Consider the following 144,179-nt stretch of genomic DNA (forward strand, 5'->3'; position numbering starts at 1 on the left):
CTGTACAATCAGAAGTGTCAAAACCTTTTCACAATTAGAAATAAACAATTATGGAAATATTTACTCAGATTTAAGGCAGAAATCTATGTAGTATGTACACACACATACATGAGTATATACACTCCTAACTTCCTAACACACTCCCGTGAATACGATTTTTTAAATGTACTTTAAAACATTTTATACATGGAAATATTTCTATCCTTCTATGTTACCCAGTTGCTGAACATCTAGAAAATATATATCTAGCTGGACAGCTTGCAAAGACTCAAAAAATTATATTCTGTCCATTAATTTTTACTACTAGTTTGTATAAAACACGCAGTTAGTAAAAAACACAAAAGACACTACTAAAATGGAAGCGTAGCATTATCTCAATGACCAGCATGTAAACAGCCTCAGATCTGGGCCATCAATAAGAATTTTCAGTGAATCGTTTGCCACTGACAAGTGCCACTTCTAATCACTTAGTTAGCTTTGGAAGGAAGAAATCCAACACAAGAAGACAGCACTTCAAAATGTTGTGCATGACCTTGATTCTTACCTTTCATATACTGAGAATACTCTTACCTACCTGTTTTGGATTCACATATTGCTAACAGAATTATTCATAATAACAGACTTCTAAGAAAACAATTTCAGGTTCTTCTTATTAGACAATTATCATTAGCTACAAAGTACTAAATGACTACAACTCCTCAGCTAGATCATTGCATGCATATTCCATTTGATTCAGAATAAATGTCACACGCTCCTTCACTCAAGTTCTCAGCTGTAATTATTAAAGTCTTAAGAACCAGCTCTGAATAATATTCAAGAAAAAAATGCTCAGAAACTTTTGCATTTTGGAGAAGCTGAATCAAGTTCCAGAAGATTTAAGTTCAAGGGAAGAGTTGAGGTTTCGGGAAGGTCTGGTTACTGCATACAGTAAGGTAGATGAGGATTTAAAAGTGGCTTCAAAATGCTACAGGGAATAAAGTTTGTAATTTCTCTATTTCAGCACAAGTTAACAGAAAAAAATGTTTCTGATATTTCTCTTGAAATATATGCATTGCACTTAATTATAAATGAGCTTTTATTTATCTCTCCTCTCTCCTTGATATGAGGGTGCAAGAACTCAAGTTTGATTTTACCTTACACTGCAGCACATTAGAGGATCTGATTCTCTTCCTGCTGGGTACCTCATAGTCAGATGAATCCCCAGGTACTATTTTAAATTGTCCGTGGCATGCACCAGCAGCCTAGCAGGCAGCAAAATGAGGCATGCATGGTATCCTATAGCTGGAATAAATTACTTGCAAGTGGAAATCTCACCTATTGTCTTAATCATTTGCCTATGTAGCTTACACTTCCTTTTTCTCCATTTGTACTTTGTGGGAAAGCAAATAATGAGCCTCGGTCATTTAATCCGCCAAAGATAAGGACGTGCGTGAAGTTCTACAGTGCAGATTGGTCTGATTTTTCCCTTCACAGACCCGTTGTGTGAAGGAAGCCAGAATGTGCTCCAAAATGAATTTCCATGTAGCAACAGGCATGAGGGCACTGCTGGAATAATATTCAACATGATGCAAAAATTTATAATAAGGAAGAAAAATGCTTTGATTTCTTTCAGCGATCCGCATCGTTATTCGGGATGGAGAACTCATCCATTAAAACATTTAGCAGTGCCTTGCCTGTTGAGAGCTGCAGACTGGTGCTTTCTGTGCAAGAATAAGACAGCTGTGATTTCTGCTCCCTACCTGCTACCCGCCTTCATCGCATTTGCAGCTTCATTTTTATTTTTAATGTAAGTATCTAACGCAGCTCAGGAAGCATTTTCTTTTTAGTTGTTGTAGGCCTCAGGAAAGCTGTCTGACCTAGCCAGCTCTCAATCACTTAAAGCCAGATCTTGGCACTGCTAGCTTTGATCTCCTTATTCTTTAGAAAGAAAAATTGAAAGTGCTGACATAAAAAGATTAAATCGCATTAAACTGAATCAAATAAAGTGTCAGCTTTGCTACTCACTAGGAAAAGACCAGGAAAGCAATATTCTTACCTAAATTGGGTTTAGACTGATCCAGGAGTTGAGCAGTTCCAGCAAGAGTCAGATTCTACTCCCTAATTTATGAGATTTCAGACCCTAGTGATTCAAATTTCACAAGGACAAACAAGCTCAAAAGGCACCCAATTTCTCTGCTGAAAATCACATTACATGTTTTCCACTACCCTGGGAGAAATTTATCATATTTGGTCCTGACTGAACCAAGCCAGAGAAATAAGTTCTTTCTTTTCAGGACAAAAATCTATACAGAAATGTAGAATGTAGCTGGATTAAAAAAAACAATTCATGAGTTTCGCCATCCTGTCCACTGGTACCACCACCACCTCTCCACCTCCGCTGAATTTGTGCTACTTTGATTTAAAGTTCAGACTTAGAAATTTTTTTTGCCCACCTCATTCTGTAATTGGATGAAAAATTGGGGCCTGAAACAATCTGCTCTATGGTTGGCAGAAGCCTTTCTTTCAACTTTGGCAGTGGGATCATCCCTAAAATGTATGAAAATCATCTCCCCAGTTTCAGTGTTGAGCTTTTCAGATGTTCAGTTGATTTTCTTATTTTGCGCTTAATTCTAGTTTATCAGTGAGGGTAGAGGGCATGCTTTCATTGTCAGAGAAATTTCCACTTGAAATAACACAAAAATCTCAGAAAAAAAGTTATTCTTTAAATTCCTCATCTGTCTTTGATTCAAAATCCGAAAGTGTTAGAAAAAAAATATTTCTGCATGATTTATGAATTCAGGGATTCTTTAATCATTAACATGTAGATGACCTATACTGTCCAGACTCCTAGTTTAGGAATTAAAAACAAAAAAAAAACAAAGAAAAAAATCCCAAAACAAACCAAAACTAAAAACCAAAACAATCCACAAAAAACACCACACTCTGAAAAAACCTTCAAAAGACTTTTCTTGAAACTTACAGAATTCAGGAATACAGCAAGTCAAAGAGAAGGAAAATATCCTCGAACAGAGCCCAGTACACCAGAACTCAATTAGATTGTGACCTTCTTCATCCATGAAGGATTGGTATACAGACATTGTTTGGTACTTGCCTGAATTAAATTGGGTCTCCTGAGATACATATGCAGCAATTTAAAAAAAGAAAAACACTGTTAACTGAATTTACTGAACCATCAATCTGAAGTAAACCTTATTTACTGCATTCATCTATTAAACTAATATAAACTTCCACATTTTAATCAGAAAAAAATGACACTTAATTAGTGTTACACAGTCAAACCTTGCAAAAGTTCCCCTACCTAAGCATTCAGCTAGACCACCATTTTTCTGTCTCACCACAGTGAGTCTTGTGCACTTTTATGCTTCCCTTGGTCTAAGGAAGCTGCAGGATTGTTGTATGAATTCAACACCCTGGAACACTTCCTAAGCCACTGCTGTCACAATTTCGTACAAATGGGACCTTTTGACTCAGCTGCCTTACCCCCCACCCAAGAACTGGCACCTTCTTTCCCCAACACATCCTCTAAATTTCTTAGTGTGCGTTTCAATTTTGTTAAGGACTCATGTTTATTGAGAGAGAGCGATTAGCTTATAAAAACAAAACAAGAACCAAAGAAAGCCCATTGATCATCATGCCAGCAATTTACAGATTTAGACACACCAAATAATAACAATTAAAAAAGCCTTTTGCATGTGTTCTTGCTGTACATTCCCTTCTATTTTTTTCATTTGAGCAAGAGCTCCAAAAATGTTTTCCTGCTGAGTAGTTTCAGATTAGGACTCAAAGATGCTTGGCTGTGCCTTGCACATCAATTTCTTCCACCTAAGATACTGAAAATTAAGCAGGACACTTCTGTCAGAGCATATCTCTGTTTATGCCCAAATGTCCCTACATCTGCCTTCTTTTTCTTTCATCTATACAACTTCTTTCACACTTTGCTTTGTAAATTGTTTTTGTTGGTTTCAGCTCAAACACGGCCATCCAAGTGTGCCATAGCATTTCTACCAGGGTGGTGGTGACTGATGAGGTTTAATGGCTCTTCAGTGGTTCAGATCCTGAGGAGCATGGCAGAGTTCTGATATCATGCAGCCGACAAGATATATACCATGCCATTCTAATGATAAAGCAGTTTCATAAGCTCATTCACTCTAATCCATATGCACATGGAGACAAAATGTGTAAATCTTCACTTTTTTTTTTCTTTTTTTTCCCCAGGATTTAATTTTACTTTTATAGAAATAGTTAACCTGAATCCTTACTTTAAAAAACATAGTGGGCCAAAACCACACCAACAAATCAAGCCTTAAAAAACAGTCATCTGAGTCAGCTTGCAAAGCCTAAACACAAATATATATTTCTTTTAATATTTCATCCTTGTAGAGCAGAGAAATAGAACAGCAGCATTGTATAAATCTCTATTACAAATCAAGCTCTTCCCAATCTCAAAGTACTCTTTTCCTTCCCCTGCCCACCCCAGAATTACATTGCAGCAATTCACTTCTAAGTCACCGGTTCTACAATTTCAACTGTCAGACAACAAAGTCCATAGAAATGGCATCAGTAACTTTCCACAGGAGTCCCAAACACTTGTTTTGGAAGAGGCACAAGTTCACTCCAAAATTTTTTTGGTTTTTTTTTTTCTCCCACCACAATACACAAAGTGTTATTAGTCATTGACTGTCCATTTATTTTGGCATGTATATGCTGTGGCATGGCCTTGTCTAAAGTATCTAGCATCGTAGTATACATTTATTGAAAAGTTTATTGATCAGTGTCTGAATGCTTGTCTTACTTTCTTTTAACATGCCCATTAAACAGCATTTTGACATTATTTTCAGAAAAAAAAAAGAAACAAAAAGATGAGAAAAAAGAAACAGGTCATTAAAAAGATACTTGAGAATCCCTCCAGCAGCAACCTGCAGGCATAAGGGAAAACTCATTGTCAAGTATGATTTATGAAGCCTTGTTAAATTTACTTAAGATAACTGTGAGGCAGACTAGTACACTAATGACCTTTTTTAACTTAAAACCTTATGGAATATAGTGCATCCTTTACACAACAGAAAGGCTAATTTAGCTTGTCACGACACAGAACTGAATTAATACAGAAATCAAAAGGCCCTCAATTTGTGCTATTAAATACAAACATGGGGTGATAGCCTAGTTACTGCTACAAGTCAATGGGTTTTTCTTGCCTTTTCATGCAAAAATTAGATATTAAGTGCCCATCCAAGAGATTACTGTACTTAAATGTAGAGCCACAACTACTGTACACTACATTTCAGATCAGCCTTTTTTCCCTTTTTTGATTTTTATTTTTTACATAAAGCTACAGTAATTAAGCCACTTGTATTATAAAATTTCCGTTAATTAAAAAGCATTGCTTTTTGGCAGGTTTTGGTCTGCATGTAAGCATTTTCTTGGTTTACTGAGAACTGGTAGCATTCTTTATGGCCAACAAACTCATCTCTGCTTCTACTGTTTAACAAACTGTTAAGAGCTGGAAAGTTATTGCATGTAAAATGCACGTATACATACACAAACGTACACACACATAGATGCTGCTGAGGCTGTATCCTATTCCGAGCCTAGACTGGCAGGCGATCGTGATGAACAACGGGAGATTCTTGTGAAGAATGTGAGACACCTTGCTGTTGTGTAGCAAAATTAATGAATACCTAAGATGTGGGAAAAAAGAAAAAAAAAAGAAAAAAAAGAAAGTAGGACTTTCAAAAATACCAGTAATTGAACTGAGAGTTACATCTGGAGATGTAACTGATGATATTTTTCAGTTGCTTTCCTACGATTTTGTGACACAAAAAATACTAGTTTATTTTGTGAGAACCCTTCTAGACTTGGGAAATAACCCCTCTTCGCCTCTCCAGTTAACACAGTGGTTGATTTGTTATAAAAACAATGGTAAAATCAGTTACTAACTTATGTAAGAAAATTACATTTTGCTGTTGCACAAGTTAGAGGGTAACAATTGTTTTACTTTGCTTTGAAATGACACACATAATGAAATTGAGCCTGATGCTTCTATTAACAACCATCACAGATGTAGGTCCAGATATTTCAAGGTGAAAAGTATACTTCTGAACTTTGTAGACTGGTGATTCAACAAGCAATGTGGCTCCTTAGTTTTTACTTTAAAAAAGAATAAATAAATAATCACCCAGATCTTACTGCAGAAAGGCTTGTTTGCCTTTTAATAACACAACTCTTTGACAGCAAGGAATGTAGGGGGAAAGGTGCCTAGTCTTGATTCAAATGATCATATTCATATGCAAACAAATTAGGATGCATAAGGGTGCTTGTTATTCGAGAGAACTATTTTCCTGTTTAAAACTGACTCTCAGTTAGTCTGGGAGAGAAAACAATGGTAGGTGACTGAGGTGATGAATCACCATGAATAATGGAGAAGTAGCTTGAGTAAACAATGCCTGAACAATCAACAGGCTGAAATTACCTGATATGCAGACATTCGGTAAACAGGTCATTTACAAGCAGTTCATAGATCAGTAAGTATCAGAATATTCATTAATGATTTGCACATGGGAAAATGTAAGCTCACATCATCTATCATCGAAAATTAATATTTTGACTAGATGCAACTCTCTCAGTTTGCAGAATACCTAACAATAAGTTGAATGTGAAGATGCTGTAACTTATCATAACCACCCAGAAACCCCATCCTTGCCATCAGTCTGTTCTTCCTTTTGCCCAAATTGTGGGATCTCTTCCATCTGCTTGTGCATTTCCACTGTTCTCTAATATGCAGTGTGATACTGCAAAAGAAAGCCCTACGTAAAATCTCCTGGGAGTCCAAGGTTTACTGTCATTTACCAGACACCAGTTCAGCCTTTTCAAGCACATTGGTAAGATCCCAAACTTCGGACTGTGGAGGTGGCAGTTCACAGTCCCACCTTCTCATCCTACAAAGATACAGATGCACCTAAGCACTGATACTGTCTGTGCACAGTAGACGTATGTGACTTACTGCAATGTTTTTACTGTGCTCACCTCCAATGTAAAAGCAGGAGGGTTCATGAAATTATTGCCTAGACCTGAGATCACCCAGAACTGATGGTTTATCACATACATTTAGGTAATGCAGAAAAATATATTGTATTCTACTACATCACTAATTACAATACACAGCATGGAAAAAAAAAAAAAAGAAAAATGGGGGGAGGGAGGGGAAGAAGAAGAAAAAATACCTGCTCTAATGTAGTTTGGCTAATGGAGTAGTGTTTGATTTGGAGAAAAGCTTTGTGATTCTCTAGGACTCTGAAGAGCTCTGCTAAGCATCCCTGACTTCGTGGTATGTGATACTCGAGCAGGTTAAGATGCTGTCCCTTAAATGAAACAAAAATGGTAAAAGCAGGTAGAAGTGAATGTACATTATTATGAAGTTACATTTGCTTATAAACAGTCTAGCTTCAATAGGCTCTCATAGCAGATTAACATGGAAAATATGAGCTTTTACATAAGAATACATTATGTCTGCACACAAAGAAATGTTCATGCTCAAAGCACGTATTTTGTGTGAGTTCTGAGATGACATTTTGTTAATCTTGTAAACAATATATACATTTAAGACAATTTTATGCTACAGCATTTTAATCCAACAGACCAGTGCTAGTGCTGTTACAGTGTTGTAACAACAGGAAAAGGCTAAGTGAACACTGAGATTTATCACCTCTGGACCTTATCGGGCAGCAATCAGAGTGAACAGTCTCAGTGACTACACTGCACTTCAAGTGAACAGAAAGGAGAGTTCAAAAAGAAAAAGGAAATTTTCACTCAGAGAAAGGGCCTGATTACTTACATTGCCTACATGGCCTTTTGATGTTGACTTAATCAATATGACAAGTCAGATTTTTAAGAATTGCTTAATAGGAAAATAAAAGGGATGCTCAGACATACTTTTTCCTAAGAGATCAATATAATCAAATGTGTATATATAGCACTCACCAGCATATGCTTAATCTTGCCATAGAACAAATAGTATGATGAAGAGTTTTAACCATACCTTAAACTGTGTTCCAGGAAAATGCAGTTGTAGACAGTCCAAAATCATTCTTCGGTATCTTATCTCTTTACTAAGCCAAACTTTGACTGAATAGCCATCTCCAAACCTGAGAACGATACACAGAAACATAAACCCACCTGTCTACACTATGAAGACAGGAAGACTGTTTCCTTCAACTGATTTTCTTATGATTATGTCAAATAACATAGTGTATGCCCTCTGTGAATTTTACTATTGAACAAATGAATTCCAATGAAAGAGTTGTTAAATCAATTATAACAATAAGAAAAAAGTCATGTGTTATGCTATGGTTTTAACTATTACAGGATATTTCACTATCCAGTGTACCTAAATTTATGTTAACTAAACTATGCTTTAACTGCTATATTGCTGTGAATGGTTAGCAAAAAATGCTGAAGTTTACCAATCACAAATACAGAAGAAAAAAAAACCCTGTGTACCTTTCCTAATGAGAGAAATGGGCATGTAGTACTATTTTTCAAATTTTTAATAAAGCTGCATGTTCATATGCATATTTCAGCAATGTGAGTACAACTGTGTTTTATAGGCAAGTATAGGAGTATTTAGGGACATGGCAAAGTTAACGAATTTTCTTTAGCTCTCTGTCCACACAATCTGTCTCAGAATAATACAGGAAATGAACTTCTCAATATACATGTAATAAAAGTTAAGTATAGGCAATCTAACCAACACATTATTTTTTTATTAGATACACTTACTGCTAGTATCTAGTTGAGGAAGTTGCAGTACACCCATAAACTGAAATGGCAACCGTATTCTTATGCACATTGCTTAAGCAATGGAAGTTACGTGGCACCAGTTCCCAGAACAAGGGGCAAGGGCAGATCTCAGCGGGCAGTGGGGTGACACAGGGCTCCTGCTGCTGCATCTCTTACCTCCCAGCCCTCCTTTGCAGCTATGCCTCCTCCGTTTGGGTTGACCTTCTTGGTTAATTGCTAGGGAAACAAGTCAGAAGAGCTGCCTTCTGCCACTGTTGTTTCCTGCTGCCATGGAGGAATGGAAATGCAGAGCTGGTAGAGGGACAGGGAGCTTGGTCTGCAATGCCCATGGACCCCCAGAAACATGAAAATACATCCATCTTCCCACTTACCACCACTCCCACATCCTTCACTCCAGCATTACTCTTGTCACTCTCCAGCTTCACAATTACTCATTGCTAAATCCTTTGCTCTAGTTTTTGGTTTCTAGTGGCTATCCTCTGTATTACTCCCTTGCCTCAATACCCTCCTCTCCATGCACAACCTGTGATTCAGGGTAGCAGCTGGCTTAATTTGATCTGACAGGTGTGGAGCACATTCTCATGTGATCAAAAATATATCTATCACAGCACATTCTATGATGATGCTCTTTTCCAATGTAGGAAAGAAAAAAGCCTGCAGAACATCAATCAAAATGTAACACCAAAAAAAAAATAGAAATAACTATTCTGAAATATATGTCCAGTTTAACCACTGTCTGTGTGACTCCCAGCAATACACTTCACGTGAAGTACCACGTGTTCTTCATCTATATTACATGTATAGGAATGTAAGGGCTTTCACTTTTATGTTGTATCAGAACATTTCCTGGTGTAAAGAAATCAAGTCTTCATTGATTTCAGAGCAGAGCAAGTTTCCACAATGAAAATTTCTAGACTGCTGACTTTATTCTATCAAGAATTTCACATGAATCCAAAATGTAATTTCCAAGGATCCTCTCAGACAAGAATCGTACTTCTTTGTGTAGAATAAAACCATAGTTGCTACACCTTAGGTATGACAGTGGCAGCTTCTGCATAAAAAGCTGCACTGTATAAAAAGCCCCATTACAAATAAATTAGTGTAAGGGTTTGGGTGGGTTTTTGTTGCTGTCAAATGCAACAGCTGAACTGCTTGCAACAGAGTAAAAGGAAACATTTCTGATTCAGTGCCCTGTTTCTTGTTCCTGACAGACATTAAACAAATTAAATCCTATCTGGTCCATGCTGCAGGTACCAAATATTCAGTGGGCAGTGCAACCTGAAGGATGAACAGTGCTATTACAATACAGAAATCCAGAATAAGGTGGAATCCAATGCAGTGGCTGACTGGTTTGCTTTGCAATAATTTACCAACACACAGTAGATCTCTAATTAAATGTTTTAAATGCATAGCATCATCCCTGAAAAAAAATGCATGTGACAATAAAAAAAGATGTTACAAAGACAGATATAGTTAACAAGGGTGTTCAATTTAGTTGACAGGCATCCTGAGGCAACATTTTACAAGAGATCATTGATTCTGGTTAGTTTTCTGGCATCTCTACACACCCACTGTTGAATTACAGTTTGAAAAACGCTGGTTTATGGAGACGTTCAACAGTAGCATAAAATGACATTGTAGGCAACCAAGTTTCCAAAGAAAATGAATCAAAATTCTGCCCAGCAAAGACAGAGAACTCTGTGCAACTTTGGTTTAATTCTAAACTGCAAATGGCATAAATACCAGCATGGTGCAGATACCAAGCTCTAAAAGATTTTTTTCTTTTGGTTAGTCAGATTATGGTGCTTCAATACCTTGATTTTATAATTCATTTTAGTGCAAGAGGTCCCGATACAGAGAAAGGCAATAAGCAATAAACATTTCCCCTTGCTATAATCAGCAAGCTGCTCTCAGTCGTGAACTGAGGCGATGGAAATTGAGTTGACCATTTTTTTTTCCACCCTGTTTTCCTCCCTAATTCAGACAAAATAATTAATTCTTCAGAAGCCTAAAGTGGAGTTACAGACAAAAGCACAATCTGGTGTGATTAGCGCTGTTAGGATGAAACCTTTAGCACCTGATAGTTCAAGACTTAAGGAGGGAAACATTATCATTAAAACGGCATAAGTTGAGCCAGCACACCTGTTCAGCAGCCATCTGCTGCAAAAGAATCACCATCTCTCCAAAGCTATTCAACAAACGTATTTTCCACTGCTAATCTCTACCACATTACTTTAACAACACCTGCATTTTTGTGAACACACACAGAAAAACACACATTCTGACCAAAAAAATAAATATTTTTCCTCTCTATCCTTCCTCTTCTCCCTCAGTTAAACTAGCTGTTTAGGCTTGACTTTCCCCCAATCACTGTTCGGGGAGTATTATCTGTGAGCACTTTACATACTAAAATACCACCACAAGATTGAAACCAAAATATAAATTCCCAGACCTATTGTAAACCAATTAACTTGAGCATTAACAACAGCATCAACTGCAGAAGCATGAGTTTAGCAAGGTCTACAAAACACATCCAAGTGGTAGCTGAGCAGCTCAAGTAACAAGGGAACAAAAGGACTATAAAACAGCAACAAAGAGTGGAACAATTTCCACATCAGGAATCACTAAATAGGCTAAAACGTTTCATCATAGAAGAAAGAAGACTAGGTAGTAGAGAGGTGTTTTTACAGAATCGTGACTGCCCTAAGGAATGATTCTTCACTCTCTGCTCCTCTTGCAAGAAGAGGTGACATCAAATTGAATTACAGGCCAGGTGATGCAAAAATCAGTAAGAGGAAGTAATTTTCCCTACAGCACATAGGCAACTTGTACAATTCATTGGCACAGGATGTGCAGGATGCCAGAACTTGACACGACTTGAATAAATGATTTGGGAAATTCATGGAGGAAAGAAAGAAAATCCACTAAAACCACCTCTGGATTAGGATGCCTCTAAGCAATAAATTGCTGAAAGACAATTGACTAATGTGGAAAAGCATCTTCACGTGCTTATCTTGTTCCTGTACTTTTCTCTCCTGGCCACTGTCAGAGAGGATACTGTGCTGGATGGGTCTTTAATCTGACCTCATGAATGATTCAATAAAAACATCACAAAGAGGATACTGGGGCAGATCAAGCAATGCTAATTTTTCAGTGTTCACTTCTGCCCACCCCTGGTTCAGAGATTTGAATGGGAACAAGAAGAGGAGTTGCTGAGGAAAGACAATGCCTTGTGGCAACACAGCTGAGCCTACAGTTGGCTGGTCACAAGAGGTCCCTAAAGGCACTGAGAGCTTTTCTGAGTTTGACCCATGAAATCCTGTTTTCTGTGAAGGGTGAAAAAGAAAGTCCATTATCAGCACTATCTATTTGCTTTAAAAAAATCCCAACAACTGTATTTTCATTTCAAGCTCTCAGGAGTTTGCTTGTCCACAAATGAAGAAAAACATCCCTAGAAACCATTGTCTTAATGTACAGCAGGGTCAAGAACTACCAGTTCATCGAATCATACTCTTCCCAAGGCCCATTTGCCATCTTTTCTCTCCAACAGTCAAAACTGCTGGCTGTAACCTCAGGAAATCTAGAACATAGACCTATTTCCTAAACCCTGATTGAATAAGAAAAGTAGCTAATCATCCCTATGCTTTTTTTCCACTAATCAAAGATTACATTTCCTGGATAATATTGTGAGATACATACATACATATATATATATATATATACACACACATCAAAAAATTACAGCTCCCAGAAAGTTTACTGGTGGAAATATAATGCGCATACTTTATGTGTAAGCTGGTCTGACTGATCAAAAGATTACTTCAAAATGACATTAGTGGATAACAAAATTTAAAAAAATAAACAGAACATTGGCACTTAATGTCTGCAAGGAACTGCATCTTTTACATTATATGCCATAAATCAAAGAGGGGGAATAATTTCTTGCTGTGCTGTTCGCCCTTCTGCTTTGGTTCGCATTCATTTGCAGACAGATATGGTCCTACTTTCCCTACGTGAACAGGCCTCATCTAGACAAGTTAATTTAGTTATTCCAGAACAACTGCTGAAGCGCACGGGATAGATTCAGGTCATTCCTCTTGGAGCCCTCGACACAGGAGCAATTTACAAAGAGAACAAAACTTCAATAACATTGAAAACAAAAGTCTTTGAAAAGCATTGAAAAAAAAAAGAAAGAAAAATTGAAATTATTAAAATAAATATATCACAGCTAAAGATAGTCATAAATGACACAATTACATTTAATTATGTCATCCATTGAGTGGCAGGTAAAGACAATATCTTGGAAGACAAAAAGTTATTAAAATTGAAATTATTTTTTTCAATAAAAAAATCAAATCCAAATAGTCTATCACTCACAAAGTGTGGGTTCTTTCTGCAATTACTCAGAACAAACTCAGTGTTGCTGAACAGATAAACTTGATTAGATGCAAAAAAACCAAGGAGACAGAACAAATGAATTATAAAATCTGTCTTCCAGACTCTTCATAGATTATTTTTTCATCATTTTAAATTGGTTATGATTTTTTCCAGGGTAGCAATAGGAACATAAAAATAGTTATTAAAACAAATAACACTTCTTCAAGTATATTGTACAAGCACTATTTGCTCACATGCATGCCAGGCTTTCATATCAAGCCATCTAATGTTAATTTCTGTATTCAACAATATCATTGCCACAAGCATGACAGCCTCTGGTTGTGAGCAATGCAGGGCACAGCTTTGCCTTGCTCGCCGAGTGTAGGCATTTAAGCGCTTAGGGAGTGATTGCTTAGGAGTATGTGGTAAAACACTCAGAAAATCTTAAGAGTTTGTACGTACACACATATAAAATCTGTCTGTGTACGAGCCTGTATGTCTGTACATACAGGAGAGTGTGAGAGATCTGTTACTTGTGTATTATTTATATATTACATTTGCAGAGAAAACGGAAAGCAGCACTGTAATTCTGAGCAAGGCTTATGGCACAGCCTACAAAAACACCAAAACTGCTTCCTCAAAGTACCTTCTGGACTTCAACTGTGAAAAAAGCAGTAGGAAGTAACATTATCATTGTGTTGCTACCACTGTTTTCTGGTGTGGGTTTGGGTTTTTTTAGTGAGAGGGGTTTTTAAAAAGATAGGATATTGCACACTAAAATTTCTATTAAATGGAACTTATCAACACTTTGAGGTCAAATTCTCAAGTTCAAAAATGCTAGAATGGATGCCAGCTGTGAAATTCAATTTTAAACCACTGGTGTATTTGCATTATGTAATAAGCTTTAGGTACATCATCACATAGCAACTCTCCAAGAAAACCCTATCATGAATGCCTGATAAGATATGCTTGAGGTACCGACTCAGACAAATGGCTTTATTTACTGCAAAATCTAGAAAATGTTGCAAACAAGACAGCAGATTGCTGAGAAAAGGAAAGAAATTGCCTCATGACTCTGGTATGGCCCTGGGGAACCAAATCCTGTACTTCCACTCCAGCACACGTGTGATCTGTGGTTACTCAGACCACACTTTTCACTACTGCTTCCCTCTCTTGTTAAGGACCCACCTTGAGTCCTAGGGCTTCGTGGTACTCGAGGTAAGTAACACCCACAGCTACAGTTAGCAGGTGTTGTACTCAGAATGCAGTGTGAAGCAAATGGAAAATATTTAGCCATAACCTGCTCAGATTGACGACCCAAACCCTTTTAAATTAGCATCATGCTTCAGTTCCTCCTCTATAAAACGGGAATAATTATTTCAAATCCCATTTCCCAGAAGTATTGTGGAAAATGTAGATGTTGATATTTATGAAGCCCTGCTCCAGTGAATGCTGGTAATACTGTATTTAGACACAGGTTTGAAAAATGTCTAGTAAAAGCAGTACACTGATCACATACTAAGGAAAGAAGAGAATAAATACGAAATTTTAATTAGTTGCTGCTCATTGAATGAACAGGTAGTCACCTATACTGCAGTGTTCTGTGGAAAACATAGTATAAGATGATTAAAAAAATGCATTGTAATGCACACACAGTAGGGCTGAATTAATGATGCACAAACTTTTATGAGAGTGCAAAGATACGGCTTATTCCTTAAGTCTCAATCTGTGTCAACTTAAAGTTGTAAGAACTCTTTTCTTCAAACCTTCCTCTGGGAAGATAAACTAATAGCTATGTTACATAAACACACATCTACTGCTTTAATGCATTTTTCATGTACAAAAGGAATTTGCTTTCTAGTCAACAGCAATGAAAATTATATTAACTTCTATATTTTATGGCATGTAAGAAACTTACTGCTGGTATATGTTAGTACGGTAACACTTTTTCCAGTGAAAGCTGAAATATTGATGAGATCTTTAAACTTAATCCTCAGTTTTCCATTTAAGAAATCTATACGTGTGAGTTTGAGAAATGCAATAAAATATTCTCAATCAGCCTCTTTAAAACAAAAAACAAAACAAAACAAAACAAAAAAACCCAACAACAAAAAAACCCCAAAACATAAATAGCTTGCCAACACATTTTCCATTCTAACTCTGCTATAACAAATGGATTAATTGTCGGGTAATTTAATCAGATGGCTTGCTGATAAAATTTGAGCAAAGACTTGATGTTTGTCCAGCACTTGAAAAATTGGTACTGGTTTTTCAGATATGAGAAGTCTGTCCAGATGGCCCTAGAATGAAGGATAGTATTCAAAATGTTGTTCCCAGAGGATTGGCCAGCTGTATCTAACATGGAAATGCTTCTGTGAATTTTCAAAAAAACATAAAGTATAATGGAGAATACTGGAGAGAGCATTTAAATTAAATCCATTCACAATTTAGAGTAATTGACTCAGTTGGCAGGAGCCTCTGAAATCAGGTTTTAACGGGCATAACTGCTAACACATCCATCTCATACAAACTACATCCAGAACAAAGATGCTAACTTTTTTTAAACTGTCCTCCAGATTGCTCTTTCCAGCTAACACCTTTCTTGGCATTATTCAGAAATTTGCCACCTGCAACAAAAGGCCTTTCTGAAGAAGTCCAACACTTGTTAACCTACTGAGAATCATTTCAGGGTACTTTAAAGCTGTTTAAACATAGATGAATACAGTCATGGCTCAACAGTTAGGACCCAAACACTTATATTTGTAGTGGGAAGACATTTTTGGATGAGCATTTTGTAACAGGAATGCACAAGAGCTGGATAAATGATTCAAGTCTCTCACACAAGAAGCAGCTTCACTTTTTATACCCCTATGAAGCTTTTATGTTTCACATTAGCATCTTCCTGGAGCTCACCCATACCCTTCATAGGAGAATTTTGTACTGCCATCTGACAAAGCTGTATTCAGTCCAAGACTGTGGTCTTTCACATCTGCCAAGGGCTGAAAGTGTAGTGAGAGAGAAAGCTGAATCCATGAAACTTCCCACCACAGCAAAACAGCAAATTTAACAGGCCCCCAAGGAAGACCCATTAAGCCTTCATCACGCATCCATCAAAAAGGTGATCATTATCAAGATTTCACAGGCTGTAAGATACTAAAGGAAAAACAAATAATTCTGAGGATTTCCATCAAAACAGAGAAAATCACCAGGAAGGAAAGAAAAAAGGTCATTTTGGTGAAAGTGACTACATTTAAAAGAGGGGGAAAAACTCGCATATCAAAATGTGCTCCTACTGCTACTTCTTACAATACAGAGCTCATGCTGTCATAAATAAAAGCTGTATGGAATGTTTCTTTCATTTATGTATTTGTACATTGTTTAGATTTCTTTCCATCTTCCAATCTTCAAAGCTACATCAGGTCACTTGTACTTGATTTTTAAATATTTGTTCAATTAGACTTGTAGAAACAAATTGAAGACAGAATAAAGGATATCAGGAGCCAATGAAACAAAACCACAGGGAAATCTAAAGAAAAAACATGATAATCTATAACTATGGTCCCCGTTAATTTATTTTAGTACCATTCTTGCATGTTAATATAAATATGTATATGGCTAGCATAACTCACACACATAGCACACATTAGAAATTTTTTATGATGTAAGTAATTTAGATTAAATCAGATGCGGCAAAATCAGTTTTGCACCTGCTTTTCTCCACTTTAACACTGCTTCATGGAACACTTTTGTTAAACAAAACGTTAGGAGATGGGGGTTTGACTGTGAGATGGTGCCAGGGACAAATACAATAGACAGTGCTAATTGCGGGAAAACACTGAAAAGTAGAGCTGACTTGTGACTATACCGATGGAAGCGGCTGTTAAGGAAAGTGTTCTTGTACCAGTAGGTGTTTCTTAAGAGTAAATTCAGAAATCCTTGCCATCTATCACTTTAGAATTAATAACGTTTTGATCTCTATGGCAGTGAGAATGACAGGACTACTAAATCATGGGGAGGAAAAGAAAATGGGTCATGAGGAGTAACTCAATATTCTTGCAATCCCTGGATTTTTTTTTATGTTCAAAGGTTGAGAGAGTGGAAAAAAAAAGAGAAAATATTAAAATAATTTAAACCTTAATTATCTCAAAGGTTTTCTTTGAAGTAATAAGTGAAAGAATCCTGCTTGTCTTCTCCTTTCTCATCCCGTGTAGACGCAGAAGTCCTCCAAAAGGTATAGGGTACCATATCAGAAAATTGTCTTCAAACAAGTTCGAAACATGAATTACACAAAGATATTGGGTTTCTTTACTTATTAGGTCTGAAGTGGTTTGGCGCAGTAAACCTCATTTAGAAGTTCTGTCTGGGTGGAAGTTTGGAAGCTAAAGTAAGCAACAAAATAATAGGAGGACAGGGACAGTCAGGCTTCTCCCCGGCACGTGTCAAATGTTTTATAAAGCAAGCATGGAAGTATCTTTACTGTACGTTTAATTTTTAATTTTTATTTTTCTTTAAAAAGGCAAAAAGCTTTAACAGCTGTGTGTATATGAGGTTTTAAGACTGTGTTCTCAACAGTGGCTTTGCTCCCGGAATCCAGGAAAATGAATTAGACAGTCAGAGCAAATTCAGACAAATGCATGACTTTATCTCAATCCTTTGAAAAAGCTAGTGACTATTTTTTCCCTAATGAAAGGTTTTAAAGTTTTAGAAAAAAAATCCATATATTCCTGAACAATAAGTGTGGGAAAATTTGAGAATAAATCAATCAATAAGCTAGGAGTTAAAGGGATTTTAGTCCCACCTTAAACGAAAAATCTTAATGCAGCTTCAGCTGCCCAGTCTCTATGGAAAGCCTCAGCAGTATTGGTACCCAGTGCACACATTATCCCACACGAATGTCACTGACATACATTAAATAACTCTTGTGGCAATACAAGGAATACAAACCTGCTGATATAATGAAATATTCTTAACATTGAGAAGGTGAGCCTTTTAAAAATTGCAATTATTTCAAATAAATAATTACTATGAATGTTACTGCCAAGCATTCTTATCATGACTTTGCTTTGGGAATTTCAAAGAGGTTCTCATACAGCCTTGATTATAGAATGGCCGATCTGTGAATGTCTTGATATCCTCAAAATTAATTTGAAGATACTTCCAGTATGTCACATAGTTTCTTTTTCTGCATTTATTTGCTTATTGTGATCTGAATGACATATATCTACGGAGACAGTGCAGCAAGTTGAGAAATAACTGTCCTATTTATATGAATATGGTGCATACTTATGAGTATGTTTACGATGTCTTGCTTCCTAAGAAGGTGGATGAAAAGATGCTGCTAAAGGAAACATCAAGAGTGGCAAAACAATGAGAGTCACTGAGAAGATACAGGTGAAGCTCGCCTTTGTGGAATGCCTGATTTTGCCCTCTCAAGGTAAAGCTGAGAAGACAGAGATATGCACTCACTCCAGAGGATATGAAACAAAAAGGGGAAGTAACTTTATACACTCAACTGAAGTACCTAAATTATACAATTCTTCCTTTTCAAACAGCAGTTTCACCTGCCCAAGGTCTGCGTTGTCCGCTACAGACAACTGTCTGTCTTACTACAAAAGCAATAAAGGGTGCTTGCACTCCTGCTAAAGTATTCCAGCTAGTGAGACAACAGGCCACTTGAAGCTGTTAAATGTGGCAATTAGGGACGGGATGGCAAAGACAAAGAGCTAGAGACAAAAGAAGCAGAAACTTCTGCCAACGAGGGATTGAATTCTCATGCCTCCAAATTTTGAGGCAACTACTCTCTAAAAGGCACCTAAACATGAAAGGCAGGCTGTAATCGCACAGAATTATCAGGCTTTTTTAATTGTTGTTTTTTTCCACCATTCAGTTTGTAAGGTTTCTAGCTGAAAGTCTGCCTTGTGATGAAAAAAACCTTAGAAGTAGAGAGCTTATTGACGTAAATGTGAAGTAGGCCTGTCATGCTAATGCAGCTATGAAGGAAGGGTCTACAGTTCTACCCAAAGGGTAGGCCAGAAAGCCAAAAGTGCCCTCAAGCGACACGATGTTACCTGAGACACAGACTTCTGTCCTGTAACCATAGCAGACAGCAATTCTGAAACATTTCTGTAGAGCTTGTTTACATTGTCAAATGTATCTGCACTTAGAGGTAAATGCTGAGCTAGTACAACGCAGAGTAGCTTTGCTGCCTGTAAATAAGCTGTATCATTGTACACAGCTGACTGTCTGGGTGTCATAAAAATTCTACTTATTACTGAATGTAAATGTTCTAACTATGAGTTGCAGCAACTTTCAGCATCCGACCCCGTTTCCTTTGTGGTGGTTTGAGCCTGTCCTTTAAATAAACATCATCATTAACAGATATTGAATTAATTCATGAGCAGAACATGAGTAGAAGAGAACCTCATGTACACAGGAAAAGGATGCAGAAAACGTAGCATAAATACCTGCAATTGCCAGTGAATTCAGCAGGAGGCATAGATGGTTCAAAATACTTTGTCTTACTGGCTACTGACCTGTTAAAAGTGCTCCTTCCTGTTACAAGAAATCCTCAGGAGGACCCAAAGTGTATTTCATTTCAACATGTTGAATTCTCACAACGTATTTCTCAGGTTGAGTGCAGAAATGCTTCATTTTAGATACAGATCTGTCTCGTCCAATTACCAGTGCAGACTACAAAGCATTTTAGCAATGCCATATGTCAATTTAGCTAGCTTAGATATCCTAATTGGCTCTTTTTGAACTTCTGCGATGGCAGGAAAAGAAAGATGTGCTTAGCAGTCTTAAGTTTTTATGCCTTGGCAATGTTAAAGTGGCTAGTAAACTCTTAGATTGAATGTAGCTTCAGAAGGTTTGATATTGACATATAATACCTGTTTTTAATGTGCTGGGGAGAACCAAGACACTTGAAACTTCCATTGACCATAATTGCAAGTCGAGTGCAGAGAGCTTCACATTCTTCCATGCTGCAAAATAAAGAGGAAAAAGCAAAAAGGAGGAGATTAAAAGAATAACACTGGAAACAGAGAACATTATTTATACCTAACTTTAATTAAAGTGGAAGGAATCTGGACAGCTGCAAAAATGGGTACACAAAACCTTTGACTTTAAAGGCAGCAATCCACATTGTAACCCCTAGTCAGTATATACCGAAAGTTATTACCACATGACAGCTAGAAGAGACCCTTAAAATGGAATTTATGTTTTTAGTCCAGGACCAATTGGACAATTCTGGCCACAACAGTAGTATGATTTTATTACCTCAGGCAAGTACCTGATAGGCAGTCTCGGAAATGCTGCTGAGTGTGAGAATCATGAACGCTGTTATTCCCTGTGTAGAAAAAGCTGAGGAATGTTGCTTTTGCAAACTGTAGAATAAGTATAATATTTTTCTATACTGACTTGAGGAATAAAAGACTCAAGCTACCTCATCAAGGATCATTTACCAAAGACTTAAGTGGTATTATAGGAAACTGAGACCTCAAAGTAACTCTTACAGTAAAAGGAAGGTACAGGACAATTGTCAATCAAGATATGTTAATAAAGGGGCAACAGTTAAGAGCTATGTAAGATGAACAGTAGTAACTTAGAAAGATGCTGCATTTTGCTTAGTAACCTCATGAATATTTTCTTCACCAAGGGGAAGCAGGAACATGCCAGGCATGCAATGTGTATTATATTATGTGCTGTTGTGAAGAAGGCACCTCAGTTGAGCCTGTAAACCTTGGAGGTACTGATTCAGAGAATCAATAGGTAAACACTGTTAGTGCAAGCTAGTGCAGATCAGCAAATGTCAAGGCCTGGAAGTAAAGTCTAGCCAAAATAAGGAGGTAGCCTCCAGCTGTATCCACAGTGTGTAAGATAACATAGAAGAGGCAACAGGAGGAGACAGGAACAAGTTAGCAGGAGCTGCTGATACATACCAAAGACAAAGAGGAGACACACCCCAAAGATGAGCTGAGGTGTGAGACAATCATTCAAGGAGAAACCAGTTCAAACTTCCCTTGTGGGCTATAAATCAGCAATCTGGACCAAAGCTGAAGAGCACACTGCAAGGAAGACTAGGAGCCTTCCTCTAGAAGACCCCCAAAGACCATCACCAGATAACAGCGCACCTGCGCCAGAGGGAGGAGACTTATGATAATGAATTCTCAGAACTGCTTTGAATAACCCAACCTTTTCTTGGAATTCTTATGTATATTCATGACTATGTAATAAATATCCAACTGCTTGTTGAAATGGTGTGCAAGTAAGGAGGCACTACCCCCCTTGCACCCAGGGCTGCAATAAACATACCTGCTCTTAGTGAGTTATGAAGTTAGTTTCCACAAGTCAGCACCTACTTCATAGGTAAATAAGTGAGGGATTTCTGATGGGAATAGGGTATAAAAATGCTGCAAACTCTGACCACAGGTGTGCCTGCTTTGCTCGGACTCCTACTCTTGCAAGAACATACAATAAATTGCTGCTTCACTAATATGTCTACTGCCTAGAGGCCTTTCTCAGGGCCGTTGGCATTTCTAACAGCTGTAATATCTATCTGTGGTCATTCTGTGCTAAAAGATAGAGGGAGAAGAATGAAGTATGCCCGATCAGCTAGCCTCTTACATAGTGCAGAATTTAGTACACGGACCTGAATAGAAACACACGATCCTGTCAGATGCAACTGCTTTGGATGATAAATAGCAACTTTGACTTGTAAAGCTGAGGGTAGATGGGCTGCTATTCTACATATTACACTGAATTGTGTGCACCCTTCTTTCAAAGCATCGCTTTAGACAGACATGGATTGTGACATCCATAATCTCTAAGATGAATCAAAGTTGTTTGATGTTCCTGTCATTCACTGTGCATGCTCCCTTTTGAGAGAGTTAAACAAGTGTTGTCTGTGTGCTTCAGACACGCACCAGTTCAAATTAAAGTGCTTTTATTGAACACACATGGCATTAAGTACCCTCTTAGAAACCATTTCCTTAAAATAGGGACAGGGATATGTGAGAACTCCCAATCCGCTGTATTTGAGAGAGATGTAGAGAGAGCTTACTAACACATCTTCCCACATCAGAACCTATCTCTTTGGGTTGCACTAATTCCTAATGCTCCCCTTGGCATAACACTCCAGCCGTGGCAAAACAACAGAGATTTAGGCCTGTAAGGGCAGTTAAGGCAATCTCACTCCTCCCTCCCTCAAACCAGAAGTTAAACATTGTCTCAGAAAATTAAGTAGACTTCGAAAACTAATGTTTACATAGGAAACTATCTCTACTCCTTATGGTTTATTTACTTGCATGTATGGAGATTCTCTTAATAAGAAAAATTCCTTTACTTACACAAGTACCCTTCGAAAGAATCTCAAATAAATCTCCAATGGCCTTTAGCAAATAACACAAATAGTGTAAAATAATTTCTCCTTTCTCCACCCTGGCATAATGTCTTATTAATTAGAAATGAAATGTGTACACCAGCACTGTACTTATATCTGCTTCAAGTCATTCACTTGTAGAACTAAATGAGTAATTAGTAACAATTTGATGGATTTTCCTGCTTGCTTGTTTACAGCGTATTAGTAATGAGACCACAGTTGTCTTCTGTTCAGCTGGTGTTTGACAACTAAGGGGTTTTAATCGGTACTGAAAAGTCAAAACTCACCGTTTCTTTAAGTTCACTCCACTTAATTCATAATGGGAACACGTGCTCCCTAAATGAGTGAGCTGGTAAGCACTTGGGGATCAAACACAGCGTGTGATTTTCAAGATGCAGCTTCCATAAATAGAACACTAGAAATTTCTGAGAATGTTTTTCCATCGATAAGGTAGCATACACATGTACAGGGACAACAAATATATTTTGAGTACACCTTGAAAAAAGTAACAATATCTAGAAAATATTGAGGGAAGTTTTTCTGCATTCATTTATTGTGTCATTTATGCTTCAAAACTCATTTGGCCAAAATGTTACATTGCTGCTTTGATAAATGTGTTCTGTCCTCTCTGGGCATGTTTTCATGATCTCTCTCTCACTTAAAACCATTTTATATATAATTATATGTACTATACTATGTTCCCTTAGGGAACATTTAATTTATTCCATTTTACTACAGACATTACAAAACAGTATTGATGTTTCCTCCATTAAACTGATATACCAATGTCCATATCAGAGAACTGACAAGATATTTAATGTAGATAGACTCTTCTAAGAGGACAGGGTCACTTCTACCATTTCCAGTGATGCATACAGAGACTAGCAGAGGCCTCTGTGATTAGGATGCCATGACATACTCTCTTCATGCACTGATGCAAAACAGAATCCTTAGTAAAATCAGAAGGGGGATTTTTCACTCCCACTTCCATTTCTAAGGATTTGTGAAGTGGGCAGGTGCAAAAGGATGAACCAGTGGTCCAAGCAAAAAGAAACACTGCAACACTGAACAGAAAGAAAGAATTAATTACATCATTTTTTCTGTGCCTGCAGCCCCCTTGAGCCACATCCTAATCTTTGAAAGTTAAATATAGGAAATGTTTAGGATGTATGCAAGTTCAATTATCACAAGCAGGAAGGAATTGCAATAAAATGCTAAGATAATTCACATTTCACACCAGGCTGAGCATGCCTTAAGAATTCGCTCTTCTGCTCTCAGCTGACAGCAGGTGAGAAGAGACAACAGGAATATGCTCACTGCTAGGGTAAGGGTCTTACCTGTGGGATGTCAACACAGCTGCACAGCCATCCTGAACTTCCTTCAGGATGGTTTTCCAAAGGTAGCGTTTAGAGCAGGGATCCATCCCAGAGCTGGGCTCGTCCTACAGGAAAAATTAAACTGTTGATACAGCAGCATGAGAAGACCATATTAAAGCTCCAACCCAGCATGACAAATTAACAAAACTCACAATAAAATAGTATCTTTTCCTCTAAAAAAATCTAAATTTTCAGGACATCACTTTAAAGACTCGTTTTAACACATGTAGTTGAATTTCTAAAACTAGGGAGAAGGAAACTCTTCCAGTTGCTTTTTATGCTACGGAATAACAGCAGCTGTTAGGGTGGTACAGACTTGGCCAATCCCAGCTGAAACCTGGAACCAAGGTTCACAAGAAACAAAGCAAACAAAACATCCAGTTTGATGCCAATTGTACTGCTTAGCTACCAATGGCACAGGTGAAAAAGAATTCTGTTCAGTCTCCTACCTAATATGTGTGGTTAGCTAACAAAGAAACCATAAAAATCAATAAAAATAAAGCAACCCACGCTATTACTTAAATCAATAGCTATGATCCTGGATGCAATCTAGAAGGTGGTTCAGTGAGTTACATTGCTGCCTTTGCTTTCAGACAAAAAAAAAAAAAAGACTTTTACAATACTTGAATAACTCCTTTAAAATCTGTTAGCTTTCTAAAGCCAGCCAAATGTTTTAAAGCATTTGACATGTTTAGATATTTTTCTTTCCTCTTGTCATTACATATGCAACAGTCTGTGCCCTGCAGCAAGAAGTAGGTTGAAATGGATACTTGCAGTAGCATGCTGTCATAAAGACATTAAAAAACAGTTGGAGCATTCTCTAAGATCAGGGGAAAGCACTGATTTAAGATTATCTTCTCCTTTCACTAGCTGAACTAAGGTCAGTTTAAGCATAAAATGTAAATAAAACAATTCAGCTCAGAAGTGAGGCAATGATAGGAAGTTAGAAGCAGCAAAATGTGTCTGGTCTGAAACATGAACCCCATGAGAACCAGTTTCATCTGGTAGCCTCTGATGTATTGCTGGAAGCACTGGCTTCCCCCTGAACTATGGGAAGCAAATTCCCTCCCTCTGACAGTTTTGAAAGGTTTATTCCATGATTGAACTTGTTTAGTTCTTTCTAGCCAAGGCTTAAGAAAGGGGATGTTCAATCTTCTCTACTGAAATAATAAGTGATAAGAAGACGATATAATGATGCTGTTCCCAAAGCTTTGCAGTTCCCCCCTATCTTCAATACAAAAAGGCATTGTTTAAACTGGAAAGGGCAGTTTCAGGCCTAAATGAGCAGTGGGATGCAAACATCAAAACAACATGACATAAATAATTATAATGAATATAATTCAGGAGTATTAGTTTGTGTGATTTTTAAATCCAACAAAAATATAAGAACTAATCAGATTTATCAAACATGATGTAGCAATGAATATGAATATCCAAAACAGATGGGTCAAAAATTAATAACAATGGCTCCAAATTACTAATTACTAAAGGAATCTTCCCTTTTAAGGAAGCCAGAAGAATTGTTCATATGTTTTTCTCATGCTATACACAGAGAATATTTACAGGATTAATATATTTTACATATTTTTCTTCTTCTTCTTATGTAAGGAAATCTTACAAAAATACATACCCATACAATTGCATTTGATTATGTTTAGGATCTTTTTTTTCCTGCTCACCCAACTACACTTTCCCCAAAGACACAAAAAAAAAAGGAAAAGCAAAAAAAGAAGAAACATCTTCACTTTCTACTTTGATGAGCACTGGAGAATAAAATAAGAGTACATTCAACAGAACAAAGAGAGCAGTTGTACATCCGTGCATCAAATGCTCCATGACCAGGGATTTACCTGATTTTCTTTAGAGCAATGTAAGCCATTTATCATAGGCACAGCATTACCTTTACTCACCAGTAAAAGTATTTGGGGTTTACCAACTAAAGCCACAGCAGTAGAGAGCTTCCTCTTTGTGCCAGCACTGTACGTTCTCACCAGTTTGTCAGCATGGGTATTGAGATGTAACCGGTTAACAAGGTCCTCTGCAACCTGTGGTTTAGAAATTTGAAGGTCATGAAAGGTGAGCCAAATTAGACAGTGTTTGTGCTGTGCTCAGATTGCAGGAACACTGATCATGCATATTAGGAAAACGTACATGTTGTTTCCTGATTTACCCCCATTTGCTGCATATTTTTAAATCCTAGACACATAAAAAGCTGCTCCAGGACCCCTTACTTCTCCATGAAGGATATGGGTTTTGTTATATAGAACATTTGGCTTTGTCATTGCTTGTAAGACTCATTTGCAATAATTTTGTGGTGTTGGGTCAATGATCCTACATGTTTCTCATTTCTCCTTATTCTCCTGTGTTTATTTGATCAAACATCTTAGTGACTGAAACTTCAGGAGGCAAAATTCTACATCAGCCACAGAAAGGTGGAAACGGCAGAGAAGCAAGTCACGGGTGGAGGGCTTAGAGTTTCTTAAAGACAAAAGTTAAATCAAGGTTAAATTATTAAACCTTTCTAATAACTGGGACAGATAAGTTGACCCTGGTTGGTCTGGCTGTAATTGCTTAAATAACTGAGTGTGATGTGAGTAAGCTGGGCAGGCATATGAACACACCTGGAGACTATGTTCATGCTGTCCTCTGGGGCCTTTCTTCTTCACCTGTCAGGCACTTCTGATGCACACAGCTCCCTCAAATGCTAGTGCTAGAGAATTTTAAGTGCATCAAGAGCCTTGCTCCACCTATATCAACTACCTCTGCCAGACCATCCAGGGGGACCTGATGCAAAAGCATGAGGGACACAGCAGTGACTTTTCTACTCGCCGCTGCCAGAGACACCCTGCAAAGCAGCAGATGTTTGGTGGCATATTGCTGGGTGACTGTATCATCAAGGGGTGATCAAACTTGCAATACAGCCAGTATATCTTCCATCTGGATGTACTGTGGCTGGGAGATTCTTGTAAAGCAAGTAGTTGCATGGTTCTCTGCTGCCTGAGATCAACTGCCAGAGCATCCCCAGCAGTATGGTATGTTCTTTTTGCTCCCTCTGCACTACCTCCAGCAGAAAGCAAGGAAGGACTGCAAGCAGCAATCAGATCATGCAGTCTCCAATTAATTCAGAAAATCCAATAGGAAAAATCCAATTGGAAAAATATATCAATAGACAGTTTTTTTGAATTAACTATCAATTTCAAATAAACTGCCATAAGCATAATATTTTTAAATGAGACAATTTTATGCAAACTCACTAAGAAATGCCACAATTATCTGCAAATCTTTTTAGCAAGGCATTTCAGTGCTACATATAAAAATACAGGACACTTCTGAGATCAAGTTCTCCATAAGCAGGAACAACGCTGCAATGGTGAGAATCTGCAGCATTCTAGCATGGATCCTGGCACTGGTATTGAGAGTCACTTGTGTTCAGTATAGCCTTAATGATAACCTGACAGCAATGCACATTCTCAGACAAAAACTATATTTCATAAATATTGCTCTGGCTACAATAAATGCAAAGTGTTGGTTTGGGTTTTTTTAAACAACCTTAACAACCATTAAACCACACACAGGTAATTGTATACTGAAAAGTTCAAGACTTCTGCTATTCTAGAGTTAATTCACAGTGGGGTTTTGTTTTTTTTTTTTTCATTTTGACACTATTGTCTGATATCAGCAGAAGTCCTGCAAATTCAAACATTCTGTGTCTTTAGAAATAGTCAAGCATCTAATCTATATTCTGAGATATAAAAGCTGAGCTTTTTTGGTTTTGTTTTTTTTTTTAATTTTGTTTTGTGGGGTTTTTTTACTTCCAAAACAATCTGTAAAGTCAACCCCTCTAAAGCACATAGTAGACAGCTTATCCACTCTACTATACGGACTTGAATTTACTACCATTTCAAACATGTGCATATTAGAGACAGCAGGATTATATTCCTACAAATCTACCAACAATATACAGAGAATTGCACAGAAAAGCTCATAAAAATAAGATCAGAGAGTGGAAAAAAAAGTGTTATCTCTTGTTTATACAAAAATTAACATATATTGCAAACTACAGCAAGCTTCAAGAGTTTTTAAACAAGGAAGAGAGGATTACATATCACAGCTGAAATGTAGTAAAAACTATCCTTTAGCTATGACCAGAACCACTAATTCTAAAACTGCTTTGAAATGTTACCAAAACTCAGTCTAAGTCAGCAAAATGTCATTCTTTGAAAGAGACAATGAATGCTGTGCAGGGAAGAATTTAGAAATCCAAGGGATAGTGCCAGAGAGAAAAGAAAAAAAAAGAAAAAAAAGGATTCAAGTAAGCTAGGAGGCAGAATCATGTATCAGATATTAGCATAATGCTCTTTGTAGGGAGCAACGTTAAAAAGAATCGACTTTGCAAGATTTACAATTCTATACATAGAATCCTCATAACTATATGGTGCGTACTCAAGCATTCAGTGCACAGATGCTCATGACTATGCCATCCTGGTTTTTACAAGAAGAGAAAGCCTGGCAAGTCCTCTGCTATGGGAATTTTGCAAGCCAAAGTTTACTTAAGGTACAAAGACAGGAGTGGGAATCATTTCATAGTAGCCACTTTGCTTCTGCTTTGAATTTGTAGGGCTTCCAAGATAAACACTGCAGATCACTGCTGTGCACACCACAATCTGGTTTGATATCTAGATGCCCTTTTTTGTGCAGAACATATCAAATTAGAACAGATTTGGAGCTGAAGCACATTGTTGTGTTTTTGCATGGCTGGGTTCTGGTGGAGGAGAGGGGGGGTGGGCTACGGAGGTGGCTTCTGCAAGAAGCAGCCAGAAGCTCTCTGCAGTCCCAAGACAGTAAACAACAGCCGGCTCATGGCTGGAGTCGTTGTTGACCAAGGCTGAGCCCATCAGTGATGGTCGCAGCACCTCTGGGAATCACATTTAGGAGAAAAAAAATGCAAGCAGCTGCTTTTTGCCACTAGAGAAGGGAGTGAGAAGATCTAAGGAGCTGTGCAGGCACCAAGGCCAGTGAAAGGGTAGGGAGGAGGTGTCCCAGGTGCTGGAGAGAAAGATGCCCCTGCAGCCTGTGGAGAAATCCATGGTAGAGTGGGTGTTCCCCCCACAGCCCGTGGAAAAGGCCAAGACCCCACCTGTAGCCACTGGAGAGGGCCCACACTGGGGCAGCTGGTGAAGAGCAGAAGCCCTGTGGGAAAGGATTCACATTCAAGAAGTTAATGGAAGACTGTCTCCCGTGGGTGAGACCCCACAGTGCAGCAGGGGAAGGGTGTGAGGAATTCCCTCCCACCCCCCTGCCCCACTAAGAAGGAAAACAACTAGTGAGGAACTGACCAAACCCCCATTCCTGTCTCCCCTGTGACACCTGGGGGAAAGGAAGGGAGAGAAATCATGCATAAAGCCTGCACAAAAGGCAGGGGCATGGGGAAGGTGTTTTAAGACTTGGTTGTACTTCTCATTACGCTATTCTGATTTCACTGTGTGTGCAGTATAGTGTAATTAATTAAATAAGATGGTTTTCTTTTTTTCTTATTCCGTGGTGAGTCTGTTTTGCCCGTGATGATAACTGCATAATGATCTCTCCCCGTCCTTATCTTGACTCCTAAGCCTCTCAGTAGATATTTTCTCCCCTGTCCAGCTGAAAAGGGTAGTGATAGAATGGCTTTGGTGGGCATCTGGCCTCCAGCAAGGGTCCAACCACCACACACACAAGAAACATGAAGACAAAGGATTAGCCAGATTGCTTACTCCTATTCATTTCCTAGTTACACCTAAAAATTCTCATATTCCTGCTGTCCTACTCAACCCTTACATTTCAAAGAAGCATTTTCAAGCATGCTTCAGTAAATACGAGAATTTAGAGCTCATTCTTCTTTCAAGAGATCACCCCACGCCTGTTTCTGTTTTCTTTAATATATATAATAAATTTCCAGTAATAACAGTCTTAGCTTCATCAATATGACCCATACAAAACCAAAACCAGTCAGTTGAATGAAATTAGAACTATTATGCAGTAGGTATCTTGTGGAGGAGCCTGCATGTTTCCAGTATAACTTCATTTATTTGTATAACCAGTGATATCTTGTGGTTTGTATCATTATATACTATAAAGTAAAACCAAAAATCCCTCTTAAACAACTTTAAATTAAATTCAGAACTGAACATGTGACAAATCTTCAAACAGATACAGACAATTATGCAAGAGATTTACAATTCTAATGGTTTCCTTCCTTTAGCAAATGTGAGATATGTACACAAGCACCTTCTCTCTCTCCTTGTCATATTCATCATGATGTTCTATTTCTGGTTTCAATTACTTTCAGAAGTGAAGAGTGAGGAGACACATCAATTTACTTAGCAAGTTGGTAACACTGAAGCCAAATTAAAAGACTCAGAGTTATATGCAAATACACACATTGTGAGCGTACTTGAACCATAAAGATGTTTTACATCTAGTGATAGCTGTAGTAATGTATTTAAATTCTTTCCTCCCTTCCCCCCACCAACTCCAGATTATAACTGACTTTACGTCTACCAGCTAACAATTTCCCTATTTTACAATATTCATTAAAATTATTTACTTTTCCTTTGTCAATTGTAACATCTTTAGCAAAAATTCTTTTCCCAGAATTAATTTGGACTAGTTCCCTTAGCTTTGGAATAGACACTAGAATGACCTCTTCAATATGTAAAATCTAAACCAAATCCTCCAACATTTTGTGCATTTCCTAAAGACTATGTTCATTCCAGAAAAGGCAGTAAGGTAACATAAACTTTTGTGCACACATTAGTATTTGTAGGAGTAAAGGTTAAAGTAGGCATCTACCTCACTGAGAAGCAGCAAGTGATGCTAATTATGTAACTGCTAATTCTAATAATTATCCACTCTCTTTGAACATTACCATTAATATTCAAGTTTTAAAAAAAATTAAGTGGTATTGGGATTTTTCAGTTAGTATGTGTTCCAGAAGAACTTGGAATTAGCAAAGTCTTAATCTATTAGAAGACTAGAAATGTGATAGCATGTCTATCCTGATTTCAAAGGCATCACTGTGTTAATTTTGCACCATTTCTGACAAAATAAACATGAAGTATAACTTCTTGCTGTATTATTCTGAATGAACCTCATAAAGCAAATTTGACCCAACACTAGAAAAATGTTTCAAACATAGTACAAATAATAACAACAAGCACGGAATGAATTCCAGAGTCATCTGAAAAATACCTATACACTTCCAAAACAGTCAATGCAAAGTGCCAGGTTCTGAGTAAGAGAATTCAGTGTAGTTTGAGCATCCTAAATAACAGCCATTCATCGATTCCACACAAAACGTTATTCATTCCTCTCTAGAGTAAACTCAGAATTATTAAGATTTCTTACATTAGGAAAACACATACTCCTGATCTAATTTTCAGGGGGAAATAGTTCATTGTCCCAGAATCTCGTAAAACAGTACACACTAATTTTGCTTGGAGCCCAGAAAAGGCAAGCATGCAAAGAATAAATGAATTAATGAATTCCTGTTTCCAGCAGGTATACAATATAACATGTGAAGGAGTCAACAAGATTCCAGAGTTAGAGCAAAAATCTTCCTGGATAGTTAATATAAAGAGAAATCATACTGACATTCTGAGAAGTTGCCTCTGCAGGCCTGGTGAAGCTTCCTTTGTGATTTGCAAGCCAAGTTTTAATGCAAATAAGAGATGTTATTTAACGCGTTAATATTTTTGATTTTTTAACAAGCTGTACGCTGCCTTTGGGAACAAATTGAGACTCTGAAATTTGATATATTAGAGAAATAAAATTAGGAATAAAAAATACTATGTTAAATTAGTATCTGCCTAAATGGCCCAAAATCTCTAACTTTTCCAGGTCGGTAGCAAAAAGAAACTTTTAAAGCAGATTTGGGAAAGTAAAGTAAAATTTCACATTACATGACACGTAACGCTGATAGCAAATGACCCGTTTTTCTCCTCCTTTCCCATTCAGTTAATTACTGTTTTGGAACATTAAGTGCACTCAACTTTATGTCAGGCACTTAACTCCTGCTGCTGATAAATCTGTCTAGTAAAGGATTTGATCCTTGAAGTTAGTGCTTCAATACATAACTTTAGCAGCAACACATCCTGTAAGTCACCTGCCTGCTTGCCAATTTATTAAAAAAATAAAGTGAATGTATGTTGCTTTCCACGTCTAAATCATGTACTCTGCACTCTAGCATGAACACTCAGAGCCAGGCTTTGGAGACCCATGTTATAGGCAGGAGGGAATAAGAAAATAGCAGCTTACATTTCCATGGAGCTATTATTACAAAGCATTCCCAGGCCCTGTTTTCTTTCTAGGCAACAAAAACACATGCTTTCTCCGGGCACCAGCCATTCCTAAGTTGAAACACAGCAGCTGTGGCAGCAGCACCATGCAGCCGGAAGACCCACTGACATAAACATTTGCTTTCCTCTGAGATAGCTGCATTTCAGTTTTGGATGAAGGTAAACCAGAACAGCGAAATATTACTTGCAGGAGCCCTTTGATGCGTTGATCACAAGCATATGGCAGCAAGATCTGTTCTGCAATCTATTCAGACAAAAAATTAGGACAACTGAAAGGAAAAACGGTCTCTGTATCACAAAAGTGAATGTAAGGCCCAGAAGGCTGCCTGTGAAGAACAGGCTCAGCCTATCTAAGATCCAGGATAATCAGAAGATTAACATTTATCTTCCCATGGTGCACCACTGTAACATAACTCATCTTTGGACAATGCAGAATTTATTTTGCTCTGCTTGAAAGCAGGACCTGTATGTGAATTACCACACAGTTTGAGGAACTGTTCCACCAAATAGTTTTGAGAACTGTCATTGGAGCAGCTGTGTACTAACTGCCCAGAGAATAGCTTGATCTGATCACAAATGGAAGCTCTTTGGTACACCAATTTCTCATAAATGCTTCTGCATTTGCAATGGGTTTTGTGAATGGCAGGTATTTCAGAGAGAGGCCTATTCTCACATTATCTACAAAGAACGTCTTTGACGCCAGGTGACCTCTGTGGCAGCAATTGCAGTCGTGTTCATTTCTATATGCACATGCAGAGAGATGAGCTGCAGGCACAGCACAGAAATCTGTTGGTATCCTCCTGCTCCTTCCAGTCTGGAAAACTTCCCTGGCACCTGAGAAAAGCTGAGTGCCCCGTGGGACAGTTTACTTATGAAACCCAGGTCCTTAAGCACACTACAGACCTCTCTCCACTCTCAAGCTTCCACATAGCTCCCAATCCCACTCCTCACCCTCCAAAGCAGTTGCTGGTGGGGGCCCAAATAACCTGAAGGAGCCAAAAAATCAAGCTGTGACAGCAGGATTCATGTGCACACACACACACAGATGCACACTCTCTTCTACTTCCTGGTGCTGATGGGGCTTGCAGCAGTGTAAGACTAAAGGACCAACAGCCCACTGTAATGCATGGATCAGTTCACACTGGCCTAAGCTCCTGTCTCCAGCTGTCTGCAGATGAGGTACTGCCAACAAAGTGGTGCCTTTCCAGCGCTACCTGAACAGCTTTTCCTCACACCTCTGAGCACTAAAATAAAACAATAGGTAAAAGTCTGCGACTCCGGGAGTCTGAAGGGTAGCACATCACTAAAAGCACTACTCAGCTCCCACTCAGGCACTCCTCTCTTGGCCAATTCATGTCCCTTATAAAAGTAACTCTTCCACTAAGGCTGAGGCAAGTATTTTAAGTGTGGGGAAGTCCTCATTAGCCAACATGATAGGCTCATTCCTACTCCATTTGTCTCGCAGAGGATGACCATCTACCTGGGTTTATGTGCTTCAGCTTCATCACAATTGGGGAGTGTGCTTGCTCTGAAGTCTGGAGTGAGCTTGGTGACAGTAACACTCTGTGTGTATGACCCAAAGTATGTGAGTTAACAGAGTCCCACAAAATTTAATTGGAATTATGTACTTCTATCATTCATGTGCTTCTGAAATTTCCATTCTTCTTAGGGTGTTTTAAAACCCGCTTCATACATAGTACAGAGAGTAGCATTTGGATACATGCATTGCAAGTATATATTGCCTTTTCTTATGAAAATTACAAGACAGAAAAGCTTAAAAGCCATGTTTAGAGCATTTTAAGAGCACTGCTGCATAATTAAACAATGCAGCCAGTTCATGGGCAAAACAGATAATTATAGTTAAGGGATTTAGTGCAATAACAATTATCCCTTAATATACTTCCTTTAGATCAAGGGAAACACATTCAGGTTTTCAGTACTCTGCTAGTACCCAGAAGCAAAACCTACTGCCAATGAGTTATGAAAAGCAAACAACTAAATAAAAGTCTATATGATGATTTCTAAGCAGCCTGCAAGAAATGTACTGTTAAAACAGCTAGTTAAAAGTTTAGCCAGACAGGATATTGTCCAAGAGAAGGGGCAAAACTTGTAAAAATATTTTATTTCCCCCACTCTCTCATCTAGGAACACCTAATGATTAGCTTAAGAGAGGAAAACTTCAAATATTGTCTGTCCTGGTGCTATTATCTGGGCACAATGGCAGGGGTTTTTTTCTGAAAATTCAATGTCCTATTACAGGAATCTTACCCTTTTTCTGGAATAGTACCTAGTTGCTGGAGAAAAAAAAAAGCTGCAAAGAAGCAGAAGCCAGCCCTCTCACAAACAGACCAGGAACTGACTGTAAATAACTTAACAGATCCTGAGGCAATAGCCAGGAGAATTCTGGGTAGGCTGAAAAGATATTTCAGTTATATGCAGTTTTGCTTTTGGAAAAAAGCAAAAAGTGAGATAACAGGCAACATCATGAAAGTTGCAAGGGCAATCCTACAGCCAAAGCAAATACATGGAACCAATCTATACAGCATGAAATAACACCAAATTCATATCACAGTCCAGTTTGTTCATGTTAATAGAGATGCAATTAAGCACAAGAGACTGAGCTGCTCAAGTCCAAGTTAGATCAGAAACTTCCATCTGCACAGACATAAAAACCCCCTACATTTTCTACTATATGCATTCGATAATTAATTTCTGGTACTGGCTGACTGATTGCCTCATTACAGAAAAAGAGAACTGTTTGCTGGCCAGCACAGATACATCTGTATCTCTAAATTCAATACCTCTAAATGACATTCCTAGATATTGTCATCATCTATGCTAGAGAGTTCCAAAAGCATTTTACTGACACAGGTTTGGCCTCTTCATGAACAACCCTGGCATGGCAGCCGGAATATTTTAGGGACTGCTCCCACCACACAGTTAGAATGCAGCCACCATCTTGTGAGGTTTCAGACATTTGCTAGCAGAGTGCTGACATCTGCCATCTCAGCACCCAGATGCTTGGTTTATTTATAAAATCATTCAACAATTTTTAAGCCTTTCAGAGTTTAAACTCATCTCCAAAGAAAAAAGTTTTTCAGAGGTACATGATTTGGAACACATGGTATTCCTTCCCACTTCTCCAAGTATGATAATGAAGGTGTTGAACCATTCATAAATTGCATTTCCTCTAGAATTTTTGTGCCTGAGATTTCATCTGCATGTCATTTTACTATCCTCAGTGACATTAATTGTGTTTTGAACTGGCATAACAGGCAGAAAAAAAATCCATATTGTTGAAATCAAGTCATAGCAATTAAAAAATCTTATTATTAAAACTGTTAAGATTAAATATTAGATATTCTCTCTTTTTTTTTTTTTTAAATAAAATTACAATGTTCTTAGAAACTCCACAGTTCAACCTGGCTTCAGCTATCCCTGCAAAGCTCTTCTGGAGAGTTACCTTGTGGATATCCTGTTTTGGAATTCCACGCAGTGTGCAGTAATAGTAAAGATGCTCCCAACCCGTTAAAAGTTCATCCAGGGCATCTTGCTGTGGACAGTAGCCAATGAGGATGCCTTCAGAGCTGGCAGAGAGTATATCCATTTCAGACCTGTTTAAAGAAAAAGTGGGAGACTTGAATGTTTTTTCCCCCTTGGGACTCAAGAGTTTTCAAGACAAACAGCCTTACCCTCAACTCCACAGGTAGACGAGTTGGAATTTGCTTCCTGTGATCCCTTGCCATAGGACCACCCACACGTGCAATGGCTGCTGCTTGTCCCCCTGAGATTAGCACTGCCACCGTCGTTATTCTAACTCTGTGTGTGTCAAGGTGAACAGAGTGATACGGGGAGGGGAGGACAGTTAGTTCTGTGACCAGCTTTACCTCCCCTCTTGGGTGGGCCCTGCTGTGAGGAGACATATTTCAAACCCACACTGCGTGCATCACATTCAGTAGTAAAGGGGCAGTAGCTGAAGGAGAGGGGAATGTTGCTCTGTATTCTTGGTGTGTCAGTGCACACACATATGCATGCAGACTCTCTCTGAACAAGAAGAGTGAAACAAAACACAGAATATTAAAGCCTACTAGGTTGAAAGACAATACAGGAAAAAAATATAAAATTATCCCACCACAAGAGACTTTGGCCATCACTTTGTAGCTGTACAGTGGTACTTGAAATTACATTCATTGCTAAGAAGTAAGCTTGATTGCAAGGGTGTCTCATTACCCATAATGACACTAAATCTATCCTATTTATTCCAACATCTAATTCAACATTCAGTGATGCTGATTTACATATACAGAAAAGACCTGTCAAAATTAAGATACTTAATAATAAAAAAAAACCCCTGAGCTTTGAAAGAAATTTTTTTTAAAGGTTCTGAGTAACAGAATGGTTTTCCTCTTAGTGGTTTTCTATGCTTCTGGTTAAGAGCACCAAATATATGATTAATCATTTAGACACAAAGTAAATGTATTAAATGCAGGATCTACAAATACCAGCAGTAGTGAAAACATAAATATGTATCTTGTGATAACAAGATTCAGAAATCTGGTAGGAAAAAGAAAACACAAATTCTGAATTTTACACATTGAACCACAGCATCAAAATATATTTTAATGCTATCAAAAGATAAATTAACATGATTATGATGAACCTCGCTGGAGACTAATTAGATTGGTCCTTTGCTTTTAATGGCAAAGATATAAAATTTTAGTATCTTCATAGGTTTGGATGGTTCTAAGGAAGTTAACTGCCTGTAGAACCTCAGTAGACAGACTTCACAAAAAAGAAAAGGGGAAAGAGAATGCCAGAAATGTATTTCCTCATTAATTTATATCCACTTAGAGGTTATTTTAAATCAAGTATAAACAGATTTATTATTACCAGCTCAGTTTTCAGCCATAGCTAGATCAAATTAATTTATTTTTAAGGTCATCTTTACCATAAGATACAGATTGATTAATGCTATCTTTTTGCATAACCTGTCAGAAGCAGTGGATTACTTACTTCATGAACTCTAACATAATGGAACACCATCCACAATGAAACGCTATCTAGATGCTGCTCAGCACAGAGAGATGTGTCTGAAGTTTGTTTTACTGGCAAGATTCACACTAACAAGGTTTCCTTTCAGTGCAGCTGCTGTCTTTGGAGAAACAAGAGACTGGGCTGTTGGTAATATGCCAAGTTCAGTCAGAAGAGAACAAATCACACTCAGGGGTAATTTCAGGGACATTTACTCAGCAGGAACCCTGTAGCTGGATAGATACATCTAGGCTGGAACAGGTCCATACCAGGAAGAACAAAACAGAAGTGCGCTGGGCTGCAAACAAATATCAGACATCTATTATTCTTCAGCTAGAACTGCGCTAGACAGTAGGTTGCTCAGGAAATAAAAACACATCAGTGTCCCCAGTGCTAATTGTACAGATATGATTTTAGTGTTGTGCCTCCTATAAAGCACACAGCCTTAGATGAACAGCATCCCACCCACTGACCTTTAGCTTTCATAAAGGAAAAGTACAGTGAGAACAGGTCATTTAATATTCTTACTCAATTTGGTCCTATCTTGAAGCATTATCCATTAGTGCTGACCTTGAACGCTTAAAGAGTTCCCATTAATAAAGTGATTCTAATGTATTCACTAAAGAACTCATGGACTTTTTATTTTTTTTTCCATCTCTGTATCTGTCAAAGCACAAAACAATCTGACGAGAAGGGGGGAAAAAAAAGGCATATGAGGATTCTGGTCTTTTATTGAGGGGTTTTTTTTTTTTTTTTTTTTTGGTGTGTAATGTCTATTCCCTCAGCAATATGACTTGAGTAGATTTCCAAATCAAAAAGCCAGAGATAATCCTTCATTTTTGTTTAGCCAGCTCCTAGGCTTTTTCTGAATACTGAAAGAATAGATGAAGGAACAGCACAGTATAATTTTTAATTATAGTCTATATCTTACAACAGAAAACTTCCCTCATCTCTGGAAATTTATTTGCCTTGAGACTGTTAATCTCTCAGATTTCATTTTCATGGGTCTAAATGAAATGAATGTTTCAAGTAGTAATGGCAAGATACCAGAGAACCTTTTCACTAAGTGATACACTGTAAATGCTTTCCCCCCCCTTTTTTTTTTAAATTCTGACACCATTCATACAACTCCTTCCTTAACTAACATCTTCATATATGATGTTATCAGAATCAAGTTGCAAATACATTTTTTTACTATTTTATGAAATATAGATTAGTATGCAACAAAGTGCTAATTTTTTTTTCTCCTCAAGCTAGAGAAAATAGGTGTTTGTTTTCTGCCCTTTCATTATCAACATGCTAGCATTTCTCATTAGGTCATTCAAATGAACAAAAGGACATACAGCAAGAAAAAAATCAGCTCATTTTATAAAAAAATATAGGCAGAACATGTAAGTACAGATTCCAATCCCTCTCAGCCTTTTTGTCCACAGTGCAGTAGACACAATGAATTCCAGTGTAATATCTAAAACCTATAGGCAGGAAAAAACATTGAGTAATTGTAATATTTAAATTCTGTTAGAAACTTTGGTTACATATCCTGATAAAGTTAAGAAATAGAACTGACATGGAACATGAGTTTTCTCCTGGCAGTGAAGACTTAATTTTTAGGCTATATTGTTATATCCAGTCAATACTTTTTTACTTTTTTTTTTTTACTGTTTAATTTTTCCCTTGAAGTGGAACAGTTGCAGCAGACATAACCAGCAGAACATGCCCAGAAAACCTTGTATGTTAAAAAAAATTTTAAATTTCAAAAATTACATTTCTAGTACACTTTCAAAAAATGTCAACAGAATGTATGGCATCCTTAAGAAAAATAGCACAGTCTAGCACTTGAAGCATGGAATATGTTGCATTCCATCCCTTTCCAATTGCTTTGGTCTCCTTTTATGCAGTGAGAATCACAATAGTTTGGAGAAAATAATTGTGAAAATAATTCAGGACTTGAGGAGGCTTCCATAACTTTGGAGTGCTAATGTTGATGAAAGAAATTTGCCAGACTTGCAGGATACTGGGAATAATAAACCAAACTCAGAGTGAATAACGTTTTTGATTCAGAATTGTTCCTCTACTGATTATTTTAAGGCCTGTTATATCGAATCACTCAAATCTGATTCCAGCCCTGAAGGCTACATTGAGGTGGCATGGGCAGCTCCAGTCAGAAAGCCTTTCTGACACTGAAAAGAAACCAAAATACTGCAAAAGGCAAGAATGACTTTGGTCAAAACCTATTGCCTTCTCCTGCCTGAACTGGACCTGTATTTTCCAGGTGGCTAGGCTGGTTATTGCAGAGACCAGATGTGGTCCCTATTTGTTAAGAGTAGTTACCAGCAACATAGCTTATAGGTAGCTGTGGGCTAAATCTCAGTTTTAAGTTCAGAGACAAGTTAATACCCTCAAAATCAGCCTCATTGCAGTTTTGGAAAAATTGCTTCACTACTGACTGTGATGTGCACTTTGTTTCACTTTTGTGTGCTGTTTCTGCAGTTTTTGAATGCAGTTAAAATAAAAGCAGTGATGTATATGGCACTTACAATGGCTTCTGTAGGGAAATAAATTCCATTAATTAGTCAAAATGAAATATAAATTTACAAATTGCAAAAGTAGTTAGACATTCCATTGTACTCTTTACGGCACATTCAATTCAGTGCATACTAATGCACAATTAACATTATAAAAAATCAAGGTTAAAATATAATTAATGTAACTATAGCTTAGTTATAATTAAACTAATTATACTGATATACAGTGTAACAACAGCTATCTCAGCCATTATATTGATGTAAATTTATTCTGCCTTTCAAGTAAAGCTATTTGAATTATGTTTTCAATTATTTATCAAGCTGAATATCATAACTATCAAAAGAGTCCAACTTTGAGCTACAAAGAATTATTTTACTTTCCCCTCTTTGGAGGGCAGTTCTTTGGTCCTATGACTTTGTAATCCAACATCTGAGATGATTGACAATTCAAATAGAATGGGGAGTTGCTGTCATGGAAGATCTCTCTGTGCAGACAATGGAAATTTATGGGAGATAAATTAATTACATGAGTAAGACTGCCAAATGCTTCAGGCCTCAGTGGGGCAACTTATGACCAAGTCAACATCCAAATTATCTATTTCTTGCTCTATGCAGCCCACTACAAGCAAACAAACAACTAGCCACATTAAATTTCAGTATTTTACATGGATCTTGACAAGATACTTCAAAGGATTTTGATACTCTCTTCCAAGCTGTGCATAGTCCTCCTCAGCTGAAGGGGGGCTTTATGACATAGGCACTGAAGGAGGTTTAGGCACAAATATGGAATGGGGAAGTAAACAAAGAATGGCCAAAGTACACTCAAAAAAAAAAAAAGAAAAAAGTGTAGCAGATACACAGGATCTGCTAATACATCAGCCCAGTGAGATTCAAAGACTACAAGGGCTCACTTTGTTCTCCTCTGTCTTACCATTTTCTTAAGTGTCACCATTTCTCAGTACATATTAAATACAGACTTTACTTCTTCAAGTTATTTGACAGAGAAAGTAACTACAAAAATGTTTACCGCTTTATACACTTTCATTTAGCCAGCTCATGCACTGGTGACAATCTAGTTACTGCAGTAGAGCTAAGTATAAGCCAATTTGGGTACATTTGTACTCTTAAAGAGGAACAGCCATACTACAGAGAACACAGAAAACCCTTCTAAATGTCAAGCAGACCATGCTGTTAACTGTTATACATATTTAAGCTTGACAGCTCCTTTGTCTGGATGTTTTTCAGAAGCCAATAAGAATCTGATAATGTCTAATAGCAAGATACTTTATAAATACAGATAAGCAAATTTTATTAAAATATTCTCTAGTCATCTTTCTTTCTGCTTTTAATATTTCTGCCCTAGGAGAGGGACTGCTGGTACTTCAGTATCAATATTTTATTTCCACATTTGCCAAAGTAACTGTTCAATGATGTTTCTTACTTTGGTACCTTGAAATACTGGTGTTGCAAATATCCCTGATATGGGGACACTCCGTCTATGTGATAATTATTTCTCTGTTTCATTTGGACAGATATGTCAGTGATAACAGTAATGTTAATAAGGTACATGAAATAATAAGGAAGGAAAAATCCCCTGTGGATGGTATTTTGCTATTATCTTCATAGGATTGTTTGTGGTTGGTCATATATTCCTATTATTTTTCTTGCTGGTCTATCTGCATCACATCACAGTTGCAACCAGAATGGGATTGCAAAAGTTATAAGTTGGATATAAATATTTTCCTGCAGAAGGATATGAAAAGTTTAAAAAATGTAGATTTTGGTAGACTTGTATAGTATAAATGTGCATTTGCCATGGAAAAGGTAAGATACAAATTTTAGGCACGTAGGGCATTTAAAATACCTATTTAAGTCGTTGTGTATGAAAAAGAGACAAAGTTTTCACTCGGGTTCTTAGGAATAAGCTCCTTTTTTGTGGTATTAAACCTTCAATAAACAAACAATCTTGAGGCCAACAAATATTTTATAATTACTTGTGGATCTGCACCTCTGCCCTGTTCAAAAGGCAGCTGCCACTCTGAAGCACATTTTGTCTTATTTTCTTTGAGAATCTAGTAGGAGTTCCCTGAATACCTCATGCACCTGCAACATCTTTTAGATTAACTTCCCAAAAATTCTACTTTGCACCCCAACTGGACACCAGTGATGAGTGGCATTCCTCAGGGGTCAGTACTGGGACCAGCGTTGTTTAACATCTTTATTGGCAACATGAACAGCAGCATTGAGAGCACGTTCAGCGAGTTGTTGGCAACACCAAGTTGCGTAGTGCAGACAGCACACTGGAGGGGAGGGATGCCATCCAAAGGGAGCTTGACAGGTTTGAGAGGTAGGCCTGTGCAAACCTCATGAAGTTAAACAAAGCTAAATGCGTGTTCCTGCACATGAGTTAAGGCTATTTCAAACAGAAATACAGGCTGGGCACAGACTGGATTGAGACAAGCCCTGAGGAGAAAGACTTGCCGGTGTTGGTTGATGAAAAGCTCAACACAAGCTGTCATTGCATGCTTGCTGCCCAGAAAGCCAACTGCATCCTGGCCTGCATCAAAAACAGTGTGATCAGCGGGTCAAGAGAAGCGGGTAACCCAAGGGAATGGTATGAGGCTATGACAGGGAAGGTTTAGGTTGGACATTAGGAAGAGGCTCTTTACTGAGAGGCTGGGTGGGCACTGGAACAGGCTCCCCAGGGAAGGGTCACAGCACCGAGCTTGGCTGAGGTCAAGAAACGTCTGGACAATGTGCTCAGTCACACACTCTGACTTGGCTGGCCCTGTGCGAAGCCAGGAGTTGGACTCAATGATCCTTGTGGGTCCCTTCTGACTCAGGAGATTCTATGATTTTATGATTCTACCCCTCTAAGGCATTCTCATGAGACCCCACCTGGAGTGCTGTGTTCAGCTCTGGAGTCATCAGAACTAAACCTTTCCCCTGACCTTCTACAAAACACTTACTTTGAAATAGACATCATAGGAAAACAGAAGTTTTAAAATGGTTAACTAGGCCAGAATACACTTATATACACACATACACATTTTACTTTGGCCTGACTAAACCAGAACATTACTTGTCCTCCAAATTTACTGGGGAAAATGGCAAATGTTCATTACATCTAACCCAAAAAATCCATTATCCACTCATCACTCCATCCAAGTTAGCCTCAACATCACCAGCACTACGGCCTATCCTAATTATATGGCATATTGATCAAGTAATTAATGACTCTGAAGAACACAAGTGTCAGAAAATATTTTAAAATTATCCACTTGAAGCACTGCTCATCAGCCTAGGCCTGGAAACCTTCCAGTGCAGCCTGAATATGGGGGCTCTATGTCCATGCATCTGGACATACCATATGTTAAGATTTTTGTTACAATTTTAAAAGGCTGTATGTTAAGACTTCCTAGAGGCTACTCTTTTGCTAAGACAAGTTTACTCCCAATTAACAGAGCTGTCAGACAAAATTAAATAATGCTAAAATGCTTTCCTGCAGAGACTTAACAGCAATAAAGCAATATACATTTAAAAGGGAACAAAACAGGTCCTTAGAGTACAGTACAAAGGACTGAAGACGTGCTGAGTCTTTGATCATGCACATTATCAATTAGCACTATTCTGATCAAACCCTGTGTTATTTACCCTGTAGGAGTCCTAATAACAGCACGTCCTGCCGATGGAATAGTATCTCCAGTCAGCATCTTAAATGTTGTACTTTTCCCAGCTCCATTTGTTCCCAGAAGTCCAAAACACTGGCAGAAATTAAAAAAAAAAAAAAAAAAAAAAAAAAAAAGGCAAATGCAGTCAGTCTACTATACTGAAAGAAGGAATATTAATTTTTCAACAGTTTCTCCACTTTTCATACTGTATATGGATATACTGTATAACTGTATGTGCAAACTCCCTTTCCCATGGAAAATAAGTTTTTAAAAAAAACTGTATGTGTAATATTTTGATTACCCCTTAGTTCCTAAAAGTGACTTATTTAAGGATCCTAGCCCTCTGCTTAAAACCCTGACCAGTAACTAACGCGTTATTTATCTGTGTTATTGATAAATACTAGATTTGAACCTGAGGATCTCAAGTCCTATTTCAGTAACCTGACTACTAGGCTAAAGAGTGAACATTTCTCAGCTTCCATGAGCTGCTTCAGTCCCTACAAGTAAATGAACACTTCACAGCCAGGATATACGCTGACTCTGAGCAGTTATTTCACGCCCCTTGCTGCAATGAATATATGCTCAAGCTAGGATAGGATGTATATTGTGTATTTATAGCCCTTTGTAACTTTAAAAATATTTATTTAATGAACTTTCTTACTGATAGATAGGCTTTAATTAGTAATAACATCATCCTGGTTACCCCAATTACCCAACAACTGACATACATCTGACAGCCCATCACCATGTCACTCTGATGTCACAGTTGCTCTTTAAACACCACCAGAGCTGCTGACTTTATCCAGATTTTCAGAAATTACTACACTTGAAATTGTTCTGCTGCTATCTACAGATCTTTGATCATAGACGACCTAAGTACATCTGAACCATCGCACAGTGTTATTTTCTGAAAGGAAAAAAAAGACCTCTTTACCTCTCCCCTTGGTATCCCCAGGCTTATGCTTTCCACAGCTGTGTTCTTCTTACTCAAACCCCCGTAACACTTCCTAAGATTGTACAGGAGGAGGACATCATTACCAGTTCTTCCACCAAAGAGTCGCTGTCGCTCCATTTCTACATCGACATCTTCTGAAGGGCTGACTATGCTGTTAATTGAACACTGACCCCTAAAACATAAGATGATAACAAATGACACATGGCAGATTGGACATTGCTGTACTCTGGACAGCTCTTTTTATTTCGCTGGTTGCAATCCTTAAAGCTTGGTGATCCAATCGCAGCAGAATCCTAGAGAAAGAGAATTACTACTATTTCTTCTGCAGTTTCTACTAATTCAGCATGCTATGATATCAGAAGTATTTATCTGCAGATGTTCAAAGGAATCCACTTTTTTCTGTTCTTTAAAATAAATTCCATGTCCACTATGGCAGAATACAAATGACAACACACCTTTGTTTCTGGAGGAGATCCCAATGAAGGAAAAGCCGTAAAAGAAGAAGTAGTGTTCCTTGTAGAGCCATTTCCACAAAAATCCAGCCCAGGAAATTCATCTCAAAGGGGCTCACATATGAATCTATTCCAAAGTTGCTGGTCAGGTCAAACTTGATCTGATTGTAGGAAAGCTCTATTAAACCCTGGCCTAAGCAGAATTGTGGGAATATGAGGAACACCCATTTGAGGATACTGTAGATGTTCTGAAAACTCTATATTAAGATTCAGCAAGGGGGAGGGAAGGAGAAAATTAAAGAAAAAAAAAAGAAAACAATTAATTTACTCCAGCAGCCTAATAAGCACACTAATAAAGCTAGATACAGCATTCAAATCTCACTCAAGGTGAACTGATTTCAGAAGAGCATATTGTGAACTCTTTTGGGGAAGAGTTCATCATTGTATTCTAGAGTGCCTAGGGCCATGGGATTCTAATTTTATTTGTGATTCATGTGTCCATGATCATTCTATTTTCTTAAAATCCTCATATTTGAATACTATTGTTTCTAAATGATCAAGTTAAACCCAAGTCAACACCAAATCTGCCTGCAAATTGAGTGACACATAATCCAGATTTTCCATCATTCATCACATTTTAAACCCAGTGCATTCATAGATATTCACACACATTCTGGATCTCTTCTTTATCCAGTTGCTTAATTACCATTATGACTAATGAAAATTACATACATGGAGTGAGAATGCATATTACTATTCATATGGTGCATTACAGATCCTAGTAATATGAAGCTTATTTCTTATGTCAATATTATTCAAACACATTTTACAATGCATATAATCTATTCAATGGACCAAAACAGCTCCCATTATGTGCAAATTACAAATTAATGGTCTGGAAAATGTCAAGGTTTCAATTAGTGCTATTTTTCCATTATTACAGTGTAATTTTTTATTTTATTTTTATTTTGTAAACAAGTTAAAATTCAAGACAGTAACAAGCAATAGCAAAATTCACAAGGACTGAAAAATCATGAATGTTTTAAAACATGTAAGTTTGCTGGAAAAAATCTTGTCTGTGCATTTGTATAAACATATATATATGTACACAAACATATACATTCATGCATGTGTGTGCATACATCTCACTTATGAGTAACACAAAGCAATGGTTGTGTACTGACCTGTACTTTGGAAACTATAGCTAACAAACGAGGTAAGAGAGTCACCAGCATGGTACACAGGCCAAACACAAAATTTAAGGAGATGTAAGAAATAAAAGCTACATCTGAACTTGAGAAGAATCTGGATACAAGATACATCCATGGTAAAGTTGCATATCTGAAAATGTACAGAAGCAAAATGATCACAAATAAGTTATGTTTTGGCCTCACAAAAAAAAAAAAAAAGCAAGCAGTTATCAGAAAAAAAACCCCTAAGTTACTCATTTTTAAAACATTCAAACAACTGTAAGAAAAAAGGATGAATTTTGGATCTGTTTTCTTTACCAAATTACCTTATGATTCTGTAGATGTAAACATAGCTACTTCCATATGATGTGCAGATATAATCTGATCCATTTTTGCATATATCAACTGTATATATTTACTTTCCCTGTTTCAGAAAGCTGACAGCCCTGATTTCTGAATGACTGTAAAACCATGCATCTTAACAAGCTTCTTACAGAGAGATAAAATTAAAACCAAGTATTTGAAGCTTAAATCATGGATGCTGAGCAATCAGCTTTTCTTGGAGGTTTTCACAGAAATAAAAAAAAAAAGAATACTACAGGAATGAGAGAGTGAGCAAAGAAAAAAAAATAGAAAGGAAAAAAAGAAGAAAAAAATAAGGAAAAAGGAAGAAAAAAGCCTTAATCCTTGAACTGGAAAAAATATTTGTGACTGATATCTGAGAACAGAAATTTCCCAGAAATCATGTTAGCATTGTTATTACCTAAAACGGGTTATCAGTAGAGTAGTAGCCATCAAAAATAAGCGCAAAGTTACTTCACAGCACAATGATGACAAGACAGCATGTCCATGCCTACACCATTTTCAGTGCAGGAAGGGCACCTTCCATTCTGGCAAGTCAAACAATGACTATCCAAAATGGAGCAGCCGTATTTTTTATAAGACACAAAAAATGCCCAGGCAACTTAATGAGCATGAATCATTTAAAGGAAATTAATTTTCTATTTAACATAGTGTGAGACACATCTATCAAGGAAACAGTCTATAGACTGCAGGAACATAGGTATCAGCATGCACCATTGCATGGCGATATAAATATCTAGAGATGGTAGATATAAATACTTCGTACATAGTCTTAATATATGTATATATAATTGTCTTAATAGTGAGTTCGATGCAAGAACAACTAGCCAAAAATCTGTGGATTCACTTTTTCACTGCATTAAACAGTAGTTTTGTTCATGAGCCATAAAAATCCCTTTTAGATTCAGTGTTGTGTACTTTTTTTCCAAGAATGCCCAAATCCTTTAAGCAAACTTGCAGTTCCTGCCTGAAGTAATAGTGATGTTATCCTTATTTTACAGGAAGATAAAGGTAAAGTGACTTAGTGTTTGAGTCTCAAATGAAGATTTTAAATACACAAGATCACACTATAATTTTCAGAATCATGTTACGAGTTTTAATTGCATAATCTTTACTTCCCTTCATGCTTATACCAAAATCACTATTCTTTACTTCCCTTCATGCTTATACCAAAATCACTATTCTAAGGTTTTCTCTGAATTACAATACCATAAATACAAGATAAGTCCATCAGTGGAAAGAGCTCAGGAAAGAGACATGGTTTAGAGTGTTGTTACTCTTCTCTGAATGAAAGCAAAATTTGTTTGCCTATAGCCACTAAGAAATTAGTAAGACTTTCAGAATACTGAAGTTATATGATGTTCAAAAGCAGCCTTTAAAATACCTGCCTACATTTCTATCCTAACTCTTTCTTCTCCTTCACCTCCAGCTGGAATTTGTTATTTTGTAAGTATCAAAGATTCCTGGATTCAGCATTTTGAGACAAAAGTGCTTAAGTAGTTGTACTATAAAACACTTTTGCCATCAGGTAAAAGAGGAAAAAAATGCAGTTTAGTTAAGACACCACTATAGTTTTTAATGGAAATCAGCTTTAAAGTAGTACACAAGGAAATTGTTGCTTATTCTTTCAAGCACACATAACCTTCCTACATGTAGCTTAACTTTTTCATATAACTGGGCTATTTTTATCATTATTCTAGATCAGTAATACTATAGACGTATCCTGAAGAAAAAAATAAAACTTTAAAAGGAAGAAATGCTTTATAGAATGCAGGTAAATGAGAATTGCATGCATGGTACTGGTGAAGGGTAAAATGACCACTATAGGCTTCATCACATTTACTGTGTAGTTAGGTGCAGTAAAGGGTGGAATGAGAACTGTGGCAATTCTGAAATTTATCAGTTTCCTTGAGATATAAACTTACTGACTGACAGTTATTGCATCTTTAATACATGTTAATACACAGTGAATATATACACCTTCATGTTAAAAATCACTATAATACTGGTTATGTCAACCAAAGCCGAACACTGCAGGGGGCATTAGGCTGAGATGATTAAACTGCATCAGCAGTCAACAACAACAACAAAATAAATTTAGAAGACAGTCCAGCTTTTCAGTTAATGTGTGTTTCTCCTGAAAATACCCAAACTTTAGCTCAACATTTTGGTTAGAATAATACCAGCCTAACTCTGGGCACCTGGGATTTAGTGGTACAGTGTGAGCACACCACAGTAAACATGCCATGACTTCAGCAGACATACAAGGCTGTATGACAGGCAGACAATGTACTGTATGGCTCGTTTGCTGCTTGACTAAGATCTCTGTAGATGGCTACTGTTACACTACTGTCACAGCAACTGGATTACAAGAATTCAAGACTTGTACTACAAAAAAAAAAAAAAAAGGAATGAAATTTAGCAGGGTAAAGACTGATAAGAGTTTCTCCATTCAACTTGGAAGAATCAATTGGTAGTAGTGGAGAGGGAGGAGGAGGAAGACAAGAGAAGTACAACCTTTGGATCTTTCATCTGAGTTATTTACAAGGTCCTGATATCATGAACTCTAGAATATTACATAGTAGTCTGGCCACTCATTCCCTTGAAAGAAAAGCTCAGACTGGAGTTCTGGGGAAAAATTATAATTAGAATTATCCAGGGAATGGGGCAGCACTTTCCCAACAGAGGACTTGGCTTGTTTGGGCTTGAAAAACATGCTTGATGAGGGACAATTATGAAGTACGGTTCCAAATAAATTTAGGATGGAATTTCAAAGAATACAATAAACTATGAAGATACTGAAACAGTTTTCAAAAAATGGCATTGATGGAGGCGTGAGATCCTGAAAACAGTTTCATGATGAAATACATTAAGGGTTTGTTTTTTTAAAGTTTTTATCTGAGTCTTTCTGGAACAGAACATGTCCTGATCTTGCAGAAGTTCCTTTCTATTTTACATCTCTACATTTCATTATCCAAACATCTGTGTCATAAAATATGTGTATTCCTCCGCACCCCCCCCAAACCCCCTCCCCCAAGACAGCAACATGTAGTTGTTTGAGATAAGGGAGAAACTTCTCAGAATGCTTATCATGTAATTATTCATCGTCAGTATTTCTCACATCACCTGGGACTACATGTAGGAAGAGTTAAAGGAACAGAATAGACCGATCATTAGTTTGATTGAATTTAGGGCTCAACAGCCTTATTTCTATAGAGAAATAAATCTTCTGTTCAACCAGTTATTTTAACTTTTTATCACTATTTTTTGCATGTGAAACTAAGAAAGAGGGTGGTACGGGAGGACTTTCCTCATTCACAGTGCTATATGGAGACAAATCTCTAACCAGCCTAGCACTCCACAATGGACAGACTTCTCATTGGAAATGTAAATTCCTGGCTATGTTAGATTACAGAATTACAGAAAATGGGTAGAGCTGTAGTAAGACAGACACTCCTTGCCTTCTTGATGATATTCTGCACAGCCAAGTACTGAAATTTTGACCTGAATATGTTATTATTCCCTCTCTCTCTGGAAGATAACATATAATCGATTCCTAACAGCAGATTATTTTTATACAGGCTGAGTATTTTCTGAGATAGTCCCAGTCTTTATTTTTTTAACCTTTTTTTTACCCTTTTTTTTAACTTCTTTAACTTTTTTTTACTTTTTTTAAACTTTTTTTTAAAATCTGTGAGCAAAACTCCCTCCACCTTCCAAGTGAAACTTACAAACTCATGTTTCAGCCTGTTTTTTCACACCTTTTGCTGAATCATAATCATTTCCAAAGAGAAAAAATCATGCATCCAGCAGCAGGTGCAAACCAAGTCTAAAGATTTCTGTTTGTTTCTTACAGGCTATAATGCTATAGTAGCATTTCCAATCACATACCCAAAGAGTATCAGCAGGAGAACAGTGGCTGCCAAGTTCTTTCGGAAAGTGAAGGCTGATAGCTGGAAGGCACTAATGACACCAATGCACAAAGTGACTGGAACCATGTAAAACAGCTAGAAACAGAAGAAAAAGGTACTTAGCAGGTAAGCATCTCTTACTGGTCTGTCTAATTAGCATAGAAGGGCTCTACAAATTAACTTGTCCATATTTGCAATATAATTACACTATAAATTAGGAAGAATTAGGCAGAAGAGCTCTGAGATTTCACAGTCCACACTTGCTGTGAAACTGCCCCTCTTACACATACACACATGAAACAGCCTGACAAAATCAAGTCTGACTATAGAATATTCCCCTTAATTCCATTTCTATTGACCTTTCCAATACATCCATTTAACAAGCTAGCTCTTCCAGATAATGAGTCCATATGGGACTATTGCTCCAAAACATCAAATTATACTGTGAATACAGAGTCTTGGATTCAGAAATAGCAGCTTCACTGATTGGTGCTTCAGTCATAGGAGAATAGTAAGGATACTATCTTAAAAGAGACTTTAATGAAGGACCATGTGTGCTGATGAAGCAAATGACAACTTTTAATGGGAACAGACATAATATTTAGAAGAGTTACAGCCATTAGGCAACAGGGACAGCAGTTTCTCCGTTTAGTTTCTTGACATAACGGTAACCAAATACTTAAGTGGGGGGAGAATGGGGTACAGGGGATTTATATCCAAGTGTTTGAGAGAGATAAGTTCTGCTTGCAACTAGCAGTGGCAAGATGTGAAAATCTGTGCTCAGTTCCGTTCTCAGTGTCCGCCTGCTCTGTGCATTGAAGCTGAGCTCTCTAGGGCAGAGACTGCCTCCAATTCTGCTTATATATTTAGCCTTACTCTAACATAACTGAAGTTCTGAGATGCAACTGCGATAAAGGCAACAAATCAAGGTCTAGCTAAATCTTCAGTGCAGATGAACAAGATCCTTACTGTTAAAATTTGACTTTCATACTGAAGTACATTGAAAACCTGTCCAAAATTAAACCAGAGGGCATCGTTTCTTTGCCAGTGGGAAGACAGGTGTATTTTTAAGGGCAATGAAGTGAAATGTAGACAGATGTAGTGTTCTCATCTTGTTCACAGTGTACCTTATTCAGTGCCATATAAAAATATCATACCATACCACTCCACAGATGTAGGTTTCAGTTACCTTGGAGCTGTTCAAAAAATGTGGTAGAGGAGTCACAGAGTCTGAGTCCCAGTACATTTCAACAGACCTAGGACTTTTTTTTTGAGAAATAAGTACCTTAATCATTAAATTCTTTTAGAAAACTTATCTGAAAGCATGGTACGTTATACAAGTTGAGCATGCACAAATAACATAACTCTAATTTTGCCCCTCCAGTGACATAAATTTAATCTGAACAAAGCATGTGTGTCATGAAAACTTCTTAGCACTTACAGATTTTCCATTTGTTGAACACAGTAAAGTATACAATTCATGTGTATAAATACAGTAAGAACAGCCTGATTCTCATGACAGCAATTTCATAAATCAAATACTTCTGCAGGCCTAATAAAGATTATGCTACCAATAATACAGGACACAGCCTGTAATACTTAAAATATGTAGAGGGATTTAAAATTTGACAGTTCATATATCCATGTGTTCTGTGTCCCTAAACGATCCACAGCACAATTAGCATTTAAAGCAGTATCTGTTCTTTGCCAGATCATGATTGATCATGCAATACTGTGCTGAATTTGTGAGAACATTTTGAAAGAAAGAGATTGGCAGAAAGTAATGAGAAGCTGACTTTGCTGCACAAGGAGAAACTGAATGATGAAGGACTGAGTTTTTAACCAAGCCTTCTTATCTGACACAGCAGAAAAAGGAATACAAAGATTGACTGACCGAGTAAATAACATTTGGAGAAATTACTCTTGTGCTCTTACTTCAAGCTTGCTCAAGTGTGAAAACCCTGATTTCAAGCATGAATGGGTGAAGCTCTAATGTTTCAGGTCTAAAATAGTCTGAATGACAGCAGAGAGTGTTCCAAAAATCTCTGTTCCTGACCTGGCTAGTTCATATTTGGGTTGCTTATGCTAGATCCCAGCTTTTCCTTCCATGACGCAGAGTGTTCAGCAAGGTGCAGAAAGTTTGTGTCTCTTCTCTGGGAAAAGGAATTTTTTTACTTTTGAATAATCCATGGGACTCCAATTGTTCACTGTTGCCTCTGAAATCAGTCTCCCAATACAAAACAACCCTCTATGAGAAGCAAACAGTACTCTAGTTCTTTATAAAACCTCAGTAATTCTGTCCTTTTCCCAGAAGTAGATGACCTAATTTCAAATTCCCACCAAACACTCAACCAATAGTATAGCAAGCCACGTCACAAGTGAATTATGTAAAAGCCTTTCAGCAAGGGACATAGCCTTTTAAATATATATATATACACACACACAGATACATACACATATATAATGGAGCAATTATTAATTTTAGTTTTTGAAGGATGATTTTGAAAAAGATATTTTAAAATAATTTGTGACATTCATACTTAAATGGAATCCAAATAATCTCCATTACATAGCCTCTGAAAAATCAGTGACTGGGGATTAACAGTGATTTGAAAAAAATAATTCTATTTCACCCCTTTTGTTTATTGGCCTGAACAGAAATCAGCTTCTCAGGCTTGAAGAAGATAAGCAAGAATTCCTGCTTTATTTAACTATCCAACCTGCTAAAGTTAGATCTCAGTAGATCTTGTCTGGATCAAAAGGGTAAGATTTGGGGAAAAATAAAAACTTTTGTGGTATTTTCAAAAGAGAAGATTTTGAGATTTGTTAATGAACTGCACACAGACAATACTATTTGTAATGCTAACAGAAATTAATTTGTATAAGAAAAATAATGTCCAAGACAGAGACTTCACGCATTTCTGATCTAGATCTTTCTGCCTATATGAATTCATAAGTAATATTTTCTATTGTCTCTCAAGAAATAAAAGGTACTGGTTATGAGTGTATCTCATATTGCATACCAGAATAGCAGAATTATGCCTTTGAAGTAGCTAACTAGTATTTTCAGGCATCTCCAAGAATCTGAAAGATTTTGCCAGTGGCAACTCAAAGCACAGAAACTCCTGCTATGCAGTGCTGTGTGGCAGGTTCTCTCTGCCTAGGTTGATTAGCCAGCTTACTTTTATTTGTAAATTAGTGTAGTACCTAAAGCTAGCAAATGCTTTGCACCTCAGAATTCAACTTTAGAAATGAAGAACACAATCCCCGCTTAAAGAATTTTATATGACAGCATCAAAGCAGGAATGGTGTCCCAGTGCTTGTTAACAAGACAGCCCAGAGCTGCTTCTCTGCACAAGTCAAATCTTATCCCCATGTCTTAGGACTGTATCTCCTTTTGCTCGTTTATGAAAACCTAGTTACAAATTTACACCTGAGCACATGCTGCCCCACACGACACATACCATATCACAGCAGAAGTTAGCAAGCCAGTAAGTTTTGTAACCCAGTCCTGTGATGTGCTGCAAGCGTTTTGTGCCAGTTACTCTGTCTTTCACTATGGCACTTCCAATGGAAGCGGTGAGGATGGAGAAACCCAGCATGATGCACAGGGCTACACCACACTGACGAACATTCTCCATTCTAGGGTAGAAAGCAAAAAGGCATCATGAAAACACAATGGGGGAAAAACCCTCACCAAACCCAAAATTTTCAAGGACAACTTCTTACCAAAACAACACTAGGCATTAGACCCTTAATCCTGCTTGCAAACACCGTGTTTGTACACTGTCAACATCTAATTAGAGAACCGGGGCAAGATGATGTGTTAAGTCACAAGGATGTGTTACAGAACACAAGGTGTGTGTGAAGTCTGGATACTAAAGGGAAGATTTTGCAAATGCTTCCCCCCTTTATAGACAATACACATTCAAAAACTTGACAATAATTTAAAACAATTAACCTGTTTGAAAATGTTATGACCTGCTCACAAACACTCTGCAAGGTGCAGTCAGTGTAAATTTAGTGTTTTTCTCTACAAAAATAATACAACCATATTTGATATAAAGGGGAGACTTTGCATAGAAACACCAGACTAGAGAAAAAAATGCTTCAGTCAGTGGAACTGAACTGCATCTATCAAGTCACATCACCTATTGCATGAAACATATATCCTTATTGAATTAGTAGTTTCAATTGTCTGCTCATTGGACCTGTTACATATTTTAAGAGTTTACTCACATTTTGTCCTCATCCAGCAAGGCTCCTCCGTATGGTTGACTGTAGAGAATGATCCCTGTAAAAAGAAAATTAAATTATGGAATAGTAAATGCTACATCAGGAGAGAGGTGTTCCAGAGAACACTTTTGACCCTTTGTTACACGAGATGAATGAAAGGGTTAAATACTTCATAAGCAACAGCAAGAGGTGTAGAACAAAAAACACTCACGCAAAGGCACACCTCAGGTTGCAACTGTAGAGGTTTAAATTAAAAAGATACCCAGTTTGGGAGTGGGCAAAGCCTTCTTGGGTCTATTTTGTTTCCTGGTACATCCAGACTGTAACAACCCAGCAAAGTAAACTTCAGAATTGGAAGGTAGTTTAGGGACAGAAACTGGCTTCTTGTGTTCAAGCAAAAGAAAAATGAGGTGGGGGGGAGGGAGCAAAATTTTGTCAGTGCAAAAGCCAATGTTCAGCTGGCCTCTCTGCTGTTCCTGACACATTTCTCTGTGTGTACCTGACAGGTGTGCCAGCTGTAATGTCATACTGACTGGAAATTCTTGCAGTGAGATCAAACCAGCATTACCTGATTAGAATAGCTAAAATAAATCTATGCTGTTCCTAATTCTAAAAAATAATAATTTAAAAATCCATCCTAACAGCAATCATAATTTCCCCAGTATCTTTGGCCAAGAAATAAATTGTTGGTAGCCTTAGACAAACTCTGCAGGGTACCACTTAATTGAACACACTTGGTCATATTTTGTTAGATTCCAGCTGTATAAAGATGAAAATTGTCTCCTTTCCAGTAACAGGTGCAATTTGACTGAGTATATCTATACATTTATTTTTGTTCCTTTAATTTTTCATTCATCATCTTCAAGCCAAAGTAAAGAACTTTTTTTAAAAAAAGCTAAATAACAGATGGTGATTAACTCAAATATAAAATTAGTAGAAGTTACAGATTTTTCAAATGTAGTTAAAAGCTGAAGCCCAGCAGTAGTTAACAAAGAAAAAGATTTAAACTGATAAAGTTTTGGTTCACCACTAGTAGATACATGTGCTATTTGCAGAAGGGGGACTGTTGCTTAGAGGGACTGTTTAAAGTTTTCCTTTGATTTTCTTTTACAGCATTAGATTTTTAAATGATAGCTACTATTTGTTATAAAGCAAAAACCAGCATATCAAAGAAAAATATTGTTTCCCACTGGGACGAGGTATTAGCTGAAATTCCATTTACATAAAGAAGTAGAATGATAGGGAAAAGCTTCATTCCCAGCAAATTTTTCTAAGCTTTTTCAATGGATGAAGGTGTGCATATTAGAAGAAAGAATGTCTTTACTTCATGTATATGATTCCAATTGAATTAGAAATTAGTAGCCAAAAATAGAATGAAACCAGCTTTTCACTGTACAGTCAAAATGAAACCAATCTAATCTTATTTTCAAATCTGGATAAAAAAAAATGGGGGAGAAAAAAGTCAGTGGGTGGAATTTGATTTTCAGACAATCTAATTACAGTGGAGGAAAAGTTTTGGAAAATGGGAATCCTGATTATTTCAGAAGCACTAAACCAAGATGTTAAGGACATAAAATACACTTCTTGTACTCACTAGTACTCAGCTAAATTGGAAGACATACATCTTCCAGGCCTCATCTTTTATGGCCACAAACCAAGTTCTAGTTATAGACAATCTTCCAAAGATTATTAAGGTCTTTCCTTCATGATCAAGAATATGAATGCTCTAACCAAGCTGTCCTCCTCCCAGATTGAAGATGACAGAAATCCCTACAGTAAAATGGCTCCAGCTCAAGGTATAACATTTTTAGAGACTGGCCCTTGATCAGGAAATGCTGACTTGGAGACCTATAGGTCCTATTGATTCCCATCCCTTTTTTTTTTTAGAATTGTGAGACAGACAAAGACGTCATGTGGACTACGGTACTGAATTATTGCCTATAAATTGTCTAAAACTGGAGCATTTTGACAGGAATTCCGGAAGGTTCTACACTATATTCCATTAATTAATCCAGGCTGATCCGAATCATAGTCTGTTCTTCTACTGCTCTCAACTATCTGCTGAATTCAGTGAAAAGAATATGCATTAGCAAAAACAAATCTATGAATTTCCTGTGCAAATGAATTCTTGCTCTGAAGCATCGTTTTGCCCATTAGTACATTTTAAGAAGTAATCAATGCATTTTATAGAAAATCATCTGCTCTGCTGAAACTTTTCAAACACACCCACAGAGAGTTAATGAAACATGCAAAACATAGCAGAAACAAAAGTTACATCAAATATTTTACAAGGCATAATTTCTGGTCAGGAATATTTAATATGTCTGAAAAAAAATCTCTCTGCTAAAATCACCATGGCCTGTCTCTACTCAGTGCACAGATCCCAAGAGGATACTAACAAAAATTTCAGATTATTGCATTGCTATTAAAGAAAAGTCTACAGCAGTTGACTTGAGTTCCATTCGCAGAAAGACACTGCTATAACTCTCTAGTACAGAATTAATGGAGACTGTGAAAAAGAGATAATTGTTGGAGGAAATAAAAAAACCCATGACATTAAATAGTGTAATGCTCCTTGCAGTCTTGTATCATACAATACTGCACAAAAAGCAAATTGCACTGAATTAATTTCCTTCAATGGAAGAGTCCCAAAAAGTAATTGCTCTTCCTAAAAGTAGTAACCATTTTCTACAGTCAATTTCCATTCAAACTGTGCAGATGAAACAAAGGATTGCATTTTTTAAAATTTACACATGCAACTGATATAAAATTTCCCAAGGCTGTTGAATTACAATTAACCAAAGTATTGCTGTTACACTAAGTTTAGTTCTATGTTGGAATTCAAAATTCTATCCATATATTAAATATAATATTTGCTTTTCATTCATTAATTTAATATTTTCAGTTAGTCTGGTACATGAGGGTCTTCTGCATTTGCTACATTTTTAGTACAATGATTTCTTCCCTCTGCTCCCTGATGTCCAAAAATAGATGATGGATTTATATAAAAATCAACAAATTGGTTTGTAATTACAGAGGTAAAAAAAGTTCCCTTGCACCTACAGAGGAGTAAATTACAAACAGTCTTCCAATAGCAAAATAAACTAACAAATTTAATATACGCTATCTGCTAGAATACGTATTTTCTAACAAGGAACCCTTCTTTGTAATTTTATAATCTATACCTCCCAAAATTTTTCCTAACCACCTACACCATCTTTCTTTGTATATATTTCTGTCACAATACAGCTGTTAGCAGGATGTAAAACGTATGCTTTAGTACCTTTATATGCCTTCTTACTACATAAAGCTGCTACAAGTTGAAAACTAAACACCATCTTTGAGGACTTAAAGACTGCAAATGACAGATAAACTGGGAAGTTCTAAATTACAAAGCTCCTATTAAACAGATATACATGGTGTTTGTTCAAGGATTTTTTTTTTAAGGATTGCATTTGCAAGCTTTGTGTGAACAGTCTTCAGGGCAAATTTTACCAAATCACTATTCACAAGGGGAAAAAAAAAGGCCATATCAACAAATATGATAGGATTCAATTCTAACACTGCTCCTTTTTATAAATTTCTATGTAAAATCATTTCTTCCACATCTACAGATCGGACCGAATTAATCACAACCAGATTTTTCCCAGTTGTTCTAAAACATCCTCTGTCTATGTCCTTGGCACGGAGTTGGTCACATTATTTTTACAGTGATGATTTATGCTTCTTTGTGATAGCCACCGATTCCAATCTTCAAAAATCCTGCATAAGCAATTCAAGAACAAGAAAAACTGTGACCACAGAGATTTTTATGCTATTTCAGGTTTTAATGCTTTATTCAGAGACTAACTGAACAACAAGATGCAAAGACTTTCTTGGACCTTTTAATCTTGTCCAATATAAAAATGGAGAGCTTGAGAAATGAGAGGCATAACTATGAGAGAGAAGTGAAAAGAAGGTAATCTCAAATAAAGAAACATGACTGTATACATATGTCCTTGTTTTGGCTAGGATAGAGTTAATTTTCTTTCTAATAGCCAGTGTGGTGCCCTCTTTGGGAGTCAGGATGAGAGCAGTGTTGATAACACACCATGTTTTAGTTGTTGATGAGCAGTCTGGGTCTTTTCAGTTGTTCATATTTACCTGCTAATGAGAAGTGGAGGGAAGGGCGCCCAGGAAGCTGGGTGGGGACACAGCCCGGACAGGTGTCCCAAACTGGACAAAGCGGGTATTTCACACCAGTTACTTCAGGCTCAGCATAAAGAGGGACTGGTGGGGGGAGGAGGAGGCAGCTCCAGGATGCACAGTTTTGGAAATGGTCTGGTTTTGGGACAGCTCTGAGCTGCAGCTCAGTGAGAAACTGCATTGTGTATCACCAGTTTTGTATATTTGTATATAAAGTCTTGTTATTGTTATATCTTTCCCTCTCTCTGCTATCCCAGTAAACTATCCATATCCCAACCCATGAGGTTTGGGTTTTTTTGGCTTTCTTCCCCCACCCCCTCATCCCCAGCTTAGAGAGAGCAGTTGCATGGTGCTCAGATCTTGGCTGGGGTGAAACCACATGTTAATTGATATATATATATGTACATGTACAGTTCTGAAAAGGAATGAAGAGAGATGTCAATCCCTACAGAAAACACAAGCAACAAGTTATTTTGGTAATATATTTTCTTAGCTGTTTTTCAGCTAAGAAACTTTTTTTTCTGTCTTTCCTCCGTTGTTCTGCCTATAGTTAACTACAGGGTTTTGCTGTGTTATTTTCTCTTTATTCTTACTTTTTTCTAGTAAAAGACTCAGTTGCTACCTATTGTATTGCTCCTTGAAAGGTTTCTCTTTACACAACTGAGAAACAAGGGCATTTTTACCAGTTCTGCACACACTAGTGAGGAAAACAGGAAGAAAGTAGTCAGAGCTCTTCACAGTTTAACTATAAATTGCATGAAAAACACAGTAAGGGGTGGGGAGTATTTAGACGGGAAATGGGACTAGGAGCTCCATGCTACATGCTTAACAGGGGAATAGGTTAACTAACAACTAATTGTACCCTCTCCAGTTTATCCATTATTCCCCTTCCAGGCTGAAACATTCCTATTGTTTTCCTTACACTGCTCTTGATTAAACTAATTCTGTTTTCTAATATGTTAAAAAGGCATTCCTAACCTGCTGTAATAAATCATTTATAAAATGTTATAAGCCTTAGAACTTTCTTTAGAATAAAATACTATCAGTTTATACTTTATAGATATCATCTATCTCTTTTGAATAGTCTTTCTCGCTTTTTTTAGATTATTTAACAGGTTCATTATCTGTCACTGAATTTATAACCCACTGGAAAACAAAACGGATTTGGTTTCTTTTTCAATAAGACAGATGAATTAGATATTTTCCGCAATAGAAACACAGACTGGCATGATTATGAAGCTAGAGGTGGGTATCCACATGGTATAGAAGATGAACTATTTCCATACAAAAAGTATGCCTGAACTGCTGTTCCAAAATACACATCCGATCCATTGACTATGATAAATTCATGTAAATCAATCTGGCCAACTTCTGCTGTTCTATCTATATACATGTACCTCCAGCTGGCACACGCTTTTTCTTCAATAACCATGACACTCTTTACATGTAAATTACAAGAAACAAACATTGTAACTTGCCAAACAGCCTTGCTGCGAGGCATACTGATAACCCCTTGGGACTAGAAATCCCTCCTTGCAAAGAAAGGATTTGAAGATCAGATTACACATTAATAAAAAGGAAGTATATTTAATCACCAAATAACTATAATTTCCTGCTCTTGCATGCTCAGGATAATCAACAGTCTGTAACTTGTACTGACACAAGAAAAACAATCATCAATTTTTTTTCAGAGATTTTTGAGCAGATACAAATCCCTTGGAACATAAATCAGTACAAGGTAACGTATTTCCTCTGTACTCTTGGGTATAACTTCTTCCTTCAACTCTCAAAAAATCCTAAATCTATAATCCCTGTATCCTCTTGACTGAAGAGAAGTCATTAGATAAAAGCATTTAGCCTTCTCAGCTCCTTATCACTAAAACCTATCACTAACTGGGACCAGTACTACTGATTTCCTATGCAAGTTACTAGGTCTGTTCCTGCAAGGAAAGCAGGTAAGAACCAGGCACACTGTCTGTAGGGACTTTTCCTCTCTGGAGAACTTGGGAGAACTGCAACTAATTCCGTGCTCAAGAAATATACACAGGATATAACTGCTAAATGAAAGGGTTTCTTAGTATTTATATAAGAATTTAAATAAGCTGTTGACCTCTCTGGGGGTTGTTTCAACATCATAGTAGTTGTTACTCTGCTTACACATGTGATGTTTTAACCTATTGCATTCAGTCTTTAGCTGTAAAGACAGGGAAGGATGGAAGGAAGGACAGACAGATGGAAGGACAGAGGGTATCCTCACACACCTTTGTCAAAGGTCAAATTATTTTAACATCACTTAAAATTAATACTGTACCCCTGGTTCTGCTGACAGGAAAAAGTTACTGTGAAGAAAAACATGGCATCAGTGCAAGTCACAATTAGAAAGCTACATTTCTGCAACACCCTAACATGCCTTCTCTCAGTGATTTTCAAAAATACTCTGGAATTGACCTTGCTGCAAGAGGAAAAAAAAAGTCAGAAAGAATAGATTTCAGTGGTGGAACATTATATGTAGTCTTCTGGCTGAATATACAGCTCTGCATAGAGGCATTTTAATAAAAGCATATAAATAGTTGTTCTCCATCAGAGCAGCATTCTTAAATAAGACACAGCTTAAAATCAAAGTGAATTGGGATTAAATGCCTGTATAGAACTGGAAAACTGAGGGCTTTTTTAAAAAAATAAAATACACATATGTATGTGTGTCCACACATATACATGCACAAATATATGTATATGTACACACACTCATATACATGTATGTGTGTACATATATGCATACTGATATGTAGAGAACTTGACTTCTTTCTGGCATTTCACTGACAGGTCCCCCTGCATTATGTCTCAAGAGCATCAAAACACAGACTGGTTTGTGTTGGAAGGGACCCCAAAATCACCTAGTTCCAACCACCCGACCATAGGGCAGGGTCACCATCCGCTAGTCCAGGATGCCTAAAGCCCCATCCAATCTGTCCTTGAACACTTCCAGAGAGGGGGCAGCCACAGCTTCCCTGGGTAGCCTGTGCCAGGGCCTCACCGCCCTCACAGTAAAGAATTTCTTCCCAGTATCTTCTAATCTAAATCTACCTTCCTTTAGCTTAAGGCCAATACCCCTTGTTTGTCACTCCCTACAGTCCCTCTCCAGATTTCCTGTAGGCGCCCTTTAGACACTGGAAAGCTTCTATAAGGTCTCCTCAGATATCTTCTCCAGATCATCTCTTCCTGATCTATTCCATCTTTATTGCACCTCTCCAATAGATATACACATAAATAAACCACTTTCTAGTTCATAAACGTTTCTTCTACAGAGACTTAGCCCAAATATTCTGCCAGAACATTATATAATGAGCTCATGTTTGTACAGATGACAATCCAGGATTTCAAATATGCACTGTTTTCCTTATTATGTTTGTATGTCATACAACAACATAAAACATAACATTTCCACAGTCCTCAAGACAACATTCATTTTCTCCAACTGTTATCTGGATGGTAAGCTTCCATTTCTATATGACAGATTCAAAAAACCCTGAACTTAAACATGTAAGTTCCAGAATAGGATATCAAACACTGCAGAAAACAAGCTAGCATCAGTGCTATTCATGAAGTGCAGGGAAACTTGATTAAAAATTGATTTCTATTAAAAATCCCCATTAAAATACCTAATTTAATTTCATTCAAACTTTCTGCAGAAAAACTTTGCCTTTGATTCATTGTCATAATTCATTTAGAAAAATAAAACCTCAGCCATCTTGAAAGCAAGCAATTATTCTTTTTCATTGACAGTCTGGAAACTTTTCTTAATTAATTTCTATTTTCAGATACTCAGGATTCCTTCCCCCTTTCACTGATTTTCATCTTCTTTCTTCCTTCTTCATTATAAACACACCAAAAATCACTTTACCATTACAGACAATCTTTCTACCTTTTCAAAAACTCTTAAAAGTTGGTCATAAGATACTTCTAAATGTCTCTAAACTTAACTAATTCCTCTTTAACATAAACTTAAGAACAAAAGGATCTGGAATGAACAGATTTTAGCCTGAACTATCAAGACCAGTTCAAACTAGATTTTAACATCCTAAAATTTGAACTGTTGTAACAGCTGACTCTTTATCTGCAGTAGCTTTTTTTAAAAATCAGTTTGTAAAAAATTTGTTTTAACTAGTTCTTATACTGTTCAGGGATATCTGAATCAGATAATTCAGATGTCAAAAGTACTACTCTCTCTTTGGTGATGTACAATAGTAAGATCTATCAGACTCTCCTGGACACTGTGGAACATCATATTGCAGTGTGAATTTACAGGATACTCTGGGTTTACCCTGGATATTTACATAATGAGATAAAGTGACAAAGAATTTATAAATTCATTCTCTGATGTCCATTAAAGTACCCATTTAAGCAAGCCCTAGCAGTGGTCTCGCTGGGACTCACATCCCAAGCGTAGCAAACCAATTTACAGTTATTCCACCGAAATGTCTTTTATAAGAAACTCATACAGCAGCGAGCTGTAAATTCACATTTTATCTTACTGTGTACTGCATTCTTCACACAAACAAACCTTCTGTTTAATTAAAAGTTCCACTTTCAAATCCTCCCAAGAAATGTGTGACTCTGAATCCTACATTTTACTGTGAAAAAAATTCATACTTCAAATTATTTTGATTTATATAAAAAACTACTTTTCAAAACATATGAAAAAAGACCTAAAGAAGAATGATTACCATACTGTCTCCAATCCACATTAGGAGGCAAATTCAGCCACAGAATGATGTTATTGAGTTCATTTAAGTAGGATGGCAGCGAATGGAAACCTTTTTGATTGTACCACACCTAGAAGAGAGAATGGAAATTATGAATCAAAAATTAATTGAATCTGAAATCTGATCTGAAAGTTGCTGTAGCTTCAAGAATTGCATGAAGATATCTAATTCTCCTGTTATGACACCTGTTTGCAGAAGAAGGTGAACCGAGCAGAACAGAATCAGCTAAATTGTACATGTCTTTTGACAGAGCACAGCAGTTTGTTTTCTACTGTTGGAGTTCTACACATTTGTTAATTATTAAATTGAGATAACTGAGATTATCTGTTTTAATGCAACACTGTGTCCCTTCCTTCACACACATTTGTTCGAACAAATTGAGGACAAAAAATGCAAAAATAACCTTTGCCAATTTAACTGAAAATGCAAAAGGATGAGTAAAATTAGTGTTACAAATGGAGAATATTACTGAAATTCTGAATTTTCTACCACTGCTCTCATATGCATTTGCTTTCACATTTTCTACTCTTTGTCATGTGGTCTTCATAACTGCTTGAAATCTTAACAGCATTTTATGTTCTTCAGTGGCCTGACTCTTGGGTATGTGGGCATGTACATCACATGCTTTTACAACCAGCTTCTCTACCTGGGCAGCAATACCTTGCACAATTTGGACTATTTTCTTCCTTTTCTCAGAGACTTCTGCCATTGTGCTGCCCCATACAGTGATGTCTTTATGTACTGCAGGTGCTCTGGAACTTCATGCTTTTCCATTGCAGTCTGGATCAGTCCGTGGCAGGTGGTGGGGCTGGGTTTCCACCTCTGGGGCAGTCAGTTCCAGGTATGTTGGATACCCCTCCAAGTGAAAGCAAACTGTGGCCTGCACTCTGCAGCCAAAGGGATTGAGAAAAGTGCATTGCCCATGTAAATTGTGATGTACCACTTTGCTGCCTTTGATTCCAGTTTGTACTGAAGTTCCAGCATGTCTGGCATGGCAGTACTCTTTGGAGGTGTGACTTCATTCAGGTCACAAGAGTCTACTGTCACTCTCCACCCTCCATTATAGTTTTGCACTGGCCATACGAGACTGTTAAAAGATGAGTGAGTTGTGTTGATCACTCCCTGACTCTCCAGATGACAAATCTGCTTCTAGGTGGGAATCAAGGAGTCTCAATCGCTGAGATATTGGCATTGGTGCACCTGTTGGTTTTTGACCCTCAGCAACCCCAGAACTGAAGGGTCCACTGAGAGACTGAGTGAAGTAGACAGATGTTAAATTTCCTCCATCTCCAAGGCAGCTATACCAAAAGCTCTTTTGGGTCCTTGAGATACCTTCCCATGAGGTAGTCCATGCCCAGGATGCATGGAGCCTCTGGCCAGTCACAATGGGGTGCTTTTGCCACTCGTTACCAGTCAGGCTCACTTTGGCTTCCCGTGCACTTAGCTCTGGGATCTCACTGTCACTCCAGAAATGCAGATGGGTTCTGCCCCTTCATGGCCTGTTGGCCATGGTACACTGTGCACTGGTGTCCACTAGAGCCTTGTAACTCTTGCGGATCTGATGTGCAATGCCATCAGATCCACACAGTCCAATGCACCCAGTTGTCCCTTTTCTCCATCTGGCTGGAAACAGGGACCCTGTTTTTTTAGTTTTTAGGTTTTAGGTTTTAGGTTTTTTTTAGTCCTGGCCATAGTATTCGTTACCAGTGAATGCGTTTGCATGGGGAGCACGGATTCAAATCTGATCCTTATTACTCACTTGTAAATACAAATTAGAAGGTCCTGCCTTAAGATCCCAAACTTTCCCTCTTTGCAAATTCACATGCAACTCCTTTGTTCTGCTCCAGTTTAATTCCAAAGGATTACTGTACAAACTAAATCTCCCAATTTTTAATCAAGAGAATTCTTTAAAGAAACTAAGTGTCCTTGAGGGGAAACTGCAAATCTTTGCACTTCTGGGTCTCCTGTGCAAATAGCATCCTGAGTAAGGAAACTTAAACAGTAATCAAGGGCAGACAGTCTTATTCACACCCCAACCATACTAATTTCTTACTCTATTTTTTTTAAAAAGGTTTGTGCAAATAGAAAGTTATACATATGTAATGAAACTCCACTGCAATTGTGATCATTTTATTGAAAAAATGCAATTAAGAAAACTATAAAGCAAAATTCTGATGACACATCCTTATTTAATTGAAGCAGAAGAAAGGTCTCAGGTGTTCACAAGCACCTTAGAAATATTGTAATGTTACCAATATTCAAATGGAAACACAAAACCCACAATAGATCGTTGTGTAGAACAATACATTTCAATAACCCACACATTAATTAGAATTCTTCCTTCAAAGCACATTATGTAACTGAATCGAATCACGAGGAAATAACTGAATTGAAGCTGGATATTAATTGTTTATAATCTGGCAAGAGAGGCATTTGAGGCTGTTTATCAGAAAATACATTTAAAGTTTTTTCTAAAGTCTTGTGGCTTATTCTAAAAGTAAAATATAAAAAGACAAAATATTAGTTCCACCTGAAATATATTTCATATTTCTTGTGTCACAAACAGAAAAGATATGAGCAATGGAAAAATATATAGATTATAATGATTGACTTTTATTTTCATTATTTTATCTTCTACCCATTGTTGACAAAATTTCTTCCCAAGGAAAAACACGTCCCCTTAACATCAGATACCAGTTCAGTAAAGACATGTTTTCTATTCTTCCATACCATTCTTACCTGCTGTTAATACTCCAGAATAATGTTAGACTGGCTTTTACAGTAACCTATCAAGAAAAAGTGGTAATGAGGGGCAAAGAAATCTTTAAGCATTGCTGGACCAGATTCACGATGGGGAGACAGAGGGAAGGGGTTATTAGACTGGACTGTAACTTCCTTGGGACCGTACTGTTACTGTACAGTAAAGCCTGAAATCCCAACCTTTGAGACTGGAAAAATGCACACTTGGGAATGCCATGTAAAAAGTACTAAATGCCTTTCCAGACTATTAAAAATTATCACAAATTCTTCTTATAATTATGTTATAAACAACAGCATCTATGAAATCATTATGGAACACATTTTGCCCATTTTATCAAAGGAAACCAAAGATACAGTGGTGAAAACAGAAAAAAAATAATTGAGGAGTTATGCTTTTGCCATGTACCAGTGATCATCAATGAATGTCAAAAATTGGTTTTAATCAGCCATATTTGTCACGTGGTAGATATATTCTCTCTCTCATGTATGCAGACATACATATTCTCTGCATGCACGCACCTAGTATGTATGCAGCATATACAGCACAGTGTGATTAGGTAAAGTAAAATAATCTCTGAACAGGTATTTTTAACTTGAACTGGAAGAATTGTTGGCTTTTGGAGTGAAGGAGAATAACATGCAAAGATTCGGAAGTTTTCTAAAATTAAATGAATCATACAGTAAGTCTCTTCAAATGCAAATTTCTCATCTCCTTTCATACGAGGCTATGTAAATGGTACATTCACTGTCTCATGAACAAGCCTGAAAGGTCAAAGTAAAAGTCTGGTCATTAATTACTGAAAGGTTAATGCAATAATTTGACATTGCATCACTTGAAAGCCACTTCCAGGAGGTATTTCAGATAACACAGTGCCCTTTATAAATCTACTCCACTATTTTCTTTGGATCTGAAATAAGAGGATTACTCACTAACAGTACAACTATAATTTATCCTTTTGCTGATGGCAGGTGAGGCTCTATGCCAAAGACATTTAAAAAGAAGGTCCCTCACAAAAACCTACTGCAGGCATGTCAAAACAAGAGTCTAAAATGATTAAATATACATGGGACAAAAACAGCAGTCAGAAAAACACATCTTATTGTAATCCTCTGGGACTTCAAGTTCCTTAAAAAGGACTGATAGAACTGGAGTTCAAAGCTGTAAGAAATCTGAGGGTAGAAGAATGATCACAAATGACCAAAATGAAAACATATATAAAGTAGGGTGTGTATGTAAGATAGTTTTTAAACAAAATTACATGGAAAAGGTGTTGCAAAGAGGTAGTGATTTTGCAAAATTAATTGTGAAATTATATTGAAGAATATCTGTATGTTGTTTCAACACATAGTTCTTTTAGCACTGTCCCAAACTGGATTTTGGGATAGAGTTTATTTAACCTGTTCCTTCTCTTCTTTTATAGGAGGGAATAAAATCTAGTTTCTATACCTCCATAAATCTGGAAGCTAGAAACTCTGCAGCTTCCTCTAAATAAATCTGTTTTGCCTCAAATACAAAATTAGAGACCACTCACTGATATTCTTTAACATTCCTCCAATCCTGTTGTTCCTCTACTCATTACTGCTTTACCTTTGACTAGATCTTAAAATAAATTTTCAAAGCATTCCCAAGGAACATAAAATCCCTTGCATTGATAACTGTCTGTTAGCCTCTAGGTCTCATCCCAAATTTTCATAGTACAGTGATACAGTATCTTTCCAGCACATACCAAAAGGCCTCAAGGAAAAATCTCTTTATTTCAATTATGCTTAGAATAATCTTTCTTTTTCTGAATTTAGAGGTAGATCAAGACAGAAAACTCTGTCTCTGTATAGCATTGCAAGACAGTATCATCTACTATCAAGAAGAGATTCAGATTGTAGAACCTGACTGATTTCTGATTTCAGCAAGGCACACTTCTGTTTCTCTGGGATAAAAATGAAGTTACTCATTTGAAAAGGGGATTAGAAACACAGGATAGAAAATTTCTTGTGAAGTAGCTAGAAGCTTACTCCTGACTTTTTAAAAAAGCTTTTTTTTAGGAGGGCACATGGGAAGAGAGAAATGTAGCAAAGCATTCCTCACAGAAATGAAAGAGCATCAATAATAACTCATTTTGAGACATTCAATGAACTTTTGTCAGTTCTGACTGACTTTTTGTAGAAAACAACAAACAAACAAAAAAGCAATATCTGGACTGACTGCCTAAAGAAAACTTTTAAAGATGATCACAGACTCTGAAAGAAGTTCATAGGAAAAAACCAACAAAAGCTGTATCTTTTGACTGATTTAAAACTGCTTCTCTGAACGCAAAACACTTCAAGAACTTTGAATAGAGAAGTGTACTTAATAGACAGAGGATTTTTCTCCCTATTTCTAAATGCAATTGTTTTATGTAAAGATTTATTATTTGCTAAGGGCTATGAAGTCTGGATTCTAAGTAAGCACATACATAGAAGCGTGCAAGCATACAGACAACCCTTACCTTAGCTAGAGGCTTAGAATTGGTGTGATTCAATTTTTTATCTTGAAGTTCAAATGCTTTCTTCTCTCCAAAAGACCAGCCACCATATCTGGTAATAGAAAAAGAAATAAGAAGTTACCTGCCTTTAGTTTAACAGTCTTTTCTTGAAATGATAAAGTGGTGGTATCTACATTTACGCTTTATTTTTCACCTGAAAGCAAAACTTCATCCCTTACAAACCCCCTCTCTGTTAAAAAGGAGGAACTCCTGAATTGGGGAAACATTATTGCTCCATTCTGTTAAAGGCAGTCCCTCAGATACGAACTTTTACTTTCTGAAAGCTGAAATCCCAGAGCAACAGGAGGATTTGTGAGCAAGTGAGGTATTACTAACTTTCAGAAACATCTACACAGTTTTATTTCTTCCTACTCCATTCATATTCTAGCTCAAATCTTTTCTCTTAAGATGTTACATCTATTTTTATAAAATCGGATAAATGTTTTTAATGTATAAATGGCAAAACACTTTGTTTTCCTTGATAAAATCATACTTGATCTAGTATTTACTCTTATGTCAAAGGCAGTGATTGAGCTGTAAAGACATGTAAGTAAACTGCAAAATACAGTAGATTACAATCTCTGTGTCTGGAATCACAGACTATGAAGTCTTGCCAGTGGGATACAAACCCTTTTAGTTCAAAGAAAAGATTAATTGGAGTGTATCCACCTCTATTTGACTGAGTCTTTGAGGAATGGAAACTATATTGTTTGTCTGATTTGCATATGCATACAGATTTTATTTCCCTGAGATGCTGAAATAACTCACTGTAGAGCAAGAAGAGCCCCCATATTCCTGGGGACAACTGCAATTGCTGCCAGAAGCTCTGAGAAGTGATCATGGAGGGGGTTCCATGTTACCTTAGCCTCTCTACACCTTGATACCAATCAACAGGTAGAGGCAACTATCCCTCGCATACTCAGTGATGTAGGTCTGTGCTTTCCATCAGGAAGGACTGTGCTTTTTATACACAAAGGATAAAAAAATGGTCAGATATTTAAAGGTTACCTTGCTTTGTTGGAAGATCTCACTAAATATTCTTCAACAAGGAACCCTGAAAGATTATACAAAGTATGTCCATTCTTATCCTTCACAAAGGGAGCAGAAGTGTTGAAATTTGGACACATCTGTAAAACAGTATACATAAAATTAGTGAAGCACTCTTAAAACACCAATTTTGGAATTAAAACACATTTTGGAATTTTTACATAGATTTTATAGCATTACTTTTCAACCTGATTTGCCTCGCTTGGCTTCAATAAATTCTCTATATAATATATATGCATTAACGTTCATAAGGCAACTATTATTGTAAAGCTCACCTACATGTTAGAATCACATTTGATTTTTCTTGCAACCCTTTCAGTCAGTTTTGTTTTGAAAACACTAAAACTTGTATTCTGGTTTTCCATAGCTCACAGATACAGGTTCTGACTCCACTGTCAAGTGACTTCTTTTCTTTGAGCTTTCATGGTTAACAGCCTCTCCCTGTGTGAGTTCCCAATTCCGTTTTACTTAAGCTTCTCATATTTTGATGTCTCACAAGTATTAAAGGCAAATTTGTTCCTTGACCAGCAAAAAAAAATAAATATGTTTCCTCCTTCCACTTTCCTAAAAATGTATTGCTATATTTCTTACTCTAATTATTTGAATCCTTATGAAGGAGAGAACTTATTTGATAGAATAGTCCCATCCAGGGAAATATATGTCACTGTAGACACAGTTTCACATTCTTGTTTATTACTCAACTATTCAAGAAGGTCAGAAATTCATTTTCAAAACCCTTCTTTCCCTAAAGGTTCTTTTATTTTCAAATGCACAATCCAAATCCAAACCAAACTTTCACAAATCTCATTCACATGTAGATTCCACAGTAGCTTCTATCAGCTAGGATTACCTGCCCTTCCCTTTTGAAAGTACATAGTCTTCCAGATATTATAGAAATGTTATTTCTTAAACTTGTTTTACATGTGGGGGTTTTTTTGTAAGCAAAATCCTATTATATGTTGAAAACAAAGTTTCATCTGCTGAGAATAGTTCAGCTATCTCTGATCCCTGTTATTTCAGATTGATCTATAGCTATGTCTAGTGCATATACACACATATATATATACATTAAAATAGTGCAGGCTCTTTCCCTGAAAACTTCAGAACACATAGCCAAACAGTAGATGAAATAGAAGCAAACCTGCAGTGATAACGAAGCCAATGCTCTGAGGGTTTATCTCCTCATCCCTTCCTCTAGCCCCTCCAAAACCAGTCAAGGTACTAGATGTAATACACACACATAAATTTTACATGAGTAAATATAAGGTGGCATACCTCTTGTTTCGCAACACATCCACATGAATCCTGGGGTGATGCAGATTCCATCTGCCAACATGAATTATTTTTTCTAATGGGAATAAACACAACAATAGGAACACCATTAAATGAAAGGAACATATTACTTAACAGAAGAAATCCACTGAGTAAAAAGAAGATTTTTCAACAATCTTGGGAGTCTGGATAGGTCCCGGTTGACTGGAAGCTGGCAAACATTGTCCCTGTTTTCAAGAAGGGTAAGAAAGAAGATCCTGGTACTTACAGGCCTGTCAGTCTCACCTCAGTGACTGGTAAAATTATGGAGAAAATCATACTGGGAGTTACTGAAAAACACCTAAAGGACAACGCAGTCATTGGTCACAGCCAACAGGGGTTCAGAAGAGGTAGGTCCTGTCTATCCAATCTGATTTCCTTTTATGAAAAGGTCACCCAGCAGATTGACCAAGGGAAGCCAGTTGATGTTATTTTGGGGGATATTAGTAAGGCTTTTGATGCAGTGTCTCACAGTATCTAGCTGGACAAAATGTTAATGGGGTTACATCTGGTTGGCAGTCAGTCACTAATGGGGTTCCCCAGGGCTTCACCTTAAGTCCAGTTCTTTTTAATATTTTCATAAGCAATGTGGAAGAGGACTAGAGGGGGTCTTAAGTAAATTTGCAAATGACACCAAATTGGGAGGAGCTGTTGACCTTGTGGAGGGTGGAGAAGCCTTACAGAGAGACCTGGACAGATCAGACAGCTGGGCAATCACCAACACCATGAAGTTTAATATGGGCAAGTGCCGGATTCTGCACCTGGGAAGGGGCAACCCTAGCCACACTTATCTCTGGCAACCAGTGATAAAACCCGAGGCAATGGTATGAAGCTGCAATGGGGGAGGTTTAGGCTGGACAACAGGAAGAGGTTCTTTACTGAGAGGGTGGTCGGGCACTGGAAAAGGGCTCCCCAGGAAAGGGGGCACAGCACCGAGCTTGAGTTCAAGAAGCATCTGGATTATGCACTCAGTCACACACTCTGACTTGGCTGGCCATGTGTGGACCCAGGAGTTGGACTCAATGGTCCTTATGGGTCCCTCCCAACCCAGGGTATTCTATGATTCTATGATCTGGTATCTTGAACACCTTCATAACATCTTACCACAGAGGCAGCCAGCTGTGTCTAAAGCTATATCGATTTTACTCATTTGTATCAAAGTGGATTCACTAAAAATGAAAAAAAAAAAAAAAAAAGTAAGGCAGTAAATGAGCTACATGCCTTGTGTTTTTAGCAATAAGAAAAGCAAAGTATGATCAAAAGTCTGCATTCCAAAAATTGGAAACCTGTAATTCTTCCTAACAAATATTGTAATTATTGTCCAACCTCCATTCGTATGGACACAAGACTTGACGAAAATCCTTCTGAAAATAATCAGAAAGCTGACTTTTAAGGGATTTGGAACAGACCTGCAACAATGAAGCCTATTTATGTACATTACCAGGGTGCCAGCTCCTTCAGAACAGATTTGTCTCTATCATCATGCAGCCAGAAAAGCTTAACATGGTCCATATTACACAGAAAAAAAACCCAACCAATATTTACAATTTATAATTAAGGAAACAATTGTTTTGCACAGTTACCCTTGGTTTGAATGCAGGCATACGTGGTCCCAATCAAAAAAATATCTCAGTAGAATCTGAGAAAAGTTTCCTAGTTTATCATCTTCAGTGCTGTTCAAAGTGAGTTGTGGTGGAGGAGGGGAAGGAGAAAAAAAAAAAAGAAAAAGAAACACAAATATGTTAATATGTCTATTTCTACTAACTTGCAGGATCAAGATCCTACATGTTTACCAAGAAATTAAAGAACTATAAAATCCTTGCATAGGAAACATGCCAAAGCAGTAAAATTTAAAAAAAAATTTCAAAAAACTATATGTAAACTTGTAAAGAACATTTGATACAACTATGACTAAACAAATCTCAACATCTCCCTATGGCCATCTTTCACGTTATAAACATGCATTCCAAACAGTTATAGTGGTTTAATTGCTTTTAAGTTTCATTTACAAATTCAAATAGCATCATGTTATGTTTATGAAAATATCTGGATATTTTTCCAGCAGAGAAAGTGATCTGTATGTGATAGGCATGCAATACAGACTAGTTCAGAGCTGAGCTATAGATACCATAAATTAAAGACAGATCGATCAATTGAGCAGGTTTCAAAGCCATGCACATTGAAAGTAGTGGTAGAGTAGATAGGGCACCAGGCTTTGTTAATGCTTTGTGACACTTTCAAACTTGAAAATTATTTTCAGAAAATGGCTTCAGACCTCAGAATGTAGTTAAAATGAAGCATGCAAAGACTTGTTTAAATACACTTTTGCATTTACATATAAATGGCAATGACCGGTATTGAAACAGATTACACAGTTCAGACTGCTCCAGAGTCTTTGCCCTTTCCTTCAGAAAATCCTCTGCACAATGCTTTAGTATCTTTATCCCTCCCTCATAATAATATATAAAAACATACTAAACATCTGAAAAATAAACAGGTATTTTAAAAAGTAACCTATTATTCTTCCTAAATGAAAATAGTCTTTAAAATATGAGATCTCAAGAGTAAAGGTCCCAAAACGCTGGATATTGATGATGATGGATGAGCCCTTTACCTAAAGAAGGATTCTGTATTGTCATAAAGTCTTGGTGTCAGCTTGAGAGAAGGATAATCAATAGCCAGCGGCTTCACACTGAACAAGGCCATTGCCAGTGCAACAAAGAGGACAGGCAGCAGCACATGTGACAGACTTCCTCTCCAGTCTCGCCTCGTGTGGTGAAACCTCTTCATCAGAAGGGCAACAATCTGTGCAAGAACAAGACGGGCTCCACGCACACTTGAGGACCCAGTAAGTGAGATATCTGAGTGAGACAAAAAAAACAACCGCACAACACAACTGACAAACAAAGAAAATCAAATGAAATTATGTTCTAGTATCTTTTTGATAGGGAAAACAAAACTATACAAATCTACAATGTTCTCCTGGATGGAACAGTGTAACACACACACACCCCCCCCACACCCCCTCTTTCCATAAGGGAAAACAGATATTCAGCTAATGCTAATCTCTGTAGTTCCCATACACAGCTACAGGAGTACTGAATACCTGTTTTCCCATGGTCCTCCCACTGGTACAACCATTCTTTGTGCACTACCACCTTTGTTCCCAGACAACTGACTATGACAAACATGGTCTGTATTAGCACTAAGGTCTTGATCCACATTGATGGAAATTAGTGGCAATATTTCCATGGGGATTTCAAATGGGACATCTTCAGAGTATGTAACAGAGCATCATAGAATGCTAAGACATAAATCTTATAAAAGTATTCCATTTATTTCTCTGATCATGTGGGACTGAAAATTTTCTAATGTATTCATCAATGCAGTTTTCATAATTGTAGCTCATGGGCTGTCCCTCACATTCTCATGGGAGTGTGTTCACAGCTTATTAACATCTCACCAATCAGGTATTTTCCTGATAGATTCTCCCTTCATTTCATTTTATCGTTCTTTGTTAGACACTTGGGAATCACACCTATCACTTTTGCCACCACTTCAGACACTAACGCCTTCTAGGTATGTGCAGGCCGTTGCCAGCTTCTTTTACTTGTGGCTTTTCTGGACTGAATGTATTTAAGCCTCCTTTCTTTCTTACAGCATAGCAGTGTCTGGTAGATTTACTATCACAGGTATTTGTACTGTAGCAAGACTGAATAGCCAGTTTATTGTAGCACTCAAAGACATGCTATATTTTATGATCCCTTGAGATCTGTTTCTTCTTATCTGTCACATTAATCCCCGAAGAGAAAGTTGTGGAAAAAATGGGTGGAAAAATAATCAGAAAAAGAAGTTGAACTTCTGACAGAGTGGCCAGTCTGCAAAACAGATCAACTTCTTTACAACTGAAGTGTGAATTACAAATTTAAGATCTCTTAAATTAAAAATTATATGCACTTGCCATGGAAAGTTATAATCAAGTAAAGACATTGTGGAAGATTGCAGCTTTTAGGGTTTGGGGGCTACACAAGAAGAGGAAGTCAGGTGAGATAATTCTTCATGGTGACACAGAATACCTTGTGTGAACCTCTCAACACTTAGACTTTTGGAAAAAGATAAACATTTCACCTACCTCCAAGAGCAAAAAGGAAGATCCAGGTAACTACAGGGTAATCATTCTCAGACCCCAGGAAAGTTACAGCCTAAATCCTCCAGAAAACAATGGTCAGGATACAAAAAAAAGTTAAATGACTGGGAATAGACAACACGGGTTTGGTAAGTTTTTGGACCTTGCCAACTGAGAACTCACTATGAACACTGTACTGGTTTGGTGAGTGAAGGAAGAGTAGTGGATGCTGTTAACTTTAACTTAACAAAGCCTGTGAGTGGTCTCCCACAGGGTCTTTACAGCAAATGCGGTGAGGAGGACTATAGGAACTGCTGGTCAGCCTGCCATGCACCACACTGCAGGCTGTGAGAAGCAGTACTGTGTCCAGCTGAGGAGCATTTGGTTTCTAGGGCCATCCCTCAAGGACCATGATGAGGAAAACATTGACTAACAGTACTTGTTAACACTTACACTTGTACACACCTGCACCTGGAGGGGTCCAACACTGTTTGGAGGCATCTGTGGGTCTCTCACATGAGGAGAACCTCCTGGCAGCTGGAGCTGCCCTCTAGCAGGGGCATCTAGGGACTCCAGTGGCACCAGGGAGCAAAGCGCTTGACCAGGAAAAGGACAAGAAACAACCAGCACCAACTGGTACATGGGTAAATCTGACTTCTATCAGGGAAAAAAATTTCACTGTGAGGGTAACAATCAAAACTCAGTACCAGACTGGATAAGGCAATGAGTAGCCTGTTCTTACTTGACCTACCTGACCTGCTCTTCTACCCTTAACATTCTCTGATTCTATCAGATTCCAATTATCTCTGAAATTAATGTTGGGGTTTGATTTTGAGGTTTGAGTTCTTCCTCCCCCCAACGAAAAAAAGAATAAAAGAGTGTTTATTCTTTTAATTCCACAACTGAAGGATATGTATTATTTTCCCCAGAAAATCCCATTCAACAGGAATTCTGTCTTTAAGCAGTTCTAATCACAGTCATATCTTGCTAATTTGATAGCTAATACAAATGCGATTTAAGATTTTAAATCTTTTTGGAGAGAAAAAGTAGCTACAAAATTCAGTCTGGTTTGGCATTCAAGTGACCCAATCAAAAATGATTACATTTTGGGCTTGGAACCTGTTGGGGTTTTTTTCTTATAAATTTGACTAGTAGGAGAAAACAATCTAAGTAAAGAATTTTATGGGGTTTTTTAATACAACACATTTATTATGAATGTGTTATTTGAATTTTTATAGTTAGACTTTCAATAGTTGATTCAATAGAGAAATGGAGACACTTAGAAGCAGAGCGATTTAGAAGGGATGAGTGCTTTTAGAATAAAACAGATCCTGTAAGCGTTTCCAGCTGAGCATCCCTGAAATTGTAAAATGCACCATCTCTCATATATCAAAGTAGTGAAATGCCAGGAAAGGAACATAGAATGAGATATTCACCATGGTCCTGGACCTGTTCATAGATTATAAGCATGAAATGTGAGTGAAAGATGCTTCAAAATATTTGCCCCTTTGAATCTCTGAAAGAGGACTATGACAGCTACTTTCTGGGGGTAGAAAGGGAAATCAAAGCTGCCTTTCATTCTTTTTTCTTGACAAATGGAGCAGAGAGAAATGACGATAAATTAATTCAGATTGCACTAGGAAGAGAAACTGTCATCCTGAATAAAAATAATTGTCCATTTTGTCCAATATCCTAACTCTTACTTAAATTTTCTAGTGCTTGTCAGCCAACATGCATCACAAGAAGATGCAATAAGCCATTATATTAAAAGTATGTTTACCTCAGGCATTTCTTTTTAAAAATTATTTGTCTTTTCTAAACAAAAAATAAAACATGGTTTTTTATTTAAAATTATCATTAAGAAAGTGTCAAATGTCTTTCTGAATCACCTAAAATTTCAGTCTTTGTGACCTTGAATTATGTCATTCTTTATGTTTCAGGTAGAAAACAAAAATCATGTTTATCTATTTTGAATTTATTTTATTTGATGGTACTGGATATGCTCTTAAATCTTGCTTTAGGATACAGGTTATGAAAGTTTCCAATCTATCATCTGCATAAATAACCTCAACCTTTCAATCTCCTCTTTATAGTCCTAATCACCTTAACCACTTGCCTCAAGTCCCCTTATATTACCACAGTGTCAGCCTCAAGATATGTTGTGTTCAACACAGCTGTCTATCACATGTGGAAACACTGCTGATTTATACAGTAGCGGTATGCATTCTTGTACTGATCTGCTTGTCTTCCTTATGCATCATACCATTTTGTCTGACTGTGAAAAGTAGCCTTCATTATGCTTTCCATAATTGACTCAATAAGGCTTTCAAGAACCCCAAGGTATTAAATCACTCAAAAAAGGAGAGATAAATACGATTCCTGTGTGCTTGCTATTTAACACTTCACCTTTCTTAATCCTACATGCATAGTCTAATTTTCTTTCAACTGGAACCTACAAAATTAGTATTTCCTCCATAAAACTGCAAGTAATTCACCACCTACATTTGGTATGTGTGTCAGGAGGCATAAAAGAGGCACACATTTATAGGACAACAGTTTCTGATTACGACTGATAACCGTAAAGGCAAGAAGACAAGACCAGCTGACCTCTCTGTTATGAAGTCAGTTTTTATGCAGAAAGCTTATGGAAATATTCTCATTAATAATTTAGATCATGAAATTAAAAAATCTGACCCAGCTGTTAGAGACTGTCTTGCCTGACTTATGATTGCAATTATCCACAAGGAGTGCAATTACATTCACAGTTAAGTTGTACTTCACAACTCATCTAGACTATGTTATCGAAAAAATTTTTTACCACTTTCCAATTCATATACCTAATATCAGGTACAAGGAATCTGACCAGAAGTCCTGCAATTTGGGAATCAAGATTTTGAAGGCCCTTGCCTATGGATAGTTCTAGAATTAGAAGCAGAACTAAGTCTTTTAAGTCTCTAACTGGGTATTAGATGTTATTTTTCTCCCCTTCTTAACACTTCTGGAAAATAATGTAATTCTAAACTTTTTTTCCATGACACAATAAAGAAAAACAGGCTATGCAATGGCTATGTTAACAGCCAGAAGAAAACTTTTTCAACTCTGCTTCTATCATAGTGGCACTTAGACAATTCACTTAGCAGAGGTCCAGATTTTAGGAAGATAATCCTGGGACAGAAATACCCTGGCAAAACGCTTAAGTTTGCTCACATAAATCTGGTTGCATTTGGAAGCAGTATATATTTATTAGTTTATCAGAGTATCTGTGCCAACAAGTAGCTCTAGGCTGAGCTAGTGATCGGACATTGTTTTGCATTTCAGCACAGGCCCTCCTGGCATAGAGGCAGTGCTAGCCCACCAATCTGTGCACAGCATTCCACTAGAAGATATAAAAGGTCCTTCATCATCTTCAATATTTGTTTACTTCTTATAAAAATAAATATAATATCAATTTTGCTTCCAGGAGGATTTTGAGGATTGATTTTCATGTAGAGTGTTGGAATAAAAGACCCTTCAATACTGTGAGGTATAAAAGGAATGCCCTTAGTCTGTATTTCATACTATGATTGACTCTTGTTTATATGTAGTAGGATCATAAGCTGTCTCCATTCAGAGCTGGACAGAAAAATCTGTATTTTGGGGAGAATTTCATAAAAGAAATTACCTAGTCTCACAAAATAAAAGACCAAACACACCCAAACCTCACAACCTAAAAAAACCTGTCACTAGAAAAACTTGTAAAGTAGCCTCTTAAGACCATTATGTTTTTGCACTTCCTAAAGAAATGGGTAGGAGCAAAAGTTCATTTGTAAGGAAGAGCTTAGGAAAAGAATGGGGAAACTGCATTCTAACAGACTACCCATCCTCTACAGTCACGTCTAAACACAGTATCTATTATTTACCCATAGCAACTTGTAAAAAGCTGAAGAACCTTTGTTCCTAAATCTCTTAGAAGCAAGAACTTTTTACAGTACCCTCACTCAATTGTTTGAAGAGGAGATACCTCTGACTTTCACTAGCTAAATGAAAGACAGAGCCATGTAAAAGGCCTTTTATACATAAGGAGAAGTGTAAAACATGCAGGAGCTGGAGGACAACAAGCCTGCATCCAAAAAGTAATTTCCTTTACTGTTTGAATACTGCACTGTTATCACATCAGTCATACAGTTGCATCAAAGCAACAGCGCTTCATCCTGGACTTCACTGTTTGCATCCAGGGTTTTCATTCAAGTCTGTTGCATGTGCTAAACACATTGTTCTTACTCACATAAGGCACATAATTAATTTGCAATGCAAAATACATTGCTAGTATCCACCAGAGAAAGGGATACAAGACATAAGTATAATAAATTTTTGTCCTCTTCCTTCCCTGTTATTTTATTTCAGTTTTTCAGAAAGTACTATGACATGAATTGAAAAATGTATAGTGCAACACACAACAGATGTTAATTTTTCAACACATAAATGAGCTACAGACTTTTTTTTGTTGTTGGGAGAGGAGGAACAGCTAAAATGACAGGTTTTCCAGTCATGGTTTCAAATGAAATAGGACTGATACAAATACTAAACACCAATCTGTAACAGTCCACTTCTCTTGCACGCAGATCCTCAACTCTACCTTCCGTGGGACAGCTTTGGGATGGCTAACTAGCAAGGGGAGAAATAATTAAAACTAGGATTAATTTTTGGGTACTGTATAACCCATATAACCCAACTGAATAAATAGCTCATAGCTATCAAAATAACAAACTGAATAGAATACATTATTCTAGATTCTTTACTGCTCATTAAAAGGATATACTGTATATATACAGTTAAAGGTGAAACACATTGAATATAGCTTCAACACTGCTGAACTCCTCAGCAAATGATTACCCCAAAACAATTGATTCCTGCCCACCAACCACTTCAATTTACTAAGTGAACTTGAGCACAGTCCATCCAACTCTTTCTCTTCCTAAAGTAGTCCAGATTACACTGCTGCAAAGGTCCACAAAATATTCGGAACAGGAGATTTTTAGTGTGAGAAAGAATCCAAATCAAGGTGCTGACTGATTCTTTCTGGATATACCATAGCCTGATCCACACTACAACTATCATAATTTCATTTAAAGAACTTACAATGTTCTTGTTTAGAACATACTATTACGTGTATTATACAGACTAATATGTGAGCACCACTGAACACAAGCCAAATTATTTCTTAGTGATTATACAAATAAGATGGAAAATAAAAAAATAGCTCTGAGTTTCCCTTCATTTACATCTTCCTACACACCCATGACTATTCATAGTAGACATTGTAATTCTATCATATGAAATATTTAGATATCTGTAATACCCGTACAAGATACAATGAAGGTAAGCTAGCCTCTTGAATTCACAAATAACTAATACTGAAACACACAAAGCATTTCCTAACCATTTTAACCTTCCATTTAATGCTAGAATACCCAGTCTCATACCACTGCAAAAATCCATTAAGCTTTTTCATCACTCATATCAAAATAACAGAAAATCCTCTAAAAGTATAAATGCTACACTATGCAACAGCACCTCATGTGTGGTAATAGATAAGAATTTGAGAGATGTGCATCACAGCCACTGTATTTTAAGGGTAAATTTGGGAAAGCAAAAGAGTCCATTTAGTAAGTAAATATGGTAGTTAGAAAGTCAGTGAACTGAGATCCCTTTTAATTTATGGACCTAATTTATAATCTTACATTTCCAAACCTATTTGTCTGTTTTATCTACTTACTGCATTCAGCCTTAAGACTAGACTGCAAACTGTCAAAGGCAGTGAGAAACTTTTTTTTTTTTAAATTTTTTCATCCTTACTATTAGTCCATATGGTGTCTGGAAAAACAGGGCTTGACTTTAGATTGGGTTTCCAACTTACTGCTGCTGGTATAATAAACTGCAAAAGCCAGGAAAAAAACCAACACCCTGGCTGCTCCTGAAGTGTTAGCTGATGTCAAAACACCACTTTTTTTTTACTAGTATGAAAATGGGTAGGCATGTATCCATAACTGAAATTCAGCTTGGTATATATATTTATTTTGGAATGTAACACTTTTAGTGAATGGTACAAGCACCTACTCCAGTTATAAAAATGCTGTCATAACCTTCAATGAAGAGAATTCATTTTCTAGTTTAAAATAGTCACTTCATTTCTCTAGTCAGATGCTCACAAATAGTGCACAAGCATAAAGAAATGGGAAACAATGGTGCTGCCTTCCTATCCATTACCCTACAGACCTCAAAGGGAACCAAAAAGGGTTGTTACACTGACAGCCAAGCTGATCTGATGAATGGGCATCTAAACTAGTCTGGTCCTGATGGAAGAGAAGGACACAGAGTCAAATGCACTATACCCATATTTCATAGATATAGGGTTTCATTTATTTCTACAGCTATGACTTTCAGCACCTAATATAATCTGTTATATTTCCATGTTTTCTTCTGCTTTGCCTCAATTTATCCCTCTTTTCTACACTTTAGTTGGGGTTGCTGCCAGCCTAAACCATACTGAAAAAGAAGTTGGAATTAAGCACCAAGTATTTTTTAGCTTTGTGTGGCAAACTTTACTGCGGCCAGAGCACCTCTATCATGAAGAGACAGGCATATTCTTTGGAAACAAATAAAAGACAAATATTCAGCCAGGTGGACACAATCCTAACGTGCCCTGAAAAGGAAAATTACTGTAATTTTTGGAGCCCTAATTCTCTGATTCTGAGTTTCTGCATGATTAACTTGAAACATTAACAAATATGCTAATTTCAATTTTCAGCAGATAATTTTCTAAGTTGATATGCTTTTATTGTACTACTCTCTCCCCTGCAGTGATGCACCTGCAATGAATTGCTGTGTGGAGGAGAGGAAAAGAGGAAAAACAGTTGAAAAGCAGACACAGAATGATGCCTATAAAATGGTAGCCTATTTGCACCTTCTGTCTGTAATCTTTAAAAGTACAAAAGCAGAGAAGAAGTCATTTGTCAGAAATTCAAAATAAGATCCTGTCTATATGTGTACATATATGTATATATATCAGATTTGGCAGAGAGAGAAGACATTCTCATACAGGCAAACATCCATCAGACACATCCATTGCACTGGAATATACCACACTTTTTGAGATTGGTTCCTTTTCATTGTAGGAGTGTAAATGAGTAGTCAGAAATGTAGGAGAATTCGACCCACTGACTTCGATCTGTAGGCTCAGGTTACAGCATTTCAAGATTTAATCCAACGTAGACCAGACTGCTGCAGCCCACAGTACCTTTGCTTTGGTGAAAGAGCAGGACAGCAATACAATTTGAAATTTCTCTCTACAACAGCAAGTAATGTTACGTGTGAGCGACTTGATTCCACTCAGGGAGGTGGTGGAGTCTCCTTCTCTGGAGATATTCAAGACCTGTCTGCACGCCTGTCTGTGCAATATGTTCTAGGGAGCTGCTCTGGCAGGGGGGTTGGACCCGATGATCTCTCAAGGTCCCTTCCAAGCCCTACAATTCTGTGATTCTGTGATTCCCAGAAAGGGGACTTCTAAATTGTAGCTGCCCAGTTTTGTACTGCGGATTACTTTTGTTATGCAACTGCTCATTTTGTGGGGGGAGGCACTAGGTAAAGCCCTCTGGACAAAGGTTCCTGGAACTGCTTAGAGAAAACCCTTGACAACAAATGGAAGGAACTCATCAGGAGGGCCAAGATTTCACCCTGATAGACAAGGACATTCTTAGCTACTTTAACTTTTACAATCTGTGCAGGCACTAGTTTGATGTGAACAAAGTACGGAGTCCAAAATGTTGCAGTTCCCATAATCAAGAGTATTTTTATACACTACTGGAGTTATTCTATTGACAATAAAATCATATCAGAATCTGTGCAGGGAAACAATTCAAAACTGAAAGATGACTGAGTTCTGTGGGAGGCATGTTTTATTCAGACCCACAGCTATAGCAAACAATTGAAAGATGCATTTGATGAATAATCCCTTTCCTCGAGCATCCTGGTATCTCATAAATAGTGGTATTAAACAGCTACAAGGATCTTGATTAACAGAACCAACTGTTCTATTTTTCTAATGCCTCCAATGAATATGGTAACCTAGATAAACTGCAGAACAGATGGAGAGAAAGATAGAAAGAGAAAAAATTATATGAATAAAAATTTCCATCTATACCGAAGTCCAGCGATATGTCTACGTATCATAAAGTCCAACTTGTATATTACAAACAAAGAATTAACTGGCAACAGTGTAATATTCAAATCTTATCAAGATGTCACCTTGCGACCAATGCAAGTTTGTTGCATGAACAGTTAACAGAAAGAACTGCAGTCCTAAATGCTGGCTGCTCAGCATACTGCTTTTTTTATTGAATCTACCTTGGATGTTGTCCTTAAAACAGTTTTTGTTAGTTTTGAGAAATTAAAACCTTGTAGAACTGCAGAATGATGTACTGAGGAAACAGATGTGTGACTATTGATAATGACTTTGTGGTCTTTTGTAACATAAAATAAATGTTTTAGAGACGGATCAGAGACAGTGATATCAAAAAAGATACTTTTGAGAAGGTACTGGCCACATGAAAATCTAGCTTCATGGGAAAATACCAACCTGAAACACAGCCTTGTCAGCACAACAATGTGTACCACACCTTCTACATATGTATGGTATGTACTCATTAGATTAAGCAAGATATTAAAAAGATTCCATGAAGTCATTTCCCTAAGCAATGTTCCATTTGAGAATGAAAAGTTAGCACATTTAGTCTTGCTAAGCATTTCTTCAAAAAATAGACCATTCACATTAAATTATTTACATAACTGAAGTATCTTTATTTGCTGTACAACAGCATTAACAAAGCAAAGTTATGTTTTAAAAAATTTGTGTGCTTGTGTGTACATACACATACACTGTCTTCATCTATAAAAATATATAAATATATATACACAGAGGCACACTTGGGAAAAAAAGAAAAAGCTATAAAATATACACTCCACCTGTAAACTAAAACAAGCAAGGAACTACCGGAATTGTTTTTGTATACAAAAGCTAAAGACTAGCTTTTAGCAGCAAGTATTTTCTGACAGCATATGTGTAACTTTGTTTTCATTATATAAGAATCAAAATTTCCTCCAACACTGAGGCCTCACATCATAAGGGAGAGAAATAACTGGTTCATTTTGAACATGAGAAGTAAATGCTACCGTTGGAAAACTCCTACTACTAAGCATACTCCAAAAAGGATTTTACTATTTAAACTGGAAAGAAAAATATTATTACACGTGCTGCAAAAGCCTGGGTAGTGCACATTATTGCTGGACATCAGACAATCCATTGCTGTTTAACTTTCAGTTGCTTTCCAGGCAACAGATGATGGCATAAACCGCATACCGAATACGTATTTTTGAAGATGTTGCAAGTGTGAAAAAAGTGCAATACCTCCAAAAAAATGAAATCAGGTCATTCTCAAATGCAGTAACCAAACACAGAACTATTGTCTGCCAGATCTCATTTATTCTCTAAGGAAGAAGTTCTAAGGTTTGGGGTTTTTTGTGGGTTTTTTAACGTACTTAGGAATAATTACAACATGAAATGGAAGACAAGCAGTCCTGCAGAGTGGAGAAGACTTCTGAATATTTCATTAAAACACAGAATTTTCAAATTACCATGCAAGGTCATAAAGGCTGTCAATCCATTTTCCCTGTCTGCAGCTGTTGTAATAGCCTCAACAAAATAGATGAACTAAAAGAAAACAACAGGAAATCCTGTAATGCAAAGGAAAAATTGAATGAAGAGAGACAGAAGGGAGTACCACCAAATCTGAGGGAAAACAGAGCCTGTATGAAGAAATATACAGTCAAGAAGAAATCTAAAGGCTTATAGGCAACACATGAGTTATACAGCTGAGATGATTTGATAACTTGATTTTTGAGATGTGAAGGAAGTTCACATTGGAACAATTACCATTGGATAAATAAAGCATTCCTAGTGCAGCCACAACTATCTGCATCCTTAGTCCTTCAGCTCAAAGAAATATCTGAGCACAGTGGATAAGCTTCCAAGCTATTTAATTTCTGATACAAGCAGCATTACTAATAACTAACATGACAAACATAAAGTCAAGGCAGCAGGTTGTTGGAAAGAGCAGGTTCAAAATATTTTCATACATCCACATAAGGCAGTAAGACCTGAGAGGTGTTAATATCAAATACAATTTTCTGTTTACATGTTTGAGATATGTAGAAATTCAATATATAGTCATTATCATCAGAAGTTATGTGAATATCAGTTCTGGTGACCTACAACTTAAAAAAAAAAAAAAAGTCTCTCTGATGCTTCTGTTTCTCTTAGGTAGTACAGAAAAGGCATCATCTCTTCCATCATAAGATGGAGTGATGAAGCAACTTTCCTCACTCATTATCAATTAGTTACAAATTGGAAATACTTGGTAAACTTCAGACTACAACTTAAACCCTGGACCTATGTCTGTAGCCCAAAATGTTTCTTCAATAAGATTCATAACCTTTTAAGAACAAGAAAAAATACAAAATTACACAGTGAAAGAAAGAAGCTACTAAGTCACACAGGTGACCAATTATGGAACCAACTCAATTCCATCAACAGAACACATCCATGAGCAATTAATATGATTTTCAAAACAGAATTTTCAGAACAGGTAATTGTTTCATTCACAGGTGCTCGAACACTTGCGGGAAACTGTAGTCCTTTTTCAACTGAGCCTCCTTTTTGGCAGGTTCTTTACTGATCATTTTTTTCTTGAGGGGTGAAGGGAACAAAAGGCCTTTGTGAGGAAGGCAAGAAATGTTCCCCACTTTAATTTGCCAGTAGTTAGGAGATGAATGTGAGGGCAAGGAGGTGGAGAACAGGAAGTGGATCAGCTTCTTGGCATTATTAGAGTGCCTCCCTTTACTAGAAGGTGGCTGGTTTTCCATTATTTTTTTCAAATAGCCCTCTGATGTCTAAACCTATCTAACGAAGAGCCCTAGATGTCCATACTGTGGATAAAATGTAGAAAAGGACCAGGTAGCAACCACAAGGAAAGCAACTGTTAGGGAAAAGGATTGGTTGTAAGAAGAAAATAATGGGTGAAAAGAGCAAAACACATTTGAGGGAAGTGGAGCAGCCTGACCACGTGCCTTCAGAAGGATAGGAGTTACAATTATGCACTTACTAGGGAAACAATTTTATGTAAACCTTAAACAAGTTAGATGGTCTTATTTTTGTAATCAGATACTTTTCTGTGACTATTGATAGGTAACATTATAAAGATGTTGCATCCTCATTCTCTGCTTCAGACAATCCTGAAAGGGTGACAAAAGGAAACAAGATTCAGGGTTGAGGAGTATAAAGATACACAATTGGAAGAGGCAAAATTAAGTTTTAAACATACTTCAGAATCACAAAATTTCCTACAAGAAACTAATTAAAGCAACAATAAAGAAGCAGAAAGAAAATATAATGTATGCAAGTTATTCAAAAGAGCTATGAAATGGGGAATATGATAAATATTAGTTAATCTTGTCAAATAAACATCAGAAACAAACTATGTAAAGGATGCGCAAAGTTCCACCTAAAGGGCGACAGTGTTAGCACACTGTGTGTATTGTGGGGAGAAACAACTGATCTCTGAGAAGGGACTGGTAAAGAGGAAGAGGGAGAAAGAAGAACAGGAGGTGCCTCAAGTCTGCAGAACCAGCTCCGTGGCTTTTAATCAAACTGCTATCTTCCTTCTGATAAACTATGTTAACTGAGCCTTGATGCTAACTTTACGGAGAGTTCACCTTCAAACCCCAATATCAAGTCTTCTCTGTTCCCTTTCAACACTCTCAACTTTTCCTCAGAGAAATTTAACAACCTGGACACAGAAGTTATGTATAGTATTGTAGCACCAATCTTATCAATTATGTACTGATAATCAAAATGACCTCTTCATGTCTTTTTGTACATTAAATTGAAACATAAATCACCATAGCAACACCAGGGTTAGTGGGTACCTTTCAAAGACAGCTTTTTCCAGAATATTACTCCCTGTTACACAGATTTGCCCAGCATTTGGCTTTATTAAAATGCTTTTATTTAGAATAGATTCAGTTTGTCAAGTAACCTAACTCACTGTTTAGGACTGGTCTGACTCATTACCATTCTACCAATCCCCTGCAGCAGTTGTTTTTTTCTTTTTTAAAATAAGAAAGGTTACAGTTACTTCTCTGCCATTGATGTAAATAATCAAAAGGCAGAGATGAAATTCAGTGAAAATTCATTGAAAGCTCCACAGTTTGATATTTCACTATTGATGATGGCCTTTTGTCAGCTACAATTTCTTAATTAAGTTAGCTTTCAGATGTGCTTTAGAAGAACTGTATATTGTTGATCTCTTGAATTGTAATGGGAGAAATATAAAATTTTGACCAATATCTTTCAAAATAGCTAACACCAGCTGCTTCAGAGAAAGACTTAAGCAACCATAAAAAATATTTTTGCATCAACTTGCTTCCACTCCAACACTTTCCATGGCTAACATCCAAGAAGTTCAAAGACACATAAGTTTTAACAGCATTTCTGTTTCTGTAGTTCTTCATAGTATATAAACAAAAATAGCCACTTTCAGGCTTTTTAAAACATATTAGCACAATCTTAGTCTCCATAATGGTTTATGGCAATGAATTGCAAATGTTATCTATTACTGTGTGAAAAATATAATTTTACTCATTTTGAATTTCCTACAATTTAGTTTCACTACATCTCAGGTTCCAACTGTATTTACAGCCACAAGAGACTGGATCCGAAGTTGGTATCTTCCAAACACTTCTAAGATGTAGAATGCTACAGAATTAATTCATTTAGCCCTTCAATATGAATATCTTCATTCTGTAGTGCTGGTCCCTTAATGATTAAATGATCCCACCCTCTAGCTTATTGCCTTCTTTTGCATATTCTCAGAATATTTTGTTATTTATCCATGGTTAGCTAGTCACCCCTTAGACTTTTTCTTAGCTCTCCTGATTATTTTGTACATATACTGCCTGCTGTAGTTTATGATAATTTTATTGGACTTCATAGAGCTGGTTTCTCAATTTTCTCAAGGCTATTTGGCTCCAATGATTCTGTCATGCAGTCATTGCAAGCTCAGTCTAACCTTTCTTCTGCATGCTCTCTATGCATCTGCAAAACAATAACCATCAATCGTGTGCCCCAGCTGTGTAGAAATTAATTATGCATGTCTGTTATAATATATGAATGTATTATGCTTGCACACATAGGCATTTCCTGACTTAAAAAGAAAATGCTAACTGTTCTCAACAAAAGGTGAGTTTAATTCCAAGTTTTGTTTCATTAGAATACACCCAAAAATTAGGAGTAAACCTTCCACAAAAGAAACTTAAACCCCTAGAAATTACAGTGTGCTTTGTATGTTTAAAGTTATTGGTATTAAAATGATTACAATTAATTTTATTTAAAGACTGCTACTTACCTCTAATATTTGCATTTGGAATGCTGTCAGGTAACTCTGAGTTTATTTTATGTTACTGTGGTGTGCTGACCCTGGCCAGCAGCTAAGTACCACACAGCTGGTTGCTCAAGCTTCCCCTCCTCCAGCAGGATGAGGGAGACAACAGGAAGAGAGAAAGTGAGAAAAGTTGTGCGTCAAGATAAAGACAGCTTAAGATGCAAAGGGAAGGAAAAAAAACCCCAAAAATACGACAAAAACCAAGTGATGCAAAGGCAATCACTCACCATCTCCCACAAGTAGACTGATGCTCAGCCAGTCTGATAGCAATGGCTACCTCCTAAAAAAATCCTTCCCCATAGTTTTTATTGCTGAATAGGATACTAAATGACATTGATGAAATCTCTGGTCAATTTGTGTCAGCAGTCTAGGTCATGTACCCTTCCAGATTCTTGCTCACACACAGTTTACTCACCACAGCAATGCAGGGTAGAATGGGAAAAAGAGCCTTGACACTGCAAGTAATGCTCAGAAACAGCCAAAACACTGATGTGTTACCAACACTGTTTTTACCACAAATCCAAAGTACAACACCATAAGGACTTCTATAAAGAAAATTAATTCCAGCCATACCCACTAGCCAGAACTAGAAATTATCAAAGCTCCATCTTCAGTGAAATGCTGGCATATTTTGCTGAAGTGATGTCTCTTGTCTGTTTTTGGCATTGGTCATCAACCTAAATCACATAGGGATTTTTTGCAGTTTCATTTAAGAAGGGACGTGCACACTGCTACACTATACCTCCTGGTCTGGGAGACAAGAGACAATATTTTGGTTTCTACACAATCCTGATGCCTCAAGGGCTCAGTACCAGAAAGAATAGCCAATACCACTGCTTATGCTCAGATCCATGCTTTGTCAAAGGAGCTCTCAAGTCCAAATTATTTTAGAAATCAAATAGCAGCATCCTATGATCTTCTCAATAACCCAGCTGTTTGCTCTAGGGGGTTTTGAAAATTCATTTGACTACTTTGACAACAGAAAGTTTGACTGCCTTTGAATCTGCTTTCAAAGACAAAATTATACCGGTCAAGCTATTGCCCATAAAGTATTCTGGTTAGCTTTGACAATGATGGATACTTTTCATGACCATTTCCCAGATCTCTTATACCTACACTTCACAACCATCCTTAATAATGAATGACAGTCATCTACAATGAATGATAATTTTCCAGTACTCTCATCCCCAAAGAAATTGTATTATCATCACATTTTCTTGCTATAATTTGTCAGACTGAAAAATACAGAGTCTCTGATTACTAGATTCTTTATTAATACAATAACTTGAACAAATACTCAGTTATGTGTTTTAAAATGCAGATGGTAAAAGGTATCAAGTTCTTAGGTACAGTACACTCTGTTTTCATTACTTTAGGAACTGTAAATCTTACTCTTTAATGAAAATGCAGTGTCAAGAAGGCAGACTGTTTTTATTTGAAATTGGTTCAGATATCCTAGCTGAGCCTGGAAGAAATAAGCAACTGAATATTATAAAATAAAGTGATATTCAAAATTGTATTTTGAATGCAAGTCTTGTTTTCACCATTTATAGGAATGGATGTTTTATTTGCTTAGTGAAGGGTTTTATTGTTATATAGTTCCATCTTCACTGATTCAATAGGGAATGAAATAGTCCTGTAAAAATATCCTCTGGAAAAATTAACCCAGTCAAGTTTGAACTTTGTGAGAAAAGGTCTCATCTTAGGACACAATTCTTAGCACTGATTACTCATTACTGCCAGATCAAATTGAATACATCTTAGAAATAACACAAGCGTGGTTTAAATTATTATTTCCATTACTGTAATAATGTAGGTCCTCTATCACAGACCAGGACCACTTTGTGCCTGTGTTCTATAGAAAGAAAACAAAAAGGAATGCACATAGAGCAAAATACTTGACATGTTACCAAAAAAAGACTATACACTAGATATAAACCATCAAATAGAAAGAGACATGGTAAGTATAGATGCCTGAGAATACCAGGAACAATGAGAATCACAGAATCACAAGGTTGGAAAAGACCTTTAAGATCATCAAGTCCAACCATTCCCATCCTATGCTAAACCATATCCCCAAGTACCTCATCAACCTTTTTCTTAAACACATCTAGGGACGGTGACTCAACCCCCTCCCTGGGCAGCCTGTTCCAGGCCCTGACAACTCTTTCAGTGAAAAATTTTTTTGTAACATCTAATCTGAACATGCCCTGGCACAGCTTCGTGCCATTTCCCCTTGTCCTGTCACCTGGCTGAAAAGACCACTGCCTACCTCTCTACAACCTCCCTTCAGGTAGTTGTAGGTGGTGATAAGGTCTCCCCTCAGCCTCCTCTTCTCCAGACTAAACATCCCCAGCTCCCTCAGCCACTCCTCATATGATTTGCCCTCCAGCCCCTTCACCAACCTAGTTGCCCTTCTTAATGAGAAAACATTAATGAACTTGGTGGGCACTAACATTAGAGAACTTGAGTCTTGCATTTTGCAAAGTATCACATTATTGACTTTTATTAGAAGGTTTTAAGGAGAACAAGTTTCCTAGTGTTTCAGAATGAGGACCTGCTCCCAGGCTTGCAGGGCAGGAAAATGGAAAGCATGACGGAACTTCTTTTAAAACAAACATGCAAGGGAGCCTGAAAAAACATGCTCTTTGAGAGGACAAATGTTCATCTATTTGGGGCAGCAACAGCTTTTATTTCTTTTTTTAAAATTTATTTTCATATGGGTAGAGATATTTTAAATATTTCATATCTGAGGTAGATCTCGCCAATATTTATCCGTTGTCAGTACGTGTCAAAGGAGGTAACTGCAGCATGCTAATGCTGATGCAGTGAGAGAATGCCTGTGTGCATGGCTACATGAAACAGAAGGGTGGCAAGATGACTGAAATGATATAGAGTGAATTACAGTATTTATAGATGTGTCTGCCTCAGAAAGTACTTAATTTTCTACTTACAGGCTGATTCAGCACCACTTGTATGGTCTAGGTGTGCTGTCCGTGGAACATGGGGCATCCTCTCTGAGTCCTGCAGTAGCTTCAGAAATACCTTTTGTGAAGAAGGAAAAAAAAATTCAGAATCCATTTTCTTATATAGATATATAAATATCCTAAACCATCCAGACTGTCAGATATTCATAGTGGCTGCTGTAGCCATCCTGCAACTGTAAAATCAGTCAAGTATTCCAGTAGAGGAATCCTGGGGATAAGGGGAATGGAATAAATGCCAAAAGATGCAAAAACATCTATCCAAAGCATTTTTGGCCCATGAATACTGGCTGCTCTTGATTGACATTTTATACTCGTAAGATGTGGCATATGTTGGAACTCAGTTACTGCAGTTTTTACCAAGGACATATTGACAATTTCGAACATCTTCTGATACTTGAACTAGAAATACATGGACACAACTAGAACTGCTACCAAAGAGTTCTAGTTGTAGCAGTACAACTAAACCTAATGTACAAAATCCTACAGAACTGAGAATCCACAAAGCTCTGGGAAGTGTCCATAGATTTATGCAACCATGTGAGCAATAATCCTATTGGAAGACATTTAAAGGACAATGCAATTACCAAGCACAGTCAACATTAGCAAAGTCCTATCTGACTATCTGTCCTATCTGACTAGCACCATTAGCACTCATATCCCAAATTGGGAGATGATGATAGGATCTTCTTACCTAAAATCACTGTGGAAAAAAAAAGAAAAAAAAAAAAAGGTAACAATCTAAAACCCCGCACTAGAGTAAAATTATAAAAGTTGAATCTTCCTGAGCAGGGGGACACACATCAGAAGGGAATTTAACATAACCTTCGTAAAATCCAGCCAAATTCACCAACTTTATAATCATGAGATCTATTTAAATGGCATATATACTTTGTCAAATAGATTTGTGTTTGACCTACTACTTCTTGCTTAATCCTGTTTCACAGTTCCTTCCACATAAAGTCCTTTGAATTTCCCTCAGCCATGAAAAGGCTTGGAACAGCTTTCATAGTGAGTCAGTTATTAACACTCACCTCACTTCTTGTAAACTCAAATGAAAAATAAGATTAATATTTTCTTATCTTAACCTGAACTGCAATCTGAACAGTGATCTAGGAACTTCAGATAAAAATAAAGACAACAAAAATTAACAGAAAACAGAGCTACCATGAGCATCTCTAATTGAAAAGCAAGAGTACAACCAAGTTTTACTTTCTTTTGATGAAAGCCTTCTTGCTTTCTTTTCTCTGTTTAGGTTGAGCTGCAAGACATAGATTATAACCACTGTGCAACTTTCAGAAATCATTAAGAAACCACAAAGCAACCTGATACCAACTGTAACAAAAAAAATTCTTTGTTTCCAAGAAGCTCATATGAGAGACAATAAAAGGCAGTCAATGTGGAGTACTTTATAGTTTTGGAAAGGTATTTTTTACTTACTGAAGTCTGACTGTTACATAAACCATGTTTCACTTTATCAAGATAATCACCATTTAACAGTGGTTATTGACTGCATTTCTAACCTGCTAACTTTCAGGGAACATTTTTGGTCATTAACAACTGGAAGGCCAGAAAAATATTAATACCTCCTGACATTTCTGTATTAGACCCTGGAGGGAGATCTTGACTGCCCAAAGCCAAATTCTCATATGTTGCCTTGGATCTGCTTGCTTATGGCTCCTCTGTACACCAATTCTGTCAAGCAAACAAAACTAAACTGAATGGACTAAACTCAGATAGGAACTGCTCCTCTCTGGCAAGGATGAAGGTCACACTGCAAAACATTGCCTACATATACTCAGTTCAGTGTCAAAATTCCAGCTGGGGTTGCAGGCAGACATTTTCTTCTTTAATCACGTTACATCACTTGAAGAGACAATGTAACTGTGCCTTTAAGAAGAAACAAAGCCACCAAATGCTTTTCTAATACATATTTGCCTAGAGTAGCTTTGCTAAAGCAACTATTTTGATACAGCTATAAAGGCAGAAGGCCACCTCCACTGCCCAGTCCTCTCCACAGTATCCAGGCAGCTCTCAAACACCCCATTACTGGGAATCATTAGGGACCAAACTGTACAAAAGAAATGACAATTTATCCAATGATGCACTAAATATTGTAGAAAGAAGCAATATTAGCCTAACATCGTTATTAGCAGAGTAAGTACCCTTGAAAACACACACAGATCTGAAGAAGTCAGAACTAGACACTACGGCAGAGACAATGTGTTCTTGCCACGTGTCCTTAAAGACTGGAAAAATTGACAATGAGAAGGTGTCTTCTAGACCTGAGCAGAGCATTCCTTTCCCTAGGGAATGGTTAACAACTTCTACTGAATTTCTGCTTTGGCTTGCAAGTCCGTATCTGAGCAAGGACTTGTCCAGATAGCTGTCTGTAGGGAAGACTGAGGAGACAGATTTTTTTTTGCACACCCTATAAGCTGTACTAGGTAGGTAGTCCCTCATTTCTTCCAGATTCCTGCTTTGGGACAACATCATAAAAACAAGATGGTTTGGGTTCAAAGGGACCTTAAAGACCATCTAGTTATCTAGTTCCAACCCCCCCTGCCATGGGCAGGGACACCTTCCACTAGACCAAGTTGCCCAAAGCTCCATCCAACCTGGCCTTGGACACTGTCAGTGAGGGGGCAGCCACAGCTTTTCTGGGCAACCTGTTCCAGTGCCTCACCACTCACAGTAAAGAATCACAGAATCACAAGGTTGGAAAAGACCTTTAAGATCAAGCCCAACCACTCCCGTCCTATGCTAAACCATAGTTTCTTCCCAATATCCAATCTAAATCTACCCTACTCCAGTTTAAGGCCAATACCACTTATCCTATCACTACATGCCATTCCATGTAAACAATCCCTCTCCAGCTTTCCTGTAGGCACACTTTAGGTACAAGAAGGCTGCTATAAGGTCTGCCCAGACCCTTTTCCAGGCTGAACAACCCCAACTCTCTCAGCCTGTGTAATTAAGGAGTGGTGCTTCATTCAATTAACGTCCTGGTTAATTTTCTTCATAGTAGCTAATATGGGGCAATGTTTTGGATTTGCAATGGAAACTATTGATAATATAAGGATATTTTTTATTTGTAGAGGTGGTTTTTGTCACTGTAATTCTGCTTCTCACACTGCCCTGCCAGCAGGATGGATGGGGGAGCACAAGGAGTTGGGAGGAGACACAGCTGGGACAGCTGACCCCAAGGAATATGATGTCATGCTCAGCTTACAAGGGGCTTGGGGAAAAGGAAGGATGGAGGGGGCTGCTGGTGGTGTTCAGAATGATGACATTTGTCTTCCCAACTAACCATTACACATCATGGAGCTCCACTTTCATGGCTGAACACCTGCCTGCCAATGGGAAGTGGTGAATTAATTCCTTGGTTTGCTTTGCTTTTTGTGCAGCTTTTGCTTTACTAATTAAACTGCCTTTATCTCAATCCATGAGTGTTCTCACTTTCCCTCTTCTGAATCTCTTCCCCATCCCACCGCAGGTGTCGGGGGGCCGTGAGTGAGTGGCTGCATGTGGCTTAGTTGCCAGCTGGGGCTAAACCACAACATTGAAGCAAATTTAGTATTAGTGAGATCTGAAAGTGTCAGGAACCAATTTTGTTAGAACTTAAAGATTCTTTTGAAGTGTGAATGGAAGCCTTGTTGCCCTTGAAGAGTAAGATTTTTAGAGAATGCCAGTGTCCCTCAGATTGAAGAAGAATAATGGCGAGTGTATGAGAGAACAAAAAGAAAGCATAAAATAAAAATTATAGCACATTTCTTCCTTTAAAGTCAGAGTTCTTTGTTTCCAGATTGAATTGTTTGAATAGACTAAATAGGACTATTATGTGCTATCCATTTAGTTGCCAATGCAAAGAGGCTTTTGATAAGAAAATGGAGAACTGCAGTTCTAACGACTAATGATGAGATGCGTAGATGACAGAAATCAGCCCAAATTAATGCATTAAGTCTTCAAGCTGAAAAATGATACATCAATATCTAATACAACCTTTAAAGGTGTTTTTTTTTAAACTCTCCTGTAGAAAACAACCAAAAGCAATCTCTCAACAGAGTAACAGATACAGCACACTGAGGAAGCTTCTTTGTGATCCATGACAACTTCACATTTACTTTATCAATGCCAGATCTGGAAAGTCCTAGGACATATTACAGGCCCATAGTCCAAAAAAGTTCTCATATATGTTACCTCAGAATCTATAAAGTTTGGCAGTGAACAGTATTCTTTATGATAGCACATTAATCACCCTGTATAATTTGAAAGAAAATAATTTTTCAATAATCTTTTAACTTCCATTATATAATTTTATAGCAGGAATGCAATTTCCTCTAGAGGATTATGTAAAATGTTTATTAAAACTTGTAAGACTGATTCCTCCTCCTCCTGACTGCCACAGCAAATGCTTGCCATTATTAACTTTATATACTGTGGTCATTTATAAGAAAAACACTGAAGAGATTTCCCACACACCCACCATAACCCCCCTTTACAAATAACACAGTTGTATAAAGCTTAACTCCAAAGAAGACCACATAATTCCTGGTAGATCATTCTTTGCACTGCAGTTTAAAAAGAAATGTGCAAAACTAGAACCTTTATGCTTGCTCAGGGTCCTAAAAACCTATGTAGCAAATCAATACAGTCCTAAAGATGTCTCCCAGTGGCTCACTTCAGGACACACTTCAGATCCACGTGGTGGAGTACTGGTTCAATAAATTTCATGAAGAATTGTAATTTTACATCAACTTGAATTATTTGGGTTCTACTTATGTTTTTGCAGATTATAGAAGATGAACAACTCTAAACTTGCACAACAAACCCAGAGCTGCTCGTGAAGTTTCAAATATCAGACCCCATTAATTCTCATGTATATATAGCTCATGCAGCAAAAATACAATGCATATGTGACGTCTGACAGGCCTTAAAGTGTATCATTTTCATAAGACCAGGAAAGTCCATCATCATCCCTGGTGGATATTGTGTTCCAGCTGACCACAGTACTATATTATATCATCTCATACATTTCCAGGGAACAGAGAGAGAAGGGATATACCCCTTTTTCTTTTAGAGATATATAAGTATATTTATATATATATTTAAAATAAATATCACTACCGGAATCTTCATTTCATTATTTCTTGTGGATTCTTTTTTCTAACATATGTTAAATTTTCTGTTAGCAAACAGTACAACTTTTTCTGTCTTTACTACTATAGATAATCACTGGAGAAATCAATTTCACAAAGTGGTACTAAATGAATTGTGCCATCAAATAAAAACAGATGTGTTTTGTGCATAAACAAATACTGACAACAGCCTCCTATCATCACTTGAAGAAGTGGAAAAAGTTATCTTTTCAAAAGGATCTCTAATACAGAACTTGTGGTTTACAGAATCTCGGTAGTTATAAATTTTAGTCTACATAAATCAGTCCAAGGAAAATAATTTCTCATTGATAAAGCTATTTACACAGAACTGAATTCAGCAGCAATGTAGTAGAGTCTCTTCTTTTCATTTGGGGTATGTATACATATATACACACACAATGTGCATATATATATATTAGTGTGTGTACATATGTTCATATATACATATATGTAAGTGTATCTGTTTATACACACAAAGTACTCTTTAAAGCCTAAGTTTTAAAACTTCATAAGTCAGAGAGTATTCTCAGCAATTAATTTTTCCGTCCCAAGAGCTACCCGAACCTCCAGCCTTGCAAGTTCAAAGCTCATTAGAGTGCTAGAGATTAAGGCAACTAACAGTGGTTGTCATTAAATCAATGATACTTTAAATTTTCCTTAACTAAATTCAGAAGCAAACAGTTCCTCAGTCTTCACATCGGATTCTTGAAATCAGAAATTTCATAGAAGAGTGGGTAGTGAAATTAACAGTACAGAAAAACTATGAAGCATATATTTTGACTGGGATTGGTCTTTTTTAGAGAACATCCTTCTTACAAGAAATTGCTGTGCCGTATGAAAGACAGGATCAAGGGTAGTTGCAAGCTAATACAGGATTCTCTAACCAAGCAAATGCCATTACACAGAGAAACTAAAAGTACCTCTTCCAAGGTGGTGTCAGAAATGCCATAGCCAGTCACATGAAGATGATGAAGGCTTTGATCTAAAGCCTGGAAAAGACCTTTAAAAGAGGTCTTATCTGCCCTCTCTGGAATCACATAGGTCAGCTCAGTCCCACTGTTCTCTTTCAAGAAGGCTTCTGGGATATGGGTCTGTACCAAAGATGTGACCTGAACAGTATGCCTAGGATCCTGGACTTCAAACACACAGGGCTATGAGGAGAGAAAAATAATAATGCACAAAACATTAAATGTTATAAGTAGTATGGCATTTGATATTAGAAAGCATACAGAAAAATTTCCACCGATGAAACTGCATCAAACCTGGGACACAGAGATTACTTCCCAGAAATAAAGAACCATGAGACAAAGCCCTTTTCAGTTAAATATTGGCATTCATAATTTTCAAATATGAAATTGTATAATGATAATAACATCAACGATGATGATAATAATGCCCCTACCCAAAACAACTAAGAAAGCTGATAAAAACATGTTTTGCTGGCTCTCTAGTAATCTATATCACATGTTACTTCCTGGCAGAGGCATATGGCTCCCTTAGAATATATGAAGCTATTACTTGGCAGGCACTGTACAGAATATTTTTACTATACCTTTTTTATGAGCGTTAAACTGTGTCCCTGGCCATATGTTTCTCTCAGGTAAGAGGGAGAACCACAGCACCTCAGCTGGCCATGCTGCAGGATGGCAATGCGATCGCTGAGCACCTCTGCCTCATCAAGGTGATGAGTGGTAAATATCAGTGTGCAACCTGCATCAGAAAGGTGGGTACATGATCACAAAACCTGGTTTCTAAAGAAACTCATCTTCCTTTCATGACAGTCCTTTAACCTTAAAGGAACATGTTTCAGGTCGCTGCAAAACATAACTGCAAGACACAAGCAAAACCTGCCTTCAGGTTTAAAGTCTGAGTTAGCTTCAGGTCTAAACTTGCTTTGCCTTGTATTGTACACAGTATGCAGTATTAAGCCATTACAACGTCAAAATGGTGTAAGACCTTAAGAGAACATACTAGGCTTCCATGACAAGATTTTGGTAGCAGGGGGGTTAGAGGGGTGACTTCTGTGAGAAACTGATAGAAGTTACCCCTATGTCTGATAGAGATGATTCCAGCCAGCTCCAAGACAAATCTACCACTGGCCAAGGCTGAGCCCATCAGTGACAATGCTAGTGCCTTTGGGATAACGTATTTAAGAAGGGGAAACTAAAAATGCAGTGTAACAACAGCATCCAGATGTGTGATAAGATCTGAGAGGAACAACTCCACAGATAACAAAGCTAATGAAGGAGGAGGAGGTGCTCCAGAGATTCCCTGGCAACAACCCACAAAGACGACAATGGTGAGGCAGGCAGAGTCCTCCTGCAGCTCATGGAGGCCCATAGGGGAGAAGATATCCACCTGGAGGACCTCACATTGGAGCAGGGGGATGCCCTGGAGGGTATGACCCTATTAGAAGCCTATGTTGGAGCAAGCTCCTGGCAGGACCTGTGGCCACATAGAGAGGAGTTCACACTGGAGCAGGTTTGCTGGCAGGACTTATGACCCTGGGGCGGGGCGGGGGGGAGGGTGGTGTCTGAACTTCTGCAACCCACAGCAGGGTCCCACGCTGGAGCAATTAATGAAGAACTACAGCCCATGGGAAGGACCCACATTGGAGAAGTTCTTGGAGGACCATCTCGCATGAGAAAGATCCCACAGTGGAACAGGGGGGGAAAGCAAGGAGTCCTTCCCCTCAGGAATGAGCAGCAGAGACCACACATGAGGAACTGATCACAACCCCCATTTCCCATCCCCCCACACTGTTTAGGGGGAAGGAAGCAGAGAAAATAGGGAGTGAAGTTAAGCCTGGGTGGAAGGAAAGGGTGGCAGAAAGGTCTTTTTAAGATTTGGGTTTGTTTCTCATTACGCTACTTTGATTTGATCAGCAGTAAATTAAATTAATTCCCCTGAGCTGAGTCTGTTTTGTACATCATGGTAATTGTCAGGTGATCTCTCCTTGTCCTTATCTTAACCCATGAGCCTTTTATTGTATTTTCTCTGCCTTGTCCAGCTGAAGAGGGGTAATGATAAAGTGGCTTCACTGGGCACCTGGCTTCCAGACAGGACCAACCCACTACAGAGATTCCTTAAAAATCTATTTAGCTGCAGTGTCTGTTTTAATGGATCATTCACTGAGTTACTACAGATCTTTGAGTGCTCACTAGCTGAAGAGTTCACGTCCCATAGTCAGTTTATAACCTTATGGCACTTAAAAATTTAATGTAGCAGACTGATTGATTGGTCTATTTTCATTAGAAGTATATATGCCTCTAAATACAGATATCTGCAGAATGGGAAATGGGAAAACCAGAAAGCAATTTTGAGAAGCTAACAAAAAAGGAAAAGGTAAGAGATGAGAAACTTCAGGACAGGAGTCAGAGCTAGGTTCAATCTTCTGTTAGATTGGGCATCTTTCTGTAAGCAATCAGATAATTCTTGTAATCTCAGCTGCTTTAGTTTTCCAAGTTTGATTAAATGTTCTCTCTGAAATTCATGATTTCTTTACTGAACAGTGAAATTTTCTGACTATCCTGTTTCAATTTATAGAAGAAGAATTCCAGAAAGGAAAATAAGGAGCATATTATGTATATAAACTTTGTACCAGCTTTGTACTTCAGAAGAACATCCCAGATGTTACGACGTGAACATGGATCTACTCCACTGGTGGGCTCATCTAGAACAACTGTCTTTGAGTTTCCAATAAAGGAGATGGCAATTGACAGCCTCCTTTTCATTCCCCCAGAAAGAGCTCCAACAGGTTTGTACTGATGTTGGGATAGATCCACATCTTCCAGAGCCCTGAAACAGGAGTACAGAAAGAGGAGTGATTTTGAAGTTTTTCTAGGCACATCATGTTCTCTCTGAACAGAATTACTGAAAAGTCACTGTAAATGGAAGGTGAAAAAACCCACCACCTCTGACATTATACAATTCAGTGCCAAAACAAACAAAAAAATAAAGAAAAAAAGAAAAAAAAAGGAAAAAAGAAAAAAAAAGGAAAAAAGAAAAAAAAAGGAAAAAAGAAAAAAAAAGGAAAAAAGAAAAAGGGGAAAAAGGAAAAAAGTCTTCACCTACAAACACTCATCACCACATGAAATACAAATTCTGGGTAAGTCCTGTGCAGGATAAGAGCAGACAATTTTCAAGTTAAGCCAAATAAAAGAAATACTGGTATGTCCGACATTTTCAGCAAACTCCAGATTATAGGCTCTTAAACCATGGTAAAAATTATTAGTTTCATATCTCAAACAGTGCTTCAGTTTTTGGAACTACATAAATAACCTTAAAAAATGACAGCTTTTAGGAAATGAAAAATCATTTAAAGAGAATAAAGTAAGACTGCTGCTTTCCCCCTCCTCCCTTTTTTTTTTAAAGACCCATTTCTGTGAATTACGGATTAGCAATCCCTAGCTAGAACAACACTATCTAATCCAGCCTAATCTAATTCCTGTGTTAAGGACTGCTGGGAGTTACCATACAACACGTTCTATTCAGCCCTTGCCCTCTGATGATCTTGCATCTGAACAGTGTATGGAAACACGTTCAATAAAAGCAGCACTGAAAGATCATCAATTTATTTTTCATCACATTGAACATACAGTCATTGACCTAAAAGCTTTCAGTTGCTATCAGCCTGGCAAGCAAGACATAAAAGACTCAACAGTCCTAAAATAATCTCCTGAACCATTTGAGTGAATATGCAATCTACAAACCGTGCCATTTACACTGAGAGAAATTTTCATTTTAAAGAAAATAGGTTTCTATAATTGTTACACAGACATATATCCAGGAAAATGATTCCTAATATCTGTAGAAGCCTTTTTTTTTTTTTTTTTGCTTAATAAAAGCATTTTTTGTTGTTGCTTTTCTAATCTATGTGAAGTATTTTAAAAGCATTCCTTACCTTTCCCTTTTTTTTTTCCTTACTAGCAAGGCTCAGAGTCCTGACTCTCTTTATATGCCATTACTATGACACACTGCTGCTGAAATTACAATTCAGCAGTTGAAGTACAATGAAATACAGGATATTATTTTGCATAAATTTTAAACAAACACTAGTTTTAGTCTGTTCTTTCTGTTCTAAAGAATTGCTTCAGTTTTTTCTAGAGAGAACACAGTGTCTTACACCAGAAAATTTTCAGCTCAAATTCTTAAAGTAACAGGCTTTTATGATAGCTACTAAAAAAAAAAAATCCACTTCGCCACAAACATGTCTGCATATGCCTCATAGCACTTGTAAAGGAAAAGTCCCATCAGCTCATCATCTATTTCCCCTGAAACATGGAAGTTCCCAGCCCTCCACACAGTTTAGCATGAATCAGAAGATAAAGAGAAACTATTTACATTGCCACACTATTAAAAGAACACACATTTCATTCCCAAAGTTCAGAAAATGGTTCAAAGAAGCAGCAAACTAAAAGCACTAGAAACATTCTCAATCTGAGAAGTAGCTAGTCCTCTGAGGTCATGTCAGAGCTCTGCCTTGTTTTCCTTATTGATTGCTTGTTTTTAAACCCCTTCACTTGTTAAAAACATTTAAAGTCTGCATTTGACAAAGCAAATGGTCTATTTCAAAAGACTGAAACAAGCACTGCTTGTGCTGGTCTTCTCTGGCTTTCCAATCTTCCCCCAACTGCAGGTGAGAGGATACAGGATAATAAACACAGAGTTAGCATTGACTTATCTGAAAACTCAGAGTGAACACAGCAGTTTACTTTCCATCTGCCTCTCCAGCAAGGAGTGGGGTAAGGCAGAGAGCATGAGGCAGGAACCGCTACAGCTGCTACCCAGCTAATCATCTCCACTCCAGTCAGAACATGACTATTTGATGGTGCTGTATAGCAGGTTTTTAAACAGTGACTCTTCCACTACAAATACATTCAAGTAAAGGTTAGAAACTAGGAATCAAGGCATGATTTCAGATCATGAAGTGTGCTAAAAACTTACAGAAAACATGCAGTTTCCATTTGCTTCTACTTTCTTGTTTGAGTGGCTTGCAATAGACACTCCCAATTTACTCAACAGATTTCAACAAGTGGAAGGAAACCTTACCCACTGACTTGCTGATTTAACTGTTCCTTTGTCCAGCCAGGTGCCTTCACTGATCCATAAAGCAGGAGGTGTTCTCGCACCGTTAGTATGTTGAACAGGACATCGTACTGTGGGCAAACACCCAGCTCTGTCCTGATAGCAGCTAGATCAGTCCGTATGTCCTTTCCATTAATAATAATGGTACCAGAGCTTGGTGGATACAGGCCAGTCAACAAGGATCTAATACAAGGAAATAATTTTTTTAAAATAATAAAAAATCAGCAAGATCATGTGCAATGCCTGTATTGTACAGCTTATGTTGGCATCTTCTGAGGCACCTCCTAGCATCCTCAGATCAACACCAATTCAGCTGAGAACTGTTATACTGCTAATGTTTTGGGCTTTTTATTTTTTTTTTTTTTAAAGCCAAGATTTCAACAGTCCTCAATTTCCTTACTTCTGGAACAAAATCAATTTTTCCCAACTAAATATAACATTTTATTCCTTTTTCACAGGTATTCTAGCCAAGGACTAAATCCTAATTGGGCCCTGTCCTGCATCACTGGTTTTATTAAAGCTTATCATGTCTAACACGAAGACAGAAATACATAGACTTCGCTACTGAGACATTCTTAAGCGTCATTTTCATTTTGTTATTTTCTGTTCTTGTCAACTGCCTGGAAGGAAAGCCCTTGCAACCTGTAGGAACAAAGCAAAAAAACCCCACCAAACTCCACACTCTCCATGTAACAGATGTACATGTGGGATGCCAGAAAGGAACTCTTTCCTGAAACATATTCAACTCCACTAGACATGCCCAGCTCCTACTTAAGCTGCACCTCAATTGTTACATCACGGTTTCAGTGGCATAGAGGATCCAGTTCTCTATTCATTATGTTGCTTTTGTTGTGGACATACAATGTTCACTTTCCATGTGCTTTGAAGAGATTATTAAATGTTTTTTTTTTTTTAAAAAAGACATAGGAAGAAGTACACAAACGTTTTGAATTGAGAAAGCATAGCAGAGATCAGAGGGGAGTGTAGCACCACTAAATGGCAGACTTACATGACAGTTGTCTTGCCAGCTCCATTAGGTCCCAAGAGTGCTGTTATCTGGCCTCTGTGGAAAGTGAGGCTCAGATCTTTAACAGCAGCCTTCTGGCCATCCACATGCTCCTTGGTGAGAGACAGCAGTGCAACACCAATGGTGGCTCCTTCAACACAATGGCCTTTCCAACCTGGAGGTGACGGGTCTGTATGGAGAAGAGCAGCAGATCAAGACGGTTGCTGAATCTAAACATATGTGTGTGTATGTAAGGTGTAAGAAATTAACTTTAACCCCCGTTGCCATTTGCTGAAGGGTGGAACAGATGTTCAGATACTCTAAACATAAACACCACTGAAATCAAAAGGTACTATGCCAGTTAATGTTTTCTAGGAAACTGTCCTATTTTCAACCTAAAACAATTATGTCAAGTTGTGTGCATGTTCACATAGGTCTCCATAGAGTTACAAAACAGTTGTTAAATTTTATTTCTAGTAAAAAAAACCCCTCTTTTTATAATGCCACTTGAATCATTGCTTTATGCCCATAAGTATGAGAAAAATCTGTGTGAACAACTCCATACATTCCATCCAGTTTCAGGCACATAACATTAAGAGGCATACCCAGTTAATCCTCTTAATTCCGTCAGTCAGTAAAGCAAAGCAGATCTCTCTGCAAAATGATTAAAAGCAGCAGTCTAGCCTAAACATAACTCAAGATCTTAAATGCAAATAGATACCCAGGATTTTTCTACCTGTGATGTAACCAGCTCAGCAAACTAAGACGACCACAGGAGGAAGAACAAGTTGACTTTCTCCCTCCATCAGAAGGAAAGGTTAGCACTACTTTCCAAACATGAGCACATTCAGCAGCTCCATGAACAGATTATTAACATGAATATTATTATTGACTCTTCACTGAGAAATCTGACAATCTGCAATCCGATACACCCCCCAGCTTATATATACTGAGCATGATATCATATGGTATGGAATATCCCTTTGTCCATTTTGGGTCAGGTGTCCTGGGTGTGTCCCCTCCCAGCATCTTGTGCACCCCCAGCCATCTCACTGGGACACCCATATGAAAATCTGAAAAGTCCTTAACTGATTTGCAATAATTAAAAAGTCAATGTAATTCAACATTATTCTCACCCTAAATTCAAAACACAGCACTATACCCACCAGGAGCAAGAAAGTTATTGCAGCCAAAACCAGGACACGGTTCCAACCAAATAATCCACAAATTAATTTATCATATTATCAGTACAACACCCCTCAATTCTTATGAAACAGAGCAAGTTCCTTTGCAGTGTTAGAGTTCACACACAGGCAATTTGCTACCAAGCGCACAATGTGCATCACTTGAAGCAGAGGACAAGGATGATGAACAGATCCACAAAGCTGGGGTAACCACTTGCGTTGCTTGAGCCAGAGACCACGTCAGGCACTTTTCAGGCGGAGGAGAGGGGTTTTTTAATTTGCTTTCAATGGAGGATGTGGTGAAACCAAAGGAAAACATTGAAAATCTTAATTCTTCAAAGATAAACATCTGAACAAAATAGTATTGTTCCAAATTGCAGAAATCCCGGCAAAATTCATGCTGATAGTTTTTCCACGAATGTTTAAATGAACCCCAAGACATTTTGAAGTTTGCTCGACTCTAGGAGATATCAATGCCTGAAAGTGATGAGTAGATCAGCTTCTTGACCTGTGCTATAGACAACTGGATCATTTCCAAGCTGTTGTAGTTTCAAAAAAAATACAACCACCGATCACCCTCACCTATATTCCCCAAGAGGGAATATAGCTGAGGGTGCCCTACTCCTTTCATTCACAAAATGTAAATGAAATGTGAGAACAAAAGACCTGAGGAGAGACCCGAGAGGGTAAAAAACCCTTAAAAAAGACCCCTAAGTTAGTTTTAAGCAAGTGAACAAAGAAATAGAAGAGCAGTGAAAGCATCTGGAGGCAGATAAAAATTAGTTAAAATAACATAATCTTTTTAAACAAAGGCTAAAGAAGCAGAGACAGGAAGAACAGTGATTATAAAAGAGGAAAATAAAAAATAGAGGGAAAAGAAATTAACAAAGATAATTTTTCCACTGAAACAAGAAGCAAACAACAACAGTAGAGAAGACAGAAAATCAAACTGTGGGAGGGAAAAATTTATACAGCACAATGCTTTTCAGATTCAGTAGGAGGCTTCAAGGAGCTTCAGAAGATTCTAAAGCAAAGAAGCAATACACTGGGACATGATGAACCCAAGAGAAACTTATTTTACATTTTTTAAAGAGTTTTCTTAAATATTTCTGCACAATGTTTTTAACAGAGTGATTCAAGTATTACAGGTGACAACACATTTATTACATTACGATTAGAAACACATAATATAGGACATATAGGACCAAACTATTATAAAATCATATTAATCACAATCTGCACACCATTCAAAAAACAAGTGGTATTAAAACTATATTATGACTACAAACCTTTTTCTTGGAAGTTTTCATTGAAGAAAAACATATTAGAATTCAGAAAATGTCTCCTCCTCCTCTCTGCACCGCACAGGTTCTTCCAGTATGAAACAGTAAAGGGAAAGTACCATCGGTTCTTTAATCCAACTTTTCCTAGATAATTATAAGAGAAACTGTTGTGAAATTTATAGTCATTTCATATTTATTTGTGGACTACTAATATCCTATCATTACTTACAAAAAGCCAGTTAAACCATTTAATTAGCTCAAACTCTTAGCTGCACTTAACAAACCTTAATCAAGTAGAAAAAAGTCATTTGGCCATAACACCAGCACCTGCCATAACATAATCAATTCTCAGTGATACTATGCTTTACCTTATCACCAATTCAGCTTTAAAGTGTAACAGAAGCATAGACTTAATGATATGTAGGCATATCATAACATAATAAAGAAAATGCACCAAATGATCTGTCAAGGCAAACAGCCTTATTTTTTATTCTAACAATAATCCATTGCACCAATCATTAAATATTATTCTTCCATGACTACCTGCACAATTTAAACAAATCAGCTAGCATAAGCAACATTTATTATAGCACACACAGAGGGCAAAAATATGCTCCTACACACAACCTAAACTTTGGCATTAACCAATCTTCCCACGTTTCACTTACCAACCATACAATACATTCTCTGTGTGTTTAGAGTTGTATTTCATTGACACCGAAGGGCAGGTGTCAATTTAAGCTAAAGTTTGTGAAATGCAGTTGTATATTCTATACACCACTATTTTTCAATGCAAAATTCATTTTTGATTTTCATATTTTTAAAACAAATACAGAGTAGCTGGAAGAAAAGGTGACATATGCAAATGAGAGGAAAGGTAAATTTCAAGGAGCTAGTGAGACATTAGACTATGATTAAAAATGCATCAACCAACTCACTATTCATAAAACTTGGTTATTAAAAAAAACCCCCACCACCACTTTCTGACAATATACTTGAAAGTTAATTAGTTTTCTTTATGCATTGGACTGTGGAGTTACCGGGAGCAAGACACAGTCATCAGGCAGTTTGAAGTACTTGTGATCTGAAAACATGTAGTTGTTCATGGGTTTCAGCTCGTGTACTGATCTGCCATTTTCACAGGAAGTTTGATTATACTCTGAGCTCTGTTGCTGTGATGTACCAACAAATTTCTAAGTCATTCAAATATTAGTCATTCCCATAAGGAAACATAGATGTATGTAGGAACGCTTTCTTACGTAGTCGCTAAAGGCAATCAGGCCATTTTTCATGTCAATACCTCAACTCAGAAAAACAAATGTCTTTTAATTGTATGCAAACAGGAAAGCCAATTCCCTCTATTCCATTCATTCAATAACTTAAAAACACATGAAATAAGAAAAACTCCATGCTCTTACCAGGAATAATATTGCTGAAGTACCAGCCACCTATAGAATACAGAATGGAATCAAAGAACATCATCCAGCACATCCATCCAAAGGTCATGTATCCTCCTTGTGCCATTGTCTGATGTATATTATTCCACTGAATTCCTGGTAGTAATTGTAATAATAATAATAATAGTAATTATTATTATTATTTTTTAATGTCAAAGCTTAATCAATATAGCATTAAAGATCACAAAGGCATCAACACCACACACTTCTGGGTATTTAAGCACTGACACAAAAAAGACCATAGTTAATAACAGTAATCTTAATGAATAGAAATGAATTGCTATGCCCCCACAAGCCTCTGTTTAGAACAGCAGGTGACACTACTGCTGGGAAAATGAAGAGAAGCTGTTGTAAAGAGGGCTGGTTATGAAGTTTAAGCTGGCCCTTAATTTAGCAAAAGAAAAAGAACTATGACTGACAAAATGGGGCACTGACCGCTTGAATGAATCAGGCTTTATGCCATACTTATAAAGAAGTGGGTTACACAAAGTCTAAAGACTTTTATATAATGCTAACTCTGGAAACTTAAATCTGTGGGTGCTAACTATGCAGCAAGTATTTGTGTGCAGTCACTGCATTCAGAGTAAACTGGAACAACAAACTCACTGAATAATTGCTTCAGAAAAGCGTTAAATTGCAGAAGACATGAAAGGAAGAAAGAAGGTGCAAAACACCAGTGCTACAGAAAGCTACCATATTTCTAAATGGAAAACAAAAGTAACGAAATTGTAGATTTACAAAAAACATTGCATTATTTTCTGAAAATGCTACTTTCTTTCCAGTAGAGCAGATCATGATATTGTTTCTGCCACTCTTTTTCTATGATTACCAAGAAAAGCAGCTATTGCACAAAGCACATGTTTCCTTTTCTTCAGTAAAGATGAGTCACTTCTACAAAGCGTCTGGTGGGAAATTTAAGTAATATTTTCTAGAACTGTCTCTTCCACTCTTACCAACTCTTGTGTCATTGTGATACTTTTTCAATGCCTCATGGTTTGAAATATCCACTGTCATCAATATTGAGTCGTAGTAGTAAAAAAGGCAAGGGATTACATCCCTTAGTATACATCTGGATATATAAGTGAATATCCTTTGCAGACATTTATCAAGGGCCCAGGCATTGGCCTCTTTACCTTCCTAAAACTTCAGCATCAATATGGGCAGCTCTAAGCTTGGGGATAATAGCAATCACCCAGTTAAAACATGTAGCAACCTATTAGAAAATGTAGCCAGTTTCCAAACCTTTATTTCTTCCTAACACCTAAACATAACAAGGTGTTCTTCATTCCTGCACCTCCAGGGCAGCTCAGTGGGGATTTCGTCAGCTGCTTTCAAGCTTGCAGGCACAAGGAGTCACACAGGCTGAGCACAAATAGGGTCACACAGCAGAAACATACAAAATACTCTAGAAAGTAAAGGTAATTTTTTCCTTACTTTCCAATCTAAAATTATTAAACAATCATCTTATCTTTATCTTGAGAGTAAATAACTTACACTGCTCTTGTTCTGTATAATACTGTTCTTATAAACCTCCACTGTGTTATACAGTAGTGTATGCGTGACCTCAGACACATCTACCAAGCTCAAGAAAAACCCAGCCCAATGAATATGAAATTGGGTAAATATGCCAACAGTCCTGCATGGATCTACAAGGAGCTCCTGGCCTAACTCAAACATAAAAAGCAAGCATACAGAGGATGGAAGCAAGGACAGATAGCCTGTAAGGAATAAAGAAATATTGTCTGAGCATCCAGGGATGAAGTTGTGAAAGATAAAGCACAAATTGAATTGAATCTGTCCAGGGACGTCAAAGACAATAAGAAGGGCTTCTGTAAGTACATAGGTGACAAAAGAAAGACTGTGGAAAGTGTGGTCCATTGCTCAACATGACAGAGGACCTTTTTACACAGGATATGGAAAGAGTTGAGGTGCAGAATGCCACCTTTACCTCAGTCTTTATTAGCAAGTTTCAAGCAACAGAGCTGAACTAGACGACCTCCATGTGTCCCTTTCCAACTCAAACATTTTGTGGTCCTACAAAACTCCTTGTTTATATCCTCACCAGGAAGCAAGCATTAGAGCTGCCTCTGACATCAATGAGGACTTCCAAGAAAATGCTTTAAATGCCTTGCCAAGGCTTCCTCCACTGGCTGGACTGAGACAAATAACACATTTAACCAGTGCACTAACATTCAGTCAGATGCTCACCCTTAGGTTGTTCTTCTGAATTTCAGTAAGTATAAATTTTAGGTTTGTATCTCAAGAACAGTTTCATTGGCTGCATACACTCATTCTGTTATCACACAGGACGTGGAGATTTTCCTCCAACCTGTATTGCAAATACAGCAATGCTAAGCCCACTTCAATTTCCTGCTAGAAAGCAGCACAAGCCTAATTTGGTTTTCAAGGGCATTAAAGTTTTTCAGAACAAAGTGAAAAACATTTCCAGCTGTGGTTTTTGAAATAATAATTACAAATCTGTTCTTCTAACTGGAGAGCTTACCTATTTCTTGGCCCTCAAAGAATGTAATGAAAAATACTCCTTGGCCAAAGGCAGTTGTAGACAGAAGACACTACAACATCAGAGGAAAAACAGGAATGTGACCATCAAATAAAACATGTCATTAAAAAACTCCACAAAGTAAAATAATTTGTGATACTAAAAGGAAGCACAAAATAAATAGACTTCTGTTTCATGTTGGCTAATGGTCATTATTTCTGTTTATGTTTTAATAGTACTCCTCCCACATGCTGCAGTAGTATTTGCCCCACTTTAAATATGACCACTGACCTAGTTACTAATATTGTAAAGCATTATGTAACTTTATAACAATTTATAGAACATCGTAAATCTACCACATACTGAAAACAGATATATGTATAACTGTAAAAGTATGCCAAGGAAAATACTTTCTGCAGTAAGAGCATTTTCAGGAGTGATGGTAACATTACAAATACTTTGAGGCCAAAACATAAAGGGAACTCGTGAGCATCAGGAATGCGACTTCCTTATATTTTCTTTAGGTTTACAAAATTTCCCTGAAAATGTATCATTCCTTTCTATGTTTCCACACCCCCCTCCATTTGATATCTGTTAATGTGACTTATTTCCACTGAAACAGAAAATCAAGAAGAAACCTGTTATAGTCTACAGTTTCAAAACTATGGAAATCCCCAGCATAGATGAAGAAGAAAAATTAGAAAAGGAAAATAAATATTTACCATGATAATCTGGTTGGTGAAACTCAGCTGGTTCTGCAAGACCAACAAAACTATGTAGGGTAAAAAACTGATCATATACACAAGGCTGGCACATAGAGCTGCTGTATTTGCACTACTAAAAAAGGCTCCCAAAAAATAGCTTAACATAATAACCGTAATTCCAAAATCCATGAGAAAAAGGAAGATGAGGAAGCCATTGCTATAAGCAAAGATGCCACTTGTTTTTAAAATGATGGCCAGAGCACAGCTGCTTATTGATAGCACAATGACATTCTCCAGAAACCAGGCAAAGAAATGAATGGCTGGATGTACACCCATCGTCTTCATATACTGTAGGACAAACATAGCAAAGAGAGTTAAAGTTAGGAAACTTTATTATTCTCTTTCTTCCTTTAAATTACTCATCTCATTTCCCTTTTCCTGTACTGTCCCTTTCTGCTGCTTTCTCCTCGATCAAACACAGTTCTGAGCAGGGCTGTCTCCGAGCTGATCACATACTCACACGAGGAATCGCAGTGCTCGGGCACAACCTTTTTGCACAGGGTTGCAGGACCAGATGTCAGATTACTGAGTCCTCCAGTAAGGAGTCTGTCTTTTTTCACTCTAAGAAGTACTGAGAATATCCACAGCACTATATAAACAAATGGGTTTTTTCCCAGCTTGTTGCTGAATGAAAAGTCATTTATAGATATAGATATGTTTGTAAATCTATGCATGCAAATAATAGATTAGCCAGGTATGAGGCATCACTCCTCTTTAAAAAAAAAAAAAGCTAACTAATACTACTTCTGAAGCATTTTTCATAAGACAATCAGAAAATAACTTCATGAACTTAATATTTTAAAGCATTAAAAAATGCCTATCTTACAACACAAAGGTTAGAGGAATTAGATAATTTCCCAAACTAAAAAAGCTCGCTCCAGCAGTATAAGAATTATTATAATTCCTAAAAAAGTACAGCTATTCATTCAGAAAATGTATTATAAACTACTCTATCCTTCCACATGCTTAGTACCTGCTAATACTAGCTGTTGATTTAAACAAATACATACATCTTTTTTTTCCCTGTTTCATCTTCTCTTGTATTTCTGATAACTACACACTACATATCAATTTTTTTTCACTTGGCTTATGAAGTTTTATTATTTTAGACCACATATAAGCAAAACAAAGAAAGAATCGAAAATAAACCCCATTCAAATCACAAGGACTTTTCCCATACAACAGTTTTCAGCTTCAACATTTATGGATCTTTTCCTTGTTCCTTTTTGTCTCAGGGACAATATTTGCATACTAAGAGGACTGATGTTCAATGTTGTGAATCTCCGTTGGCAGTTGGAATTCGAACGTACTGCCCAGAGGAAACAAGTGAAAACAAAGCCAGCTGGATTATGAGTACGTAAAAAGTACCTCAAAGTTTAAGTTTTGTATTTCAGTACACTTTAATAAATAAACTTTCTTTTCAGAGACTAATCTACCTCTTACCTCTTCAAGATTAATTTCTCTTTCATAAACCAGCTTGCGAACCATGCCAGCAACTGAAACCATCCATGTCAACATCATCATAAGTGGGAAAAAAAACCCTATGTTGTTCAAGAATCTGTGAAATAACATATGCAGGGTTGTTAGCTCCCAAAGGGAAAATATTGTTTAGCACAATGCCAATAGGTTAATACTAGGACTATTCTTAATCTGTGCACAAAATAAGGTATCACAGAAGCAATTAAACTTGTTCTGGTTAACAAAGATTATTTTTCACATAACAAGCTAAATATATATTAGTGCTATAACATTATATAATATTTTTCAACAACTGAATTTAATTAATCACTCTTTAGGGATCGATTCAAAGTCAAACAGAATTCAGATTTGTGAATCTCTATATATTCTGTGAATATATTTGGACAGTAAGGTATAACATGAGCCAGTCAAATTTTGCTCTGCTTTGAAAGATTTATTACCACAATTAATTTTAAATTCCAGTAGTCAGGATATATTAATGGCTTTACAAAGAACAATCCTATATTTTTCCTTTGCTTCATCAACTTTATACGTAACATGGACCAATTTAGAGTTCATGTACAGTACAACTAAGGATAGAGAGTGGGTTTCTTAGCATAATCTAAATCATTTGCACAATATGTTGACACAGTGTCTGACCAGCAGGCTACTCCACAGCATAGCTGCAAACAGCTCATAAGGGGCCATTTGCCAGACAGAAGTTGCATAATGTGTTGTGGTCACAGCTGTTAAACAGCATTTGCTATGCTGTGGTATTCTGATACTGGACATGCTGGTTCAGTCTTGTGCTGAAATATGCATTCACCCACTACAAGACCTAGTAGCTTCCCAAGTCTTCTTGCATCAAACTGATAAGGACAATATAATGAACTAAAAAGCTGAAATTCTACTTACAGATCACTGGTATGACAAGGGTAAGGCATGGCTTGCACCTGAATGGCTGGCTCTGAGGTATCTGTCCCAGTCTGTGCTGAAATAATTGCCCTTTCAATCATGTCTTGAAGAGGAATAAAGATGTGGTTGTACTTAAAACCATCAGTTGGCAACTTCTGGGGATGGGATTTCCATGCAGGGTTTTTAATCAAATCTGTTCTCATGCTGTAGAGAACACTGGTTCTAATTGTATATGAAATGTGTCGTGGAAGATTGCTAGGGGCTTGTGTCTTGTTCTTTGCCGTATCAAAGATGATACCTGATACAAGAAGAAAAGGATGTTCATACCCAAACTTACATGATTCATGCTATTTATGCAATTAACTCATGGCCAATTATCAAATGGATATATTCACCTGGTAGGGCAGGCTTATGAAGTTTCTTGACACCTGCCCCCTCCTCCCCAAATAGTAGTTTTCAGAGAAACTTAAATATTTTACACTAATTAATATGAAATAAAAAGAAATATTCACACAATAAATGGGTTTACAAAAATTATTTCTGAGAAAATTATTTCTATGATTTGTTTTTTTTTAATTGCAATTTATTCTCTTTGTATCCAGATCTAACCCCTTTTTGGGGACTGATCTCAATTCCACAGTAAAATAGCTATAAAAATTGTCCATCAAAGAATAACAAGCCCTAGACATGGGTGACAAATAGTACCAACCCACCAAAATTTACTCTGATTCTTAATTCCTCAAAATTTACTCTACTTTTTAATTCCTTGCTCTGATTTTTAATTTCAAAACTTCTGTTTTAGCAAAGCGGAATTTGTATGTTCATTTTCTCTAGCTCTGTATTTTAAAATAATAATAATAATTAAAAAGTTTAATCTACAGATGGAAAGATGAATTCAGATATATTATATTGGGTTATTTTCTTTCTGAATAACCCAGAATTATTAGGACTTCTTGATGAATGTGAAATGTTGACCTTTTTTTTCCTTAGGAAAGGGGAAGATGCCTTATCTACCACCTGACTCCCTAAAAGATAATATAATATAAAATACTTTGCTGTAAAGGTTGGGGTTTTTTTCTTTCAACTGACCAATCTCAAATTCCCATTTATGTGAACATTTAATTTTCTAAGACATTTCATGAAGCTGTGAAGGCTTTCAAGGCTACAAACAAAATTCCACTTCAGTTTCACATCTTACTATGGAAAAAGAATACATGCCTACACCTGTGTGTGTAATAGTGACATGCTGGGCACACTGGGGCCCTTAAATGCTATCTTTCCTCTTTAAGCATGTGAAGAGGCCACAGCACTGAAAAAACTCCCAGGAAATGTCTTGGCTTACACAGGGAAGGGTCATATACTAATGTAAGTGGAAGCAAAATGCACCTAGAAGTTAAATTTTCTGAGGGCCAAGATCTACCTGTCTGTTTCTTCCCTTGATGGGGCAAACAATTTCACTCCCTACCAAGCACTCCTGAGAAATTTCCCTTATCTCATGGTATGGCCTGGGTGCTTTATATTGATGGAGGGTGTTCATTTCCACATGCTGTTAATGAGGATATTTTGCAGATTACAGAACAAACACGATTCCAGATCAAGTAGCTTCATTCTATAGGGCTGCTTAGTCTTCTGCCGTGTACTTACAGGAGTCTGGAGACATAATAAAAACCAAAACAGGGGAAAAAAACGTGGCACACTTTATATAGACCTAAATGGGGCTCTCTTTTGTAAAGGCTACATGTAATTTAAAACATTTTATGCATAAAAGAAAGTGTGTGTAATAAGAAAAACATTCTTGTCCTTTAAATTCCTTTGTACAATTAATTCTCAGCAATAAAGATATAATGCAGGAAAAGGACAGAGAGTGTAATCCCAGGGAAGAAAACAAATAGATCTGTTGCTTAAGAATTTATTTACTCTAAATTTCTCTGAGGTTTTAGTTTAGGAATAAACCCCAACCAACCGACATTTCTTTCCTCCTTTTCGCAAAGCCAAGAATATAAAAACTAAAATTCAAAAGGATATAAAATAGATGGTCTTGTCATAGTAAGTAGCCAAGTTTCCTCAGTACTCTCCAGTTTTTCAGCTCTTTTTGTTCTACTTTAAAGATTTATCACTTTTCAGTATTTTGTCAGAAATAACAGACTCCAAGAATTCACTTGGCAATCCCACAATTAAAAAAATTCTACTAGCCTTTACAGCACATGCTGGGGAATACCTCTAAGGTAAATGTGATTTATTTTGCCAGTATTTTGTGTGTTTAATACATACTTTGAAACTGTGTAAACTTAACCTACTTTATCAATAAGCACAGACAGCTACAAAGCCTGATGTTTTCTGTCAATATGCATTTAAATAAGGTACTTACTAGCCAAAAAATTATTTTGCTGCATGAGTTCATGAGCCTTCACCTCCAATTTCTCAACAGAGTCAAAAGGCTGGAAACGGTCCAGTAATACACAGGAAGAGAAATTTACTACAAGCTGTGACAACAGGTCAATCTGTTTACTTGCTGAGCTGTTAAGCATCTTGTTCATCATAGTTTCTAAGATGAGGAAACAAATTGGACTTCCTTAATTTCAGTGAACACAACAAAAAGCTTGCACATCTTATATGAGTAAGTACCCTTTGAATTTTAAAAAGGAAGTACTTTTAAAAACATGGGAAATTTAGTGTGAACATATGGAAGTGTAGTTAATGTTTCAGTGGCATTTACAAGTCCTCAGCCACGTTTTCCTTCAATTTCAGAGCAATAAAAATGTAACAAATTTTAGCAAAGTTCTAGAAAGGGGCCACATCCTTGAAACTGGCAAATGTTTAACATTTCCGTATCTTCCCATAACTATTCCCACAAACACAAGTATGTTACTGTACTTCAAACATCACAACAGAGATACATCTCTTTCATCTAATAATATATTGGCCAGTTCTTCTTAGTGCTGCAAATACTTTAAGCACTTTGTTATATAGGGCATAAGTATTTTGATTTGATCCCTACATTAAAAAAGCATCTGAAAAAAAGCCTACAACCGCTCTGATATTGACTTTGATCTTATCTATGGATCCAGGATGAATTTATACGTCAACCAAAGCCAGGTTGCCAAAAACCAGTGAACTTTGCAAGGAATTCAGATCTTAATCCATTCATAGAGAATGTAGAGGTATTGCTATAACCTTATTTTTACACAGTGAGGGTGACAGAGCCCTGGCACAGGCTGCCCAGGGAGGTGGTGGAGTCTTCTTCTCTGGAGATATTCAAGACCCTCCTGGATGCCTATCTGAGTGATATGTCCTAGGGAGCTGCTTTGGCAGGGGAGTTGGACTCGATGATCTCTCGAGGTCCCTTCCAACCCTTACGATTCTGTGATTCTTATGAGAGAATAACCAGAAGGATAGCACGTTGTGGTGACAGACAAACCCTGGATTATAGATGTTATTCAGCATCAGCACAGGAAATATTACAATAGGAAGGAAGATGAGTGGAAAAACATATGAGGTAGTCTGGAGAAATGACTAAGAATAAACAGAGAATAAATTGGAGAATAAACGTTATAATGAGTGGATGAGGGAACTTGGGTTGTTTAGTCTAGAGGAGAGGAGGTTGAGAGATCTAATTGATCTCTACAACTACCTGAAAAGAGGTTGTGGTGAGGTGGGGGCTGACATTTTCTCTCTCTAGTGACAAGTAATAGAACAAGATGAAATAGTGTCAAGTTTCCCCAGGGGAAGTTTAAATTGGATATTAGGAAAACCTTCTTCATAGAGAGGGCTGCCCAGGGGAATGGTGGAGTCTCCATCCCTGGACATACTTAGAAGACAGGCAGATGTGCTGCTGAGGGACATAGTTTAGTAGCAGGTGGCAGGTTAGGGTGATGGTTGGACTTTATGATCTAAAGGGTCCCTTCCAAACAAAACAATTCTATGATTCTATGACTTCATGATTACTGGTGGGACAGGATAAAGATCACAAAGAGAAAAAGCAGAGGAACCAATAGTCTAAGACTCAGAAGGTAGGCAAACAGTAACCGTGCGATTTCAGAGACTGAGAGAAAACAGCACCAAATATAGGTACTATGTGTCTTATTTACTGCTACCCTTCAGTAGGTCAGCAAAGGCAATACCTTTGCTGTTACTTGTTTTGTAGCACTAGAGAGATTAGAATATTCCTAACATTGAGACCAACTAGGGTTAAGCTTTCATATATATTTTTATATGTATATAAATATGTAATTATACATCACACTGTGTATACACACACACACAAAATCACTAGAGATCTCTTCACCAGCTGATCTTTGAAAGACCTTAATTTGAAATCAATAATTAACTAAAAAATCTTCTCTCTTATGAATTAAATTATTGACTATTTTAGCATAAGAAATGACTATTTTGGCTGCTTGCTGGGAGTATGGCATACTTAAAAGTTTTTGCAAGCAAAATACTGTCTTTCACAATGTGCATGTATTGTAGTGTAGAAATCTTACATATATATACATATGAACAGATAGAATCCACAGGAACAATTTAGAATTAAGTTCTATAAAATTGCAAATCTTATAGTTTCCCACTTATAAATGTAGCAATTATGAATAAAAAGATGCAGCAAATCTGTTTTCAGTATTGTCTTCATATTTTGTCACACACCAACTCAGCCTTCATCTTCCACTTAGCTTGTTTAACTTATCATGAAGTAACTGGCAGGAAATACAATTGGTTTCTACTATATGGAAGTGCTATTTAAGTAAAAGGGTGCCAGATGACAAAATTGGAATAAACGAGTGATAAATAAATTTAGGTCAGAAATTAGGAGAAAGTTTCTAGTTATCAGGTGATTTTGGTTGTGGCACAGTTTTCAGGGATGATGTTACAGCTATTTGTTTCTAGCTTCCTATACACACATAAAACTCTTTCATTACAATACAGAGCAGCAGAGGGGTAACGTGGAGGAAAGTTGCCTGGATTTTTTACCCCAGCTCTTATATCCCACGTCACATGTGGCCCTCTGTAAGGGAGAGTCATTGGTAAAGGGAAAAAATCACTTGGAAGTAGGACAAGAAAGAGACTCTGTTAAAAGAAGAGCCTGAACCTCAAGTGCATCCCAGTGCCCCTTGAGAGGTTCTTAAGGACTATGCCCAGCAAGGAACTCACAAGCTCTGGTGAGACAGGGCTTAGATAAAATCAGTTACACTCAGGAAATTATTGCAAATCTTTGGGTTGGAAAGCAAGCACAGAGGAATAGAGTTGCCTTGCCCTCACAGAACTAGATTAGAATATAAAAAAAGGACTTTAAAAGAAAAATACAAACTTTTTTGCCCTCGGTTAACTATTTACTTTGTTCTGGGTAACTGACACAGTAACCGTATAAAACAGTTTTACAAATTTATAACCTTGTGAGGTCTTTAAGCATAATTTTTATAGAGAGGTTGGAAAAATTTTACACCAATCCACTCTGTGTCCATGACACTTTTTGGCAGGAGTAGCAGGATGAATAATTTGTCCTTAAACTCTTAATCATTTTTATAGCATCACAGAGAATTAAAAAGATGCAAGCACCTTGTATTTGACCATAATTAGAAGTTGGCTTGATGCAAGTGTAGATATACTAAACCAAGAGAATATTTGTTTTTATTAGAAGACAAAATACATAATCACACAGATTAGGTGATTTTAGAAAACTTGAGCTTTGGATGGAAATAAACAGATTGAGTGGTAACACCCATAACATATATGGATACATTTAAGACTTTCATTGGGTCTAAACAAGATCATTATAAGACTGAAAAACTGCTCAAATATAAGAGTAATTAAATTTTTATGAAACCCCAAGCAAGCCAAAAAACCCCACCCAACCAAAAAAATACCCAAAGCAAAGCAAACACAAAACACTCACCCCCCTCCTCCCACCTCCAAAAAAACCCCAAACACAAATAAAACCACCACAAAAAACACCAAACATAAGAACAGAAGTTTAGGGTAACAGCTGCACATGATTATAGACCAATAAAATTAACAAAAACACATATACAAAACGAACATAAAAATAAGAGAGCATAGTCATTTTTCAGAAAGCAAAATGATAAAGCAACTCTATAAAAAAAAGTGTAATCAAAGAGCAAATGCAGAAGAATGCAGGGAGTAAATACAGAAGAGCGCCCAGGCACCTTGGACCGATCAGCTTCACAAAGGCATAAATGCTATTGTGTTCAATAGCCCATATTGATTTTCACTCTTTATATGATGTTAACTTTATCGACTGTATTCCATTACAATGAAATTCTAGCTTCATAAGCCATTCTACTGAAATGATTTCCAGTATTCACCACCCAAGTCTATTAGCCATATATTACATATTGTCAAATGTCCCGAGCTCTGTTAAAATGCTATAGCTTGAGAAACACATGCACAGATTTCTGTGATGATGTTGTCTGCAACAGTGAAGATGGACCTGGTAACTCCAGAGGTCTTCATGTCTACTTAATGAAACATTGTTTACCCATAACCTATCATGTAGTTTGCAGTGTTAGATCCAACCAACCAAATTCCATTCATTACTGCATTGATACACCAAGACAGCTACGTTTCCAGCAGGCCTTGTGGGTTAAGATACTTGCTCTTCAAACCCTCCTGTCTTTCCAATTGTGTGATTCTGAGGGGCTTTGTTTGTTTAAGTTGCACTGAAATTCAGCTTCACCATGAGGCATGAGCTGTGCCTGACCCAGCATAAGCAACAGTTAGGAAAATCGTCCTGAGGGACAGCAGATTCAAGTCTGAGTCCCTCACCTGAGGAGGATACTGAGCCCAAATTCCTGCCTTCTGGATTGAACCCTGGACACTACTTGCCATTTTTCTTATTGAAAGCAAGTGCAGCTAGTCCTAGCCTTCAAATGTAGCCTTCAAATCAAAGCCAGTTTCAATTAAATCTAACACCCTGCATTCAAAATAAAAGCCAAGAACTTCAGTTCACATGAACCTTGACAGCACCAGCTCAGGGCAGTAGTACAATTTAAGACTAAGAACTCACTTCGTCATTTAGAAACTCTCAGGAGCTTCAGTGGATTTTGTCCATCTCCTGCTTAGAGGCAGATATCAAAATCCAATAAAAGTTGCACTTCAAGTACATTTTTTAATTTTAGCTCTAGGCTTAATTCTTTGGCAGTAGAGCAGATTTAATAGCCTGTATTGCTGTAAGGTACATTTTTTCAAGCAATGAGGGCAACACAGCCCCTTAATGGGGGCATGTGAGTGCTCATCACTGCCCTCCTCCAACTAATAACTAGAATAAATTTGTGTCTGCCTCATAATTAGCCTAACATTCACTGATAACAAACTATCCAGCTCTGTCCTCTCTACCTGCTCTAGGAAGTACCCAGCTCCCTTTATACTTGCTGTCACACTATCTGTTATTGCATCTTATCCCACTTTTCTCTCTGGTCCTCAAAATCATGATTTTTTCTTAAAGGACACTAGACTCTTCTTCGGTGTGGACAGGTCTTTCTGGCACACATCAGCAACCATTTATCATGCACCTACCCTACTGACAGCGGGATACATTGTATTTTTTTCAATTATCAAATTATTATAAAATCTTTAAGTAACTTCGATTTCCAGCATAATCCCTTCTAATACCTTCTCTTCTCCTTAAATCTCTATATAATCAGAATTACTCATAATAATCCCCATCTCTTCCACTGTAAACTATTCCTCTTGGGACATCTCTCTGGCCCTGGAGGGCATACTCTCTGTTCCTGGAGTTCTGGCAGCCAGGACGCAGTACCAATGCAGAAAGCGTGCAGCCAAGGATGGCTGTGGCCCAGGGGACACTTCTGGGCAGCCCCGTGCAAACACCTGAGCTGGGGCCACTCTGTTCCATCAGAGATGCACAAAGCTCGTGCTGGGCTTGCTGCAGATCCCACCATATCACAGGCTGGCTGTGGATCCGGCCATGGATCTGTTGATCTGGGCACAGACCCCTACCCACAGGGTGATCTCCTAACCTGATCTCAGCATTGTTCACATAGTGCTGCCATCCCAGGGGCGAGTAACCTTTGTTAGCCTCTACTGACTTGAGCCCAGCCTTGCTGCTCCCTGATTATAACCATATCTCTGTCTTTTCTGAGGCCCAAGGAGACCACACACAACTAATTCTCAATAAAAGGAGAGGAAAAAGTTACAGACAGCTTTTGATTAAATTTCTTTTTCTATTTATTCCCATTTAAAATGTATAGATTTTCTTTTAAAATTGCTACAAAAATTTACTGCTACCTAATGGAATCATGGCAACCAGGATTACTTCTCCCTTCTCTCCTATTAAGTACAGCTCCTATGCTTAAAACTCTCCAGTGACAGTTTCCCATTTCTAATTTGTTACCAGATTTTTTCAGGTCTTTCGATATTTTGAAAAGCAAGTTATCTAGTAAAAAAAGCCCCAATAAATTAGAAATATTTGAGACAATTTAAAATCTGGTACTTTTCTGTCATTTAAGTCAGTAAAACATTCAATTTCAACTGAACATACTTCTAAGTTCAAGTCCAATAAGGGTAATGAGTACAAGTGCTTTTATGTACATACCATATACTTGCATTTTTTTAAAGAGCTTTTCCATGTCGATATCCAAATTACTTTCTATAAAGTGCTTTATGAAATTGCTTTGCAGTGCTTCCTAAAATGAAAAGTGTTAGATGTTACAACAGGTTCATCTTCTCTAAAGATACATAAGATATGAGTATACATTAATGTTCAATTACCAAAATTTCCTGCATAACACTGGAGAAGTCCCTTAGCCTCTCCATGTCTTCAGTCTTACCCTCTTAACAGGTTAACTCCACACATTTCAAATAAACAGCAGAACATACTGCTGTACATCATTATCCTACTTTACTGAAAACATTTCAACTGTGAGTCCGTTCTAATGCCCTTGTAAGTCTGCTGGGACAGAAATCCATTTTCTTTTCCCACAAGACTTTTGGGTCATTATATTATAAGCACTGGCAGTAGTAAAATAATATCTTTAAAAAACTGCCATTTGGGAATTCCTTGTACATTATTTTAACTTACCTATTTCATTTGCAAACTACTAAGGGGAGATCTGCAGATCTAGGATCTGCAACTCTGATGTATGATTATTAGCATAATTCCATAATTGAAACTAAAACTAACAAAGTATATCAGCCATGCATGCCTTCACAAGTCAAAGGAGAAAAAAAGGCTTGTATATGGAGATTGGGAAAAATCCTGGTAAAGCAGTTCAGTTTCTTTTCAAGTCAATATTTCCCACATTATTGCTGTTGTTGTTGTTACCAGTTGCACAGATTGTTGGAGAAAACAAGTGATAAACAAGAAACTTCCAAGAAAATAGATGTTTTTCCACCCCACCCTTCAATTTTGTATTTGCTTTAAATGAGCATATAAAGCCTCTAAATGTACCTGCTTGGTTTATTTCACCTATTGCCTGGTAATACTGGGCATAGTGATTGCATTTAAGTATTTTCATCTGCCTCTTTTCTTGCTCTTTTCAAACCTGAAGCCAGATAGATGGGCAGTTTTACGTGTATAGAATTTCCATCTGGATCACACGGCAAACAATTAGAAAACAGGAAGCTCTCCCATAGTTCACCAACCTGCAGGCGTGAGACTGTGAGGACGTTTCCACTTTTTTTAAAAACCTCAGACATCCTAAGCCATGTCTCAGAATAAGTCTTCAAGTTTCCCACAAACTCAAAAGTAAAATTAGCCTGGGTAAAAGCATACACAGAGATAAATAAAGCGAAAAATGTGCATAGCAAATCTTAAGAAACAATAGAAACAGTCATTCTTCAGAACTTTTGAAACTCCTTTCCATTTTGCTTTGATAGTCAGCAGTAAGTTACCCCATTTTCTTTTATTCTACTTAAGAAATTAAAAGTATTTGTGTTGCAGTGCCTGAATACCAAGCAAATCAAAGAAAGGTTTTCCTGCAGCATGCATGTTTCCTATCTGAAATGTCATAAAGACTTCTCTAAACTACTTCAAATATATAATAAAAGTGAAAGTTGGAAGCATGGTCTGGACAATAAATTCAACTAAGCAATCAATGCATTTCAAAAAAATCACAAAATATCCTCACAGAGGAAGACTTGAGCATAGCAAAACATTTTCTGTCCCAGACAAACACAAGCTACAATTTCTCTCTTAGCCGCTAACAACTATCATTTTTTTCCATCGTGTTTTAAACAGATCACAAGTGTACTCGAGATTAGAAAATATTGCACTATCTTTTTGTTTAAATTGGTGTTATCTGTCACCAAAGTGCATTTAAGAGCAATCCAGCACTGCTGTTATGGTAGAGATCGTGACATTTCCCAGTAAGGAGTGTCTGCAATGCACTGTAAACTCCAATTTGGGACCACACATTTTTGCAATGACTCCTATTGAAAGTACACCACTTTTGCCATAGTATTTTACGTGTCTTTCACAAAATCCCACTGCTAGCACAACATGGGAAAACAATTCATGGTGGTTCTTTCTTCCTGTTTGTAGCAGAGAAGGCCATGAGGAGACCCTTGCTGGCAATTTAATTTTGCTGAAAGAATATATGCATATAACTTCTATGAGATTCCCCATCCAACTTCCAGAGGAATAGTGATCCTAAAAGTTTAAACTACTGTTTGGTGTCAAATTAGCTAAAAAAGTTCTTCTGTTAACAAGCAAACTCATGGACTGAAATCCCAGGCCTGAATGTCAGGGTCATGTAACACACTGTCCACGTACGATCGTGACAATATGAGAGAGACCAGAAAGGCTGCAAGGAACAGCCAGAATAGAAGATTGCTAATTCCCCTGTACTGAGCAGGCACAGGTCACACTGGAACACAAGGAGATGGTTAGAAAATTTTATACAGAACAGCTTATAGTATCTAAGCTCAGTAGAGCTCCGATCTTAGGGCTTCTTGACTAGATTTTGAACAGCACAAAAGATTTTTGTTTTCCTGAATTCACTTTCAAAGAGCTACAGTAACCATAATGTGCTTGTATTCAGCCACTCTATACAAACAGTTAAAATTACTGCAGCAACATGGGTTTTGGGAAAAGATTAATTTTATGTAATGTAGAAACTGATTTGAAAGAAATCAGGAGCAGCAAAGGAGTAAGGTGTGTGCAGGAGGTACAGAGACTAATTAAGACACGATAGAGGAAACTGAGTAAGTACACATTGTCCAATAAAAAAAGATTTGAGACAGACTTGAAGAAGACCGTATAGCACATAGGCACACTACACAGCAGGAAGCTATTAGGAAACATCCTTTTAAAGTTACACCTAAATAAGAAAGCAAGAACAAATAGCTAAAAAAGGGGTTTGTTTAAAATTTGTTTGCTCTTTCATTCACCATAGGAGGTCTTTGGGAAGTTTCTGTGTCAGAAGCCTTCTAGGTGGAAAACATTTATGAGAATCTGTCTCAAGTTGAAGCAAAACAAAGAAAAAAAAAAGGTTAAAAAAAAAAGAAAAGAAGGTCATACAATTTAACAAAATTAACAATAAGTTGTTTCCAGGACAAGATAACATCCGGCCAAGGATTCTAAGAGTACTCAAGGATTAAATAGTACTCACTGTAGTGTAGCCTCCTGATTAAATTTCCCTTGCTATCAGGGAACTGTAGAATAACTGATGCAGTGCTATTTGTAAAAAAGATGTTAGGGGGAACGGAGGACTACAGACTAATAATTCTGAAATCTGTATTAAGCACATTTTCATTTTTTTGAAATAACAACAATAACAAATTATAATACATAGTAGTAGTGGAAATAGAGAATAGAAATATAGTTGGGTGATACAAAACCAAGATTTTAAAAAAGAAGTTGCCTCAATTGAAAACAAGAGAGTAAGAGGTCATTGATGCAGAAGCAGGTATTACGAATACAAAGAATTTATATAAGTTCAAAAATCTTTATTATTATAAATTATAGTAGTAAAGTCCTGGCAAGCCTGACCCTTAGGTTTTTGAAAGATGAGATGTATTTCTGGGGGAATATCGCTTTAGTGACCTGTTCTTTGATTCTTCCCTATACAGCTTTACCGATTACTCTAGGAATCAGAATTTAGAGCAAGATGAATGCTTAATCTTATATAGTAAAGAAACTCCTGTAAATTTGTATGCAAATGACTAAGCTAGACTTCGATGTTTAATAGAAATTCTTTTTAAGTTCTGTTCTTCCTAATCAATGAAGACCCATTAAAATAAATACTCTTTATAACAACTATGGTGGATATTGAGTGATTAGAATTAGTCTTCAGTATCAACTACGATCCTGTCTCAACTGAATATGTCTAAGCCTCTTCCTGATGTAACAATAAATAAAAACGGTATTTTGAGCTCATTAAACTACAATCTTTTAACAGGTTGACAAGTCAAGTGTGCCTATGCAAAGCCAGGCATGATATTAAGTTTAGAATAACAACTTTCCCAATTCAGTATCATTTTTTCAAATAACACTAGACAAAAAAAAAAAAAAAAAAGGAAACTGAAATTAACTAATTTCCTAGGCTAGTTTTCTTTCATTTCTCAATTGTCTTGCTACATTTATATTTACATGTAAGTATATATATATATATATATATACATTATATTTTAAAATATTTTATATAACTCTAAAGCCTGTCAAGGTCCCTCTGGATGGCATCCCTTCCCTCCAGCATATAGACTGCACCACACAGCTTGGGGCCATTGCCAAACTTGCTGAGGGTGCACTTTATCCCACTGTCCATGTCAGCAGTAAAGATGTTAAATAGTACCGGTCCCAGTATCAACCCATGAGGAATCCCTCTTAGTGAAGCCATGATGGCTGTCACCAATCTCCTTCTTATTTTCCATGTGCCTGAGCATTGTTTCCAGGAAAACTTACTCCATGACCTTGCTGGGCACAGAGGTGAGACTGACGAACCTCATTCTTTTTTTCCTAAAAATGGGGGTTCCCCCTTTTCCAGTCAGTGGGAACTTCAGTGGATTCCCATTATTTCTCAAATATGATGGACAGAGCCTTAGCCACTTCATCCACCAGTTCCCTCAGGACCAATGGATGCATGTCATCAGTTCCTGGGGATTTGTGCACCTTCAGGTCCACCTGAGCTTCCTCTAAGGTGGGTGGTTCTTCATTGTCCCAGTCCCTGCCTTTCCCTTCTGTCCTGGACAATGTGACTAGAGCCCTTGCTAGTGAAGACTGAGACAAAAAGTCATTAAGTACCTCAGCCTTCTCTACATCCTGGGTACTGAGGTCTCTTGCTTCATTACAGATGGGGCCCACATTTTCCCTAGGCTTCCTTTTATCACTGACACAGTTAAAGAAATTTTTCTTTCTGTCCTTGATGTTTCTGGCCAGATTTAATTCTATCAGGGCTTTAACTTTTCTAACCCGATTCCTGGCTGCTCCGAGAGTTTCTCTGTATTCCTCCCAGACTACATGTCTTCGTTTCCAGTCTCTGTAGGTTTCCTTTTTGTGTTTGACTTTGCCCAGGAGCAACCTGTTCATCCATGCAGGCTTCCAGGTGCTTTTGCCTGACTTTCTCTTTGTTGGAATGCATCAGTTCTGGGCCTGGAGGAGACGATCCTTGAATATTAGCCAGGTATCTTGCACCCCTCTTCCTTCCATAGCTTTGGTCCATGATACTCTACATAGCGAGCCCCTGAAGAGGCTAGAGTAGTGAGTTTGCTGTGCACCTTCCTTGCTGCCCTGAGGATCTTGAACTCCACCATTTCATGGTCACTGTAGCCAAGGCTCCTGAGCTTCACATTCCCTACCAGCCCCTTCTTGTTGGTGAGAACAAGTTCTAGCATGGCACCTCTCATCAGCTCCTCTAAGATTTGGAGGAGGAAGATGTCATCAATGCGTTCCAGGAACTTTCCGGATTGCTTGTGCCCCACTGTGCTGTCCCTCCAAAAGATATCGAGGTGGTTGAAGTCCCCCATGAGGACTAGGCCATATGAACATGAGGCTGCTCCTATCTATCTATCTATAAAGGGCCTCAACCACTCCATCTCACTGGTCAAGTGGCCCATAGCAAACCCCTCCTATAGTGTCCCCTGTCCCTGCCCTCCCTTTAATCCTGACCTAGTCATCACCCCCTCCTCTTACAGAACTGCCTCAAAGCAAGTCAGGAAGAAACATGCAATTGTAGATAATCATGCTCAAGACAGAGCATCTATCATGCCAAAACTTCAGAGATTGTTGAATTAATACCAAATTATTAATGATCATTCATAATACTGGTGTTGGAAACATAATCAGGAAGGATGCACTGTACGTTGTGTTTGTTTTTAAACCTCAGAATAGGCTTTCGTTCCTGGGGTAACCCTTATCTACATCTCCCTGTGCTGTCCCATTAGAGTTCCAATCACAAGAAAATGTTGAGGGCAAAAGCTCACTTGGATTACATACATCCTGTACCTTGATACAGCATGACTTACATGACATTTTTGCTAACGTGTTTTTAATTTTCCTATACAAGGTTCAAGGGACTCCAAACAAAATTCTCCTTTTCACACTAAGGTGAAACCACTGTAACAAGATTAAAAGCAATATTAAGCTTAAAGTGGGAACAAGGTGAGAACTCGGGAGGAAACGTGGATCCATTCTTCTGAAAGGCAATTATCCAATTGCTTGTATCCGCACTGAAAGAAGTGGACCTTTAAAATGAGGCATAAAGACAAAACCAATAAGCAGAAATAGTGTTTCTTTTGATACTCACCTTCTCCATCACCAGGTCAATCATGTTGATGTTTGAATTGTACAGTATCTTCCCATGTAATAAAGGTTTCAGGAAAGTCCACAGCAAAGCCCCGTTAGAAGACTGCAAAATCTCCTGATAAAGCTTCAAGCAAAATGGAGCTGCAAAAAAATACAAACTCACATTTAAGACAGACAGCACAGGTGAGGTTGGTTTATTGCTTTTTTTTTTTTAATTCAAAGAAAAGCTTGTGTCTTAATTTAGGATCTGCCACAGCACCACACCAAATACCATCTAGCTGCCACTAAGGCATCACTACAGGTCCCTGAACAGAAATTGTTTAGCACAGCCTATGATAGCACTGAGGATGCAGAACTGTAAACATTAGGCAAGTAAAAATTAATCAGGATCCAAAAACCTTGTCACATTTGTGAAAAGCAGCCTGTGAAGCCCTTCTATCCAGAAGTTACATTGATGAATTTTTGAGTGGAAGGACACACGCAAAATCTCTGCCAACAAAATGAATGCTGAGGGAAGAGTCACTTTAAAAAAACCAGGCTCACTCCACAGCTTTGGTTGTTCTGTCACTTTATATTCCTACTTAAGTAGGGACACACAAATACAGCCTTTTTATATTTGTGTAATTTCATAAGAACCTACCAGAAAGGGGGGGGGGGGGAGTTGGAGGGGGGTGATAATGGCATGACATTTCTTGCTTTAAAAAAATCAAATCAAATACATTTTCCATTTATTAACCCACAACCATGTTTCTACATCAGATAGGGCTATTAATGCATTAGGGTATATATCCTTCAGAACTAGGATCCAAAGAATAGCTTCCAAGATATCCCACTGCGTTTGCACTCAATAAAGGCAATGAGTTTCCTGTGAAAATAAATATTTAGATTTTTGTTTCCAGCTTACATGTTTTGGGGGGGGTGGGGGGGGGTGGGGGGGGTGTTTATTATGAGTGGATTTATAAAGAACCAGTGCTGTGAGGAAATATTAAATATTGTCATTAACTCATCAAGGAATATAAGTTATTGTACATAATGGAAAACTAGGTCAAAAACATTTAAAATCCCACTGCAAGTTAAACAATTGTCAGAAATTTATCACTAAGAACACCCGGTTCTTTGCCCAAATTTTTACTTTCTTCAAAGAAACAATCATTACTAACAACAGTCATTGCTAAATGACAGCAAAGAATTAAATGCTTCAAACTGGCCAGTCAGAAACATCAATATGCTACCGACACTGAAATCTTGCTAATTTGAGTTTGCTGAGATTTTCAGAAAGTCTTTGGCAAACATCTGGTACAGAAAATACATACAAGTTAATCACTGTGTAGGAGTACAAATCAAGTTTCTGTGGTCTCATGTAATTTTTTTATTTTCATTGGCTCACCAATTTGCAAAACACTGGAAACGGTATTAATTCACTCATAAGAATACCAGAACTAACATACTTTAAAGATATTTCGAGGTTCAAAAGTAAAAGATACTCCACTTGAGAGTTGTGACAATATTAAAAAAAAAATAATTGTGCAAAAAAAAAATAGTCTTCTGACCTAAACAGCTCTGAAAGAGACTAAATCCCAAACAATCTCTCTAATCATCCACACTGCTAACTCCATTCTTCAAACTGGAAATAAAAGAAGAGCTGCCTGCCTACTGGTATACTACGCCCCATGCAAGTGAAGAAGTCTAGGACAGAGCTCTGGCTCCCTCCCAAGGGTCCCAGCCAAGCTAGACAGTTTCTGGCTGTAGAAACTGTTAGATGATAGAGCCGTTATTCACAGCCACAGCTCCTTCCCTAGTGATTCTCTCTTGCACGGGGCCATTGAGGCACTAACAAGGCTATTAACAATATCAAAGTTAAACAGGGTTAGTCAAATGTATATTGAGGAAAGAGACCAAAGGTCAAATTATATAAGAGCCAAAAGCTTTTCTGGGCACTTGAGTATAGGAATACCACATATTAAAAGCTTATGTTACCCAGAGGGCTTACAGACTTTACTGCACAATAATACCACGGCTTTATGTTTGCAGAAGAAAGGCATGCAGCAGTAAATTATCAATCCTGTATCTCAAAGATATATTTTTAATACCAAGTGCTTAAAAAAAATCTAATAAACATGTCTCTAAGATGGGTATATTCTTATTTATTATTTGCAAAGACAGAAAACAATCAGATTTGTTTGTGTCTCGTCCGTGATTGTCTCGTAGCTATAAAACTTTTATTGATCAACCCTTGTGCTCAGGATTACAGTGTCAACTAAGATGTCAGCTTGTATATATTTCCATTTAAGAGGGAAAAGCTTCTCTAAACTGTGAATCTGTACATGCAACTTGTGATTGATAGTTTTTCTTACTTGAGTCTTCAGGAATGCCATACTTTGCCATATTATCCTCCAAGGTCCCCATGATTCTGGGCATGTCGATGAACAGGTTTGCATTGCTGAAAAATGAAGTTTCTTCTTTACACACTGCCTTGATTACAGACTCCAGGGATCCAACAGATGAACTTCTGAACTGCTCACCTTGCAAGAACTAGAATGAACAAAGTTACTTTTAGTAGCTTCAGGGAGTAGCCCTGGTGTTGTCTCAATATTGGCATCCAAGGGGATTGACAAAATTAGACTGTTGAAACTGCCTACAAGAATGAGAGCCTGCTGTGCTCTTTTCTGTTCTCCTGATCACCTTTATCATGAAGGGAGAAGAAAAAACCAAAAAAGTAATGCAATTATAATTTCTAAGATACTTGATGAAAGACGGTAGTAATACGTACTATAGTAAGCTGAAAAATACTGTGTATTGGTTAGGCAGAAAAGAAATGAAAATATGAAGACAACTGTACTACAGATTCTTTGATTGCAGTGTCAGCTTTCACAAATTCTGCTCTTCTGGTAGATGACTCCTGTGTCACAGAGACAGCAAAAATACCCCAAAGTATTTTGCATGTGAATTTTTGCAGTGAAAACAGTTGCTAAGAAGAAAAAAAAATAATTCAAGTGCACGTGGCCTAAAAGGCTGTTTTTCAAGTACATCTTTTATCTTGTTAGAGGCATTTCTAGTTTTTGCATATCTTGAGTCATACCAGTATTTATTACTGCCATTTGCTCATGACTAGCGTACTTCTACTGTAGAGAACAACCTGACTCCTTTTATGGTTTAAACACCATCATTCACCACATTTAAAATAAAAAAATAAACCCAGCCTCCTTCATTTTTCCAATGAGGTGCTCAGTGGTAACCGGTATCTCATGGAAGGTGGTACAGGTGCACAGTTCTGAGAGAGAAGAGAACTGCAAGGCAACATGCTGCTAGAGTATGACTGAAGGACGCGTTGGCCCGCCTGATACTCATTATGGTTGCAGATGCTCGTCAAGAAAAACATAACTAGACTATCAGATATCATTTGAAGATGGCACAACTGGCAACTAGAAAAAAGAGACTGTGATACGTCGACCAAACACATTTGACACTGAAATAAATTAGCATCTTATCATTTGAATTATCTTTTTTAAAACAGAAGAGTCAATTTTCAAAGTAGCACAGCACTTTACATAAAGAATCAATCACAGACAGTTTACAGATTGTGCTGTTAGAAACAGTTTATCCTGCTCAATGTATTTACTGAAGTGCCAGGTGCTTCTTTAGCAATCCTGGAGGAATACTAGCAAGTGTTATTTAAAACTCCTTGTTGGCTGCTCCCAAAATCTGACTTTTTGCATAGAGTTTCAGCATAGAGCATAGTAAATAAATAATAGCCAGATTTCATAACACCATCATCTACATTTCCTGAATGAATCTACTGGCACGGACTTCACTGGAGGAATAAACTTTATTTATGTTCAAAGCTCGATAAAAGTGTTTTTGAATCCCTATTAGTGACTATTTGCACTAGAAGGATAAATGAGGCTTATTTCAGTCAAAGAGCACAAACTTGCTAATTAATTCTGGTTCCAATCAAAATAACTTGAAATTCAAATAATGAATATTTATGTGGTAAGCTGCCACCAGCAGACTGCATCTACTTACTGTCTTTCAACTAAATATCCAATGACTCAATAAGATATGTTTCCTAAAATTTGGCTTTGATAAAGTGGGAGAACTGTATAGGATGGATGTTCACAAAAAGTTGTCTTTGATCCAGTTGTTCTAGTTTAAACTCAATGAAGTAGGTCTGTAATTAAGGCTGATGAATCCAAACAAGCAGCCTTCTACAAACAAAATAATCAGTCAAGCCAGTCCAACAAAATCATGGAAGAAGGCTGATACTGAACATTAAAAAAAAAAATATCTATCTGGAACTGGATTCTCAAAAAGGTTCAAAAATTGGATAGCTGCATGCTTAAAAAAATATTATTAATAAAACCAAATTCATGTGGAGTAATAATATCAGCTATTCCAAAAGAGAAACCTAAAAGTCAAGTCCGGTTACTGCTCACACATAAAGCCAAAATAAACTCAGAATCTTTACATGGAGACAGATAAAAAATAAAATGCAGTTTTCATGGAAAATTATAAGGAGGTTAAAGATAATTCAAAATTTGATGAAACCAGAAGTTAAATAGATATTCCTACTTCTGGATAGAGCCCTAAAAAACCCTCAAACTCTTTACTGTACTGAAATTGACAGAGTCAGGAGGGAGGGTGCAAGGGAGAATGCAAGAATTACTGATTTGGTTAAATTATTTTTCAGAAGCCTATAAAATTTAGATGGCAATATTGGAATGAAAAGTAGAAAATTAATCTGTACTCAAGGAGGAGCTACATTATACTCAAGGAAATTATGGGTGCCTTGTTGTGATGTTTAATAGGGCTAGATATACAGTAAATTTTGAAGTGGAGAGCAGTTAAAGACAAAACAATATGAGGAGTAGAATTGAGTACATAATCAAACTATCATTCCAGACCAATACAAGATATTTAGGATCATAGAATCACTTACGTTGGAAGAGGCCTTTAAGATCATCGAAACCACCCACAGACTTACCCTGCCTCATCCATATCCAGACCATGTCCTCAAGCACAACATCCACACACCTTTTAAAATACCTCCAGGGATGGTGACTCTACCTCTTCCCTGGGCAGCCTGCTCCAATACTTGACAACCCTTTCAGTAAAGAAATTCTTCCTGATATCTGACCTAAATGCAAGCTGAAACCATTTCCTTTCATCCTATGCTTGTTACCTGAGAGAAGAGACTGGCCCCCACCTCTCTACACCCTCCTTGCAGGTTGTCGCAGAGAGCCATAAGGTCTCCCCTCAGCCTCCTTTTCTTAAGACTAAAAAGCCCCAGTTCCCTCAGCCACTCCTCACAGGACTTGTGCTCCAAACCCTTCACCAGCAGTCCACTAACACGTCCAGGTGCTTTTCTTCCAGGAAGCTCTCCATCCACTCTGTCCCAAGCCTGTAGCATTGCCTGGGCTTATTGTGACCAAAGTGCAGACCCAGAACTTGGCCTTCTTGAACCCCATAAAGTTGGCCTATGGCCATCGATCCAGCTTGTCCAGGTCCCTCTGCAGAGCATTCCAGCCTTCCAGCAGATCAACTCTCCCACACAGTTTGGTGTCATCTGCAAACTTACTGAGGGTTCACTTGATCCCCTGATCCAGATCACTAATAAAGATATTAAAGTCAACTGGCCCCAGCACTGAGCCCTGGGGAACACCACTTGTGACCTGTCACCAGCTGGATTTAACTGTTCACCACAACTCTCTGGCCTGGCCATCCAGACAGTTTTTAACCCAGCAAGGAGTACACCTATCTAATCCACAAGTGCCTAGTTTCTCCAGCAGGACGTTGTGAGGAACAGTGTCAAAGGCTTTATTGAAGTCCAGGTAGACAACATCCACAGCCTTCCCCTCATCCACTAAGCAGGTCACCTTGTCATAGAAGGACACAAGGTTGGTCAAGCACAATCTGCCTTTCATACACCCACGCTAACTGGGCCTGATCACCTGGTTGTCCTGCATGTGTTGTGTATATGTGGGAAGGCAAGTGCCTTCTCCCAAAAAAGACATATGCTATCACTACATTAGGTGAAGTCTAACAACCAATTAATAGAAAATATTAATCGTCATTAATCCAATAACTATGGGGTGGGTAAAAAATGTCATTGAAAAGATATTGCAAGGACCCTGGTAAAAGGAACGAAAACATGGCATTACAGAGACATTTCTGGTGCTGTTCGCCTGAGACTCATGTTAGGTCCACTGTGATAAGACTTTTAGCCTTTAAATCACTGAAGGCTACTGTAATTTAACACCAGAAGGCATTGCAGGAGAAAAGAAGACCTGAATGCAGTATGGCAAGAAAACAATTACCTAATTTAAAGGAAACTGAATATGGATATCTGTGCAAAACATTATTTACCAAATGAAATAATTAAATGCTGTTATAAAATGGAGCTTACCTGGATATATCATTGATCCTTGATCAAGAAAGAGACAAAAATGTATGCAGTTTATGAAAAAGGTGAATGCAAGATTAAGAAAGTCATTTTAGCACACATAGACATGAATTAACAGAACTACAAGAATCATCAGCCCTAATTCCCCCTCAAAGATGTATTTTTCTCTCCAAAATTCAAGATTAGCCTTAACACAGCAAGTGAAGATGACAGCAGGATGTCGGAGACAACTGGGAGCCTGTTATAAAAGAAAAAAAAAACCCTACACCAAGCCAAAGTAGTATTAAAATAAAGTTATTTAGCCTATAAAAACAGAGATGGACTATGAGTGACCTTCTACAAACACATGGACAAGTCAGGGAAGTTATAAAACCTACAGAACATTTTTGATAAAACAGGAAACAAACTAGCCATTGATAGATTTAAGTCAGAACTTTCTACATTTATAACACCACGAGGCATTTTAGTAATGACAGTTTTAAGAGAGAACTTGTTCCAAGTTAGTAGAGGGGTTATGGAATGAGGCCACCTTTCACAACTGACAGCATTCAGTGAGTTCCCTCCAGTTTATCTATTGATGAGTGACAAACATACTGAAATTAGCTGTGGAAATACATGTAAATCATTTCAAAATGCAAAAAAAAAAAATAAAATCCAAATGAAAATTCTGGTCAAAACCAGCTGTGTTTTTCCTCAGGAAGTTATCCACTCACTCAATGTTGTTAACTGTAGAATGTGGCTCTATTCTAGCTACTCCTGACTGGCAGATACTGAGTTCTTACACCATCTTCTATTACACGATATGTAGCATATCAATTCAACAGCACATTATACAGTTATTTCAAGGGTTTTTCTGACTTTTAATTTTGTCTTTCAGGCAAAGACCCACATGTATAATTGACAATTACTTTATTACCTTTTTCATTATAGAAGCAATTATTTTTTTATGTCAGCTTCAAAATAACTTTTTCAGTTAGAAGTTAATGAAGGAGACAATGTGCTGAAGACTCTATGCTGAAAGCCCACATATTTTTACTTTAAAAAACTTTGCATAATTTATTTGGTAATCTTCCTAGGTCACTGAACTACTTTTCTGTTGGTTATTGTGAAAAAAAAATTCCAGAAGGATGCACTCCTCTTTAGAAAAGTATCTAAGGATGTAAGCAATATCTACACATTGGTAGAGCAAGTTTGGCTTCTATAGAAAGGAAGAAAATAAAATAATAATTGAAGGTATTGTCAGAAAGTAGGAACAAAATTCCAGTTAAACCTGGAAAATACAGTATACTTAAAAATAAATTTCACTGGTCTAAAAAATGAGAAAAAGTTAAGGAGACAGAAGAGCCCTTAAAAACATCAAGCATCTAATTTATTTTTAAAAATAGACATTGATTTTTTTAATTCTCCACAAATTATTAGATGACAAAAACAATCATCAATTTCTCAAGAAAAAGGAATTAACAGAAACTAAAAAAATAAAGATTGTGTCAGAAAAAGTGACCAAAAAGGTAAAATATGAAAAGGAACAAAATTTCCAAGGTTAAATATACATATATAATATTAGACTAAGTATAATATATATAACGGGATGATATATGTTGCCATGGACCGACATTAAAACTGTGACTGGATGGCCCTCTGCTGTTCGATGTCTTCCTATACAAGCTCTTTTATTTTTTAACAGGACCTTTTTAGACATTCTTCTGTCAAACAAGCCACTTTGGGATTTCACTCCGAAGAGAATACCTCGTTTGTTTAAGGGAAAGACTGACACAAAACGCACTAGCTTAAGGAAAGCAGAAAAGATGCAAGCATCTGATGAAAGCCACCTTTCATCGTGGCAGCCAAAGAGCTATTCCAAAGGAAAGAGGCTCAAAACCCAAACTAACATGCACAGAACAGCACTTTACAACATGCCTCTGTCACACAGATTACAAGATCTCGTGGAAGATTCATATAACTAGAGAATAGCAAATCCAGAAGGTAATGTCAGAGGGGTTTCAGGTCCTCTTATAGAACTGGACCCTGCTTAGAAACAGATTTGACACTAGATCCACCACTGTGCTAACTGTAAAGATGTGCACACAGCAGCTGCCCTTAGTTAGGGACAAAATAAACATCCTCACTCACACCTCAAGCCACTTTTTTTTTAAAAAGTTAAGCAAAACCATCAGACAAAAACCTTAGGCAACGCAAACAGAAAACCATGCAGACACAAGAACAGCATATACTATCTTGAAATCTTACCCTTCATAAGAAATGATGTTGCTTTTTTACACAAAAAAAAATCATTAGCAGAGATTGTGTGATTTTCTTCAAATCACAGATAATACATGCTATTAATAAGAAGAAGCCTAAGACCACATTAAAGTAGACTATTATCTCATAAGTTAACAAAAAAAGAGATGACAAATAGCACATCAATAGTTTCAAAATTTCATAGTGCCTGAAAGAGACCAAATCGCCTTTCCTAGGGTCTATGGAATCTCTTTTCTCTAAGTTCCAAACTTTCTAGGACACAATTTCTACTAGTGTTCCTTCTTACTAAGCACGCATCCCTATCAAAGCACCTCAGGAGGGGAATTAAGTTTGTATACTGAAATCATACACATACCTGCTGCAAGGCAGAGATGTCATGCACACCAATATTTTGGATTCTTTGGAGGAACACTGGAAGGTTTTCCATGACATGGTGGGCTTTATTGAGAAGAGAGCTGATACTAGAAACCACATCCAGCAGCATGTTTAGTACGTTACCTAGCTCAGATGGTATCTTAATCTTGGAAAAGGAAGAAAAATGACAATAAATTCCAATTAGAAACAAGTTTCAAGCTTTCAACGAAATAGTCAATATTATTCAGTCTTTTTTTAAACCTGATTATACAATTTCCTGCAAACCATGTTTAACATGGTTTAACTTTTAGTATAACTCTCTAGTTACTTTCAAATTCAGCTAAGGAAAATTTCTCTGGCAATGGTACAACTGGGCTACCTAAAATCAGGAATGAAATTACAGAGAAAAAGTTTATACCTACCATGCTGAACAGAACTCTCCTATCCAAGGTGCTAAATGGGATCTGCAATGTCCTGCTGGAATAAGAACTTTTCCTTCATAGGTTCAAGATTCTTCATGCAACAGTTTAATATTTTTTAAATAATTCATAAGTTAAATTAAACCTAGCAACCAGTACTATTCAATATATTCATTGATGACCTTGATGTGGGAATAGAGTGTACAGTCAGCAAGTTTGCTGATGACACAAAAATGGGAGGGGTGACTGACACCCCAGAGGACTGTGCTGCGATCCAGTGAGATCTGGACAGGCTGGAGACTTGGGAGGGGAGAAGTTTAATGAGATTTAACAAGGGCAAGTGTGGGGTCTTGCACCTAGGGAAGAACAACTCTAGGTACCAGTACAGGTTGGGGACTGGCCTGTTGGAGAACAGCATAGGTGAGAGGGACCTGAGGGTCCTGGTGGACAGCAGGATGACCATGAGCCAGCAATGTGCCCTCATGGCTAAGGCAGCCAGTAGCATCCTGGGTTGTATCTTTTGATACTCCTTCCAACTCCTAACATGCTGTGATCCTGTGATTCTGTTCTGTGAACCACTTTATTTGCTTTAAGAATCATATCAGACAACAAATTTTCCTGTCAAATATTTCCTCCTTTTGCATTTTTCATACACACTGCATTTTACCTACAATAATGGTGTGCCTTTCTTTCCCTACTTGCCTAAAGTTCAATCAACTGTTTTCTGTTTCCAATATGCAAGTTTAGGAATTATGAATTTTCTCTGTATTTCCTTTGCTTTTATAGGTTATTTAGATGATATGGTAATACAATATGATTCATTGTTACCTGCCTATACATGATAATAGAAACAACAACAACAACAACAACAACAACAACAACAACAATAATAATAATAATAATAATAATAATAATAGCAGCATGTACAAAATAAGTGATGCACAGCACAACTTCTCACTACCCACAAACCATTGATGCCCAGATAGTTCTCAAGCCACAGTTCAAACCCCTGGCCAATTTCCCTAAGTTATATACTGAACATGATGTCCCATGGTATGGAATATTCCTTTGACTAATTTGGGTCAGCTGTTTTGGCTGTATTCCCTCCCAGCTTCCTGTACATCCCAGCCTAGTCACTGTTGAGGCAGCATGAGAAGCTGAAAAGTCCTGGACTTTGTGTAATCATTATCTAGCAACAACAAAAATATCCCTGTGTTATCAACATTATTAAGTTAAATCAAAAACACAGCCCTACACTTGCTTTTAGGAAGGAAATTAACTCTATCCAAACCAAAACCAGGACAGTCATATAGGATATAACAGGTTTGCCCTTCTAAAGAAGCTCATCCTCAGAGCTGGAAAAGCTCTTTCCTCAAGGATCCACCTGGGTTGTCAACTTGATTTCTACAGCAAATAAAATGCATCACAGATTGCTATGAATTTTTCCTAGAAAATAATTTTGTAGTCCCTGTAATGTGAGCTCTTACGCTTCCTCTGTTTCCAGTGATGCCAGATCAGTCTTCCACACTCACAAACTAAGTGACTGAATGAACTGCAAACTCTGCTAAAGGTTAATAAAACTACATCCTTGACCTCCCGTGTTTCCCCTAAAGCTTTCATCATAAGCTCCTCAGTGATAATTTTCCCAAGGAAGCAAGAAACAAAATTCAGTAGCATCTACCAATCCAATTCTTCAACTGTTGTGTTTGCTTTGTGGAGCTAATTGAAGACAAAAAAATGCCACATGTCCAGTGTTTGCTTCCACAGAGAAAGAACATCTGAAGAAATAACATAATTATTTATTTATCTGCCTGTATGCCTTAGACCAGTTTTAAAAGAAAAACATGGTATCAGAGTGCTTCTTTAATCCATCTTACCTTGTAAATGATATGACGTAAGCTCAAATTCCGTATAAACAGTACAAACATGGTATACAAGTCCAGTGCTGGTAAAGAACATAATTCTTCCGCTACCAGGGAAGTTCTGCTATTTTCAGGTAGCTTTAGTAGCAGGCTAAGTACTTCTTCATCACATCTTCCAGTTAAAGCTACCACAAAGGCACTGTAAAAAAACTATCATAATGCATGGGTATTAACGTTTTTTCTTCCTGAAATGCATCACTTTCTTCTGTAGTGAGTAAAGTGAGAATTTGTGTCAGAGTAACGTCACAATTTGCAGTCATCAACAGAACTGAAATAATGAACCATGCAGGTCTGTATCAGACTGTTACTTCATATTCTCTGTACATATGAAGAGATGAAGTCTATTTCTTGAAAATATATTTCCTATATTTCTACTTCCACCTATGAACAGGTCCATCATTCATTCACTGAGCATTCAAACCATATTTCCAATGCTGAACATAACCAATTTAGCAGAATTATAGCAATCTTTGTTGCAGAAACCTAGAGATCAAAATCTAGATGTGTAAATCACTAAATAAATCAAACAATGTGGACCTTCCTTCTTTCAGACGACACAAAAAATGTAATACTTAGGGATGCCAATATGGCCTAATGTTCACTTTGTGTCAGTTCACATTTCTCAGCTCAACACTCCTTTGAAGCACTGTTATTTAACAGTGGATGAAGGAACAAATGCCTAGGCAGACTTTGGGCAAGACTACAATAGAAACCTTCTTAGTTAATAATGGTTTGTTACTTCCCACAAAAATGTCAAATCAAAAGACAAATGCTTACAGCCCAGATACCTCAGGATTTCTTAGCTATGCTTTCTCCTGAAATGCCTGAAAGAAAGCAAATGGCAGCAAGACCAGAAAAATTACAAATTCAGAGCCTCTGGGAGCCAAAGTATAGTACTCAGGGCTCTACTGGATACCTTAGGGCAGAACACACCTGTGCTGCCTCCACTGAACGCATCTGTAGCTAGTCTCAGTGAGTGAGACGATCCTCAAAAGTTGGCTGAGATATGTAATTTCACTCTTTAATTCCTATGAATATTTTTACTTCTAACTTCTTAATTGGACTTTTCGATTTTTATTCTGGAACAGAAATTTGCCTTTGTGATTTGCAAAGGATTTCCTATGGATGTTAAGTAAATATTCACCTTTTCATGCATGTACAAGGAACAGAATATGAATATAAATAACTTCTGCTAACAGCATAAAAGGATACTGATTTGGACTTCTTGTTGTGGAGGAAATTTGATTCTGTGATACAATTTGAAATTTATTTCCTCACAGAGCACATGAATATGACTATTTCAGTCCAGTTTAAACGCATTCAGCATTTTATCCACTAGATTAAGTCCCTCTGAACTTCTCCTGCAGCCTTTGAGTACCAGAGCTAATCCAAACTACTCTGTTCACTGAATGAATGCTTACAGCTTTTAGGTTACAGGTTTTAAGCAGTTTCAAAACACCTACTCTACCACATGGAAACGAGCATAGCCAGAGCATAATGTTGCAGTAGAAATTAAGGGTAAGTGCAAGCAGCACAACTTGCAGGCTTCTCTTACCATTCCAGAGGCAATCACAACAGTAATATACAATCACAGAAATAAAGGACTGCAATGGGCCTGTAACTATCATTGTGGTTATCAGACAGTGGCTGTATGTACTATAAACGTAAGAGGAATACCAAAATTATAGCTCTAAAAAAAATGAATGGTGTATCTCACATAATCAGTAAGTGACATGGGCTTTAATGCTCCATTTGGACCAGGAAAAGTTTTAAGCACTTAAACTAAACAAAAAAATCTGTATAGATATGCAAATGTGAGACATGTACATGTATCTAAACTCTACACAGAACTTCGGCAAAAAATGAGGGTAGAAAGTCATTTGAAAATTCAGTCAATTAGCATTGTTCCAAAAGATCAAAGGTGCACCAGATCCCATTTCACTGAATCGCTTCCAGATGACTTTTCTCACTACCATTTACCAGCATCAAAATAACGAGCTAGCAATGAAGGCAGCCGCGCTGCAAAAGAAACAGAAGAACAAATCATCTATAAGTAATTATGATGGCCTGAACTGCCTTTTTCATAGCCACACTTCTCAGGAACAAAACTTGGAGGGGTTTCTGCAAGCAGAGCATTAGTGACACCCAGTGGCTGCTTGATTGACCCGATCAGTTTACACCAAATATATCCCCAACTCCTTTCAGTTGGACAAACACTAACAGGAGAGAGAACCTGTAAGTTAGGTGGCATTTTTCATCATACCTGTTAACCACTGGGATCACAGGGAACACCAGCAATGATAACACACTCAGTCTTTCACTCAGAAAACTTGCACACAACACTGAAGAGACAACAGATAAGGCAGAGGCAAAGACAAGATACTGGTAAGATAATGTAAGAACAGTGAGTACATGAAGGATTTAAAAAAAAAGATCAGAAAACTCTTCGCTGCAAGGATCAGAGGTGGGAAGATACAAAAGTATTTCTCCAGGAACCCGCATCTTTTCTACAGTGCCAAGATAGCAAAGCTCAAATTCCATGTTAGCACAAGGGGGTAAGACACTTGCAAAAGTAATGAAGTGGTGCCATTTAGACCAGAAGACCAGTGCTACTATAAATCTATCTCTTCACATGATTATTATTTTAAAGTCCTAAATCTCACAAAATATTTCACACAGAAGTGACAAGTGAAAATATAAGATTCCAGACAAAGTGGTTTGCTTTGTTTCACTTGGTACATTGAGCTATAGGCTGATCCTTTAATTTAACAACTCTTTTTGGTCATGTACCTTTGAGTGAGAGATACTGGCTTCCAAGATGGTACTGATAGTTTCTTCAGAAATATTGACTGAAGAGCCAATGTCCAGCTTCAGTTGCGTAATATTCTGCACACACTCTTTGACTTTCACATCTGGAAGAGAAGAAAAATAGCACCAACAGTAGCAATCTGCTTTATTAAATTGCCCACAGACTCTGTCCTTTCTGTTAGATTTATTCTGAGGGGTGATAAAGGATACAAAAATTTCATATCATGTAATTCACTTCTACTTCAAATGTAAAGGTCACTCTTTTGACAGACTGAAGAGCTTATGCATCTATTTGCATTATCCCATAAGAGCACAGGTTATCCCACATCCCTGCATTATGAGAACATCTGAAATTAGTGAAGTTGCCTCTAGTACTAGATTTTCTTTTTCCACTAACTGAAGTCTGCTCTTCTTTCTAATGAATCCCTGCATCTTATTGAACAGGTTTTGACAGGGCAAACTGTGCTGTCCTGTGCCAACTTAAAGCACATGTATGTGTACACGTGAACAATGAAAATATGACATTAAGTCAGTAGTCTACGTAAGCAGCATCCCTTTAGAGTTTGAAGAACAACAAAAAGGTTATTGTCCTATAAAACGACACACCAGTAACTTGAAAAAAAAAAAGTGATAAAAACTGAAACGCACCATTCAAGAGATTAAAATTTCTGAGAAAAGTCACTGCTGAGTTTTCTGGAAACTGTAGATCCAAATTTTCAGCCACCCTGAAATGACAGCCTTAGTTTCACAAGTTATCAGAACCAAGTCATTGACATTACTATGTAAAAAGAGTGATGTGAATAGTAAAAACAGCCACTAAAGGAGGCAAAATGGTCAGATTATGTGTACACATTGTGAATGCAGTAAGCAACTCTACAGACCTTTTCACACTGTATTTATATGGTAGAGGGATCATGCCTAAACGAGATTGCATACATAGAGATCTTCCCAGAATGCCAAAGTGCTCTAAGAAACAGTAACACAGGTCTAGGAATCTGTCACTTAGTTTCTTAGTGAACATGTATTTTAAGATCTAGACATACAAAGCACTGCAGTTCAGGATGAATAAAGGTTGTCTAATTGTTTTTTAAGGTAATAAAGAGCATACACATATCAGATATTAGTTATAATTCAAAAAAATGGACATGAGTCTATGGTCTATAAGAGCAACACCTAAGCTCAAGTTCATCTGTATCGTTACTAGAATTCATAGACCATTCAAGTCCATTATGAAAACAATCCAACAGCAAAAACAGTATAGCAGCAAAGACCACTTCTAACTGACAGTAAGTCTGAAATACTCTGTAGTAGCAGTTTTATTCATTTACTTGAAATCCACTATTTTTCCTCAAGAGAAGAGGAAATATCTTACATTATTTGGAGATCATGCTTGTCAGTTTACGAGCAACTGACTGAACTGCTGAAACGATTGGAATATTTAGTGTTTTGCAAAAAAATATCCAGCTGCTGAGAGGACAAGGCCATAGCAAAACAGCTTTAAATTAAAAAAAATAAATTAAGATATAAAAATTCTAATCTAACCAAGGTAATGGAAAAGTGAAAAATTTCTTTGTTGTTATTCAAAGTGCACTCCATGTGAAGCAGCATGATCTGCAAGTGCTCAGCAGCAGTGTAAGGGCTTCTAGAAACATCCAGAATTTTCCTA

General features: G+C 37.3%; 1 protein-coding gene across 1 annotated transcript; it reads right to left on the minus strand.

Annotated features, from left to right (window-relative positions):
- Positions 1–5,588: 5,588 nt before the first annotated feature.
- Positions 5,589–116,175, minus strand: ABCA13 (ATP binding cassette subfamily A member 13; the record flags this gene model as incomplete). Its single annotated transcript, XM_084260630.1, has 31 exons — positions 5,589–5,678; positions 7,221–7,358; positions 8,036–8,141; positions 20,064–20,156; positions 23,890–23,993; positions 25,839–25,973; positions 35,725–35,875; positions 43,472–43,581; positions 44,423–44,615; positions 44,899–45,152; positions 46,080–46,236; positions 50,340–50,455; positions 53,824–54,001; positions 54,599–54,653; positions 63,505–63,613; positions 68,787–68,874; positions 71,145–71,217; positions 72,285–72,349; positions 73,795–73,985; positions 75,772–75,963; positions 97,902–98,132; positions 98,534–98,691; positions 100,583–100,779; positions 103,033–103,251; positions 104,078–104,264; positions 107,960–108,094; positions 110,502–110,571; positions 111,221–111,550; positions 112,706–112,820; positions 113,636–113,933; positions 116,004–116,175. The coding sequence occupies 31 exons, from the start codon at positions 116,173–116,175 to the stop codon at positions 5,589–5,591; spliced, it is 4,710 nt and encodes a 1,569-aa protein (XP_084116756.1).
- Between the last annotated feature and the right edge of the window lie 28,004 nt (positions 116,176–144,179).

Source organism: Gallinula chloropus (assembly GCF_964237585.1).
Source record: "Gallinula chloropus genome assembly, chromosome: 2".
Taxonomy (NCBI): Eukaryota; Metazoa; Chordata; class Aves; order Gruiformes; family Rallidae; genus Gallinula; species Gallinula chloropus.